Source organism: Meles meles, chromosome 3 (assembly GCF_922984935.1).
Source record: "Meles meles chromosome 3, mMelMel3.1 paternal haplotype, whole genome shotgun sequence".
Taxonomy (NCBI): Eukaryota; Metazoa; Chordata; class Mammalia; order Carnivora; family Mustelidae; genus Meles; species Meles meles.
Genome location: NC_060068.1, coordinates 158,475,426 through 158,578,771, shown reverse-complemented (window position 1 = coordinate 158,578,771; position 103,346 = coordinate 158,475,426). Strand labels below are relative to the sequence as shown.

The 103,346-nt window shown below is 44.7% G+C and overlaps 1 protein-coding gene across 1 annotated transcript; it reads right to left on the bottom strand.

The window, feature by feature from the left end:
* Nucleotides 1–26,243: 26,243 nt before the first annotated feature.
* MTMR12 (myotubularin related protein 12) lies at nt 26,244–101,538 on the bottom strand. The gene is made up of 16 exons (XM_045999924.1): nt 101,333–101,538; nt 69,354–69,414; nt 66,351–66,493; nt 64,736–64,808; nt 63,847–63,977; nt 61,588–61,681; nt 58,049–58,178; nt 50,399–50,474; nt 43,883–43,989; nt 42,568–42,692; nt 40,880–40,958; nt 39,137–39,207; nt 36,776–36,948; nt 34,064–34,231; nt 32,977–33,138; nt 26,244–29,151 (listed from the first exon to the last, which is right to left on the bottom strand). Exons 1-16 carry the CDS (start codon nt 101,411–101,413, stop codon nt 28,582–28,584), a joined length of 2,244 nt encoding a protein of 747 aa, XP_045855880.1. The 5' UTR covers nt 101,414–101,538; the 3' UTR covers nt 26,244–28,581.
* Between the last annotated feature and the right edge of the window lie 1,808 nt (nt 101,539–103,346).

The window sequence follows — 103,346 nt, the reverse complement described above, 5'->3', positions numbered from 1 at the left end:
CACATGGGGCTCTCTGTTCAGCAGGGAGCCTGCTTCCCTCTCTCTCTCTCTGCCTGCCTCTCTGCCTAGTTGTGATTTCTCTCTGTCAAATAAATAAATAAAATCTTTAAAAAAAAAAAAAAAGCTTGACCTCATTAATAATAAAAGCATATTAGAACTATGTCGATAATACAATTTCACCAACTGGATAGGAAGTTTGGCAACACAATATGTAGGCAAATGTATGGGGAAACTAGGATTATACATTGCTGGTAGGGGTCAATATGCTGACACCTATCAAAACAGTATCAATGTGCTGATACCTATCAAAATTATGAATGTATGTACTTTCTCATCCAGTGATCTCACTTCATCTCCCAGATTTGTCTGTTGATATATGAAATGACACATATATGAGGTTGCTCATTATAACAACCCAATAACCCAAAAGGGGGCACCTGGGTGGCTCAGTCAGTTGGGCATCTGGCTCTTGGTTTTGGCTCAGGCCATGATCTTGAGGTCCTGGGATCAAGCCCTGCTTGGGGCTCCGCACCCAGCATGGAGTCTGCTTGAGATTTTTTTTCCTCCTCTGTCTCCCTCCTCCTCTGCTCCTCCCCTGCAATAATGCGCTCTCTCTCTCTCTCTCTCTCATAAATAAATAAAATTAAAAAAAAAAAAAAGGAAATAACCCAAAGGTTCATCAGTGGAAGACGGGCTGAATAAACAGAATACCCATTCACACAATAGAAGACTGTGTACTGTGAACATGAATGAGATGTTCTCTGCTAACATGGAAAGAGCTCCGATATATTTTGTACAGCAGAGCAGTTTATACAATTGCTCTCTGATGTGCAGGAAAGGAAAGAACAAAAGAATATATGTTCACATTTGCTTATATATGCATTTTTAAACCCCTGGAAGGTTACAGTAGAGGATAGCAAAAGGTGTTGCATGATTTGGGAGAAAGAATAGGGACACAGTGGTGAACACGCAATTAGTGCATTTGGGTTTTTTTTTTTCCCCAAATCTACACATATATGTATTTTTATTTATATTCCATTTTAGGTTAACTTTTTCAAAATGTCAGCTCTATTGAAATATAATTCATATACATAAAGCTCAACCACCACCACAATCAATTCTAAAACATTTCATCCCCTCTTCCCCTGCAAAACACCAGCCACCAGCAGTCATTCCCCTCTAAGACATCACTAGTCTATGCTTTGTCTCTCTAGATTAGCCTATTCGCCTGTTCTGTGGGGGTGGTGATCTTCTTTCTCCTTCTCCATGCACAGATTTAGTCCATTTGTTCACTTACAGCCACCTCTGCTTACTTTGCCTCAGGGCCAGTCCAAATATTACCCTCACTACCTGCCACTATACTTCACTTAGTTTATTTCTATAAATGTTCACCATAATCTTAATAATGACTGTATCTACTTTAATTCAAAATCCCAGTAAACTTTTACCTTGCACTTAGTAAATAAAGTAGTGGGATATAACTCTCTACTTCCTTTATGAAAGATAAGTTTAGACAAGTCAAATATAAATAAGTAATATATAACCCTAAATTTGATATTGAAATTGGGTTGAATATTTTTTTTTGAAGAGTTGCATGATTGGTTAGGTTTTTTATTTTTTTATTTTTTAAAAAGATTTTATTTATTTATTTTACCAACAGAGATCACAAGTAGGCAGAGAGGCAGGCAGAGAGAGATGGGGAGGCAGGTTCCCTGCTGAGCAGAGAGCCCGATGTGGGGCTTGATCCCAGGACCCTGAGATCATGGCCTGAGCCAAAGTCAGAAGCTTTAACCCACTGAGCCACCCAGGTGCCCCTGGTTAGGTTTTTAAAAAACTGCTATTCTTTCTTCACTTGCATTTGAAGTTAAGTGTTGTTGTGGGCTTTGGAAAATTCATAATCAACCAAACTGCAGAAGATCTGATTGAGGGAGATCTGGGAAGATCAGTTTCTCAGTATTCACGTTTGCCTCACTGCTTTCGTATTCTACTTCAGATCCTGTATCAACTCTGCTATCTCTCAAAACCAAGGTGTGGCCAATAGACGGTCTACAACCGCCCCTAATCAAGAGATAGAGTCTATACCCCCTTCTCTTGAACAGGAGTAGGCTTGAGACTCTCAACCAATAGAGCATGGTAGAATTTACATGATGTAACTTCGAGGATAGGAGGTCAATAAAATATCATGCACATCTGCTTTGTTCTCTTGGGATGACTGCTCTTGGAATCTAGCTGCCATACTGTGAGGAAACCCAAGTATCCTGGGCAGAGACCCACCTAGAAAGGAACCGAGGCCTCTGGCCCACAACCCTGGCTGAGGTCCCAGTTAAGTAAGCACCGATATGTCAGCCATTTGAGTGAGCCATCTTGAAAGTGAATCCTTCGTCATTCCAACTGAGTTGTTCCAGCTGATGACATGGAGTCTATTCTATCTTTAGACTCAAAGGACTTCCCTCTTCTTGAGGTAAAACCACCAAGCCAGTAATCAAGGGGGATTGTTAACTGCCGGTAGAACTCTGAACACTGAACATTTCATCAGCTTCCTTCATCCAAGTAAGTAATTTAGCGAAAGCTGAACCTACACTCATTTTACAGGCTGGAGACTTTAAATAGGAGGAGGTAAGCCACAGTGAACACAAAAGTCAGGGGATCCTGACTGAGAAAAATCAAGTTAATGCAGCGGTCAAGAAGAAAGAAAGTATATGTACCCTGAGAGACAGGGAGAGAACCCTCTAATTATGACAGTAGGATTTAAAAAAAGTCAAGCCAGTTAAGTGATCTGAGCATGAATTTGAGGAATTGTCACAGAAATCATCTCTCTTGTTTTTAGCTCTTGAAGGAGGATGGTAGGATGAGGTTAGATGTCAAAGAGTTATTATACACACAAGGGGTTCAACATACATTATGCATTTAGTATGTCTTGTTTTCGGGAAAGACTGAATTCCTCAAATGGTATTTTGAAAATTACACAAGTGAAGGACACCTGGATGGCTCAGTTGGGTGAACATGACTCTCGATTTCAGCTCTGGTCATGCTCTCAGGGTTGTGAGATTGAATCTCTTGTCATAGTCCATGCTTAGTGGGGAGTCTCCTTAAGGATTCTCTCTCTCCTCCCTCTTCCCCTCAACCCCCACTCTCTTTCTCAAATAAATTAATAAATCTTTTCAAAATTATACAAGTAACATAACACATTGTTACTAAAAAGATTCAAACAGGAATCTATTCTAGTAAGCAAATATATAAAATATAAAATTTTTATATAAAACATAAAAATTGCATCCTCATCCTCATTTTTCCATCCCTCCTTTAAATTAGCCAGGACTGTGGTTTGGTGGTCACCCTTCTTTCCCCCATTCTTTGCATTTACATGTAACCCATGTACATCCATTATACAGATTTTTAACATAAAAGGGTCATGCTGTATACATTGTTAGGCAAGTTGCTTTTGCCTCTTAATAATATGTCTTGGGAATCTCCCCACATCAGTGCATTTACCTCTATGTCATGCCTTTTATTTATTTTATTTATTTTTTAAGATTTTATTTGTTTATTGGACAGAGAGAGAGATCACAAGTAGGCATAGAGGCAGGCAGAGAGAGAGGGGGAAGCAGGCTCCCCGCTGAGCAGAAAGCCTGATGTGGGGCTCGATCCCAGGACCCTGAGATCATGACCCGAGCCAAAGGCAGAGACTTAACCCACTGAGCCACCCAGGTGCCCCTATGTCATGCCTTTCAATAGTTGCCGAGTATTTCACAGTATGGGCAAACAATTCACTAGATGAGTTCTGTGATGATGGGTATTTAGTTTACTCCTAAATGCTCACTACACCAACAGTACAATAAAACCCCCTTGTACAAACATCTGTGTGCGACTGCAGTAAGACAGATTCCATGTCTTAAGCTCATGTCCCCATGTCCCCCCACACAACTCACATACTCTCTGATGTCCCCTTTTTTTCTGTGCCTTTCAGAACTGTTTCTTCAGTGACTTCTCCCAAGGCGCCCTAGAATGACCACTCACTGAGGAAACAGAAGACTCCAGGGGCAGGAAAATTAAGCTACAGAAGCTGAGGTTAACTAAGACCTAAATTTCGACATGAGTACCTAGAAAGCAGTTTTGTTCTCCTGAAAAGTTTCTTTTTTTTTTTTTTTTAAGATTTTATCTATTTATTTATTTGAGAGAGAGAGAGAGAGAGCACATGCTCATGACTTGTGGGGAGGGTCAGAGGGAAAGAGAAAAGCAGACTCCCCATTGAGCAGGGAGCCTGATTTGGGACTCGATCCCAGGACCTGGAGATCCTGACCTGAGCCAGAGGGAGATGCTAAACTGACTGACCCACCAAGGCATCCCTCCTAAAAGTTTCTTAATAAAGATGGCCTTGAAAAATGTTTACCTTTCTTGTTACCTCTACTATTTTTAGTTTGGGGGGACAAAGTTAATACTTGATTATAAATACATGCTTTTAAAATAAAAGAAAGGAAGCCTTGTAAAATCAACCTAGAACTAAATTAACTAATTCAACTAAAATTAACCATCTCCTCCCACTGTAGCTGCCCACTTGAGGGTGAATGACGTATAAACTTCGAAGCACTATTAACTTCTTTATTCCATTAGACTCTTCTTGGACAGATATATTTGCCTCACATACTAACTGTACTAACCAGAGCCTCATGACCTTGAAACCTCAATGTCTCTTCCAACCATCATTTAGCCAAGTCCACATCATAGCTATACTCAACCCTGTGGTCTGTTTTACTTTTACTTATTTGTCCCAAGGAGCACTGGGGTTGGGAAGGAGAGTGAATGGCTTCGGTTTGCCTTTTACAAAGGCCAGACCAGTGGGAGGTTTCAAAGGCAAAGCTAAATATAATACATCTGTTCATTGTGGTATTCCCTCTACTTTGGTGTGTATTTAAAAGTTCCCATAATATAAAAGTTTTAACATAATGGCAATAGATAATAAATACAGTACATCCTTTTTGGATGGACTTACGTGTTTGAGTTGTATTCCACCTGTTCTGTTGGTAAGGCCACAGCACTTCTTATATCCACGTCAAAGGTGACCTATCAGTGGGCCCGTGGACCCGTCTCTTGCTTCAGCAGTGTTTGGTTGGAACAGACCCAGGGATACCCCTTTCTTCCAGGCTCTGGCCCTCTCCAACCTCTTTTCCAGATGTAACTTTCAGAACTATCTTCTTGGCCATCTTGGGCCAACCCTGTAGGTTGAGTTTAGCTCCAAGGTATGGTCCACCATCAACCCCCTGGTCATCATGCATCTGGGAGCCTCCGACACTTACCTCCCTTTGGGCTTCCATTTCCACCATGAGGCTGTGGCCCTGGAGGGAGTACACCGCTTCCCTCACAGGTTGGCTGAGAAGCATGTGGGTGCTGAGTATGTCCCAAAGATGCGAAACCAGTGCAGCAGCTACATCATCTTCCATGACTTACAGAAGCCATCCCAAGATGAGTGGGAGAAAACCCAGGACACCACAAAAGCCACCATGGGTCCAGAGGAGAAACTGAAGCAGACCCTGCTTTTTTAAAAAAAGATTTTATTTCTTAAATCTGAGAGAGAGAGTAAACACAGGGGGTGTGGCAGAGGCAGAGGGAGAGGGAAAAGCAGGCTCCCCGCTGAGAGGGGAGCCCGATACGGAACTCGATCCCAGGACCCTGGGATCATGACCTGAGCCAAAGACAAGTTTAACCAACTGAGCCACCCAGGCGCGCCTCATCACTAGGTAGCTTTTTAACCCCTTGGAGCCCTCTCCCATGCTGTGGGCCGTGGAAATAATAAAGCTTTCTGCAGGGGAGAAAAACAAAAAGAGAAACAAAACAAAAGAACAAAGATCACCTACCATTCTAAAATGTGTTTCCATCCGTAACCATAACTCCTGCGAGCTATGAGAGTCCTATTCCTGTTACCACAGGCATCCCCGCCTTGTTCATTCGAGAAAGTTTCCTCTTCAGTGGTGGTCTGTTGGCTTGTTTATTGACAGGCAGTTTTCAAATTGTCTAGTTTAAAAAATATAGAAGTTTTTTTAGTTTGTTCACGATAGAAAAATAAGCCTACATGAGCTATTGAAATACGAACTAAAACTCAAATCTCCAAACAGGAGTTCGGTTTGGCATTAAGATTAAGAAGAGGTTGACTGATAATCGGTGTGCAGGCTGATGGGATTTAGTGGCTGAAGCAAAAGAGCCGAAGTATCCGTGTGGGGACTGGCCACAGTGTTTCACGTTTCAACAGGAGGAAAGGAAATGGGTCTAACAAGGTGATGTGATATGAACAAGGAGCTTACACCATCTTGCATTTCGTGGGTTTGTTGTTGCTATTTTACTGCAAAGAAACCTTATTATTTTTTTAAAATGTTGTTTATTTGAGAGAGAGAGACAGATGGAGTTAGTGAGAGAGAGCACAAGCAGGGAGGAGATGAAGCAGCAGCCCTCCCGCCCCGCCGTGGGGCAGGGAGCCTGGCGGGACTCAATCCCATGATCCTAGGATCACAACCCAAGACAAGGCAGATGCCTCACCAACTGAGCCACCCAGGTGTCCCACAAGAAATCTTATTTTGATAAGAGAGTTAGGAAGCCTCTAAGATACTTCTAGATTTTATCTTCAGTGATGATCCTTATCTTTCTTTCAGGTAATATTCAGCCCCTATAGCTACCGCAAATGCAGCAAATCTCCCACTGGATGCTTTAAATAATGCACCAGCAAACGACATGTTATCCGCAGAGCCGCACAGGTACCTCCAAGTCTCATTTCGACCCCGTGAATCCCGTATCCCTCATGCATGCAGCCAGCTTCTCCTGGGCAGTTTCTAATGGTGTCCCTTCTATCTTCCATTGTTTACGATCTGGAGGTTCCATTTTACTAGGACCACTTCATGTCTACATCCATGGGCCATGTCTGATGGCAAACTGACCTCCCAGGAATCTCAGTATTCAGCTCGCCAGCCTCAGCCACCATCTTCCATTTCTGAGACCCGTTACCATGGTCTGCTCCCCTGCCTGACTTCCATTAAGCATGAGGGACATGCCCATACCCTCCCAAATTAGCCCTCTTGTTACTCCCCTACCCCAGATTAATTACTTCCATGTATCTCAGTTAAGTGTGTGTGTGTGGGGGGGATAAAATAATTCAAACCAAGCCCACAATGACGACTATGTGCATTATTATTATTAAACTTAAAAAAAAAGTTCCAAATGTAAAGAAAAGTTGTAGGATTACCTGGGTGGCTCACTGGGTTAAGCATCTGCCTTTGCCTCAGGTCATGATCCCAGGATCCTGGGATTTAAGTCCTACATCCTGCTCCTTGCTCAGCAGGGAGCTTGCTTCCCCCTGGTTGTGCTCTCTCTCTCTCTCTCTCTCTCTCTCTCTGACAAATAAATAAATAAAATCTTTTTTTAAAAAGTTGCCAAAATTACAAAGAACTTCCATACTGCCTGTATCCAGAATAATCATTTGTTTCTGATTTCATCACATTTATTTCCCTTTTCTCCCTTGGTAATGATGTATTTTCTCAGAACCCCTGAGTTTATGTAGCTCATGCCTTTGTTATACTCTTAATACCTCACTGTATTGTTCCTAAGAACAAATATATTTTCCTACATAACCACAACACAGTTTCAAATCAAGAAATGTAACCTTGATGTATACTTTTTTCCACTCCACAATCCATATTCCAATTTTGTCAGTTATTATTATATTATATTATATATATTATATTATATATTATATTATATTATATTATTATAAATTCCTTATAGCATTGTCCCCCTCTGGTACCAGCTTTAACCAAAAGATCACATATGTGTTAAATCGTCTTGTTTCTTTAATGTTCTTTAATCTGGAACGGTCCTGTAGCATTTCTTTGTTTTTCATGACATTGGTGCATTTAAAGAACATAAGAACGTTGTGGAACGTTCTTCAGCTGGACTTGCCTGGTGGCTCCTCATGCCTTGATTCTGTCCCCTGCCAGAAGGGCACAAAGGTGATGATTTGTTCTCCTCTGAGTATCAGATCTGGAAGCACACCATCTCAGTCTGCATTCTGTTGGTTAGGTTTTTGTTTTTTTTTTAATTTTTTTTCCATTTTTTAATTCAAGTTAAATTAATCAACATATAATGTATTACTGGTTCCAGAGGCCTGTTGGTTAATGTGGTCCGGTTTCTCCACTGTATAGTAACTGTTTTTCCCTTGCAGCTACTGAGCAATTTATGGAGACATAGTTTAGAACTGAGTAAGTATCCTCTTCTTCATCAAACATTTCCCCCCTAGATTTAGCAATCATTGCTATTTCTTGCCCAAACCATTCTTAACTACGATGGTTGCAGAACAGTGATCTTTCAACAGTGCCCCTCCCTCTGCGTTTATCAATCTATATTGCACTGTAGGGAAGGACCCTCCCCGCTCAGCCCCAATTATTCGGTTATCTATCATCAGCGTGAATTGGCGGATTCCTATTTTATTCAGTGAGCTATAATCCTTTACTGTCCTAGTTTATCTTTAGCTCAAAAATTGTCCCAGACTTAGCCACTGGGCTGTCCTTGAAACTAGTTCTATGTTCTTTCGACATGTTCCCATCTCTCTTTTTTGTTTGTTTTTCATTTCCATCCTTTCTGTTATATCAAAATGTTCCCATGTTCCTGGTTCATCTTGTGCTTTCCTCAGCCATTTCTCCAAGGAGCCCTGATTCTTTTTAAAGATGAAACTGGGGGCACTTGACTGGCTCAGTCAATACAACATGCAACTCTTGATCTTGGGGTTGTGAGTTCAAGCCCCAGGTCGGGCATAGAGCTTACTTGAAAAAAAAAAAAAAAGATCACATTTAGAAAGATATGGGCACTCGGTATATCTTTTGCATTTTAAATGAAAAATGACCTCCAATGACATCGCTTATGATCGAGTTGTGGGTACTCTGTTAGGTTATTTGGGATTATATTTTTTATTTCTATCTGGTGTTACAAAATATATAGAAATACTTTTTGCTATATCTTCCAAAAATAAAAACAATATATGCTGTGAAAAATTCGGAAAATGTCTAAAAGTTAAGAATATATTAAAAATATCTCCCATCAGGACACAATTAGAAATGTATTTTTTTAAAAGATTTTATTTATTTACTTGACAGAGAGGGACACAGTGAGAGAGGGAACACAAGTAGGGGGCGTGGGAGAGGGAGAAGCAGGCTTCCTGCTGAGCAGGGAGCCTGATGCAGGGCTTGATCCCAGGACCCCGGAATCACAATCTGAACCAAAGGCAGATCCTTAACGACTGAGCCACCCAGGTGCCCCACAATTAGAAATGTATTAAAGTTTTGTTTAGAGGTTAAAAAAAAATCCCCCACCACTCTACTCCAAAGATTAACCACCATCAAGATATTAATAGTAATTATCAGTAGATAACCATATCTCATAGTTTAAATATACCAAAAATATTTCATCAGAATACAATTATTGGATAATTCAAAAGTGTGTGTGTGTATGCATGTGTATTTCTTCAGGATAAATCCCTAGATTTAGGATTGCTGAATTAAAAATGTATGCATATTTATAAGCACAGAAAATGTACCCAACATTTTAGTCATCAGGGAAATGCAGATTAAAACCACAGTGAGGGGGCCACCTGGGTGGCGCAGTTGGTTGAGCGTCCAACTCTTGGTTTTGGCTCAAGTCATGATCTCAGGGTCAGGGGATCCAGCCTCACATTGGACTCCATGCTTGGTACAGAGTCTGCCTAAGGATTTTCTCTCTTCCTCCCACTGTCCCTCCTCCCCTAAAATAAATAAATCTTTTTTTTTTAAGATTTTATTTATTTATTTATTTGACAGACAGAGATCACAGGTAGGCAGAGAGGCAGGCAGAGAGAGAGGAGGGGAAGCAGGCTCCCTGCTGAGCAGAGAGCCCGATGTGGGTCTCGATCCCAGGACTCTGGGATCATGACCTGAGCTGAAGACAGAGGCTTTAACCTACTAAGCCACCCAGGCGCCCCTAAAATAAATAAATCTTAAAAAAAAAAAAAAGACCATACGGGGTGCCTGGGTGGCTCAGTGGGTTGGGCCTCTGCCATCGGCTCAGGTTGTGATCTTGGGGTCCTGGGATCGAGTCCCACATTGGGCTCTCTGCTCAGTGGGGAGCCTGCTTCCTCCTCTCTCTCTGCCTGCCTCTCTGCCTGCTTGTGGTTTCTGTCTGTCAAATAAATAAAAAATCTTAAAAAAAAAAAAAAGAGACCATAGTGAGATACTTAAACTACCAAAATGCATAAAAACATTTAAACTGACAATACCAGTTGTTGGCGAGGATATGGAGCAACTGGAAGTCCATAAATGACTCATGGAAGTGTGAACTATAATAACCACTGTGGAAAACTAGCGTTGTCTACTACAGCTGAACAATCTTTAAGGGTGTACCTTTGTTGTCACGTATAAAAAATATTGACCTAAATTTTCTTTTTGCTTTTTATGGCTTTACTTCTTATACTCAATCCTTAATCTGTATTGACTATAGGTATAAGGTAAGAATCTCCATTTTATATTTAATTTTTTGAAAAGGTTAGAACTGTTGCTCCAACCATATTTACCAAACATTTTTTTTTCTTTAGAGAGACTGAGAGCCCAAGATGGAGGAGCAGCAGAGGGAGAGAGAGAGAATCTCAAGCAGACTCCCCACAGAGCATGAAGCCCAACGCAGGGCTCAGTCTCACAACCCTGAGATCATGACCCGAGCTGAAATCAAGAGTCAGGTGCTTAACCAACTGAGCCACCCAGGCACCCCTTGAACAATCATTTCTTTCTTTCTTTTTTTTTTTTTTTTTTCAGATTTTATTTATTTGTTTGCAAGAGAGAGTGCAAGAGAGAGCACGAGGGAGAGGAAGAAGCAGGCTCCCCACTGAGCAAGGAGCCTGATGTGGGGCTCAATCCCAGGGCCCTGGAATCATGACTTCAGCCCAAGGCAAATGCTCGACTGAGACACTCAGGCACCCCTTGAACAATCATTTCTAACTGAAAATCTGTTTATTGATTGAAAACAAAGTTCTAATATTTTAAATTCCTATATCTACTTGAATCCATTCTTAAACTTTTAAAATCTATTCTTAGAGAGGCAGAGAGAGATATAGGAAGGGCAGAGGGAGAGAGAGAATCGTATGCAGGCTCCACATCCAACAGGGAGCCCAACACTGGGCTGCATCTCCCAACCCTGAGATCATGACCTGAGCCGAAATTAAGAGTCAGGCACTTAACCAACTGAGCTACCTTTGTGCCCCTCATTAACTTTATTCTTTTTCATTTACCTGTCTCTTCTGTTTTGATTTATTTTTTTCTGATATTTTGTATTCTGATATGGTAACTATATCATATCCCTTTTTATCTGCAGGGAAAATCTTCCTCATTTTTCTTTCTCCAAAATGTTCTTCATGTATCATTGTGTTAGTCATTCCAGACCATAAGTAAGGTTAGCGCCTAACCATAGCAGGTGCATTCGGTATTGGTTAATTGGATGAATGAAGAGCTACTTTGAACTCTAGAATTTCTCCCTCTTAAAAATAATTCACATACTCTTAGAACTCCTCCACTTTAAGTGTTTTAAGATCTTAGGGGATGTAGAAAGTGAAAACAAAGATAAAAATTTTCCTTGATTCAAGTATGTAAAATAATTCTGCTACTATGAGTAACAATGAAATATCTAGTATCCTAAGTAAAATTTGAAGAATTAATTTTTTGAAGAATTTTTTAAATGATTTTATTTATTTATCTGACAGACAGAGATCACAAGTAGGCAGAGAGGCAGGCAGAGAGAGAGGAGTAAGCAGGCTCCTCACAGAACAGAGAGCCTGATGAGGGGCTCGATTCCAGGACCCTGGGATCACGACCCAAGCCAAACGCAGAGGCTTCAACCCACTGAGCCACCCAGGCGCCCCTGAAGAATTTTTTCTACTGTAAGTTCTATGCCCAATGTGGGATTGAACTCACAACCCAAAGATCAAGAATCACATGCACCACTGAGCCAGCCAGGCACCCCAAGAATTTTTATAAGCACACAAGTACCTGATTTTGCCCTCCAAGGAGCAGCTACACTTATGACTCATACTTATTGTTTTCTTTCATGAACACAATGCTAGTGCAAGAGAGATTGTTGCAGTAGAGGAGATCAGTTACTGGGTGGAAATGTGTGTTTAGAAATGCTGATGACATTTCAGGGAAATCTCCACTGACCCAGCCTTGAACCAAATCCATGTGTGATGCAAATAGGCATGGCTCAGTGAAGAGATCTAATCTGAATTATTTAACCTCTTCTGTAATGAAAATTGCATGGTGTACTTTTATATTTTTTTCAAAAACATATTTCAACTTGTGTGACTAAGCAAAGTCAGCCAGTTTATTATATAGGATACAAACTTAGGTATGCAAAAACATAAACTTGTCTATAATTGGACTTAATTTCTATCTAAAGCCCTCATTCTGTTTTCGTCTGAAAACTTAATCTTAATTTGGGCCGACCTGTCAATTTAGGAAGTTCTCAGTCAATCTGGGGGTTTCCCACTTCTTCTCAGGGTTGTAACCAGGCTCCAGGGGAAGATCATCTTAAAGTCTATCAAGATGTGGCCATGGGATAGGAGGGGGTGTCTCTATCCCGGCCTTTGCAGCCGTGTGCTCTCCTTCCTACTTGCAAGACCCCTCAGAGCCTTGACCCTCTTTCTCAGCTCTTCAGATCATTCTTGATGGTGTGTGTCTTAGTCTGTTCACACTACTATAACAGAGAAATTCATACACAACAGAAGTTCGTTTCTCACAGATCTGGAGGCCGGGAAGTCCAAGATTAAGTCACCAGCAGATTCGGTATCCGGTGAGACCCTGCTTCCGGGTTCCTGGTGCAGTCTTCCTGCAGTGTCCTCACATGGTGGGTGGGACGAGGGATTTCTCTGGGGTCTCTCTCATAAGGGCACTAATCTCACTCATGAGTACTCCAGCCTTGTGACCTGCTCACCTCCCAAAGATCCCTACCTCCTCCTACCATCACAGCGAGGATTAGGATTTCACACACGAATCTGGTCAACCACTCTGTCGAGAGCAGCCTGAAGAATATCTTGGTCTTCTTCCCTGCCACCCTGGGCTGCTTCAGGCCTCTCTTCCCACATGGCCCAGCGAACGGTCTACTCTGTCACCCCCTTGATGGTACTTGAAGAGTTCCCTGAAACATGCCTCTTCCCAGAGCTCCAAATGGGAGTGAGACGCAGGTCTCCTTTACTGATCCCCTAAATCAATATTGTGGATTGTGGGGTCCTAATATTCCTCTGCTCACATTCAAGGAACTCAAGGGGGAGGGAGAGGGAGAGGGAGCAGGGTGCTCCACATTGTTCCTCGCTCTCCACAGACTCGTCTTCCTAATCAAAGGATCTTCAGTCAACAGAGGTTGGGGAGGAGGGACGGGGGAAGGGGCAGCAGGTGCCATGTCTGGCCATGTAGATGGCAAGAAGCAGCCCCCAAAGTAGCCCAAGAAGCAGGCCAAGGAGACTGATGAGGCAGACGAGGCATTCAAGCAGACACAGAAAGAGGAGCAGAAGAAACTCGAGGAGCTAAAAGCAAAGGCCACAGGGAAAGACCCCCGGTTATAGTGGAATTAGGAAATCTGGTGAAAAGTAAGCTGTTCCTTGTGCCTGAGTCATGGTGCTCCTCAATTCCATTCCTGTTTAAACATCTGGATTCCCTTTCCTCGCATCTGTTGCCACCTATAGCGGGACTGTAGTGTCTTAGATCTTGTTGACATTTAAGAATAAACTTCTGTAGGGCCGCCTGGGCGGCTCAGTCAGTTGTGCATCCGACTCTCAGTCTCAGCTTCAGTCAGGATCTCAGGGTCACAAGATTGAGCCCCGAGCTCAGCAGGGAGTTGTTTGAGATTCTCTCTCTCTCTCCCTATGCCCCTTCCTCAGTGCTCGCTTACTCTCTCTTTCCCCCTCTAAAATAAATAAATCTTTAAAAAAAAATAAATAAACTTTTGTTTGTTTGTTTTTTAAAAGATTTTATTTAGTTATTTGACAGAGAGAGAGAGAGACAGCGAGAGAGGGAATACAGGGGGAAGTGGGAGAAACAGGGGTTCTGCCAAGCAGGGAGTCCAATGCGGGGCTTGATCCCAGGACTCTGGGATCAGGACGTGAGCTGAAGGCAGACGCCCAACAACTGAGACACCGATGGTGTAGGAATAAAAGCATTGCACAGGGAAAAGAACATATCCATTAACTGTTTGAAATACTAGCCACCACATTTTCTCCCATCGTTTGGATCAGACAAAGCATGGCGTATACCCTGTGTAAACAGCTGGTCCCAGTCCGCCAGCATTTGGAGGGGGAGCATTTGCCACACTAATTTTCACACCATGGTGCCGTGTTCCTGGGGCGTGGACTGCAAACTGGTTCACTGAACACCCTTTCTGACCCCCCCCCCAACATGCAAATACTTATACAGCACTAACTATAAGCTACACACTATTTTAATTGCTTTGTATTCATTAATTTGTACCATCCTCATAAAACCCTATGAAGTAGATACCATTATTATCCCCATTCTTCAGATGCAGAAACTGAAGTAAAGAGAGACTAAGTAACTTCCCAGAGTCAGACAGCTGGTAACTCAGTGGGGCTAGGGTTGGAACCCGTGCCGTCCAGATTCAGAATCTGCCCTACTGATCACTGCACGATGCCACCATGGGTCCCAAACAACAGTGTTGGCTGAAAATGGGGGAAAATCCATGTTCCTAAATATTAAGTGATTTACACTCATAAATATTTTACTGAATTTTAGTTGCCAAAAATATCAGAATTTGTAATGCACACTCATTTCCTTAAAAAAGAGCCTCGGGGTGCCTGGGTAGAGCAGTGGGTGGAGCATCCGACTCTTGGTTTTGTCTCAGGTCATGATCTCACGGGTCCTGGGATGGAGCCCTGCATCAGGCTCCGTGCTCTGTGGGGAGTCTGCTTGAAGATTCTCTCCCTCTGGCCCTCCCCACCACTCACTCGCTCTCACTCACACGCTCTCTAAAATAAATAAATAAATAAATAAATCTTAAAAAAAATAGAGCCCTGTTTTCAAAAGCATCATGCAAAAATAAAAATATATGACATGTTTTATTAGGAAATCCTTAGTGATCTGCTAATAGTACTAGGGCTAAATCCCTATCACCAGTTTTGTAGGAACAGCTCTACTAAAAAGATGCATCAGCTCTTGTAAGATCTTTCCCCTTTAAATTTCTCTTTCAGCTTGTGCATTTCGTATGTCTCCAGTTCACCAGTGAGTAGCCTTCATTTCATGAAATGTCTGATGCGTTCTCAACACGAGGTAGCTTCCCACTGAGTACATTAACCAACTATGGCTCTGTAACAAATTACTCCCAAATTGAATAGTTCAGAACAAAAAACCATTTTTGTCACCTCACAGTTCCTGTGGGCCTGGAATCTGGGCATGGCTGCTCGGGGGACTCTGGCTCTGCGTCTCTTACAACACTGCAGTCAGGGTTTCTGGTGAGACTGTAGTCACTTCCGTGTCCCACTGGGGGCAGATGTTTCCAACTCACTCGTTATTGGCTGACCTTAGGTCCTTATGGCTGTTGGCCAGAGATATCCATTTCTTGAGGTGTAGACCTTTCCACTGGATGGCTCACAAAATGGCAGTTTGCTTCCCTCAAACAAAGGGCTCCAAACTTGAGAAAGAGAAAGAGATGAAAGTCACAGTCTTTTGTAACCTAGTCACTATTGGCACACCCTATTTGTTAGAAGTCCCTAGGCCTAGCCCATACTCAAGGAGAGAAGATTAATAAAGACACGACTGCTGCGAGCCATTTTAGCAGTTGCCTGTCACCCTGGACCACTTTCTTCTTCCTGTCCATTCCTGTTCTTACCATCCTGCCCTTATAAGATGGATATGGATTAGGCTATGTGATATGGTCAGTCAGTCAACCCAGACCTGATAGTTCATACTTCAAGCACACCCTACATTCTTCCACTAATACAATGGTGCGCTGCCTTTCTCAGCAATCCTATTGTTCGGATGTGTTCTGGTACTTAGACTCCCAGATCAACAATCGGTAACATTTAGAGGCCTGAAGTGCCCCGCCTCAGAATGTGCCTATCGCTTTGGTGGTATATCCTTGAAAGCTCTTTGTCCTACCCATGTTCCGCTGAATGTCAGAGTTAAGATTAATTATGCAGGAAAAGACTCAAGGTTTCCCAGTCTGTGTTAGGGGCTAGGACACGCAGCTGGGTAGAGGAACACAACCACGGGACCGTCAGGCTTGCTGTCCTCCCGAGACTTTGTTCTGAACAGACTTAGGGGCACCTACGAGCACAAGCTCAGCTGTAGGGAGGGCTTAGGACAGGTGATTTGGGCAGAGAAGACATGGACCGGACAAGAAAGGTGCTGACGAGGGCATTCTGCTAACCCCCTGAGGGAGCTTATCAAGTCCTGTTGCCTCCCTGGGCTTGAGTTCATCCTCTGTAAGATGCCGGGATCCAAGCAGATACTCTCCACTTTTTCTGGGTTAATGATTAATGGAAAGACTTTATGAGATAACTAAGAATGAGGTTAGCTGTTTGAAAGAGAAAGGGATAAGTCAGTGCTGATTTACTAAGAAGTTACAGAAAACTATGAGACTTAAAAATCACGATTTTTTCTGAACTTAACAAAATATCATGTTGTTGTTAAGACTATTATTTTGTAAATACAGAGCTCCTTTTCCTTCTGGAAACAACCACTTATTATTCTTCTCTTCAACATTTACCCCCACTACACATACATACACATATAATTACCTCAGAAACCACCATGTTCGTGCATCGTGATTCTTTCTGTCTGCAGGTGACTGGGCCTGGGTGGTGTGTTTGTCTAAGAGGGGACAATCTCAGTCCCCACCTGGAGGTTTAGATTGGGAAACAGGTGATATCCAGTCTTTCTTAAGAATTTCAGGACAAGGGACACCTGCATGGCCCATTTGGTTGAGCTTCTAACTCTTGGTTTCAGCTCAGGTCATGATCTCAGGGTTAGTGGGATCAAGCCCTGTGTCGGGCTCCACATTGAGCATGGAGTCTGCTGACTCGCCTTCTCCCCCCACCTCTCTCTTTCTCTCTCTCTCTAAAATAAATAAATCTTTAAAAAAACATGAATTTCAGGACTAAGGAGGTGCCCAGCTGGCTCATTCAGTAGAGCATGTGACTTGATCTTGGTCATGAGTCGAGCCCCATGTTGGGTATAGAGATCACTTAAATGAAAACTTAAAAAAAAAAATACTCAAATCACCATCTATTTAATAGATATTTCAAATTCAAATTCAAATTTGCTTACTATGAGATTGTTACCAGCTAGGGTCCTTGGGCTCTCCAAGCAGAAGAAATTTACTGGAAGCCAGACTAGAGGTTTTAGGCTATTTTTTTGTTTGTTCGTTTTTGGTTTTGTTTTCGTTTTTTTCCCAACAAAGGCCTGGAAAAGTTTTCACAGAGACTGAGGTGTGGAAGGAGTGACATCTACGTAAGGGCAGGAGAGATACAGGAAATTGGGAATGTAGGTGCAGTGGACGGAACATGCTTCCTCATGCATCTTGTGTCTCATTAGCATGTGAAATCTCCTCCCCTGGCCATGATTTTTAGGGTCATAATGAAGTAAAAGGTCAGCGAAAGGTCAGCACTGGAGTCCACCTTAGCACAGACTGGTCTGGTTGGGTCTTTACCAGTCTTTGTAGTTGAGTCTCTCCTTTGCTCAGCATCCTGCTTCCGCAATCCTGCGAGATATGCTACTCAAGAGGCATAGGGTTTCAGCTCTCAAGGAATGCTGGGCTTTGTGGTCAGTGTTGCAGGGACCCGAGTCCAGTCCTGCTCTGTCTCAAGACTAGATTTCCATATCTGAAAACTAAGTGCTGAACAACGTGGTCCTACCTTCTGTCCTTGGGTCCTTTCTCAACTTGTATTAGTCATTGCTTTTATCATGTGGAGGCCAGCATGGGCCAGGTCATGCAGGGCTTTGTGTAGGGGGTTAAGGATTTGTATCTTCACCCTAAGGTCATGAGAAGGCCTTAGAGAATTGTATGTAAGTAAGTGACCCGATCCAGTTGACATTTTAGAAAGACTTTGACTGCAGAGTGGGTATCACGTTGGAGGGAAACATGTGGAAAAATGAGAGCAGAGACACTGAGAGAGGAGTCCAGGGTTCTGCCTGTGCAGGTTAATGCCAGGGTGGTGATGGTGGGCATGGAGAGAAGTGGAAGGACTCAGTCGACATGTAGTAGATAGACTCAGCAGGCACTAGGGGCTAATTAGGGTCAGGGAGTAAGGGGAAACAAGACATCTAGGACAACTCTCAGATTTCTAGTTTGGACAACGGAGTGAATGGTACGGTCATTTTACGAAAACAGAATTCTGAAGGAGAAGCCAGTTGGGAGGAAGTAAAATGAGTTTAATTTTGGACATGTTCAGTTTTCAGTGCTTTGTAAACATTCAAATCTTGACAAATGGATTAAAGCAGAAGATAAAGATTTGGAGATCTTTAGGGGTGTCTGACTGGCTCAGTTGATTGTGCATTTGACTCTTGATCTTGTGTATAGAGCCCCACGTTGTGTATAGAGATTACTTAAAAATATACTCTTAAAAAAAGATTTGGAGATCTTTGCATATAGGCAGAGGATAAGGATTTGAGGGTCACATGTGTCCACAAGGTAACTAAATCTGCAGGAATAATTATCACCCAGGAAGAGGGTTAAGAGTGAAGAAACCTGAGGAGGATAGAGGAAACAATATCTGTGAGGAGACTAAGAAGGAGCTGCCAAAGGGGAAGAAAACGAGGGAAGCATAGTAATGCAGAACCCCAGAGAAGGACTATTTCATGAAGGAAGAACTGGCCCATATCACCGACCACTGAGGAAGTCAAGTCAAGTTATTGACAGTTGCCTTCCCAATGTACATTCTTTCCTTATTCTTGGCTTGTTATGCTTAGTTCTCACTGGTAGACAAGATGAGAACCAGAAAGTGTTTGGTAGCATGGAGTTCATTGGGGCCTCGGTATAATGGACTCAGAAGTTTGGAGTAGACTGAGAAGTGAGTATAAGGTGGCACAGTGAAAACCCAAGTGACGATGACTGTCTCAAGGAGTCTGACTGGCTGGTGGAGGGCAGGGCATGGAGGTAGGGAGCACAGGTTGAAGGGGAAATTGGGATCAAGGCATTCAAGTCTAGCGATAAGCTAGAGCATTAAAATACTGATGGGCAGGGTCAGTAGAGACTAAAGGACCAGAAAGATAGAAGTTAATAGAGAGCAAAGGTTCCTGTGCAGATAACAAGTGATGGCAGCCAGGGCACAGGTGTGGGGACTCCATGTGAATAGAAGAAGGCCAAGTCTTCCACTGTCATGGGAGGGACAGAGGGAAAATAACAGGAAAAGGGCAGTGGGAAGCCAAGGGTGGCAGGAGTGTGAACCAGGAATTACAAGGTCCCTGAACAATGCTGAATTAGATCCAGAGAGCTAGGGAGAATTTTCCTTCCTGTCTTATTAATAAAACTGCCTATTTCATCTCCAGTGATGGCTTTATTCACAAATATCAAAGCCGATCTTTTATGATAATATAAAAGATCAGAGACCAAATAGTCTAAATGTATCTCCTCCTGCATCAGCTTCTTTAACACGTACTGACTGGGTCAAAATGAAACAGTGGGGTCACGATGCCTAGGCACATCACTTCTGTATCCTATAGGATCCCTCTAATCAAAATAGCCTCAACTACCAGCAGCCAGAATGAAAAGAGAGGGTTCATAAAGAAACTCGCATGGATATCCACATGGAATAGAATAAGTTGGACCTTTTTACCTCACACCATATACAAAAATTAACTCAAATGAATGAAAGTTCTAAATTTTAAGAACATTGTATAAGTATAGTAAGAAAACATAGGGGTAAATCATTGTAACCTTGGATTTGGCAATGGATTCTTATATGTGATACCCGGAGAACAAGCAACCAAAGGATAAAAAACAAATCAGGGTCACCAGAATGGCTCAGTCAATTGAGTATCTGACTCTTGATTTCGGCTCAGGTCTTGACCTCACAGTCGCGAATTCAAGCCTCATGTTGGGCTCCACACTGCGTGTGGAGCCTACTTAAAAAAATAAATAAATAAATTGGACTTCATCAAAATTAAACTTTTGTGCTGCAAGGACAATCAAAAAGATGAAAAAACAAGCCACAGAATGGGGAAAAAGCATTACAAATCATATATCTGATAAGGAACTTGTATCTAGAATATATAAAGAATCCTTGACTCAAAAACACAATACAATTAAAAAATGAACAAAGGATCCAAACAGACATTTCTCCAACCACAAGGAAGACAGACAAATTGCCAAAAAGCCCATGAAAAGATGTTCAACACCATCAGGGAAATGCAAATGACAAATAAAATGAATATCACCTCATCCCTACTAGGATGGCTAAAGTGAAAAGTCAGGTAATAACCAGTGCCAGCAAGATGTGGAGAAACTGGAACCCTCATACATTGCTGATGGGAATATAAAATGGTGCCATCACTTTGGAACAGTCAGATGGTTCCTCAAGAAGTTAAACAAAGAGCTCCTATTTGACCTAGACATTCCATTCTGAGATTCATACTCAAGAGAAAGTACACATGTCTACACAGAAACTTGCATACAAGTGTTTGTGATAGCATTATCCATACTAGCTAAAAGGTGGAAATGACCCAGTTGTCCAGACTGATGAATGGATAAGCCAAATGTGGTATATCCATATGAGGTTATTATTATTAAGTCATACAAAGGAATGAAATTTTGATACATGCTACAGTGTGGATAAGCCTTGAAAACATTATGCTAAGTGGAAGAAATCCATCACAGAAGACCGCTTATGCGATTCCATTTATATGAAATGTCCAGAATAAGCAAATATAAAGAGACAGATTTATTAGTGGTTGCCCAAGGCTTGGGGAACAGGGGGGTTGAGGAGTAAGAGCTAAAGGGTATGGATTTTTTTGAAGTGATGAAAATGTTCTATAATTGATTGTGGTGATGGCTGTGTGACTGTGAATATATTAAAAACTACTGAATTGTACACCTTAAAGGGGTGAATTGTAAAGTATGTGAATTAGAGATCAATAAAGTTGTTACCAAAAAAAGAAACTTGCAATTGTAAGGCAGATTCGTATCATGCAGCGTGTTGTCTCTGTAAGTTACAAATATCCTCAACCACCTGGTCTAAGTAGAGGGGTACCCCAAAATGTGGGCCCTTGGGATACAGTCACAGAACTATATCTGTGAACTGAGCCGCCATCATGTCAGGCCAGAATTCATGTGCTTAAGTTGCCTTTTGTCCTGACAACTTGGCTCCTCTCTGCCTGAGTCAGTCCAGGATAAGCTCTCCTTGTGCCTCCCAACACACAGAGCCCTTATTCCCTGTGCTATGTTATTGCGAGGAAAACCAAGTTTTGAATATGCTCACACAGAACTGTACTTCAAACTGGTTATGCAAAGGCAGGAAATGGTATGTGTTACATTATGTTTTTCTCACCACCTACTACAAACAGAAGCTGTTTAATTTCTTGGCTTTTAACTCGTTTTTGTTTTGTTTTTTTTTTAAATCACAAAACATTTATTTCTTGAATTCCTGCTGTTCTTTCCCCTTGTTCTGTAGCTTGGAGGATTTGGGGGCAGTGGTGCTCCCTTGAGAACGTTACTGCACTTGGAAGGGCTGGCAGGGATTCTTGGAATCGGATGATGAATAGAGAGGTACTCTGTGAATTGAAACACTGCGATTTTTAAAATGATTTGATTCGATTAAATAAAAATTTCGACTTTACAATAAGGATTGAATCACATAATCACCGAGTTAATTCTGCTGTTTCCTGTGAGGCCACGGAGACAGTGCAGGTCAGATCTTTAAGAATTGTGGGAACTTGGGTCCTGTAACCGGAAGCTCTGAGGCAGGATGAAACTTGACTCCCTGGCAGAAATAGGAAGGGTTTTTAGAAGCGTCCACTGGTTTGAGGATATAGAAATGGTGCTCCTTTATAAAGAAGGGAGGCACAGACAATCCCACATTTGGAATTTGGGGGAGAAATCAGGGACTTTTTATGGTGGGGATGCTTTCTGAGCGGCTATTATGTAAGAATGCACTGAACTCTACCACCTGATCTAGAGAAATTTCCACAAGACAATGTTGAGGGAGAAGTGTTACGTTATAACCAACATCCCCGCCCTCCATTCCTATGGTCTCTCAGAGGGTACTTGGCAGGGTTGAGTGCTGGTTGCCACAGGGACAACGTGTTCATTCAGGTACTCTGTGTTCTGTCGCTTTCCGGTCCTACTTCCCCACTCCCTCTGTGCTGCCCAGGATCACTCAATTTTTTGTCTCAGAGTTGGTCATGGGGGAATGCAGACTAAGGCCCAGGCTAGGAGCCCTCTGGGTGGCAGCCTTGATGGACCAAAGGCCAGAAGCAGGCTTCCCATACTCTAAGACTCCTGTACTACTGCAAAGAATAAGTTAAATCGAGGAGACTATTTAACTATGGTTAACTCGATTTAACTATGGTCGGTTATCTGGGAAGTCTAACTACAGAGTTGCATTTTCAGTCTGGTGGAACGTCATGAGTTGACCCGTCAGTCTGGCTATACAGAGCAACTGTGATGCTCTCCAGGCTCTGAGAGCCAAATAGCGTCTCTCACCTAAACCTTCAAACACGCACACTATTGCTCTTTCTGGCTTAAGTTGTTGCAACCCAGAGTTCTCAGGGATGCAGCCATGAAAACTTTCCAAGCCAAAAAAAATCACATGGTTGCTCCAGGAAGATTCACTGGCATCAAGAGAAGGGACTGCAAGTGGAGGAGGTAATTTGTAATAATGATCCAGGCAACAGAGAATGACCCAGAGGGACAATGGAAATGGAAAAGGGGGCCTCAAGGCAGGGGAACATGAAAATTCCAAATCCTTCTCCGAGTTCCATTATATCCTGGTGGCCAGGTAATTTGGTAAAGATAGGGTTTGTCTTCTCCCATAAAGGACCAATATACTTCCATATATATATATATGTATATATATGTGTGTATATATATATACACACACATACACATATGGAATATATATGGAATTCCATATATATATTCTATTTATAATTACTTCTTGAACGATTTAAAAAATTCCCCAACATTTATTATGTTTCAAATACAGCAAAATTTAAGGAATTCTGTGACTACCCATAGCCTCACACACCCAGCCTTAGATCATCTCACTGATATTTTGCTCTACTTTATCACACACCAACCATATCCATCCCTCTACTCATCCATTAACCCATCTTTTTTTTTTTTCTTTTTAAAGATTTTATTTATTTATTTGACAGACTGAGATCACAAGCAGGCAAAGAGGCAGGCATAGAGAGAGAGAAAGGGAGAAGCAGGCTCCCTGCTGAGCAGAGAGCCCGATATGGGGCTCGATCCCAGGACCCTGGGATCATGACCTGAGCTGAAGGCAGAGGCTTTAACCCACTGAGCCACCCAGGCGCCCCCCATTAACCCATCTTATTGCTTTTGCCATTCAAAGTCAGCAGCAGACAACAGTACACGTCTCTCTCAATAATTTGGTGGCAGTATCATTTTTTTTGGCGGCAGTATCATTAACTAGAGTTCAAGATTTGCTTAGTTTTTTCTTGCAATGAAAATTCAAACACGACTTAAACACATCGTAACTACATTTTTGCTGAGTTTTGGCATGCCCCCGCATATTGCCAACTCTTATCAGGTTCCCGAATGCTGCAACCACATGGAGAGAACTAGACGGTATGATGCTAAGTGAAGTAAGCCCAGAAAGACAAATACTACAGGATCTCACTTATACGTGGAATCAAAAACAAAGGAAGGAACAAGAAAACAGACTCTTATTAAATACAGAGAACTGAAGGCTGCCAGAGGGGAGGTGGGTGGGGGATAGGCAAAATTAAGGGATTAGTAGTACAAAGTTCCAGTTGTAAGAGAAGTCACTGAGATGAAGAGTACAACATAGGAAATAGTCAATAATATTAAAATGACGTTGTACAGTAACAGTGACAACACCAACCTTAGGGAGCATCCAGTAATTCACAGAACTGTAAAACCAGTATATTGTACACCTGAAACGAATACAGCATTGTAGGTCAGTCACCCTTCAAGGAAAAAAAAAAAAGGATCTAGAATGTGACCTTCATTTCCAACAGGCCCCCTTCCCAGCCTGTCCTGGCCCCACACCTGCCCGCCAGGGGATAGGCTGTGTTCAGCTCTCCTTGGAGAGATTGCAGTAGCGTTCCAAGCCCAGTCCTCGGGGGCAGTCTGAGGGAGAAAATGTACTCCGTCTGCATTCCTGCCCGACCCAAGACTGGCACACACTGCACCCTTTCAGGGCCGGGAATAGGCGCCACATTTACCGGCCCCAAGGCTCCGTGAAATGATCATTTGAAAAGTCCTCCATTCTGGATTTTGGGCTGGGGTGGGCGTGCATGGGAGGGAGTGGAAAGTAAGCCACATGACCTTTTATAAAAGTAATACTCAGATCTAAAAAAAAAAAAAAAAGCTAACTGCTTTACAAAAACTGGACTAGCTAGCCAAACTGGAAAGTTTTCTTAAGGGAAGGCCAAAAAAGCTTACTGTGTGTCTTTCCATCTGATCATACACTTCATATCCCTTAATTGCTAGAGGCAGACAATGTAATAGAAGGATTAAAAAGAAAGAACCTGGGCCTGAACCACAAAATCGTCTGAGATGTCTGTGTTTTTAAGACACAAAAGCACCATTCCAACCAATGATTTTCCTCTGCAATTGATAAATGGTATTTAAAATGGTATTTCCCCATGGCTAGCCTGCTTACCGACATACACAGCCCTCCTTACACTGGAATCCACACCACAAACAGGATCTCCCCCACCTACTTCCATCTCAATAGTCTTAAGGGCAGTATGTGGTGTTGGGACGCTGTTGGAAGGGCACGTGTGGAAGGACATGGTCACTACAGACCGTCCCTGCGATGGTATGGGGTGAAGGGTCCTGTCGGGCCCTGCTGTCCTGCCCCGAGGATGGCTTCAGAAACGCTCTAGAGCCCCAGGTGGGGCATATTGGCACAGCACACACGGCTGAGGAGACTTTCCTTCCGTGGAGCAACTCTGGCCACAATACAGGAGGGGCTCGGGAAAGAGGCTACGGTGCAGCTCCTTCTGCCCCCCAGTTCCCTTCCAGCACAGGAGAGGATGTGAAGGAGCCAGGAGCCTGTTCTCAGCAGGAGTCCCTGCCCAATCCTGTTTCACACCAGATGAAGTGTCCCATTTGTTACTTGCTCCCCCTCCCCCACAAGCGCTCCCACTGCCCTCAACTGGAAACCAAGGAACAAGCAAAATCAGGAGAGAGAGACTGCGAAGTCCACCTAAAGTCCAAGGGCTGTTAAAGAAATGTGGAAAACAGGACTGAAATCTGCTCATCTATAGGATCCTAACTACTACTTGGGAACTTAATAGTGAAGACCCATAAAAAGAATGTGGTAGCAATGGGGGCTTATTAAGTTCCGGTGATGTTTCAGAGCTGGCTTGGTGACAAGGAGCTAGGCCCGGCTAGACATAATAGGAGGTGAGCAGAGGAGGGATGCAGATAGGAGAGGTCAAGGAAATGGAACTCTCCCAACAAACACAAGTGACAGGTCTCAATCTAGTACGTGCTAAACTGAACAAATTAGAAAAAATTCTACCATCACACACCGTCTCTTTCTGCCAGCTCATTCCTCCTCTCTGGAAGGAAAAATAAAGCCTCTTCTCTCTCACAGTTTTAGCTGACCTTAAGATCTCTTCCAGCAATAAAACAGACTTCTCATATTATATGCCCTCAAAAGCAAAGAGGCAGCAATATTTTATTTCACATATTTAAAAAGCCCTTTTCCTTTATTTGCCCTATTTTATTGTTCTTCATAGTATTTCATCCTCACCTGAAATTTTATTTTTTTTATAGTAAACTCTTCACCCAACATGGAGCTCAAACTCCTGACCCCAAGATCAAGAATCACATGCTCTACTGATCGAACCAGCCAGGTGCCCCTAAAATTTAAAATATTTATTTTATTGTTGGTTTCCCACCACCAACCAACCAACCAACTCAACCCAACACACACACACACACACACACACACACACACACACACACACACACTGGATGAATGAAATTGTTCCATGCTGTATCAACCACATCTAATGCAGTACTGTTTGTAAATTGTGCTTTAATTTCTGCAATCAGATATGATGCAGTGAGATACAAGTATAAACTTTCATTGTACGCTGGGAAAATAGAAAGCACATTTAAACAGATAATAGCCCAACAGCTTATTCCCTTTAAAAAAAAAAAGTTTTGAATGTTTTTAAAGCTAATTTATCTTCAGTGTAAAAACTTGGAGGTATAAACAAACTCAAGATATTATATACAGTCAATTAATGTACATTTCCAAACTTGCACAGTGCAGCATTTTAAACAAAGTAAATGGTCTCATTTCAGCTTGTACTGTTAAGCATAATCCATATCTCAATCTTGAATAAAAATGTCACAATATATAAACCGACTGAGAATTCTGTACACAAATACAAGTTTATAGAAATCTGATTTCAAATATAAATACATAAATTGTCATGACCTCACATGTAACAACAGCTTATTCTTCTATTGTAATTATTTTTAAAAATCATAGAAAAATATTTCAATGCACATTCAACTGCTATGACAAGGGCCATGACCTTGTGCCTTTAAACCATACTTTGTGGAGTGTAAAGCATCACACCGGGCATTTTTGGAATGAAAATTACTAAGATCCTAATTGAAGAGGCTACTGTATAAATATTCACGTTATAATATGGTAACAAAAATAGTTAGCTCCATAGTGTATCTGGGAGGCAGTGGGGCAGAGAAGTGGAGGTTAGTGCTAGTTTAAGAAGGCCCACAGAATGTATGTTAAGGTAGCTAATGAACTAGTGTATTTTTAAAATCCCTATTGCAAGCCTAACACTGAACTCACTAGGGAGACTCTTAAGGCAACCAAGACCGGACATGCGTTTGGCCCCCAATGCATGAATCCTTGCCCTCTCAGCCTCTGTCATTCTAACAGACCAACCTGGCTCATGTGTCAACGTGGAATGGGGAGAACGGCAAAGCAATTTCTTATACACACAAAAAGACTATTCAGTGCAAACTGAGAAACTTCTTTGTCAACAGTTTCAAAATTTCTTATTGCCCTCAAGCAACTGAACTTTTTCTAAACACTTAACATTCAAATTGCGAGATCGATACCGTAGAGGAAATGTATATAAAAGGCAAACATTCAATTTGCAACATTCTAACATTAGTTTTCCCCCCTTCCTGTTGTGGGATTTAACAGGGTTCCACTGAGAAAGAAAACACTGGTCCTTAAGAATGTACTTTCCTGCCTTTAAAAATATATATACCATTTAGACAGCAGATCCAAGGTGACCAGGCATAATCAAGTTTCTTCTATGGCTTTGAAATCGTTGAGGTACTGTAGGAGAACCATCACCTCTGCTATTCAGGCTTCGCGGCCTCCCTACGGAAGCCACATGCAGAAGGGATCCTGCTCACATCTGCGCGGTTTTAAGAGACCTCGGGGAGACCGTGAGAAGGCTGCGGCAGAGGACTGCGGTCACAAATGGTCCCAAGCCTCGGCACACAGCTAGAAAAAGGCAAAACACTTTCAAACACTGAAGAGGCTCCAGAAGAATGGGAGCTCCTTCGGGCAAACCAAAGGGTTCCCCTCAGTTTAACCAACAGATTTAGCAGCAAGATCCTGGGACTCCATGCACCACGGCGGGGGTGTGCAGGGACGGCAGTGAGGGGGTCGGAGTGGGCAGAGAGAAACCTGGAGCTGTCAGCACACAGGAAGGGCGGGGGGGCTGGTCGGCTAGCCACAGCCCATGCAGGAGGGGGGATGGCTGGAAATGTCAGGATGGGTGACATGGGTGGAATTCCCCCAGCTTTTCTCAGGCGAGAGGATGTAGAAAGGAAAAATGCTATGGTGTAAACGAATGCCATACATCTTAATGCCTCTATGGGAGTCTTTCAATCTGCCATACACACATCGGATAAAGCTGAACTTGCTCCGAACTAAGATGGGTAGAGAGACACACACTGTTCCCAAGGACTAGATAAATTATCTTGGCACAGGAAGGATCTGAAGTGAGTATTGAGTCCAATACTGAGCCCTTTCTAGTAGTAGACCCGCCACTGCAGGTTCTGTATAATACTTACGCATCAGACAATGGCCACGGTTCTATTGTGGGTCAAGTAGTTATTGTTTTCAATTAATAACACTACAGATACGGTTTTAATTGCATAGTCTTTCAGGAGCATGAAAAAAACACGAGAACCAGCTCTTTTCCTGAAGGTCCAGGATTCCTGCTGCAGAGCCCTGAACTAGAGCTCCCACCCCCACCACCCCGGCAGCAGTAAGCTTCAGTGTGATCCGCTAATCCGGAGAGCAATTGTCTTTGCCTCCTGTCCCAGCCCTCACCGCTCCTCCTTCACAATCACTGAGCAGGCGGGTCACACATCCCCCAGATCCACAAACTCATCTTCTCGTTTGGCCAGATCGTCTTCATCACCCAAAGCTTTCCAGCCACTGGTGGGCAAGACTGGCTTCGAGGAGTGTCGCTGCAGCAGAGCGAAAGGAAACAAGGAGGATAACCGGGCGGAGCTCCTCAGCAATGGGGGTGCCTCCGCCGGGAGGGCCTCCTGGCTGTGGTGTCTCTCGTCGATTTTCTCTTGTAAGTGCTCTACTTCCTCCATCATTTCCAAGAGTTTGCTCATGGTGGCCACTCTGCCACCACCCAGGATCTGGGCTTCTGGAATCCAGCGCAAGTAGCGCTGGGCCCAGACTTTGATTTCTGGCCCCTCGATGTGAGGCAGCAACAGACCGTGGTAGTCCGTGGGCTTGCTGTGCCAGCTTTCGTAGAACTCTCGAAAGTTGTCTTGCAGCTCATCAGAAGAATTAATTAATTTGCTAATCCTCTTGCCCAGGAGGTTTTTAATTAAATGATCTGTTTCTTCCCTGAAAAATCCTCTTTTGGGAGATGATTTAGATTGGGTGAGTGGTAAAGAAAGTTGTCGTTGATGCTTTGAGAGAAAACACAAATAAAAATCTCTGGTTAGCCTGAGAGCAGTTATAATCATTCTTCTCAAAAAAGAAAGAAAAAAAAAAAAAAAAGCGGGGATGGTGGGAGGGCATAATCCTGCTTTAACAAGAGTCTTGAGAAATCAGAACTGCCACGTGAGTGAAAAACCATCAAAAAGCAGTAGCGTGGTGGGGGAGGGGGCTCTTGTTTACTCCACGATGCAAACATTAGATACACATCGCATTGATAAACGGGTGAAAGGGGCGCCTGGGTGGCTCAGGGGGTCGGTGGATTAAAGCCTCTCTGCCTTTGGCTCAGGTCATGATCCCAGAGTCCTGGGATCAAGCCCCGCATCAGGCTTTCTGCTCAGCAGGGAGCCTGCTTCCCTTCCACTCTCTCTGCCTGCCTCTCTGCCTGTCATCAAATAAATAAAAATTAAAACAAACAAACAAACAACATAAACGGGTGAAACCAGGCACGTATGGAGCTGTGCGGAGAGGCGACTTGTGACAGAAAGAGAAGGGTTCTACTCCCTCCTCTCCAGGCACAGGCACAATAAGTACTTTTGAAGAACAAGCTTAACTCAAGACAGGCTGCCCATTAGGGGAGTTTGGGTGTGAGGCTGATTCATTTTCTGAAGAGAGCAAAATGTTTCTTCTTTGAGAACATTTTGAGCCCCTGGGAGGACGCGGTGCTGACTACCATGAGATCCCCCGGCTTCAGTGAACCACATCTGCGGTTATCAGGCTCCCAGTGGGAGCTCAGGCCTATGTCATAAGGATGCTTGTGGACAAAGAGACAAGTGGGAGCAGGACTGTGAGGAAATGGCTACACCGGCCAGATGGTCTTGCCTGACAAGCTGCAAGAGTAGAAAATATAAGAGCATTTACGTTATTTTCTTCCCCAGTGATTCCACCTGCAGCCAAAACAAGGTATTCTAAAAAGAGGAGCACCAGGACCGGGCTGTGAAGATGGGTAAAGAGGCGGAAGGTTACAAGGACCCCTGGGGCCCAACAGAGAGGTCAGTGATGCGCGAAGACGCTGTTTCTGCCCAGCTCTTTTGCTCCTGAGGTGTCTGAAGTAAGAAGTCAACAGTTTTATGGGCAGGCTAGCCCCTATCACTCTCTAATATATTCCTGCCAGTGGTTGGTTCTCCCTCGTGTGTTGGGGGAAAGCATCCTTTATTATGGAATATAGAGTAACAACTCTTCGACCTCTTCTGAACCCCGGGGGGAGGGCCAAAATAGTCCCCAGGTCATGGAGGCTGAGCACAGCAGACCTCCGGGTTCTGGGTCCTTGGTGCCCACAGATCCCTCCTGGGGCCCAGAGCGGAGAGTAGAAGAGTCTGCGGGGCACTTCCTGGTCGCTGCCACAGGGCTCCCATGTTGGCCCAGGTCTCCAAGAAGATAAATGCAGAAGCTACAAGCTGCAAGGCCTCTTACGGCCTAGGTTCTGAAACTCAGTGTCGCTTCTGCCACTTCCTGTTGGCGGAACTAGTCGAAGGCCTACTTGGATTCAAGAGGAGAGAAAATAAACTTTACTTCTTAAAAGGAAGAGTGGTAAAGTCACCCTGCATAAAGGCATATGGGATGGGAGGTATTGGGACTAGTTCTAGAAAGTCTACCATAGTAGACATGAAGAAAAGTTAGAGTAGTGCATGCAGCACTCATCTCCTCACAACGAGGCAAAAAGCAAACAAACAAACAAACAATAAAAAAAGAAGAAAAGCAAAACCAGCCACAATGTCACAACTAAGAGCTGACCAGGATTTCTGACTTCCCAGCCAGGGACAGGCATGCGGAAGGCATGGAGTCAGCAGCCCAGCCTCTCTCCTCCCCAGGGGTCAAGGTGACTCTGGGCTGGGGAACCCCCGCACGCAGGTGGAAGCGAACAGCCGCTGAGCGTTTACCACGTGCTGGGTTCTGTGCTCGGTGCTTTCCAGGCATCGACTGGGCCAATTCTCCAAGTCACTGTTCCTGCCCCATTTTACAAACAAGGAAACCAAGGCACAGAGGTTAATACACAAAGACCCCAGCTATAAAGTGCTAAAGGGGGTTTTACACACAGTCTGACTCCAGAGAGATGCCTGGGCCAATTCTCCAAGTCACTGTTCCTGCCCCATTTTACAAACAAGGAAACCAAGGCACAGAGGTTAATACACAAAGAGCCCAGCTATAAAGTGCTAAAGGGGGTTTTACACACAGTCTGACTCCAGAGACTGGGCTCTTAACAGAACTCCACTTGCCTTGGAAGCCCCTACTCTCGAGCCCTACATGAAGGGTGGGTTCAAGAGCGCGGGGTGGGCGCGGCACGCGGGGCCAAGGCTGAGGTTGAGACGGCATGCCTGAGCTGCCCTGCCACCTCGGATGGTAATGTGAGAGCAGTGTTTCCTGCTGGCAAGCCACAGCCTCTCAGTCTCTACACAACTTTTCCAAGGCCATCTGCCCACTCAACAAGGGGCCCGAAGCCTGACATATGATGTTCTCACAGGCTTCAAAGTTCCTTGTTGCTCTAGCCCCAACTCTGCTTTAGCTAAAACAATCTGAGATTCTCCAACTCTTTGGTTCAAGCCTCCTGCTCCAGTCAGCTCCTGGAGCCTCGGCTACCTGCTCCTAATTTTAAGAAGAAGAGACACTGAGAACGCCTGGATTGGAACACAGAAATGAAATTGTCTTGCAAGGGGGACCTCAGTTTCCTCCCATGCGAAATAAGGGATTAGGCCTTGTCTCGGAGGTCCCTTGCCCCTCAGGCCCAGGGCAGTTCTGAGATCCCCAACAGATGAGAAGTGTGCATGCAGCCACCAGGGGGCACAGCACACTGAGGAAAAGCTGACCTCCGGCCACGCTGCGCAGGAGCTCAGGGCTGTTCTGGTCTGGCTGGCAGTTAAGAGACTAACTGGGGAGGGGACACATCTACCCTGGCCCTGAGGACCCTTGAGAGAGTAAAGCAATAGCTCTAAGTTGTTCAGAAGCTGGAATCTTCTGCAAATGAGGGTTTTGACTCACCAGGCCCCCAAGCCTCTTTAGAACGGAGCACCTCCCACATCAGGACTGGCCAGGCTCCCTGGATGGCAGGTGGGATCAGAAGTAGGGTCGTGGAGAAGGCAGAGACATGCACTGACCTGGGATTCACCACCACCGCTTTCCCCTTTGTGGGGTCGGGTGGGGGGGAAATTCCAGGCCAGGAGACAGAGCTGGGAGATGGCAAGGAAATCACTTATCATCTAGGGAACTTGGGAGTTTTAATAAGTAGTACAATCAGTAACAAATATCTGAAGGGATATCCAAATAATCTGACATTTTTGGTTTCCAGCATGGGTCAGCAAAGGACAGCCTGTGGCCAAATCAGGCCCGGGGCCGATTTGTTAACACTGGAGCACAGCCATGCCCATCTGCGTACGTGCCGACTGCGGCTGCTTCCGTGCTCCGTCAGTACAGCGGGGTGGTGGGGAGGGCAATGGGGGAGCTGTGCAGCCCTTAATAGAAGAAAGAAAGGTCTTGCTATTTGAAGACATGAACCAGTACAGACAGAGCAAAACCCCTAATTAATGCTCCTTTTACCCTGCCAACCACACTCAGAGAGGGGGTCCGCAGGATCCCATGCGGCACAGCTGTCTTGGCAGTCACATCCCCGAGGACATTTAGCAAATGTCTCACTGGGGCAAAGGCTGATGCGCTGAAAACAAATGATTCTCACGGGCCCTGACATGTGCCCACCACAAAGCTGGACTCTGCAGGCTGCCTACCGAATCTACACGTAACTTTCCTCCTTACATACACGGGGATCTCTGGGCAGATGAAGGGGGTCAGACACGTGGTCATCTTACTTTGAAACGCGTTCCTTTCCGCTGGCCTTTGTCCAGTTTTGACTTTTCCACATAAAGAGGGTTTTTGAGCAACATCTGGGCTTTGGGTTCAAACTGTACAGACCAGTCCCACACGGTGAGCAGATTCAAAGGCTTGCTTTGTGTCTCCTGGCTTTCCCTACCCTGCCAAAACAAGCACAGGTCACGACGGCTTCCAGGGAGGCGGAGGAGAGCGAGCACACAGAGCGGACAGGCTCGCACCAGGAAGGGCGCTCCTGCCCTGCTGAGATGGAACTCTCATGCGGTCCTCCTTTCTAAAGGCCACGGCTGTCAGTGGTTGTTTGCGTAAGGCTTTGGGTAGGAAGGGAGAAAGGGAAGAAGGTCACCTTGCTTTCTAGTGGGCCACATGCCAGCCACTGATGGGCACTTTCACGACAACCTTGTGAGGCCACTTTTCTCACATTTTATACTTGAGGAAACTGAGGCTCAGAAAACTAAGGTGAACTGCCTGAGCTCTTGAAGCTGGTGAGCAGTGGACTGTGATCCAGGGCTGTGTGACTGGAAGCCCAGGTTCTATACCCCCACTTCACTGAGGAATTTGCTAAAACCACTCCCGAAGGGCCAGCTCAGGCAAACCCAGAGGCCAGCAGAAAGCTACCCAGAGGCACTCAGCCTGGTGAGAAAGCAAAACTCCGAGGAGCGAGGCCTCAAGGGAGACTAAAGGAGTTTAAGATGGAAACTAAAAGCCAAGCTTCCCTGCTCTGCCTTGTCTCCGTTTCTTCAGAGTAACTCCAGGCATCAGGTAAATGGAAGAGAAGGCTGACTGTCTTTACAAAGGATAACTTTTAATTTTGCTTAATTCCTCAGCTCCAATATATACTGTGTGGCCTTGGGCCAGCTACCCAACCTCTCGGTGCCTCAGCATCTCAGGGTAAGAATGTGGACTCCACAAGGGTGCTGTGAGAATAATCAATACTCAGAAAGCACTCAAAACAGGGCCCCCTATATAGTTAGCGTGAAACAAGTATTTTTTTTACGTCAGAACTATTGCAACCTACTTGTGAGTCCGGGCTTCTTTAACGCACAGGTTCCAAAGAGGGACTCTTACCATATTGTTTTCTTTTTGATGAGGCGAATTGAAGAAGAAGGTGCTGAAAATAGGTATGTACAGACTATCTGACAGAACAGTCAGGTACGTCTCCGTGAAATCGAACGCTGGGGGATGCTGGTGCACCAGCTGCCAGACGCAATCTAAGAAAAGCTGGAACACAGGAACCTGTGGGAAAACAAGATACATATTACTGAGCATGCGCTAGAAGTCCAAGGCCATCTGTCCCAAGTTCAGAGGCGGCCGTCTCAACAGCTGTAGAATAACCACTTCGGAGCACCATATTCTCTGGGAACCAACAGTAGACGCCATCCCATTCCGAGCAATGAACATGCTCCACTGAAGCGGCATGCCTATAGGTTGGCATCAGTATTTGGCAGTACCGATCTGCGTAAAAGATGTCTCAAAGATGGAATACGTAAAATCTCATTACTGATCAAGCACTGACAGTTGATGATTTACAACTGATTCTGAGGCTAGGGAACACTCTGAACCCCAATTAAGTGAAACTGTTATCTCCCCACAAAAGAGTTCCATTCTTCTCACTTGTAGATTATATTACCCAAAACTGTACTCAAATATTTTGAATTTTGTCCATATTCCTTTTTTTACCCCCAAGATGATGGTGCAAAAGAGAAAGAGGACATGAAAGAAGGCAGAAGCAGCAAAGGTGAGTTTCTAAGCTTTTTCCACAAATGTACAGATTTTTTTAACCAACAGCCTCCTTCATTAGCTACCCAGAGGAAAGCCTGTTAATGGCAGAGAGTGTTTTCTAGGGTGCTTTGTCATTCACGAAGTGTTTATCCTTTTCAGTCCCAGTGACCCTGCCAGGTGGGAAGACAAGCCATGTCACCGCCTCTCTCTGATGGAGGCTGCCCACACCTCACATAGTTCAGAGGGAGACAGGAGGCAGGAATCCAGATCTTGAACCAAATGCAGGGCTGCATCCATTATATCATAACGCAGACCACCCCATTTTCCTTTAAAACTCTGATATGGTGTCAACTAAACTCAAGTACAAAAATACAAATTTAAGGGGCACCTGGGTGGCTCAGTGGGTTAAAGCCTCTGCCTTCGGCTCAGGTCATGATCCCAGGGTCCTGGGATCGAGCCCCACGTTGGGCTCTCTGCTCAGTGGGGAGCCTGTTTCCCTGTCTCTCTCTCTGCCTGCCTCTCTGCCTACTGGTGATCTCTGTCTGTCAAATAAATAAATAAAATCTTAAAAAAAATAAATTTTAAAACTTTAAGAAATGAAATAATAGTGGTCACATATTAGAAGAAAAAAGAAAAACCAACAACTCCAATATGCTGATGTTGTGATGCTTAAAAATGTTTATTTTGCAACTTTATTTTCTTAAAGATTTTATTTATTTGACAGAGAGCGCACAAGCAGGTGAAGCAGCAGGCAGAGGGAGAGGGAGAAGCAGGCTCCCTCCTGAGCAGGGAGCGGGCTCCATCCCAGGACCCCAGGATCATGACCTGAGCCGAAGGCAGACACTTAACCGACTGAGCCACTCAGGCGCCCCAATACGGCAACTTTATTTCACACCTCATCTTCTGCTCAATGCACCATTTAAATAGAATGGAAAATATCTGAACCTTATTGTAGAGTCAGGAAAATGGGTTCAGAAAGTTTGGTTGGCTTCTCCAAAGTCTGGGTGAAAGCGGACCAGACTGGATCTGCTCTTTGGACTTATTCCTCCCGGACACGGAGTGCTCACTTTCTCAAGACATCCAAAACATACTCTTCCCCACAAAGCGTCAGCTCTCTCTGTCCATTGTGTTATTTGCATCCCATTAACCTTGGCAAAGTCCATTCTAAGACTGAAAATGGTGATTTCCAGTCAGTTTGATGGGACACAGATGAGCAGAGACGAGGCCTGAAAGAAACCCCAAGGCCTAGCTAGAGAAACTGGGGTCTGTCAGGAATGTACCGGGGCCTGGAGGGCAGGAGCCACGGCTCTCTATCCAATAGCATGCTGCGCCGAGCTGCTCCCCACCTGACACATTTACTATCCAGAGTAAGAACAGCCATGAGTCACGCTCCTGGAGTACGGGGACTTTGCAGGGGGTTTAACTAAAGAAAGTTCACCTGTTTTCGTTTTACCTTCCACAGTCATTAATAATGCAGCCAAAGGAGCTTGCACAGCTGCAGCCGGGTCAAGTGCACCACACTCTGGGGCTAAACCACAATGCTAACTCTCCTACACTTGAATTCAGGGTCGCGGCATGGAGCAATTCACATGGCCAGAAACAGAAGGGGCTGTGTTCACAACGGACATACACCGCCGATAAGGTCCTGGTAACAGACAGCATTAACATAACCTCATCCTTCATTCTGAAAAGATTTATGTTATTATGCATTTTCTGTAAGAAACTTGTACACTGGCCATTTTTTTTCAAAGATTAACCTAACAGAAATTGTAGGAGTCTCTCTGAATTAATTTTTAAGTTTTATGAATCAGTATTATTCCCATCATGAAATAAATATCCACCCTTTGTGTACACAGTTTAGAAGAGAAGGCACTGCACACACCAATATCCCTTTCCTCAGGGAAGGGTATTGGTCCTGTTGAAAGCATGCAGGGTCATCACACGGGGAAGTGAACACAGCGTTCCTAACAAGCCCATCAGCATGCACTCTGCAACAGTCACCCTCCACCTGAAGACAGACACGAAGAGACCAGGCACTTCTGCGATGAGGACACTCACCTCCTCTCTGTCACTCTGACGGAGGTGGTTGCAGCGATCGAGGAAACAGTGCCCGCCCATGATCCACTCCTTCTGGACCAGGCTCTGGAAACCAGCCCGGGTTCGGCAGTGGGGGTCCATCATCACTTGTACCAGGGAGGAGAGGAGGCAGCAGAGGTCGGAGGCGTTCTCCTCTGGGAGGGGCCCCAGCGCCGGTACAAAGAGGCAGGAGAGTGTGAAGTTATGAACAGCCGCCCAGAGCGCGTGCACTCGCAGAGTTAATGACGGGGTTCCCCAAAGCAGAGTTGCCCTGCTAACTGACGGTCAGGCCCTACTTCTCTGAAGGCAAGGCCCGATGGGAAACAAGGTAGGGTTTTCAGACCGAGAGACAAACTGCTTCTGGCCAGTCTCATACAGGCTCCTGCCTACTCTGGCCCTAGCGCGGATCTGCTTACTGGAGGAGTAAGGCGCGGGGCGCCGAGCCCACTGTCAGCACGCGGGCATCCCGGCGTGCTGCACAGCGAGGGCACAACCACACACCTGACGGCGGCCTGCTGGGCTTCACAGACCAACTTCACACCTCTTCTGGCTACCGCGTCAAAGCTAAAGGCCTCGGTGGACCCACTGCTCCCAGGCTTGGCTGCTTCTGACTCACCTTGGAGCTCCTTTCCTGCACTCCCTCCGCTTTGGAGGAAGCCTGAGATCTCCGGACTCCTTTATTCCCAGCTCCACAGCTCTTTCCCTTTCTGTCTGAGAGCACAGAGGGGCCTGCTTCCCTCCGCCTAGCCTGGAGAAGACTCCCCTCGGTCGACTCCCAGGCGCCCACCCCCCAGCGCACCATACAACGCAAATTCGGTTCATACGCTTATTTAGCTTTCAGGACTCACAGCAAGTAAAAGCATACATTACTATGCATACACTGGCCTTAGAGTTTTCAGATACTAAAAGGTAGGGTCTACATCCCCTGTGGTTTCCAAAAACCACAAAAAGTGCAACTCAAGCAGCTACTTTAAAATGCCCCTGAGGATGGTGGCGCGCACAGCGGTGCAGAGAAACCCGAGAGTGAATTCTAAGTCCACAGGTGTTTCCACTCTGACCCTGGAACCGGGAGGCCTATACATGTGTTCCCACTTCTCTTCCGGGAGACAGGTCTCCACTACGGGAGCACACGGACCGCCAAGAAACAGCTCTGTCTACGGAGTGCTATCAGTTTCTGAAACAAGTTTCATTTTTCAGGGGATATTCCTTCTCGCATCTGAAGGGTATTCATAGCACATGAGTGGGTAACAACAGGAAGAGGGGCTAGAAAAGGAGAGTTCAGAGGAGACAGCTCAGTTGTCCATCTGGGAGCGAGTGACTTCTCATACCTCAGCCAAAGATGCAGATTTTGTTTTACGTGACTCTGGCTAGTGCCATCTGGCCCTGGGTACTCCCCCCACTCAGATCCTAATCCATCCCTCTTCCTTTGTACCAGTTAGTCAGTATACTGTTCTGTCATTGGTGTTTAGGTCTTTTTCAATAACGTGTTCAGGTCAACTCTCTCATTAGGCGGTCAACTTCTAGAAGGCAGAAGTCTACAGCTCTGCACATGGTAGGTGCTCAATAAATGTATTCAATTTGAAGTCACTGAGCCAATATCAGGTGGTACAGAAGCCCCAGGCAGACACATTTTCCAGCCTGCCACGGAGGCGAGATTCTGCAGGCACGAGTGCATCAGAGCAATGGCAAAGCTTCAGGGCATGAAAGCAGGACATGAGCTACTGAACTGCAAATGCAGATCTATAAGAAGTTCAAAATATTCTGAAGAGCAAACATAATATTTTAGCTCAGATTTAACCAATTTCAGCAACAATTTTTAAAAAAGTGGTTTACACCTGTTTTTACACATTCTGAATGTTTATGTCCTGTTGGCAAGTAGAGCAAGTTAAGCCCACTGAGGAAAAGGAAATCATGACCCACAAAGTTTCTACGGCAACTGTACAACACTGTCAGACACAAAGGCATAAAAATAACAATTAAACCATCTACGGGTTTCTTTATATAAAAGGAATTATCAAAAGGTTTTAACTTTAACCAAGCTGAGTTAATATAAAACAAAATCCAAAGCACTGGAAATGTGAGCTTTGGTCAAGATACCAAACAATTCTTTCTTGGGCTGCAAATAGGTCTGCCAAGTTCTAAACGAAGGATTTATTTTTAAAACTATAACACTGACCTCTAATGCAGAGGAGTCCAAGGTCAGGGTAGAACAGAATGGGAGGGATTCCTACAGTAGCTCACTCCTTTTATAAGACAATTCCAGTTCCATAAAGCTGTGTATACAGAAACTGAATCTCAAGTGAAAGAAAATGAAAACCACTCTTTGTACTTTAAATATATTACCTAAAAGAAGAACGTTCATGTTTTGTGCTTCTAGACATTCTGTAATCTCTATTGCTTTTTTCAGGCAACGTCTAAATTGGAAAGAGACAAGAAAAGGGGCGTTAGTCCCTGAGGCTCGTATCAAAACGATGAGAAGTTTAGACACAGAAAACTGAAGATGAAGGGAGACAATCTCATTTGTTTTTCCACTTGAAATCCTGCAGAAAAGACGCAAATTACCATTTATACTACTCAGATACTGCAAGACATTCATTTGCCAATTAGAAACTGAAAAATTTCAGAAGGGAATCCCAGAACTGATGTTGAAACGTACCTAGGTGATTTCTTTTTTTTTTTTTCCTTTTTTCAAAGATTTTATTTATTTGACAGACAGAGATCACAGGTAGGCAGAGAGTCAGGCAGAGAGAGAGGGGGAGAAGCAGTCTCCCTGCTGAGCAGAGAGCCCGATGCAGGGCTCGATCCCAGGAATCTGAGATCATGACCTGAGCCGAAGGCAGAGGCTTAACCCACTGAGCAGCCCAGGTGGTCCCCTAGGTGATTTCTAAACTACAAACTCTTCTTGAGAACTCATGCCCGAGAGTCCTAGGAAGACCTGCCAATGCACACATCAAAAACTGTGCCGCACGCCTGCATCATTGAATTCAAGGTCACTTGCCAAACGTGTCAATGTGGCTGACAAGACCCAATATGCCCAGAAATCCCTTTTTCTGTCTCTGCACACACTATTGCCTTTACAGTTTTGACTGTTGTCTACTTCTAACGAGGGTTCCCTGCCTGCAGGGGCGCCTCCCTTGGCCGACTCTTCATTGTTCTCTGCACTCCCCACGTAATGAAGGGTTCTTTTCTGTATGACATTCATCACTGTTTGCAATTATACATGCAAATTATGGGACATGTGGCAGGCTCTTCAAGATGTATTTGGTAGTAAGCGTTTGGAGGGCTGAGGCTCCATGCCACAAACCTCCCCGACAGAACTGAGAGATGCCGTGCCAGGTCAAGGGAAGAATTCTTCTCTTTCTTCAAAAGAATCCCAGGGCTGGAGCTCATACCCCCAGTCATCATCTCTGTTCTGTGCCTCCTTGTGTCCCCTCTTTACTTAATGGCAACAGAGAGAAACTATTCAAACTATGAAGTAGGGAAGAGAATATAATTCTGTCTCTGGGGCTCTCAACCTAATTCCAAAACCCAAAATGACTAATTGAGATTAATCATAAAGTTATGAAAAAAAGGGGCACCTGGGTGGCTTAGTTGGTTAAGTGTCTGCCTTTAGCTCAGGTTATGATCCCAGGGTCCTACGATCACACCCTGCAATCATTTTTAAATAGGTAATATACATATGAGACACAAATTCAAAATGTGTATAGGCAATATACACACGAGACACATTCTCAGTAAACAAGCAGCCTCCCTCCCCTTCGCAATCTTGGTTCCTGCTTGGTTCTGGCTAGGAGGACAGCCCTGCTGCCTCAGTTAGGATCTCGGGTTGCCAAGTCCCCTTTCTGGCAACCTTTCAATGCCTAGTCTAAAGCCTACAGAGATCTCTTTTGGAGCAGGTAGCATGTCTATAAATTCAGATCAGACCTGCACAGAGTATATAACATGTATTCTGAACCCTGAGTAGAACATGTGATCTAAGAACATTTAACTATGAAATAGAAAACAGTTAAATTATCTGTCAATTTGCTTCACTACTTTGAATTAGAGAACTATAATATTCATGAGCAAAACAATGGCTTGAAATACCTGGTTATGTCAAGCCAGCTGCTGCTTTCCAACAGAGAAAACCATTTTATATCGGTGTCCCAAAATTCGGTACTATTATCTGGGAAAAAAAAAAAAAAAGGGTAAGAAGTCAGGTTACTGTTCTCTTCCACATCAGCCACCAAAAATCCGTGCTACTCAAGCATGCCCTTCACACAGTCAGTCCTGGACTGGACTGCAGACTCCAAGCACGTATCCCTGTTTTTAGCAAGGGACATTTCCAGACTTTGGTTGAAATGGTGTTTGAACTATAAGCCCCTGGAAGGGGGTGGCAGTCAAAAATAGGTATTTTAGATTTTTATTGCTCAAATAAAAAGTGCCCCACAGTATGTATATAAAGTCACAGTCCTCCTTTTAACTCAACGAAGAGAGTAACATGTTTTAGGCAGAAATGGTCAGGACGCAGGCTATACTGTTCCTCGTAGTGGAAAATGCAACAGGATACATCCTGATGCTGTGCAGCCCAACTGGGAGACTTGGTTTCTGCTGGCATCCTGAATACAAAAACACATTTTCCTTGCTCACGCTACATCCTCCACACCCCCTTGATACAGAAAGCATGCATTTCATGGACATCTAGACTCGTCAAAGTTGCAAACCCAAATCAGTGACAAGGCAGACACCTCTGCAAGTCCTGGAAGATGAGAATGGAAGTGTAGAATCACAGTCCTGCAACGACTAGTGCAGTGAAGACCACACATTCAGGGATCTTTTCTATCATTTGTTACTAGAGAAGTTTCTAGGACACTGAATGTGCAGAGTACCCAAAATTTAAGATCTGCAAAAAAACCAAAAAATGAAAAACAATAAACTAGTACAATGTATCACTCTCAGCCAGGTCCCTGCATTTTATTAACCTATTTTGTAACACACAACACAGTGTGTTCTCCTTAGCCGTGGACACTGCTGTGTCGCTGGGTGTCCTTTTCATCGTTATCTCAAATGCCTCCTCGTCAGTGCCTTTAATGGAAATTCCATAAATGTTGGCTGAAGAAATGAATCCTAAATTAGCTGGAATTTGCTAAGCTACAAAGTCCAAGTTAGGAAAAATTACACGTGAGCGTGACCAATCTCAGACGGTAACACAGACTCACTGAGGAATGAGGGGCATGGATAACTGAGCTGGTTAAACTGGGTGCAGGTCCTAAAATGCTCCTACTGGGCAGCCTGCGCAGGAAGCGGGGGAGGCTGGGACATGCACACTTCATTTCCTACTTGGTCCATTTCCGCTTGATTAGAAGGGAAAGAAGGTATTTCCACTTGGGACGGGGAGGTCCATTCAATACACCACCAACGAACACAAACAGACCGTTCCTTTAACAAATCACTGCGAGAGAGACGGCGAATACCGGCACTGCACGGTCCCATGACTTTTAAAGGAAGGAGCCCCAGTGTTCACCTCTGGGCAACGAGGGTGCTGGGGACTGAGAGAAGAGGAGAGGTGGGCTTGTGTTCACAGCCACGAGAAGGGGCAGTGGGATAAAAGCCTGGAGAAAAATGGGGGGCGGACCTTGGCCACCAACCCGCCCCTCCACTCCACCACATCAACCCTCATGGCCACGAGCCTCTGGTGCAAACAGAGCCCAGGGAAAAGGCACCAACTTTCACCTGATCCGCATGGCATGGCTTTCCCCATGTGACAGGAAGTTTTTACTCAGCATTCTTCTCACCTATCAGAAAGAGCTGTTTAAATTTAGAGTATGCAGTCTGGATGTCCTGCAGGGACAGGAAGTTGCTCGACAGGTCTTCGGTTTTAACAGTTTCATAGGGTGGCCTGTGGATGGTCTTGTAAATTCTAGGTTTCAAAAAGTAACATGAGATTAGAAGGGCAGATGTGAATTAGAAATGGCTTATGTATCCTGAGCACGTCCTCTGTGCCCAGGTCCGTGTGTGTAGGTATCTTTCTGCTTAATCCCCGCCAACAAAATAACCGCCACAGGACTGCCGTCCCTGGCCGGCGGAGCAGGCGAAATGGAAGCACATGGAAGCACCTCCCGCTTTAAGATTATGAAGATTAGAAACTGACAGAGCCACGACTTGAAACCATGGCAATGTAATTTCAAAGTTGTCTTATTTTCTCTTTTTAATTCATCCACTTTGGGTTTTTTTTTTTGCACATTTTGGATAGTGACATAGGCCATGACTTGGATTTGACCGCTGTCAACACCATAGCCATCAATCCACTTCCCCCAAACACTTTGGCATGCATCTTTAAACACAATGTGGTTGACATTTTTAATGATTATATTATAATGACTCCTTTCAGTGTAAATTTTTTTTAAAGTTTATTTTTTCAATAATCTCTACTCCCAGTGTGGGCCTCGAACTCACAGCCCCAAGATCAAGAGGGGCATCCTCTACCAAATGAACCAACCACGTGCCCCTCCTTTCAAAGTGATTAAAAACAACCACTCTAGGGGTGCCTGGGTGACTCAGACCATTAGGCGTCTGCCTTTGGTGCAGGCCAGGATCCCAGAGTCCCGGGATCGAGCCCCGCATTGGGCTCCCTGCTCAGTGGGGAGTCTGCTTCTCCTTCTCCCTCTGCTCTTCCCCCACTCATGCTTGCTCGCTCTCTCACATAAATCAAATCTTTAAAAACAAACAAAACCCAATCACTCTATGTATGTGCTATTCCCAAGCGCTAAGTTGTCAGCAGGTAAACAGGAGGGAATACTATTAAGAACTGTTCCTCGGGGGCGCCTGGGTTGCTCAGTGGGTTTAAATCCTCTGCCCTAGGCTCAGGTCGTGATCTCAGGGTCTTGGGATCGAGCCCCGCATCGGGCTCTCTGTTCAGCGGGGAGCCTGCTTCCCCCCTCCCCCCCCCCCGCCGCCTGACTCTCTACCTACTTGAGATCTTTCTCTCTGTCAAATAAATAAATAAAATCTTAAAAAAAAAAAAAAAAAAAAAAAAAAAAGAACTGTTCCTCGGCTTCTGGGAAAGGAAGAACTGAGCTAACCAGTAACAAAATGCAGAACAGTACTCACCCATCCAAGAAGCTCTTCTGGTTTTGTAAAAGGCCATCATCCGGTTCTTTGGGCAGTGCAGACATTTTCAAAACGGCACATCCATTGTGGCAGGACCAGCACCATATCTGCAAGGGGCAATAAAGGTTTTTCAGACATAACACACAAGCCAGCAGGAGACAGATAAGCTTAGCCTTTGAATTCATACAAACGTTTCACGTCAGTAAGACGTGGCTGGATGTACTCAACTTTGTTAAGCCAAAGAGTAAGTTACACACAGGGAAAAACACAGAGTTAGTCTTGAAACAAAACAAACCAAACCAGTCCAAATAGTCACACTCAGCCTTGCTTATGGTCTAACGTACACCCTTGGACTTGGCTTTAGTGCTGGGAGCCTAGACAACAGTATCATCAGGCACAGACAGCGCTAGAGCGCAGCTTACTCGGTCATCCGTCCGCTAACCCGTCTGATTCTCACAGTTACGCCCTGAGGCAGGGAAGATCCTCAACCCCATCAACAGCAGGAAACTGAGGCCTGGAGAGACCCAAGAACCTCCTCAAGCTGCACTCCCAGTTGCAGCACTCTGACGAAAGGCCGGATGGCAAGCAGCAGGCAGCTCCCGTCACCACAGAAAGTTCACGCTGGAAAGAAGGGAAGCTGGTGATTCAGCACAGAAGGCCCGTAGGTGCAGGGCAGTGCACTGCACAAAGACGACGTGAAGAGGGCTAAGATATGGGTCTACCTTCAAGGAGTTTATAGTCTCAAAAGGGAAATATATTTACAAACATAATAAAAGGTAAAACGTGGTAAATGAGAGAAGAGAATTTCAAGGAAGAAAGGGAAGGCAAGAGGAAGAAATCATATGAATGGCCGTAAGTGACAGACAGGCTCAGGGGGTCAGGCACTTTTCTGGCTACAGTGGGGGCTTTTGTCTGTTTGCTCTGATTTGCAGGAATGAAGGGAAATGAGGACTGATCTTGGGACAAAGTAATCTGCTGGGAGAGCCCGGCTTGGAGCAGAGGGCAAGGCTGGTTGGGGCTGGTGAGTACCATTGTGGACTTTGAGCCCCATAAAGGCCTGGTTAAGGGTTGAGAATGGCTAGAGGCCAGGCACCACTCTGCTGACCGAGTTCTCAGCCTTAGCTCAAAGGTTAACCGAGAGGAAGAAGATGCCTTTTATAATTCTGCTATGGAGAGATGGTACCTTTTTGCTCATCTGCAATGAATGGTATAAACCATACACTGGCCAAGCTAGCAGCAGACGCCAGGGCCATGAGGTTCAAGATCAGCACACGGTCCAGGTGATACTCTGTGCTACACTTAGAAAGCTGGGAGGCAGAACTGGTTTGGGGTTTCAGGGGAAGAGGACAGAATCGGTGTTGGGTATACTAGGGGTTCAGTGCCGACAGGACACCCGTGTGCAGATATCCAGAAGACCCAGTAGATGAGGGTAACAAGTTTAGGAGGGGAAGGCGGACTGGGGCTGTGGACATGGCAGCTGGCTGCCATGCCAGCACCCACGCAGTGAGGACAGAGGAACACAGAACTGTTTTAGGAAATACCAAAAAGCAGTGACTCCCCTTCTCAGGGCCAAGCTGTACTTTGACTCTTTAAGACTGAAAATGAAGCTGGAAGTGTTAGGACAAGGAGACAAATCAAAGGGCCCTTTGCTGACCTCCCCCTCCCTTGCCCAATGTCATGCTAAGCAATGTACAGAAACCAGCACATAGTTCCTAGTCCTCTGCCGGGGGTGATTTTATTTATTTACTTGGAAGAGAGAGAATGAGAGAGAGAACATGTGATGGGGGAGGGCCAGAGGGAGAAGCAGGCTCCCTACTGAGCAGGGAGCCTGATGCAGACTCCATCCTGAAGACTCCAGGATCATGACCTGAGCTGAAGGCAGTGGCTTAACCAACTGAGCCACCCAGGCGCCCAAATAATTCATTTTCTTTTGAGGTCACAACCATACCTGTCTCATCTCATCTGAGGCAATTCCCTTACTATCCTCTATTTGAAAAAATAAATAGAAAACAAGCAAAATTCTTGGTCGAAGACAGACTTCTCATTAGAATTTAACAAAACACTTGTCTTCTCTTATTATAATATGCATAATTTCTGTCTGGTATCTTAGTATAAATGTCTTGACAACAGACAAGAATCGCTGTCTGTTAATCCTGTTTAACTTTTAAAAGGGAGAGGAGAAATTATTCACTACTTGATACATCTTTAGGTATCTCTCTGGATAGAGCCCAAAACAGAGTTTTAGGGGAAAATCTACAACTGGAGGCTAGAAAGCAGTGTGAGAAGGAAGGAACTATTAAAGAGGTCAGAGGACTGAGAAAGCACAGTGTGTCAAAGTCAAGACAAGAATTTAGACACAAAAAAGGTCGAGACCACAATCAGTTTCAAACGTGCAGTGTTCGTACAGGGAGTGCTGGTACAGGGGTGGGCAGTGCTGGTAGTGGGGGGCACTGCTGGTTCGGTGGGGGGGCTGTGCTGGTATGGGGGGGTGCGGTGTTTATTTGGGGGAGTGGGGATGCACAAGGCCAGCTGACTTCTGGAAGGTCCACCAGCAGAGCAGGGGGTAAAGTCACCTGCAGGAGAAGACATGAGGAGAGAGTGGAGGGAAAATGAGTACAGTCTTTGAAGATGTTTGTCAGTAGCGGAAGAACAAGACAGTAGCATAACTCATAACGAGGGGCTTCTTCAGGTCAGGGGAGCCTTGAGCGTGCCTTCGGGTAGAGTGGAACACCAGGAAAGATCCATGGAGAGGGGCGAAGGCTGATGGAAGCAGGTTCCTGACAAAGCAAGGGCACATGAGATCAGGAGCCAGGCAGCTGTTTAGATTCAGGAAAAGAAAACAGGAGCACAGAGAAAACCCACAGGAGGTGAAGGGGAAAGCCGAGGAAGGTCTTGTTGCAGGTTGTCCAAGATCGCACAGAAGTAGGGGAAACATCGTCTCTCAGTACAAAAGTTAAGAATGGAATTACAGACTTGAAGAGAAAGAATACACTGCTTACACCAGCCCTAGGGAGGAACGATACAGGATGCAAAGCAAGTTGAACAACAGACTGCTGAGCAGAAGAAAGGCCCAACCGAGGCACGGTAACACACGGCTTTCACGTATCCTATTCAGCAACACTCTGCTGTTTGGTTTGAAGGATCTTCAGCAATGTTCACTCACCCCACAGCCAAGAAAGATCAATACTCAGGGGCTGGAGAACAGCAGAGGGTAGAGGGGGCCAAAGTCGCTAGCGTGGGAGCAAGAATCTACATATGGTGCAGGTCTTCCCTGAACGTAAGTAAAGGTAAAAAAAAAACAAAACACACTAGCTGAAAAGTCAGGGTAAGAAAGCATGGAGATACGGAAATGTTCTGGAACTGGAAAGTGGTAATGGCTGCACAGCACTGTAAGTACACAAAAATGCCACCAATGGTAAATTTTATGTTCTGTGTACTGAGAGCTCTGTGTTCCCTGGGGAAATGTGTCAGTTCCATCTTGCATAATATTCTTCTGCTGTCTGGGGTGCCTGGGTGGCTCAGTGGGTTAAAGCCTCTGCCTTCGGCTCAGGTCATGATCTCAGGGTCCTGGGATCGAGCCCCACATCGGGCTTTCTGCTCAGCAGGGATCCTGCTTCTTCCGCCTCCCTGGCCTGCCTCTCTGCCTACTTGTGATCTCTGTCTGTCAAATAAATAAATAAAATCTTAAAAAAAAAAAATTTCTTCTGCTGTCCATTCATGCAAACTCCACGACCAACTTTCAGGACATATCAAAAAAAAAAGTGAGAACACCTTCCTACTATTTTATCAAAGTTATGTTGCTGGCTCCCCACTCTGCTCTCATCAGAACATCTCCTACTTCTCTGCCCCAAGGTCTGGCTAGAACACAGTACCCAAATTTCAACACTGGACGGAGAGGCAGCCTGTTTGCACACGTAGGGACAATTCACTTTTGTTTCTTCCCACAGAGCTCACCCATTTTTCCTTGATCTATCCCCGAAAGGCTAAAGAATGAAGACCGTCATTTTCATTGTTCAAAACAGTGATTCAAAATGTAGTCTACAGATTGGGGCGGGGGGTCCCAAGATCCTTTCAGGTGGTCTGAGAATAATACTAAGAGGTAACTTGTCCTTTTCACTGTGCTGACATTTGCACGGATGGTGCCAAAGCCCTGGTGGGTGAGACTGCGGGGGCCTTCGCACCAGTCAAGGCCCTGCTCCCAGAGGGCACTCGCCACCACTGTCTTCTTCACGGCCCCACGCTCACAGAAAAAAAAAAAAGTTTTACTTGAGAATGTCCTTAATGGATGACTAAAAATTACTAGTCTTTTAATTTTGACCATTACAGATTAATATTCAATATTAATAGGCTTTATAATTGCTCTGATGGAGTGGGAAGTAAGCACTGAAGTACAGCGTTTGTCTTGAGGAAAAGCACTTATGTGACTGCGGTAAGAGGTGAACTGGCTGCTCTCTTCATGGAACTGAAGGAATAAGTGAGAGTCAAACACTGGGTGTTCAGACTTTGCTATGCGGCAGGTGTCCATCCTCAAAACAAAAAACAAAAAAAAAAAAAAAAGAAAGAAGTGACCCTATCACTTCAACGAAAACAACTGACAAATTATTGCAAATGATAAAAACTGAAGTTTCATACAAAAATTAAAACTGTGGAAAACTAATCTCTGCCTCTAGCTAGACAGCTTCCCAAAACATTTTCTGATGAGACAAGGGGTGATGTTAATGAATGTGATTTTTATGTACGGAAACACACTAATATTTGGATGATCTGTATAACCCCCTGAACACTTTCCAAATGACCACTAAATAAGGTCATAAAATCATGTTTTAAGACCTATTCCAAGTACAAGACAGACCCCATAGATTTTAATTTAGTAAAGAATGGAAAATTCATTATGTTTTCAGATTCCTTTTTTTTCCCCCTGAAGATTTATTTACTTGTCAGAGAGACAGAGAGAGCGAGCACAAGCGGGGGAATGGCAGGCAGAGGCAGAGGGAGAAGCAGGCTCCCCACTGAGCAAGGAGCCCGATGTGGGGCTCTCGATCCCAGTATCCCGGGTTCATGATCCGAGCTGAAGGCAGACATTTAACCAACTGAGCCATCCAGGCATTCCATATGTTTTCAGATTCCTTACAGCCATTAACCTTTATGAAACCACCACTTTTCATTTTTTTGGCATACCATCAGAGAACAATATTCTGAATTATCTGTAAAGGTGAATAAATATTCCTCCCTTTCCCTAATAAGGATCTGTGTGAGGATGGATTTTCTTCATGTACTTCAACCAAAACCTAATATTCTACAACAGACTGAATGAAACATACAGAAAAAAGAATCCAGAGGTCTTCCATATTTAAGAATGTAAAACACTGCTGTTGTTTTTGTTTTGAACAATAGTTATTTTTCACAAAAACGTGTTACTTACACTAACATGTAATAAGTTTATTGCTAAAATAAACTAAAATTTTTTGTTTAACGTTTCATATGGTAAATATCAAACAATATAATCCACATCAACAAAAAGTCTTTGAAATCCTCAATACCTTTTTAGAGTACAGAGTGCTGAGATCAGAACGTATGAGAACCATTGCTCTTAATCAAAGGTTACAAACTAGTGGGACATGAGCCAACTCTAGCCCAAAGTCCTGTTTTTAAACACCCGAATCAGTTGCATACATTTAGAAATTGGGGAAATTCACAACTCATGTAAAAATCCCTATCTCTGGCTTCTCCTGAGAAATCAGGGTATCTGGCAAGACCAGGCCCATATTCCCACATGGCACGGACTGGCGGGCAGAGAAAAGCAGCCTTCCCTTTAATTCAAGGGGACGGTCTCTGGTTCATTGCAAGGGCCAAGCTCATTACCTGCCCTGCCTACAAGGGCTTCTGGGCATGTGACCCCTGATTAAACATCTCGCTCCCATACAGGAGTGATCTTTTTCATGAACGAGCCATGTGCACAGTACAGCATTTATTTGTAATTCTTATTCCTTCCTAAATTCCCTGAAGGCTTGGCAACTCCCAACCACCAATTAGACACTGAAGTAACTGCCAGAGTCTTGCTTTCTTTGATCAGTGACACATTAAATATGGCTCCCATCCCAGTCTATTCTGTGAGAACTAAGTAAATGCTCCATGTTGTCTCTGGGAGAAGATATGGCCACACCTACTCAAAAATTAATAGTGGGGCCAAAAAGAATCTTAAATCCTACTACCCTCAGAGTAGGGGACTCAGCTTCAAAATAATTTCAGGTATAAAATCAGGCTGACTTTCAACACTAGGCAGATCTGTAATCCTCTTCAAGCTCTAAGATGTTTCTGCCAAAGACTACTGCATCTGTGAAAACTTTAGAGCTGTCCCAGGGAACTTCATGTCTGAGAGACTCTTTTAGTGGGCCCCTGAGATATTTCTGGATCACTTTTGGACGGAGGACTGAAGCCAAGGCCCTTAAATAGAATAATCTGCCAGAATGGGTTGATGAGCAACCCATGGCTATTAGGGTTTCCAGATGTACTTACTGGTATGCCACGACCCTGAAAGCATCGCACGTCCTCCTCGGGAAGAGGGGTGGGGACAACAAAGTATGCTGGCAATCTAGAAGAAAGAAATGTCATCAGTTTTAGTACTGGAGTAATTCACTAAATATGAAAACTCAACTTTAATGAACAGAGGAAGCGAAACAGAGTGGTAGGACACCATCCTTATTTCCCTCCTAAGAGGAACCAGGGCAGATGAACTATCTCTGGTCTACCCGAATCCTAGCTCTGTCTCTGAAACTGTGTGACCCTAAGTAAGCTACCTCACTTCTCCGGGTCTGCTTCCTCATCCATGAAATGAGGGGATTGAATGTATGACACCTACAAGTCTATGAATTTCAAAATTGGGAGTGATCTTTCTCATCACATAGAGGCAATTAAGCACCCATGCTTTCAGTCAGACTAATATAAAAACCAATAATTAGGGGTGCCTGGGTGGCTCAGTGGGTTAAAACCTCTGCCTTTGGCTCAGGTCATGATCCCAGGGTCCTGGGATCGAGCCCCGCGTTGGGCTCTCTGCTCGGCAGGGAGCCTGCTTCCCCCTCTCTGCCTTCCTCTCTGCCTACATGTGATCTGTGTTTGTGAAATAAATAAATAAAATCTTTAAAAAAAACAACAAACCAATAATTACAATGACTGCTCCCTAGACATTTTGCCAAGCATTCTGACATTTAAGTGCTTCCTGTATGCCAGACTTGAATTCCTTAACACAAATTATTCACTTTATCCTCCCTACAACTCTATGAGGCATGTACGACTATTAATCCATTTTACAGACAGACACCGAGACAGCACCCCTGAGGCCCTTCATAGGTTATACAACAAAGTAAGCATTAGTAGAGCTACGACCTGAACCCAACCAGTATGACTTCAGTTTCTATATGTGAAAATTTAGGTGCTAAAAATAACCTAACTGGTAGGAAGTGGGAAAGTCAGGTTTTCAGAGTTGCGAAGATCAGAGATATACAGAGACATCACCTCTTCCTCTAGTTAGCAAACGCAGGTTTCTATTTATTAATAAGAAACCTGCTAAGTTCCATCACCGTGGAGCTAGAAAATCCTTTCACTCAAAGAGCTTGAAATAAAGCCTCAGGGGAAGTAAGAAGGTGTCTATGGTGTAAGAAGCACAATAGGAACAACCAGACGACGTCTGGACACATGCTGCGTGTTGGAAGTAAGTCCCGTAAGCATCAGGCGATGGGAGAGAGTTGAGGAGGTTGCCATGTGAATGTGATCGAGTCCCTAGATCTAATCAATCCATAGTGAATGGAGCACCATTTTATTTATTTATTTATTTAATTTTAAAAAAGATTTTATTTATTTATTTGACAGAGAGAGATCACAAGTAGACAGAGAGGCAGGCAGAGAGGGAGAGAGAGAAGCAGGCTCGCTGCCGAGCAGAGAGCCCCATGCGGGACTCGATCCCAGGACCCTGAGATCACGACCTGAGCCGAAGGCAGCGGCTTAACACACTGAGCAACCCAGGCGCCCTGGAGCACCATTTTAAATATGAGCAAAATCCAGATTTTAGGAAACGATCAGAAAATAGCCTGGTTTCTTCAAATAAATTGCAAGAAAACCAATAATGATGGGAAGACCTACAGAGTAAGAGATGTGAGAAATCTATCAACCAACTGCAAGATATCAATCTCACTAATGATAAAATGGATAAAAAGATGAAAATTGTTCTAAAAATTTATAAAAACAATGGGGAAATTTTTGAACACTAACTTATGTTACTGAACGATATTGAGAGTTTTAATGTTAAAATCTGAAAAGTGTGTGATAATGGTTTCATGGTTATATTTACAAAAAAGAGTCCTTAATTGTTAGAGAGGTATGCCAAAAAATTCATGAATGAAATGTGACCAGGTCTGGGATTTATTTCAAAATAATCCAAGGGAGGCACAGAGAAAACAGGATTAGGTGAGTTAATAATTGTTGGGGGAGGGGGGTGATGGGTAAAAGGGAATGCATCATATTCTCTTTTCTTTTATACTGCTTGAAATTTTCCATTAAAAAAATCTTACAGGTAATTAAAAAGGAAAAAAGCTCTCATTATATTATAGAACCAGGTTTAGAAAACACTGGTCAAGGACAAGATACTTCAAACCATCAAAATTTTTAAGAATCATTTGACTTCGAAGTTTGCTGTGTCCAGGAGATTTTCTTATAAGTCTGCTTTAATACATTGGTGGTAAGGTATCCCTTCTTCATGAGTTATCACTGAAGTAAACACTCCCCCTCAAACTCTCTTCACAAATCAATGAAATCACAAATCATCAAAATCACATGGGAAGATTAAAAACCTCCCTATATTCAGGCTCCCCACACAGGAGTATGAAGATCAGAAGCTTGAAGAAAAAAATCTGAAGCTCAAAAGCTCCCCCATGTTCAAGGAGGGGGACAGCTGAATATATGATACCTACAAGTCTATGTTCTAGAAGATCGTGCTACTCCAAGTATGCAGCAGCGTGCCCTGGACAGCACATTTCTCCAGCTCGACCTCAGACCCACTGAATCAGAATCTGCACGTTAATCCCCAGGTGACTGAGGAAGCAGGGCGGCTACAGCCCGCAACCCACCAACAGACCACAATTTCTCAGTCTCCACAGGAGAACTACCTGCGGGGGGCTTGGGATGGTTGTCCTGAGTCTCACCACTATCCCCAGAGGCTCATTCTACACAGTTGAGGCCACAAGGTCTTAAGAAATTTGAATATCTTCCCCTACTAGTACTAGTGAGGTTCCATTTTCAACCATGCTGGTGAGCTAGTTAATTTTCTCTTATTAAAGAGTCTTTCATCAAAGGGGAGAAAATGCCAGAACCAAGTATATTAGCATATGCAGCACGCAGTGGCTCCAGAAAGGATGCTGCACAGAGATGGACAGCTCTGCACCAGTAAGGGGAGTTCTTGTCCCAGCGACCTACTAGAAGGTTCCATGGGCTCTCTGCTGTGAGGCTCCCAATGTCCACAAACAGCTAACTCTCTCTCCTTGGAGAGCTGTCATTTTACTCATCAGGACGAGTTTTCAAACACAAAGTCAACAGCCCTTCCAAATACAGGACAACTTTTTTTTTTTTTTTAAAGATTTTATTTATTTGACAGAGAGAGATCACAAGCAGGCAGAGAGAGAGGGAAGCAGGCTCCCGCTGAGCAGAGAGCCTGATGCGGGACTCGATCCCAGGACCCTGAGATCATGACCTGAGCTGAAGGCAGCGGCTTAACCCACTTAGCCATCCAGGTGCCCCCAAATACAGGACAACTTTATTACTGAAGGAAAGTTGTCCGATCTGCTCCAACCCAGTCTTCGTTAGGGTGAGGAAACCCTCAGAGGGACAGCACTGTCTTCCTGGAGCAGCGTCAGTTCACAGGCTCCCCTGTGTGACACATGCCCACAGGGTAATGGACCTTCTGATACCTTGAGAGGGAGGCAGGATGAGAGAAAAAAGGCTTTTCAGGAGAAGGAAGACTGGTACTAGAATAGTTAGGTCTGACCTTGGGAGAAGATGAAGTAGACGCTCAGTTTCCTGTTATCCCAACTGACTGGAGTGTCCGCTAACTAACTGAAGGAAGGGCTTTCATTAATTTACTCATTCTGTTTCCTATTTATTGAATGTCTCCTAAAGCCAGGCACTGTACTTGGTACTGAGGATATAATGATGAAAAAAAAAAGTGTCCTTGATTCTCCAGAGCTGACAGTTGCAGAAACAAACATTTCCAAATGGTGACACAGATAATAATAAACTCACAATTGTAGGAAGTGCTGTGAAGAGAGGCATGAGCACAAAGAAAGCCCTCACTGAGACCTGACCTAGTCTCCGGCAGGCTCCCTATGAAAGTGACACCTGAGCTAGGATCTGATAAATAAGAGGGAAGCAACTACCCTTACGCTGCTAAAAGCAAAAGGAGCATCCCAGGCCGGAGACCACACAGAAAAGGCCCATGGTGGGGGCGGGGAGAGAGGGCAGTCAGGCAGGCGTCAAACCATGAAGGACCACGTAGGTATTAGAGAATGGGTGCTGGGGGACAAAGTGGGTGGCGGCGACCAAGTAGGCAGCACCACAGCGGTCCAGGTGAGAAACAAAGCACAGCTTGCCCTGTATCCTCCCCGAGACAAAAAAGGGTGGGGGGAGAGACTGTACGCATGGCTGGTGCAGTCCGAGGGGGTGTGTTTGCGCTGACTGCTCCCAACACTGAAATCTTGCTAAAGCTCCATTTTCCCTGCTAACCACTAATTAAAAGCTCCTTTCCCATGGGGCGCCTGGGTAAAACTCAGTTGGTTGGGTGTCTGATTCTCCATTTCAGCTCAGGACATGATCTCATGGGTCCAAGGATCAAGCCCCACTTCAGGCTCCACATTCAGTGGAGTTTCTGCTCAAAGATTCTCTCCCCCTACACACTCACACTGTGCTCTACCTGAAATAAAATAAACTTTTAAAAACTTCCTGTCCACCTGCCTTTTCTACCAGCTATATTTTTGATGTGCTGACAACCACACAAATACCAGTGAATTTACTTATTTACTTCTTTTAAAAATATTATTAATGTTAATTAATATAATAAATATACTGACTATATTATTAATGTATTAAGATTAATTTATTATTATATATTTTATACATTCACATTTTAATACCAATGAATTTAATCAGTATCGGCAGGATTTTTAAGAATAATTCTGGGAATGGGGATGCCTTCTACCAGTGTCAACATCGTTTTACAAACTATCACCTTCTCGGTGAAGTGGTTTCTAACCTCTTTCTGAGCAAGAGCTAGCTTTCCCTTTTCAAGCTCTGGGACTGGGAAAGAGGGGAGGAGGAGAAGGGTAGGAAGGGGGACATGACATTTGCTCTGCAGGCCCCTCCCCACTGTCATTCCAGGCTGTGCTGTGTCAGGAGAGTTAAGTTTATAAATGTCTGAGACTGGGGACGTCTTTGGCTCAGGTCATGATCCCAGGGTCCTGGGATCGAGTCCTGCATCGGGATCGAGTCCTGCATCAGGATCAAGCCCTGCATCGGGGAGCCTGCTTCTCCCTCTCCCTCTCCCTGCTGCTCCCCTTGCTTATGCTCTCTGTCAAATAGATAAAATCTCCTTTAAAAAGAACTACAGATTTTACAGACATTGCTAGCAGGATGTTGGCGAGTATGTCCCAAAATGAGAAGATTCAAGCTTCTAAAAAAGGATTACGCAGAGGTTCCTGGGTAGCAGCTGGTTAAGAGTCCAGCGCTTGGTTTTGGCTCAGGTCATGGTTAAGAGTCCAGCTCTTGGTTTTGGTTCAGGTCACGATCTCAGGGTTGTGAGATCAAGCCTTGGGCTCGGCGCTCTGTGGGGAGTAGGCTTGAGATTCTCTCTTCCTCTGCTTCTCCTGCTTATGCACATGTGCTTTCTCTTGCAAATAAATAAATCTTTTAAAAAAAATAATATCTAGAAGTCTTTTTTTTAGATTTGTTGTTTGACACACACACACAGAGAGAGAGAGAGAGAGAGAGAGAGATCACAAGCAGGCAGAGAGGCAGGCAGAGCGAGAGAAGAGGAAACAGGCTCCACGCTGAGCAGAGAGCCGGATGTGGGGCTCGATCCCAGCACCCTGAGATCATGACCTGAGTCAAAGGCAGAGGTTTAACCCACTGAGCATCCAGGCACCCCACAAATAAATAAATCTTAAAAAAAAAGAAGTACTGGGTCCCACATGGGGCTCCTTGCTCGGCAGGAAGCCTGCTTCTCTCTCTCCCACTCCCTCTGCTTGCGTTCCCTCTCTAGCTGTGTCTCTCTGTCAAATAAACAAATAAAATCTTTTAAAAAAAAAAAAGTATTATGCAGAGTCATCCTTTAAAAATGTAGGTCAGGGGCACCTGGGTGGCTCAGATGGTTAAGCTTCTGCCTTTGGCTCAGGTCATGATCCCAGGGACCATGGGATTGGGCCGCCGCACATCAGGCTCTCTGCTCGGCGGGGAGCCTGCTTCTCCCTCACCCTCTACTGTTCCCCCTGCCTGTGTTCTCTCACTCTGTCAGATTAATAAATAAATTAAAATAAAATAAAAATGTAGGTCAGATCACATCCTGCTTCTGCTCAAGCTTTTCCTCACTGCATGATAAATGCTGAAAGCCTCCTCCCCCTCGCCATCCAACCACATTGCTCTGCCCCGACCGCACCCCCTACGACTCAGTCCCTTGATGGCTCCTCTCCAGCCCTGGACTCCTTGCTGTTCCTCTCGGAAGCCAGACAACACTTCGCCTCAGGGTCTTTGCCTCTACTGTCCCTTGTGCCTGACCAACCCGCCCCACCAACACCTCCAGCACTCCCTAGCCCCTGTGATCTGTTTTTCCCAACAGTACTTATGACCTTTTCATACTCTTTAATCACTCGTTTATTCTATCATTGTTTTCCTCCCACTACAGTGAAAGTTCCAGGAGGACGGAATTTTTAGGCACTTTGTTTACTGCTGTTATCTCCAGGAGCCAGGACACTACCTGGTACACAGTGGCTATGTAAAGTTTCTTTGTTTTTTTTTTAAAGATTTACCCATTTATTTGGGAGAGAGAGAGAAAGAGTGTACACACACAGCGGGAAGGATGGAGGGGGAGAAAGAGAAGCAGGCTCCGCACTGAGCACAAAGACTGATGTGGGGCTCCGTCCCACGACCCCATGGTCATGACCTGATCCAAAACCAAGAGTCACACACCTAACCAACTGTGCCACCAAGTGCCCCATCAAAGATTTTTATTGAATAAATGAAGTGCTAAGAAAAAGGGAAGTAAATACATAAAACAAATCCAAAAATGTCTCTAATAGTTTTATACTTAGACTCTATATACAATGGTTAAAAAAAAGATATAAATTCACTTTTGAACGTTTTAAGGGACACCTTAAGGGTTTCTTAAACAGAGTATACAGTATCAACGCAGAAAACGCGGACCCCTCCTACACAGCTGATGGGAGTGTAAATGGTGAAGCCACTGTGGAAAACAGTCTGGCAGTTCCTCAGACAGTTAAACACTGAGTTACTATATGACCCAGCAATTGCACTCCTAGGAATACACACACACATGCACACACACGCGCGCATGCATGCGCACACATGCAAACTGTGTAAACAGTAAACAAATGCTCATTGCAGCACTATTCATAATAGCCTACCAACTGATGAATGGATAAATAAATGATAATTTATTTATAATTAATAAATAAATGGTAAATGAATGGATAAGTAACTATCCCTATCATGGAATATTATTCAGCAATAAAAGAGAATGGCATGCTAACACACGCTACAATGTGGATAAGCCTTGACAACATGATGCTAAGTGGAGAAGCCAAGCATAAAGACTACTTATTATCGATTCCATTTATATGAAATCTTGAGAATAAGCAAACTGTGGAGATGGAAAGTAGATTAGAGGTTGCCTAGGGCTGGGGGTGCTGAGGGTACAGGGGCAGCAACTACTAAGAGGGTATGAGGTTTCTTCTGGGGCTGATGAAAACGTGTGAAAATTGAGTGTGGTGGTGGCTACACAACCCTGTGAATAGATTCCAAAATACTGCGTACTTCAAATGTGTGAATTGCATGGCAGGTGAATTCAATCTCAATAAAGTTAAAAAAAAAAAAAGCAGAGCGCTGAATACTTACCTTTCACTGACGTCATAGCCTTCATTGACACTCACTGCTTTGTACTTGACGTTGCCTTTGGTCCTCTCCAACTCCCAACACCAGTCCTTAAGTGTGTCAAACATTACAGTATGGTTCTTGGGATCGGTGGCTAACAAAACAAATTTAAAAAGACAAAATCTGGTTGTGAGGTACAGATATTTTAATGATGTGAAAGTGGATCCTAAGCCCCAATTTTGTCTGCTAAGCCCATTTTTATCGAAGCATAGCAAGTTCACTGCTTAATCCCAACCTTGTTCCTTTTTTTGGTCATTAACCCAAAATTATGACGATGGGTCTGTCTTTTTATACTGGAGAAAAGGAGTTGTTCTCGTTCCACTTCTTGCAAAAGTAATTTATAGCTCCATTTTCAGTCATCTGACCATGAGCTAATTTATATAACATAAAAGATCCTGTGAAGCACTAGAAGACAGGCTTGGCACAAATGCTAAAATAATAAAATATTTTTAGCCCTACCAATATGTGCATAAGATGGCAAAGTCATTTGAATAGCATGTCAGATCCCGGAATGTAATTCCTCTTTCAGTTTGCAGATGCTCTGCCGGCAAGAGGACTGACCTGTGTGACACAGCTACTAACGGGCCATCATCAGATCAGACAGCTGCGGGGAGGGTCAGGGCTTGCTAGTCAAGGACTGCAGCACGGGCATGGAGACTTCTGCCCCTCAGCCTGCCCTGCTACTACCCGCTAGGCAGAAACGTCCAGCAGCACTATGCCTGCAGCCCAGATGTGTCCTCGGTCCTCTCCTAAGCCACAGGCTGCTGAGTGACACACACCAGAACAGTCTCAGCTACTCAACACAAATCAGTTAGTTCAGGCCCTTGTGCATCTCAAAAAACCCAAGCATTTTGGGGAAAAGAGTATTTGGTAAAACTCCCCATGCTATTTTATTAAAATAAAACCAGATCACAGTATAAACGATAGTAAGAATAGTAATAAAAACAGCAGTGAAGTTTATAAAGCACTTGGCATGTGCCAGGCCCTGTTCTGAGCGCACTACATTAACTCAATCCTCACAGTCCTACGTAATAATAATTCCTCCATGTTACAGATGTGGCACAGAAGGGTCAAGAAACTTGCCTAAGGTCACAGAGCTAAATAGTGGCAGAACTGGAACCCAAACCCAAGCAGCTATAAAGGATTTCCATAGAGTAATAAACACCGAAAAAATCTCCCCATGGACACAAATAACAGTAAGACTCCTATTCAAGAGTAGACAATTCTTTCAGCAACGCAGGAAAGTCCTTCCCTAAAACGCCACGTCACAGTATTCAGGACCTTTCAGCCAAAGCGCATTTCGTGAATTATCACGCCACAAAGTAACTGAAGATGTCCAGGCTGCAAACCACCCAACTCTGTAAACCCTTACTAAATGCAAGAGGTAACTGGTCAATTAGCATCCATCAGTTATAAACTGACTTCTCAAAAAATGGGAGTTGAAAGGAGGATTAAAAAAAAAAAGATGGGAAGTAGAATAAAAGGTGTCACATATCCTGGGCATCGTGGCACAAAACAAACAAACTAACTAACAAAACACCGGCAGGTGAAGAAACTGCCAGAGTCAGTCAAGGTAAGGGTTTTGGAACACAGATGAACACAGTCCTGGTGAGCCAAGAAGCTGTCCTATACTGCATCTGAACCAAGAGTCAGGATATAAGGAAGAGGCAGAATTCCTAAAAATAGAGTATGATTTTTCAAATGTAAACCCAACAGATGTTTATATAAGTTATAGTAATTCATAAATAAGTCATATCTTGTAGATCCCATATTGCAACAAGCTGTTTTAAGCCAGTTACTCCACGCTTGCATGTAGAGCTACAGTGAAAGATTTGTCATTCACAAAGATGAGCTTACTGAATTGAGGAACTATTTTATGTTCAGTATAACACTAGAGTTAAACATTATCTTCAGTTCATGTAATTCTCTGAAAACAATCCACCCTGAATAACATGCAGTTACACTTTTAATTAACCCTCACGTAACTGGGGCACCTGGGTGGTTCAGTGGGTTAAGCCTCTGCCTTCAGCTCAGGTCATATCTCTGGGCCCTGGGATCAAGCCCACGTCGGGCTCTCTGCTCAGCGGGAAGCCTACTTGCCCCCCTCTCCCTCTGCCTGCCTCTCTGCCTACTTGTGATCTCTGTCAAATAAATAAAATCTTAAAAAAAAAAAAAAGAACTCTCATGTAACTGACTGCACCCCATGCTATGCATTTAACAATTTATAATCTTCACAACACTTCAACGGAGGCTTTAACCGCTGTTTTTAAAATGAGAAAACAGATGCCCCAAGAATTTAGTGTCCTCCCCAGGACAGAGCTACTGAGCAGTTGGGCAAGGATTTGAACTCAAGTGGGACAGACCCCAAAACTCACAGCTTTTCTACTAAGTCACCATAGTTCCCAAAATGCAACCTGCTCTCTCAGATAGCTACATCCCTGCACACACTCATCCTGCTGCCGAAAATACACCTCTGTCCCCACCAGACACTCCCACATCCTCCCCTGTCAGCTCCGGCACAGCCTGTGCCCCGCGATAGCCTCCCCCTACCACCTGCAGTGTGACCAGCCCCTCCACCAAAGGACACATCTCTCAGCTGTCTCTGCTTGACCTGATGCTCGCAGAGGACAGGGATTTAGTCTTATTCACTTCCATCCCCAAGTCCTGTCCCACCGCAAGCATTCAAAAATGTTGGCCCAATGAGCAGTTCAACCCTACCCTCCAGAAAGCCCCATGTACGCTGTTAAACTAACACGCCGCTTCCGTGACAAAAAGCACATAGCACGGAGTCACTCAACATCAACCTGATGTTCAGACTGACTGGCAGAGCGAGTACACAGATCGAGGAGACAGATGGAGAGAAGAGAGACATCTGTGAACACACTGTACAATGCTAGGCATTATTAATAGCTAATTCAAATGACCGAAGTTGCTTAGTTAAAAGACTGCTCACTTTTTCAGTGAACTGAATGGAGAACATGTGGAATTTTACGTTATGTAACCATACTTGCTTTCTCATGTGCAACTGTTCCACTTCCCCCTAAATATTTGCTACAGAGCATGTTCTGGCTGCTTAAAGCCTTTCTAGAATGTAGGATATTTTCTAGAGTGTTATGAAATGAAATCAAATATATTAAGGTGGAAAAAAAAAAAACCCCAGCAACAAACAGGATTATTTTAAACTTGTCTGAATTTTGTTTCTCTACAGTCTCACATTCCTCATTTTAATATGTTGATTTTATCCTTCAAAAGAAACAATCACACCAATAATCCCTCACGAAAAAGCAAATCAACCTTAAAGATAAATTAAAGCAATAAAGATCACAGGGAAAACAATAGAAACTTTTTTTTTAAAAGTAACTTGAATGACTTACCCAAGCAAGAGGCAATCAATTGCTAGGAAAGAGGAAGAAGAAACTCATGGATGAGTTTTTGTCTGCTAGTTTCAGGTAGGAATTTAAAGGGTGTGCCCACCTGCAAATTAGAACCCAGAAGACACTCACCTGTATTATTTTGTGTAGCAGCTGCATAGGAAAACAGAAATAATCTTTTAAGCAGTTTAGGAGCCTGGGTATGATGAATTATGCCACTGACAATCTAGAAAAGAACCAAACAATGGGTATGGTCATGCTTTTGGCAGATAAACACTGAGTTGTCTAGGTTTTCAGTCATGCTAATAGGCTCCTATGGGCAGCACGTAAACTCTGAGGTCTTTAAGATATTATGATACTATCTTTTGGAATAACGCCAAGTAAACAGAATGTTAACAATTCTGTCTGGTTTTCTTTTTTCTTTTTTTTTTTTTAAAGATTTTATTTATTTATTTGACAGAGAGAAATCACAAGAGAGGCAGGCAGAGAGAGAGGAAGGGAAGCAGGCTCTCCGCTGAGCAGAGAGCCCGATGTGGGACTCAATCCCAGGACCCTGAGATCATGACCTGAGCTGAAGGCAGCAGCTTAACCCACTGAGCTACCCAGGCGCCCTCTGTCTGGTTTTCTAAGAGCTGTGAATTTCTAGGGAAAGTTTAAAAATTTTATTTACTTATTTATTTGAGAGACAGAAAGAGAACAGGGAAAGGCACGGAGAGGGAGGGGAGAGAATCCCAGACTCTGCGCCAAGCATAGAGCCTGAGGCAGCGCTTGATCCCACGGCCCTGAGACCATGACCTGAAACCAAGGGTTGGGATGCTCAATGACTGAGCCACCCCAGGACACCTGAATTTCTAGGGAAATTTTAAAAAAAAAGCTTTTTTAAAAAAATTTATCCATTCATTTGAGAGAGTGAGAGCACATGCTGGGGGGCATGGGAGGAGGGAGAGGGGGAGAGAGAGTATTAAGGAGACTCAGTATGGAGACTGACGGGGGGCTCGATCTTATGACCCTGAGATCATGATCTGAGCCAAAGTCAAGAGTCAGGTGCCCAACCAACTGAGCTACCCTGGCACCCCTGATTTCTATGAAAAAAAAAAAAAAAAAAAAAATTTTTTTTTTAAAGATTTTATTTATTAAAAAAAATTAAAAAAAAATAAAAGATTTTATTTATTTGACAGAGAGAGAGATCACAAGCAGGCAGAGAGGCAGGCAGAGAGAGAGGGAGAAGCAGGCTCCCTGCTGAGCAGAGAGCCCGATGTGGGGCTCGATCCCAGGACCCCGAGACCATGACCCCAAGCTGAAGGCAGAGGCTTGACCCGCTGAGCCACCCAGGCGCCCCTCCCAGGGAAATTTTTAAAACATAGTCTTATTTCTCAATAGCAAGGTGCTACAAAAGCTTAAGTGCCACATTCAGATACTCTAAAAAATCTGACACATGTGACACAGAGCTAATATCAGACAATAGCCAAGACACTTGGCTATTCTGATCCACTTGTGGCCTTTAAGACCTTCTTCTAGAAAATCAGAACGAGAAATCAATCCATTGTGCTTTTTGTTTCGAGTTTCCAAACAAAAGTATGTTTGGACAGATAACTAAAATCATCATTCAAATGGAAGTTTCTGGCTCCTCAGGGACTTTCCCTACATCCACCACTCTTTCCCTGCTCAGAATAGACACGGGAGTCATGTTGATTTTTCTAACTGAACCACCACACTCCTTGAAAGAAAACCAGGGAATTACCCGTAACTGTATAACTCAACTGAAGCCAGAACGACAGGGGAGCTGGCCCTCTGCACGGTTCCCCAGATGGGTTTACCAGGACAGTGGCAAGTTTCAGACCTTCGATACCTCCATAAGAGAAACCGTAGAAGTTACAGGGACCACTATAAGCAGTTCATCCAGTTATATATTCTGATTTGCTCCAGCAACCAGATTGAGTTTCCTTAGTGTCCAAAATCCCAGGCCTCATTTAGTAACTTGGCTTTGCGCACTTGCCCCATGCACCTCTTCCTCCTTCCACACGCTTCTCCTACTTTCCAGATACGAACTCCCTCCAGGAATTGGGGGACTCTGCTACTACTTTTTGGAAACGCTGTCAGATGTCGGAGAAGCAGCTTGCCTCCTGACCCCGGTTTACCACCCCCCCACTCTTCAGAGGACCCAGGAGAAAAACCATTCCGAACTCTAGGAGTAAAGGCAGCGTGTGCCACATAATACATAATTTCCACCAAATTCTCTCTCGGTTCTACTCAAAGCCTGTGATTATAAACCAATTTCAGCTTTACAGAGTGAAATGCTCCCCCTCCGCTTCGTGCAATATAAGCAAAAAGTAAGAGTTAGTGGTGACATGTGATGGCAAAGAAAACCTCCAAATACATGTAACTAGTTACCCTTTTGACTTCCTCTTCTTTTGTGTACCTCAGACCAAAGTGGAACACGCGCAGGTCTTTACAGTGGATGATGAGTTTCTCAGGGTATTTCTTCAGTTGTCCAAAGAGAGGCTTCTTTTTCTCATCAAACACTACACATTGATGATGAAATCAAGAAGGGAAATCACGTTGTAAGGCAAAAAGTTAATGCTGAGGAAACAAGGCAGACTATTCACACCTCTCAAGAGCGAGAGGAAAGGTGCTGCCTTCGATGTAACTGCCAGCAGGGGCCCCGGCTCTCTGACAATGGGCAGCGTTCTTCCTTCCTCTGGACAAGCTCAAAATGGACTGACTCCAGAAGCTAAGATTACAAAAGATGGAAGGGGGTCACGAGAGACACGCTGTTAGGACAGTCAAGTCCTGGGTTTACGGCCAGGGGCCCCTCCGGACATTTCTCTCCCTGCCCCAGAATTTGGACCGCACAGCACCTACTGGTGTTGGGATCATCATAAATGGCTACTGAATGACTTCTGAAAAGCCCTTACTGCAAAAATATAGAAGCAAAGCAGAGAGGCTTGACCCTTAGCAGAAATGACTCAGTACAGGGCAACAAACCTTTGTCAGATTAGTCTTTAGAGTAAAACCTACACACCTAACACAGCCACAGTATGATCTGGTCTACAATGGCACTGCAGAGCATTAGAACAGGTTCCAAATTCAAGTGCAAGCTCCTCTGGCTAGGTGGCCCCAAATAAGCCACTCTGCATCTCAATTTTCTCATCCATAAAACTGATTTAAACAAAACAAATATGTAAAGAAATTTTAGTCAACTGTAAAGGACCGCAGAAATATTATCATTTTCAGCTCTACTTTCAAAGGCTGGCAACACACGAGGGGAAAAGATACTTACCTCCATAAATCTGATCAACGCAGTGGAGTGTGATGTCATTTTCCCCTATAACCTTATTCTTAAATTGGGTTTCCTAAAAGATACAAAAGGAAACAACTGTGACTCCTTTCTATGCCCTATTAAACATTTATAGGCAGAGCAAATCACCATTTTCCAAACTACACATTAGGAAAAACACAGAGGGGGTAAAGAAATGGGTGAAGGTGGTCAAAAGGGACTAACTTCTGGTTATGATAAAGAAATCATGGGATGTAATGTAGAGCCTTGTGATTATAGTTAATAAAACTGCATTATATATTTCAAAGTTGCTAAGAAAGATCATCTCATCATAAGGAAAACAACTTCGTAATCATAAGAGATAAGAGATGTTAACTAAGCCTATTCTGGTAGTCATTATGCAATATATACAGGTATCAAATCATTATGTTATACTCCTTAAAATAATATGATGTTATATGTTAATTATATCTCAATACAACTGTGGGGGGAAATTGAGTATATCCTCTAAAAAACAAACAGGGCGGGGTGCCTGGGTGGCTCAGTGGGTTAAAGCCTCTGCCTTCAGCTCAGGTCATGATCCCAGGGTCCTAGAATCGAGCCCCACATTGGGCTCTCTGCTCAGCGGCGAGCCTGCTTCCCCGCTCTCACTCTGCCTGCCTCTCTGCCTACTTGTGATCTCTCTGTGTCAAATAAATAAATAAAATCTTAAAAAAAAAAAACAACAGGGAAATGGAGTCAGCCACATTCTCTAGGAAAGAGATGATGAAATATGCAAGGAGAGCTGGTAAGCACTTTTTTTTTTTCAAACCCAGGCATGACATGCCATTTCTGGGCTGCTCCCAGGCAAACTGGCCATGCCACAATCACTTGGAGAAGTTAAGACTTCTCTCCACAAATGCAAACTGGTGAGTGACAGCTACATGAAGCCAGTTTAGGAAGAAAACACTGAAAGATTCAAGTTTCTGTGAATGCTGTCTGTATTTGGGCAGGACAAGGAGCCAAGCCACTAGAGCAGATGGCAGCCCGGAAGACCACACTCCAAGGCAGCAAGGGGGGGCCAGGCCAGCTGGCTTTGCATCAGCAAACCGTGCTCCCAGGGTGGTGTAGGCCACCCTCTCCCTCACTCCACTTGCCCATTCTCTGTAAGTAGGGTGAGTCTTCCAAGGACACTGCAACTCGGGGCAAAGTAAACCCAATTTCAAGTGCTGCATTCAGCATCAGTTTCATAACCGAACTCAGTTCCTGAATTTGAGGGACAGCTCAGTATACAGAAAACATGGGGAACTAGTATATCTGGGGAGATGTGATTCCCATGAGGGATACATATTGTGCTGAAATACAGAAGAGAAGAAGAACGAGTTGATGGTGTCAACCTGTGAAGTCAGATGCAAGCCAGCATGACTCAAGGCACTGGAGGGAAATTTTAGAATGGTCCCGCCACCGAAAAGAGATCCCAGAGGATAGACAGCCAAGCAGTGGTGAGGACTTCTGTCCTTTGTGTTTAATGTGTCGTGTAGAGGGCGTGGGGTAGAGCCACTGAGCAGCTGGGGGGAAAAGACAATGGGGCACCACTGCCCTGCTCCCCTCCAACTCAGCCAATGCAGCTCACACGTACATCGTTATCCAACGCAGATTCGTCATCGCCCAAGAAAGCGATCTTAAAGTCTGTGCAGACGAGCTTCCCATAGATCCCACGCTGACAGGAATCTTCCTGGACATACTTCAGCACCGTGCTGGCTTCACAGAGCAGCTGTTCACCTGATCGACACCAAGACAAGTCCCCTGAGAGTCCTCAGGGCACATACAGTATGCAAACAGTAACAGCCTCCCCAGCTCCGTCACGGGAAAGACAGCCCTTCAGACTCTACCCTTCCCGGCACAGCAGGAGCTGCAAACCAGAGGCACGAAGGTGAAGCTGAGCGGGGACTCCTGAGAAGTGAAACCAAAATGGCTCAGAGACACCTTCACACAGGGCACTGTCCCACCCTCTTGCTGTGAGTAAGGAAAGCATCCAATACGCGGGAATGATCTCGGCTACCCTGGCAAGCACAGACCTCAGTGTTCCCGTTACTTGGACCCAAGCAGGCATTCCCCAGGAGCGATGCCCTCCACACGCAAAATTAACAGCGCTCTAGAACACAGAGCTCAGGCCCGTTTTGTGGGGAGCGTGGGCCATGGGCTCTGGAACTGCCAAGAGAAGGCGGGGCGCCTCCCTGGGCTCGGGCCCTGCAGCGGCTTCCTCAGACACCGAGGTGCAGCATGACTGCATGCATTCCGGCTCCACAGACAAGGATGGGAGGAAAAGGGAGGTCAGAGGGTTGTGGGAAAAAAAGTGGTTTCCTCTCTTTCTTCACTGAGGGTATTTCCTCTCAGTGTGTCACCTTTCCTGCTCCATCTGCAGGCGGCCCGCCTGCTCGAGCAACTGTATTTCCTGGCGATACAGAGGACTTTACAGTCAAGAAGACTGGGATTTCGGGAGATGTAAGCATTCACTGCTCCCTAGGAGCAGAGAAGTTTATGAGGGCTGGATGTCTGGACAAGAGCAGGAAAAGGAGAAGGATATGAAAGACATAAAAAACCAAGTGCAAATATTCTGTAACAAAAAAGAAAAGGAATGTTCTTCTCTTTCAACACAACCCTCTCCCCTTAGAATCGCCCTCTGGATATTATCTCCAATGTCTCTGAATGAACTTTTTGGCTCAAAATTCACTTGGTCTAATTTTCAACATAAAAATAAAGAAGAGGGTGCCTGGGTGGCTCAGCTGGTTAAGTGACTGCCTTCAGGGTCCTGGGATTGAGTCCCGCATCGGGCTCCCAGCTCCATGGGGAGCCTGCTTGTCCCTCTGACCTTCTCCCTCATGCTCTCTCTCACTCTATCTCAAATAAATAAAGTCTTTATTTTATTTTTTTTTTAAAGATTTTATTTATTTACTTGACAGACAGTTCACAAGCAGGCAGAGAGAGGAGGAAGCAGGCTCCCCGCTGAGCAGAAAGCCCGATGCAGGGCTCTATCCCAGGACCCTGGGATCATGACCTGAGCCGAAGGCAGAGGCTTTAACCCACTGAGCCACCTAGGCGCCCCATAAATAAAGTCTTCAAAAAAAATAAAAAATAAAGAAGAGTTTCAGCCACTGAGACATCAGGGAGGCCTATTATGGTATATCTTTCCATCTCCCAAGGGGTTAATACGGGAAGGTGGCTCAGTCACTAGGTCAGCCTCTAGAGGGACCACAGAGCTCAGAGAAAACAATGAATCAGGACCTGGTTAGAGTTTAAAATAGTTCAGAAAAAGTGCCTCAACTAGTTCAAGGTGGAAGATATGTGAACACGGCTTCCTGTGCTTTAAACTCTTAGCGCGAAACAGCTTCTAATAGTGTCTCCCTAAGACCAGGCAACCTGGGGTCAGGCCATGGCCGTGTGCTGGTGACTAGAGCCCGGCAAGCAGTGGCTAATACCACACCCACTGAGGCTCTGCAGGCCCGCAAGCTGCGCCATGGAGATCCGCTTGCGAGCGGAGACAGTCTCCAGTCAGAGGAGGTGGGAACTGGAAAAAATCCCAGTCTAGTCTGGGAATGGAGACGCACATCAAGTAATTCAGAGAAGGAGAGAATGTGCGTAAAAATGAGAGTTCCAGGATCTATGACCCAAGAAAAGGAAGGACAATGTGGTATGTGAACTACGGTTTAGGCCATTATTAGTAAAAGCAAAACAAAACAAAACAAAACAAAAAACACCTTTAAACTCAGAAAAAAAATTTTTTTTCCAAGTTTCAGGATCCCAATATATCTACCAAACAAGGTAGATCAGTCAGAAACTTGTGCATGTTCATATCCTCTCAATAAACCTTAGTAACCAGAATGAGGCCTTTATTGCTTTGGGGAAATATACCTAAAAAGTCTAATAGAAAAAAAAGCTATTGGGATTAGAATAAAGAAAATGGAAGAAGAACCAAATTCACAACCCCCAGGACAGCCCCACACGTGGAAGGGGATACAACCACCAAAGAGTTTCTGTCTCTGAATTCAGGAATAAGTAAAGCTTAACTTCAGGTATACAGTCCATCTTCCATCTCAAAACTATCTAGCCAATTGAGACTCTCTCTCAGTGATGACTGCGGAGCAAAGCCCTTAGTAAGCCCCAGGACCGCCTGACTCTGGCGCTCAGACGCGAGGCAGAGACCACGGGGAGGCCGCCCGCCCACGCTTGCCTGGGGAGGCCTTGGGGGCTATGCGAGTCCAGGGCAGCTAGAGGCTGCAGGAAGAGCGCGGGGGAATATAAGGCACCAGAATTTTCCCGAGTGTGGACCAGAATACTGGATGCATCTAAGTATAGCCACCTGAGAATGATCTAATTTGCTTGTGAAGGAAAAATCCCCCAGGCTTATTTTCATCAGCTTGGGTGTGGGGGGAAACAAGAAAAATTCTTGGCAGATGCTGTAATATTCAGACCTAGGTATGTAGTGACTAAACTAAAGACCTTGACATTTTTGTCCAGCTCATCCCTATTATACAATCTCTGGATGAAAACAAAGGAGCTTATATATAGCAATACTAGGGATGACATAATTTATCACTGGCTTTGAGCTGCACGTGAGGTCTGAAGCTAACAGGACCGTTACCTGGCAACAAGTGAAGAGTTACTTCCTTCTCTGTTACTTCCTTCTCGTTTGTGTGAATTTCCTAAAAGAGAAGAACAAATGAATATTTTTCTTTGTTTAAGGGCTCAAAATGAAGAATGTAAAGTCATACTTTCACAATACACACGAAAACATCATATACCCTCAGGAGTTTTTTTTGTTTGTTTTTAATTTTTTTTTTTTTATTTGACAGAGAGAGAGGGATCACAAGTAGGCAGAGGGGCAGACAGAAAGAGAGAGAGGGGAAAGCAGGCTTTCTGCTGAGCAGAGAGCCCGATGCGGGCCTCGATCCTAGGACCCTGAGATCTTGACCTGAGCCGAAGGCAGAAGTCTAACCCACTGAGCCACCCAGGCGCCCCTACCCTCAGGAGTTTTTTGACAAGCTTTTTAAAAAATGTATTTTTGGGGTGCCTGGGTGGCTCAGTGGGTTAAAGCCTCTGCCTTCAGCTCAGGTCATGATCCCAGGATCCTGGAATCGAGCCCACATCAGGGTCTCTGCTCAGCAGGGAGCCTGCTTCCCCCTCTCTCTCTGCCTGCTTCTCTGCCTACTTGTGATCTCTCTCTCTCAAAAAAATAAATAAAAAATCTTAAAAAAAAAAAAAAAAGAAAGAAAGAGAGAAAGAAAAGGCTGTTCTGCAGAGAATGAGAGTCATGAGAAGGTTAAGTGGAAACAAAAGCTCCCTCAACCATGGCCTGCACCCCAGGCTCCACTGAGGCCCAGCCACACCTTTGCCCCACAGCTCCATGAACCACACCTGCATCCTTACAATAAATCCTCTTGCTCACCTGCCTTAGTTACGGTGGCTTCTGAATGTCACCAAGGGAATTACTGACTTAGGTCAACCGCATTAACAATACAGAAAACATCAATGACTAGAATCATGTATTATAATATGTCAATGTACAATATACCCAGGGCTATAGGATTAGGACCCCTGTCATAGCTGCTACCTCACAAGAAAGAGTGGCAGCCAAGAATGAAATGCCACAACTAGCATCTAGAGCCTCAGTGTGTAGGTTTTAGATGGAGCGAGGATGTATGAAGCCTCCAAACCATAAAGCCTCGTAGTCACTTCTGAACTAAGTCATACATGTATTTGTATATACATACACATTTATACACACACACACACACACACACACACATTTTAAGCAGAGGATGCTAGGCTTCTAAAGGTAACTGACGTTGTTCATGGGAAGAAAGAAGAGATTTATAAGACACAAAGGTAATTTAAATGAATCCTACCAGTGCTAGGTAAACAGGAGTCTGCAGTCCAGGGGGAGAACAGACAACATCAACACTCCTGGACAACGCATGATGGATTCTATGAATAAAGGTACTGATGTGGGGCTCCAGGAGCACAAAGAGGGGGCCTAACTTCCCAAAAGAAGGAGGAGTTGGGAGAGGGGAGACTGTTCAAACAAGTGCTTCTAGTGCTTCTCCAAATGCCCTCAATGCTTCTAGGCAAGTGGCTCCTAAAGAATGTGCAAGAGTTCAAGGGACGGTCAAGTAGAGAGAAGAGATGCAAAGACACAGATGCAAGTAATTCTGTAAGAGGTGAGAAAGACGGCAGGGTGAGTGGTGAGTTTTAGGCCATTCTAAGGAGTTTGGGCTTTAGTCCAAAGGTAGTGAGGAGCCCATGTAGGATTTTAAATGGCGCAGTGAGTTAAGCACATAGCATTTACTATCTCTGATACAGGTCTTTCGGGAAAAATCACGGGCCTAAATGAGGAACCCTTTGTATGGTTCTAGCCTACAAAGATATCAAAGGGACCTTGGGCAAGTGTCTGGTCTCAGTGTCCCCATCTAAAAGAATGGAATTAAGAGCCCTATACTCCCTGCCTTGCAAGATAATGCACAAGAGACCTGTGCAAGGTCAAAATCATGACAGTGATGTGAGCCTGAGCATGCGTGTCTGGAAAGGAGGCCAGGTCCTTGCTGGCTTTCCCTCACAAGAAACAAAAAGGAAAGACTCCTCCAACAGACCCGCGCTCTCCATTCCAGAACACTGTCACAACAAGCAACCGAATTCTCAGAGGGATGAGTATCAACCCAGTAGAACATTTCCTGAAAGAAAAAGGGAAAAGGCTGGAGACCTTTCCCAATCATCATCATCTTTGTCAAATGCCCCAAAAGCTTAGTGCACATTTTTCATTTTAAAAGTACTCACTCCTCTTCTTCCTTAGAATAATGTTAAATACATTTGGATGGTGGCAACGAGTTGCTGACCAATAACAGGTGTGAGAGAGAAAAGGGAAAACACATGGAGCAGCTAGCTAAGTCACTGAGAAGCCACATACTCGATGAAGCGTGTGGGAATTTCAGCTCCGGAGAGGGATGACAGAAACATCACCAAGATTCCTCACGGGGCTCAACTTCCTACTAAAACTGCCATGATCCCTCAGACTGCCCTCAGAGCTCAGACTGTGTAAGGAGAGGTCAGGATAACACAGTGAGATCACGCTGCTGCTGAAGAGCCAGCACCCAAGGAAAAGCATCAAATGCCACTAATGCCACACCATCAAATGTGAGCTCCTGCCTCAAATGCCACTGAAGAATTACAACAAAACTTTGTTCATCCACAACACAGATCGGAGAGCACCCTCATCTACTTTGAGGCCTGTAGAAAATCATGAAGACAAAAGGATTTCGGAGCAGCAAACAACAGATGTGTCCAAGCCCGTGCACGGCCATCAAAGCCCTCCTCAGTCTGTCAGGCTCAGCCTCCACTTCAACTGCACGCTTTCACCTCACCGTAATGATAGTAACAGCCAACTAACACTTACTAAACTGTTACTATGTGCCAAGTAAGTGGTCTTCCTTAGCATCTCATTAATCTGCACTATTCTAGCACTGGTACTGTCTCCATTTTAAAGATGAAGAAAGTGAGGCTTAAAGAGGTTCGGGAACTTTCCTTAAAGGAAATAAATCACTAATCCAGGGTATAGTCCAATCCCTGATGAGCTCCAGAAGTCACATTCTTCCCTGCTAAGTATTAGTTCTAATAAACACGGTCTCTGGTGTTTATTACACCAGAGGGTAATGGTGTACTACAAAAGGGGAAATGGTTGTGATACCCACTACCTGTAGTAGGAAACCAGTCTCTTATTACAAAACTGATTAGGACAAATTAGGAGAATTCCCTCAGGAGAACTCTGCTTCACTGTACAAGGATCTGCCACATCCAGGACAAAAGCATGTGAAAGCTAACGTCAGTCAACACTCCTGAGAATCTGCTGAGAGGCTAAAAAGCAGCCTGGTTTTCATTCCACTGGTTCTTAAAAAGTAAATTCTCTAGTTTCTTACCAAGTTCACATTTAAGTTGCACATCTTCTCAAAAGTGTGACAGACCTAAGGCACCTCAGGAAAGGCAGAAAATGGGCTCTGCCAGGAAGCTGTTGACCTTGAAAAGAATGGGGGGCTCTGGAGGGTGATTCTATAATGAAGCTCTCATAAGCCACAATGTTTACAGATGCCAAAATGCTTCACATCAACCCTTCACTGTTTATTAGGGCTTTGAGTCAAAAACTGATTGTTGAGGAGGAGTCAAGATGGCGGAGAAGTAGCAGCCTGAGACTACATCAGGTAGCAGGAGATCAGCTCGATAGCTTATCTAAACATTGCAAACACCTACAAATCCAACGGGAGAGCGAAGAGAAGAAGAACAGCAACTCTAGAAACAGAAAATCAACCACTTTCTGAAAGAACCTGTTTTTATCCCCTTTCTCCCCCCCACAATTTGGGGTCTCTTCTGATTTGGTTACAGCGCATTTTCCGGGGTCTCTGCCACCCTTTAGTAGTTTATTTGATCCTTCATATCCTCTTATCTGGACAAAATGACAAGGCGGAAAAAATCACCACAAACAAAAGAACAAGAGACAGTACCGAAGGCTAGGGACTTAATCAACACAGACATGGGTAATATGTCAGATCAAGAGTTCAGAATGACGATTCTGAACATTCTAGCCGGGCTCGAAAAAGGCATGGAAGATATTAGAGAAACCCTCTCTGGAGATATTAAAGCCCTTTCTGGAGAAATTAAAGAACTAAAATCTAACCAAGTTGAAATCAAAAAAGCTATTAATGAGGTGCAATCAAAAATGGAGGCTCTCACTGCTAGGATAAATGAGGCAGAAGAAAGAATTAGTGATATAGAAGACCAAATGACAGAGAATAAGGAAGCCGAGCAAAAGAGGGACAAACAGCTACTGGACCATGAGGGGAGAATTCGAGAGATAAGTGACACCATAAGACGAAACAACATTAGAATAATTGGGATTCCAGAAGAAGAAACAGAGAGGGGAGCAGAAGGTCTATTGGAGAGAATCATTGGAGAGAATTTCCCTAATATGGCAAAGGGAACAAGCATTAAAATCCAGGAGATGCAGAGAACCCCCCTCAAAGTCAACAAGAATAGGTCCACACCCCGTCACCTAATAGTAAAATTTACAAGTCTTAGTGACAAAGAGAAAATCCTGAAAGCAGCCCGAGAAAAGAAGTCTGTAACATACAATGGTAAAAATATTAGATTGGCGGCAGACTTATCCACAGAGACCTGGCAGGCCAGAAAGAGCTGGCATGATATATTCAGAGCACTAAACGAGAAAAACATGCAGGCAAGAATACTCTATCCAGCTAGGCTATCATTGAAAATAGAAGGAGAGATAAAAAGCTTCCAGGACAAACAAAAACTGAAAGAATTTGCAAACACCAAACCAGCTCTACAGGAAATATTGAAAGGGGTCCTCTAAGCAAAGAGAGAGCCTAAAAGTAGTAGATCAGAAAGGTACAGAGACAATATACAGTAACAGTCACCTTACAGGCTAATAATGGCACTAAATTCATATCTCTCAATAGTTACCCTGAATGTTAATGGGCTAAATGCCCCAATCAAAAGACACAGGGTATCAGAATGGATAAAAAAACAAAACCCATCAGTATGTTGCCTACAAGAAACTCATTTTAGACGCGAAGACACCTCCAGATTTAAAGTGAGGGGGTGGAAAACAATTTACCATGCTAATGGGCATCAGAAGAAAGCTGGGGTGGCAATCCTTATATCAGATCAATTAGATTTTAAGCCAAAGACTATAATAAGAGATGAGGAAGGACACTATATCCTACTCAAAGGGTCTGTCCAACAAGAAGATCTAACAATTTTAAATATCTATGCCCCTAACGTGGGAGCAGCCAACTATATAAACCAATTAATAACAAAATTAAAGAAACACATCAATAATAATACAATAATAGTAGGGGACTTGAACACTCCCCTCACTGAAATGGACAGATCATCCAAGCAAAAGATCAACAAGGAAATAAAGGCCTTAAATGACACACTGGACCAGATGGACATCACAGATATATTCAGAACATTTCATCCCAAAGCAACAGAATACACATTCTCTAGTGCACATGGAACCTTCTCCAGAATAGATCACATCCTGGGTCACAAATCAGGTCTCAACCGGTATCAAAAGATTAGGATTATTCCCTGCATATTTTCAGACCACAATGCTCTGAAGCTAGAACTCAATCACAAGAAGAAAGCTGGAAAGAACCCAAATACATGGAGACTAAACAGCATCCTTCTAAAGAATGAATGGGTTAACCAGGAAATTAAAGAAGAATTGAAAAAATTCATGGAAACAAATGATAATGAAAACACAACAGTTCAAAATCTGTGGGACACAGCAAAGGCAGTCCTGAGAGGAAAATATATAGCGGTACAAGCCTTTCTCAAGAAACAAGAAAGGTCTCAAGTACACAACCTAACCCTACGCGTAAAGGAGCTGGAGAAAGAACAAGAAAGAAACCCTAAACCCAGCAGGAGAAGAGAAATCATAAAGATCAGAGCAGAAATCAACGAAATAGAAACCAAAAAAACAATAGAAAAAATCAATGAAACTAGGAGCTGGTTCTTTGAAAGAATCAATAAGATTGATAAACCCCTGGCCAGACTCATCAAAAAGAAAAGAGAAAGGACCCAAATCAATAAAATCATGAATGAAAGAGGAGAGATCACAACTAACACCAAAGAAATATAGACAATTATAAGAACATACTATGAGCAACTCTACGCCAACAAATTGGACAATCTGGAAGAAATGGATGCATTCCTAGAGACATATAAACTACCAAAACTGAACCAGGAAGAAATAGAAAATCTGAACAGGCCCATAACCAGTAAGGAGATTGAAACAGTCATCAAAAATCTCCAAACAAACAAAAGCCCAGGGCCAGACGGCTTCCCAGGGGAATTCTACCAAACATTTAAAGAAGAACTAATTCCTATTCTCCTGAAACTGTTCCAAAAAATAGAAATGGAAGGAAAACTTCCAAACTCATTTTATGAGGCCAGCATCACCTTGATCCCAAAACCAGACAAGGATCCCACCAAAAAAGAGAACTACAGACCAATATCCTTGATGAACACAGACGCAAAAATTCTCGCCAAAATACTAGCCAATAGGATTCAACAGTACATTAAAAGGATTATTCACCACGATCAAGTGGGATTTATTCCAGGGCTGCAGGGTTGGTTCAACATCCGCAAATCAATCAATGTGATAGAACACATTAATAAAAGAAAGAACAAGAACCATATGATACTCTCAATAGATGCTGAAAAAGCATTTGACAAAGTACAGCATCCCTTCCTGATCAAAACTCTTCAAAGTGTAGGGATAGAGGGCACATACCTCAATATTATCAAAGCCATCTATGAAAAACCCACCGCAAATATCATTCTCAATGGAGAAAAACTGAAAGCTTTTCCGTTAAGGTCAGGAACACGGCAGGGATGTCCATTATCACCACTGCTATTCAACATGGTACTAGAAGTCCTAGCCTCAGCAATCAGACAACAAAAAGAAATTAAAGGCATCCAAATTGGTAAAGAAGAAGTCAAACTATCACTCTTCGCAGATGATATGATACTATATGTGGAAAACCCAAAAGACTCCACTCCAAAACTGCTAGAACTTGTACAGGAATTCAGTAAAGTGTCAGGATATAAAATCAATGCACAGAAATCAGTTGCATTTCTGTACACCAACAAGACTGAAGAAAGAGAAATTAAGGAGTCAATCCCATTTACAATTGTACCCAAAACTATAAGATACCTAGGAATAAACCTAACCAAAGAGACTAAGAATCTATACACAGAAAATTATAAAGTACTCATGAAAGAAATTGAGGAAGACACAAAAAAATGGAAAAATGTTCCATGCTCCTGGATTGGAAGAATAAATATTGTGAAAATGTCTATGCTACCTAAAGCAATCTACACATTTAATGCAATCCCTATCAAAATACCATCCATTTTTTTCAAAGAAATGGAACAAATAATCCTAAAATTTATATGGAACCAGAAAAGACCTCAAATAGCCAAAGGAATATTGAAGAACAAAGCCAAAGTTGGTGGCATCACAATTCCGGACTTCAAGCTCTATTACAAAGCTGTCATCATCAAGACAGCATGGTACTGGCACAAAAACAGACACATAGATCAGTGGAACAGAATGGAGAGCCCAGAAATCGACCCTCAACTCTATGGTCAACTAATCTTCGACAAAGCAGGAAAGAATGTCCAATGGAAAAAAGACAGCCTCTTCAATAAATGGTGCTGGGAAAATTGGACAGCCACATGCAGAAAAATGAAATTGGACCACTTCCTTACACCACACACGAAAATAGACTCCAAATGGATGAAGGACCTCAATGTGAGAAAGGAATCCATCAAAATCCTTGAGGAGAATGCAGGCAGCAACCTCTTCGACCTCAGCCGTAGCAACATCTTCCTAGGAACAACGGCAAAGGCAAGGGAAGCAAGGGCAAAAATGAACTATTGGGATTTCATCAAGATCAAAAGCTTTTGCACAGCAAAGGAAACAGTTAACAAAACTAAAAGACAACTGACAGAATGGGAGAAGATATTTGCAAACGACATATCAGATAAAGGGCTAGTATCCAAAATCTATAAGGAACTTAGCAAACTCAACACCCAAAGAACAAACAATCCAATCAAGAAATGGGCAGAGGACATGAACAGACATTTCTGCAAAGAAGACATCCAGATGGCCAACAGACACATGAAAAAGTGCTCCACGTCACTCGGCATCAGGGAAATACAAATCAAAACCACAATGAGATATCACCTCACACCAGTCAGAATGGCTAAAATTAACAAGTCAGGAAATGACAGATGCTGGAGAGGATGTGGAGAAAGGGGAACCCTCCTCCACTGTTGGTGGGAATGCAAGCTGGTGCAACCACTCTGGAAAACAGCATGGAGGTTCCTCAAAATGTTGAAAATAGAACTACCCTATGACCCAGCAATTGCACTACTGGGTATTTACCCTAAAGATACAAACATAGTGATCCGAAGGGGCACGTGTACCCGAATGTTTATAGCAGCAATGTCTACAATAGCCAGACTATGGAAAGAACCTAGATGTCCATCAACAGATGAACGGATAAAGAAGATGTGGTATATATACACAATGGAATACTATGCAGCCATCAAAAGAAATGAAATCTTGCCATTTGCGACGACGTGGATGGAACTAGAGGGTATCATGCTTAGTGAAATAAGTCAATCGGAGAAAGACAACTATCATATGATCTCCCTGATATGAGGACATGGAGAAGCAACATGGGGGGGTAGGGGGATAGGAGAAGAATAAATGAAACAAGATGGGATTGGGAGGGAGACAAACCATAAATGACTCTTAATCTCACAAAACAAACTGGGGGTTGCTGGGGGGAGGTGGGATTGGGAGAGGGGGAGCGGGCTATGGACATTGGGGAGGGGAGGCGAACCATAAGAGACTATGGACTCTGAAAAACAACCTGAGGGTTTTGAAGGGTCAGGGGTGGGAGGTTGGGGCAACCTGAGGGTTTTGAAGGGTCAGGGGTGGGAGGTTGGGGGAACAGGTGGTGGGTAATGGGGAGGGCACGTTTTGCATGGAGCACTGGGTGTTGTGCAAAAAGAATGAATACTGTTACGCTGAAAAAATAAAATGGGAAAAAAAAAACAACAAAAACTGATTGTTATTCTCAGTTTAATTTCATCCAGCCAGAAAGGCAACTTCCAAGAGCCAACGTCCCTAAAGGTTCCAAAACACAATTTCTTTCAATCACATTTGGCACCAAAGTGCGAAAAAGACACACCACAGACATTTTATTTCCTGCAAGTTGCTCTACTGCTCTCAAATGGACATTTAATACACTTGTTTTCTCTGCTAAAACAGAAAATCTGAGGGGGGCAAATGTATTTGCATCCACATATTAGGTGGGAATCGATGTGCATCTTAGGGTAAAATCTACTTTTTTTATACCAGAAAAAAATGCTGTATTTTTAATACAGCATAATACTAATAAATTTTGTATCCTCCCTTGCTTCTCCAAACTTCTCTCAGTGTAGGCACTAACATCAGAAAGAATACAGAAATGGAGCCACAGTTCAGATCCAGCTCTGCTCTACAGACATGACCTTGGGAGTGTCATTTCGCCTGGCTGAGCTTTCATTTGCTCCTATGGAAACGGAAACAATACTACCTAATATGAGGCTTGAAGGAAAATGTATGCAAACGCCTGGCACACTTGTTCAGGAAATGACAGTTATCACTGTTGGTCATAACAGTATCTGTGCTTCTTGACTGCTTCCATTCTCTTGTCCTTTCTTCTGAGTAAATAAAGAATTCAAATATTCTAGAGTTACAATTATTCAAGATTCTGTCACAAGAAAAATTTCTACTCCCCCCCCGTCCTGTTTCCCACATTAAACTAAATTGAATCTACTCTCAACTCTTTTCTGTGGATCAGAAGCTCCTGCAGTTAGCGACACCCAAGGTGGCCCTAATTCCGTAAGACAGAGTATACAGGAATATCTGAAGCAAAGGAAAAAGAAATGGCATTTTTCATTTAATAGGATTTGTTACAGGGCACCTAGGTGGCTCAGTTGTTAGGCATCTGCCTTCAGCTCAGGTCATGATCTCAACGTCCTGGGCTCCCTGCTCAGTGGGAAGCCTGCTTCTCCCTCTCCCACTCCCCCCTGCTTGTGTTCCTCTCTCGCTATCTCTGTCAAATAAAAATAAAATCTTAAAAAAAAATAGAATTTATTTTCTAGAAGCCCACAATAAGTTAGAAATGATCATATAGTGTTTTATCTCCTGCAACACAAAGTACTTTGAACCCACTGCAAGACCCAGAGAGTAGACTAATGGCTTCCTTAAAAGAACACCCCATTTGAGGAAGGGACTGCTCCGGCATGCTGTACAAAATGTAAAGCTTTCTCTATAGCTGATTCTTTTTTTTTTTTTTTTAAGATTTTACTATATTTTATTTGATCCAGAGAGAGAGATCACAAGTAAGCAGAGAGGCAGGCAGAGAGAGAGGGGGAAACAGGCTCCCCGCCAAGCAGAGAGCCCGATGTGGGGCTCGATCCCAGGACCCTGAGATCATGATCTGAGCCGAAGGCAGAGGCGCAACCCACTGAGCCACTCAGGAGCCCCACCATAGCTGATTCTCTTGAAAGTAAATTGCTGAAAGTTGGTAACAAATTGAGAATAAAAACCTATGTAAGTGCTTATGCAGTAGAATTTAAGGAGCTACCTGTAGGCAAACATCGCTAGTATCTAAACTTTCTCTGGTTAATACTTCAAAATAATTATAAATTATACACTATCCAATTCTTACAAAAACTCAGGAAAAAATAAGTACCATGATCACTACCACCAAATAGCCATTCCCAAAACAAAATAGACAACAGTCCAAAGAAGAGAAATAGGCGAAGGGATTCCAATAAGTCATTGTATACAAAGAGAATCATTAAAAAAACTAAAAAACCAAAAAAAAAAAAAAAAAAAAAAACAAACTTCCCCAGGTGCCTGACTGGTTCAGTCAGAAGAACATGGGACTTTTGATCTCAGGGTCATGGATTCTAACCCCAAACTGGGTATAAAGATTACTAAAAAAATAAATAAACTTTAAAATCCTCCCCTTAAAAAATTTAATTTTTTCTTTTAATTTGGGAAGCTATCTGTTTGGGTGGTGGGGAAGAGTCAGGAAAGACAATGGAGTCTTACTCTCTATGTCCCATGTCCTCACTCCTCTTTTTTTTTTTTTGACAGGCAGATCACAAGTAGGCGAAGAGACAGGCAGAGAGAGAGGAGGAAGCAGCCTCCCTGCCGAGCAAAGAGCCCAATGCAGGACTCAATCCCAGGACCCCAGGTTCAAGACCTGAGTCAAAGGCAGAGGCTTTAACCCACTGAGCTACCCAGGTGCCCCCTCACTCCTGTATTTTACAATAGCTTTTTTTTTACGATTTTAGTTGTCTGAGAGAGAGAAAGAGAGAGCGCACAATAGGAGTGGGGAGAGTAGAGGGAAAGGGAGATGCAGACTCCCCAATGAGCAGGGAGCCCAACACGAGGTTCAATCCCAGGACCCTGGGATCATGACCTAAGCAAAAGGCAGATGTTTTTTTTTTCTTTTTTTTAAAACCATTTTATTTATTAATTAATTATTTATTTATTTGAGACAGAGAGAGAGCACACAAGCAGAGAGAGTTGGCAGAGGGAGAGGGAGGCTCTCCCTGCTCAGCAGGGCACCTGACGTGGGGCTCAATCCTAGGACCCTGGGATCATGACCTGAGCCGAAGGCAGACACTTAACCAACTGAGCCACCCAGGCGCCCCCACCACAGCTTTCTGAACTACACAGAAAACCAAAGGACTGACAGACATGGAGTTAATATCTCAATGAGTCTGAGAAAGAGAAAGAGTTATAACATCCGTTGCTTGTTGATTCTGGGAGAATGAGCACAGTCAAATGGAGGCAAGGGGAAGCAGTTACCAACAAGGGTACAGGAGCACCCACGTCTGGATGCACCGAGTCTGAACATGAATCTCGAAGTGGGTTAGAGGACAGGATCAAATTCCCACATGGACACCCCACTCCCGATCATGCTGCATTCTGAATGTGTATAAGCTGTTGTCTTTATGGGAAAATCTACTGGATGAGTGACTCAAGGCTATCCAACCTGATCTTTACAATTGAATAAGTAAATACAATCTCTTCCCTATCAACACACGAATTAGTAAATTATGACTCGGGGGTCACTTGTGGACTACAGAAATCACAAACGTCCACTCTGTAAATGCGAAAGAGGATAGTTATAAGGACCAGCCCTTATTGAGATTGAGAGGTGAATAATGATAAGTATATTTTCTTGGTGCGGGGAGGGACAGAGGGGGCAGGGCAGAGAGACTCTTAGGCAGGTTCCATGTGCAGGGCTCAATCTCACAACCCTGAGATCATGACCTGGGCGGAAATCAAGAAGCTTAGCCTACTGAGCCACCCAGGCACAAGTATTTCTTGAGTTCTGTGTGTCAGGCATTAACGGGTTTGATACTTATTAACTCCTTTAATCCTTATGGCAAGCCCTTGAAGTGGGGTTATTAGGCCCACTATTATCTCCATTTTGCAGATGAAGACACCCGACCAGCATGGCTAGTATATGTGGAGATGAAGTCCAACCTGGTAGCTGTCTCAGTCCGTGTCCTTAGAGGACGTCACATGGCCCCTTACATGGAAGGAAGGAAAAATGGGACAAAATGATCAGTGAATATATCTGCTAGACCCAAGTGAAACCATGTCAAACCAAGAATCATAGAAAGTCCCCAGGGAAAACCTCAAAGGGTGTTGCAACAGGAGGCGGAAGGGAAAAAATAAAAAAATGAAAACACCTCCGGCCCAGGAGCAAGGGCTGGCTGCACGGGGAAGCACTCTGGCTGGGGCTTCTTCAACTCCAGCCGAGCTACCTCTTGTGACTTATTCCCCTGGGTCCCCTGAGGCAGAAGTCGCTGAGCTGTCACCCCAACAAACCCTTGAGGGTTCAGTGGGAATCTTCCAATGCATGGCACTCCAGGAAAGGCTCCAACCACAATGAGTACTGCTATGTACTGCCTTGCCAATTCCGTGCTTCCCTTGGAGAACACGTAGTCTAGAGGCCAACCTAACAGTCTCCCTTTACACCTCCCTTCTCCGTCAGCCTCAAGATCCAACCTACCACCAAACTGGATCAGTATCACCAGTTCAATGTTTCTAGAATCTCCACCAGCATCACCTCGTTCAAGCTGCCATCTCCTACTTGGAGGTGGTCTTGCCAGCCAGTCTACTTGCATCCGCCCACTTTCTAATCCGTTCTCCACTGAAGCAGCGAGCATGTCAGCGCACAGTTTGTTTGCGTTATTGGTGGGATGAAGACGGTGCCCTGACACGGCCTGTGAGGCCCTGTGCAGCCTGGCCGTTACCCACCTGCCCACTCTGCTTGCCGACCATTCTCCTCTCAGTCTGCGTGTTGGCCACACTGGCCTTCTTTCAGCCTCCCATACCTGCTCCTTCCCACCCTGACGTGTTTCCACAGGATGCTGCTTCTACAGAATGCTTCTCTCCTTCTCCGCCCTGTGAATCTGAGTATTCATCAGGTCTCAGGACAAGGGCCATTTCTGTTACTGGGTTCTCACAGCCCCATGTCTCTCTCTTCCTCCGAGCCCTTGCCATAGTTAAATTTCACATTTGTTATGTAATTATTTAAGTCTACCTCCCCACCAATCTAAACTCCTTGAGGGCACATCTTTGTTTTGTTTTGTTTTTTGCTCAGCATATATCCCCAGAATCCCATACAAACCTTGCACATGGAATATGGAATATGTTCAAAAGATTTCCTTGACTAATTTAATTAGTAATGACCAAGAAATGATAGGTTTTAAAATCACTGGAGCAGGGACCAAGGAAACATATGGCTTCAGATACAGTATCTGTCTAGGCTTGGGCCGTTACTATGGATGGCATCACCAAATGCTCTCATCATATGGTGAAGTACTGGAGAAAGAGTGCATTCCATTCAAGCCTGTCATGTGTGTGGCATTAATCCAGAAAGACCAGAAATCGTGAAGACTGTCCAGTTAGAACTGCAGGAGCGCAAAAGCCGAAGATGGGGCTGGCATTACGCAAGGATCCTACAGCCAATTCAACTCACATGGAGTGACAGCTGCCTCTGTGCTTTTTTTTTTTTTTTTAAAGATTTTATTTATTTACTTGACAGAGAGAGAGAGATCACAAATAGGCAGAGGGGCAGGCAGAGAGAGAGGGGGGAAGCAGGTTCCCTGCCGAGCAGAGAGCCCGATGCGGGGCTCGATCCCAGGACCCTGAGGCCATGACTTGAGCCGAAGGCAGAGCCTTAACCCACTGAGCCACTCAGGCGCCCACCTCTATGCTTTCTTAAATTGCCCCCTGGCTTCAGAGAGGGGCCTGGACTTCCTCTTAACCCTGTACTCCTTCGGTCCCCCCATCCTTCAACTCTTGACACTCCCTGCCCAGCTGCCTAACCAGCAAATGGGACCAATCTTACTTCCAGAGCAATGAACATGGGATCAAAGTCCTTACTGACCCCAATTAACGATCATGGTTCAATGTGTCGGGGAAAAAAGGTAGGAAAGTATGGCTCTTTAATAATCACACAAAACTGGGGCGCCTGGGTGGCTCAGTGGGTTAAAGCCTCTGCTTTCGGCTCAGGTCATGATCCCAGGGATTGAGCAGCACATCGGGCTCGCTGCTCAGCGGGCAGCCTGCTTCCTTCTCTCTCTCTGCCTACTTGTGATCTCTGTCTCTCAAATCAATAAATAAAATCTTAAAAAAATAATAATAATCACACAAAACTGGTTCTCCTAGTTACACTGACAGACTTCTCCTGAACTCTGCAAGATCCCTGAGAACCAACTCATTTGAAAATGCTGCAAATTTTCAACAAATGTGGCAGTTAAAAATGGACCAAACGCTTTGTGCAGCACCTCTTGGAACTCCCTGAGTGTGGACATTTTGTGCCATGACGGCACAGAAGAATGCACGCACGGCTGCCAGCAGTCTCCGCGTGTCCACATTTTCAAAACTAGGATATCCCAGTGGCCTGAATTCAGTTAGAACAGTGTCTGAAGAGAAATGGAGAACAGTTCTGCCCAGTGCTAGGACGGGAGTTGGGGTTTTTTTGCTGTTATTAATTTCTTATTTCATCATTTACCCCAATGTTTTGGGTATTCTTTTTGTTTTAATTTTAAGGGACGTTAGGGCATGAATAACAAGCCTTCCAGTTTCCAGACATTCCACCCCACAGATCAAAAATTGCCCCATCTGTTCCTGTTCCCACTGCGAATATCAACCATCCCCAGGAGGGGCAGCTGCCCCCCCATCACCCACCCCCGCCCCCGCCCAGGAGCCAGAAGCGCTCCTATGCTGGCAGCATATGCCAGACAAGACTGAGAACTGCCACCCATTCTTCAGCAAGCGTATGGCCCCAAGGAGACACACCTACCCGAATCCACATCACACCGGGCCTGGCATTAACAAGTTGTCACTGTGATCCCTTCTCAGAACCAGATTTCTGAAGAGTGGCCCAAAGCACAGGGCTCCAGTGAGCCCGAGGAGCGAAACCCAGGGGTCAACACTTGGGCGGGGTCTGGGTTACTCAGAGCAGCAAGGTGACCCATCTCTAATATGCACCAATTCACTTCAACAAAAAGCTCCTGAACATCCTAAATGCCGAATGCATAGGATTTAAAGATAAATAAGAACTGACTTCTGCCCTCCCTAAATTCAGACAAATAAAAAGTAATCACTGGGGCGCCTGGGTGGCTCAGTGGGTTAAGCCGCTGCCTTCGGCTCAGGTCATGATCTCTGGGTCCCGGGATTGAGTCCCGCATGGGGCCCTCCTCTCAGCAGGGAGCCTGCTTCACTCTCTCTCTCTCTGCCTGCCTCTGTCTGCTTGTGATCACTGTCTGTCAAATCAATAAATAAAGTCTTTAAAAAAAAAAAAAGTAATCACTGGACCACTGGGCAAACGGTGCCATAAATACTAGAGGCGGACAGAGGACCGTACAAAGAATGCACCATCTCCTGCAGTCCTCACGACTCTGTCAGCGGTTATCAGCATTCTCACGTCACAGGTGAGGAAACGAGGCTGGCCAAGGTTACATGAGGTACGACCAGAGCCTCAGCCGGCCTGACCAGAATCGTGCTCCTCACTACAGTCCAACCGCCTCTGCCGGCTGGCCACAACCATCTCCAGGACTCTGCCTCCCGCCCTTCCGCTCTTCCACTGACCGAACTGTCACTTCTTTTGTGTATTCCAGCCCCACAAATCCAGGAGAGAACACACGGCTTCGGTCCTCCCAGAGCAGCAGGAGCGGAGCACAGCAGAAGCTGTAACAGAGCCGTGTGCGAGCTGCTGCGTTTGGAGACGGACAGGCCACAGGCTGATGGGAGCACAGCAGGGGCATCCAGCCACTTTCAGACAGGGTCAGAGAGATGGCTACCCTCGGGAAGGGTCATTTATCCTGAGCCCTGGAAATCAGCAGAAATGAGTTCTAGGCCAAATAACCACTCTCTGGCTGCTCTTCCGCAAGTCTCCTCTTCGGACAGGGTCCTCCTCCCTCCTCACAAGACCTGTGTTCCCTCCTAGAGCTCTCCCACCTACGGCACTTCCAGCAACAAAGAGGATGAGCCCCAGTGGCTTGTTACTCAGGGTCTCTCTTCAGCACTCCAGGCCTGGACACTCCAACAGCCTCCTGGCCACCTGCACTGGAATGTTCCTAACATCCTCCAAATTCACATTTCAAAATCAGCTCATCACTCCCCTGCTCTCCCCCAACCTGTCCATCCTCCTCTGGGCTCTGATTCAATGGTCAGTCCCATCAGCTGACACCCAGGAGTCCTTCCTTCCTTCCTTTCTTTTTCTTTTAAAGTTTTTATTTAAATTCCAGTGAGTTAACATGCAGTGTAATATTAGTTTCAGGCGTACAATACAGTGATTCCACACTTCCATACAACGCCCACTGTTCACAAGTGCCCTCCTTCATCCCCATCACCCATTTCACCCGCACACCTCCCTTCACCCAGGAGCCATTCTATATATATATATATATATTTCCCCCCCCCCCCACAAGTCATTCTTAACTACTCCCTTGGCCCTCATATCCTGTCTGCTCGGTTTTATCAATAGCTCCAGAATCCGTCCACATCTGTCCATCCCCGCTGCCGCTCTTACTTTCAGCCACCATCACCTCTCACCTTGCACACTGCTGTGACCACAGCCACACTGCCACCATCTAGCCCCCAGTGCGGTCATTGGGCTGGTCAATCCATTATCTACACGAAGTTCAAGCCCCCTGTGAAGCTCTCTCTGGTCCACCCTCCCTCCAGTATCGCAATAATCCTTTACCTTGTCTCCTCCCCAACTAGTGACACACACTGGAGGTTGAGGCCACACCTATGTGTATTTTTTAAATTTTTACTTTTGTATTTAAATTTAGTTCATTAACTATAGTGTATTATTACTTTCAGAGGTAGAATTCAGTGATTCATCAGCTGCATACAACACCCAGTGCTCATCACATCACCTGCCCTCCTTAATGCCCATCACCCAGCTACCCCACCCCCAACCTCCGGTCCAGCAACCCTCAGGTTCCTATGATTGGGTCTCTTATGTTTTGTCTCCCTCTCTGATCTCATCTTGTTTCATTTTTCCCCTCCCTTCCCTTTATGCTCCTCAGTTTTGTACTTTTTAGCCTAGGACAGTAAACCGTCAATAAAAGTCTACTGAAAGAATATGTACACAAAAACATACAAAGACACAAATAATCCTTCATCCTGGTTAATATTCTTTAATCCTAAGCATAGTTCTTTTTTTAATTTAATTTAATTTTATTTATTTGTCAGAGAGAGAGAGCGAGAGCATGCACAAGCAGACAGAGTGTCAGGCAGAGAGAGAGAGGAAGGCTTCCTGCTGAGCAAGGACCTGATGTGGGACTCGATCCCAGGACCCTGGGATCACGACCTGAGCCAAAGGCAGCGGCTTAACCAACTGAGCCACCCAGGTGTCTCCCTAAGCATAGTTCTTGACAGACTTTTTAATAAACAGATCCATTAAAAATCACTACCAAGGGGCACCTGGGTGGCTCAGTGGGTTAAAGCCTCTGCCTTCGGCTCAGTTCATGTCCCAGGGTCCTGGGATTGAACCCCACATCAGAATCCCTGCTCAATGTGAAGCCTGCTTCTCCCTCTCCCACTCCCTGTGTGTGTGTTCTCTCTCTCACTGTGTCTCACTCTGCCAAAAAAAAAAAAATTTTAAATCACTAAGTACATGACTAGTGCCAAGTATTACTGAACCCTTATCACACATCTCACGGGCTTTGTGAAATGCATTCTAGCCCCGTCAGTGGGGCTGGCACATGTTCAAAGCCAGACTTTACTTATTTTTTTTAAAGACTGTATTGATTTGACAGAGAGAGACACAGTGAGAGAGGGAACATAACAAGGGGAGTGGGAGGGGGAGAAGCAGGCTTCCTGCTGAGCAAGGAAGGCCGATGCGGGGCTCAATCCCAGGACCCTGGGATCATGACCTGAGCAGAAGGCAGATGCTTAACGAATGAGCCACATGGGCGCCCCTCAAAGCCAGACTTTAAATATGAAGCCTCATCACTGAAGACAGAGACTAGAAGCTAAATGAATCTACCCACAGTCCAGTTCTAGGGAGCTAGAAACCAAGACAGGATTTGTTTCCTGGAGCTGATTCCTAGGACTGCTGGCTCCCCGCTCCTGGCCAGAGAGCTCACTCCCTTCGGAGCCAGTCCGACTATCAGGCTCATTGCCCTCTGAAAGCACGACCAGGTAACAGCTTTCCTGCTAACCACAGCTCCACTCCACTAACTATACACTGTCTTTAGTGTACAAACAACAATTACCCTGGCCAGAGAACAGAAGCCAGAAGCAGACATGCAGTAAGAGGCGACCTGACAATCTGTCTGGACCCAAAGCAACAGACCACAGACTGAGCGTTCCGGTATCTGGTCTTTGAGGACTCTGCTATTTACTCATCATGCAAATCAGTTCTCAGCCTTAGTAAGTGTTCATACGGCATACGGCTAGCTGGGAACTCTCAAAGACATTTCAGACTAAGCATCTATTATCCATGCGGCGCCTGGGTGGCTCAGCCGGTGAAGCGTCTGCCTTTGACTTAGGTCGGGATCCCAGGGTTCTGGGATCAAGCCCAGCGTGGGACACCCTGCTCAACAGGAGTCTGCTTCTCCCCCTGCTTGTGTTCTCTTGCTTCCACACCCTCTCAAATAAATAATAAAATCTTTAAAAAAAAAAAGCACATTATCAAAATATAGATCTAACTTAAACACATAAATATATAATTTACTGGCGATTTTAGTACGTCCACTTTCATATGCCCTGTGTAATTTATCTTGGTAATGATCCTATAAAGTATTCTCATCCCCACTTTACAGATAAGGCCAATGAAGCTCCAAGAGGGTAAATCATATGCCTGGGCTCATATAGCTAAACAGGTAATGAAGCCAGGACTTTTTCCTCAGGAGTTCCAACACCTGAGAAAGTTTAAAACACAAGTTTAGTACTTCTGGTTTTTACTCCGTTTTTGTAAAAGTTGTACTAAGACATAATTCAGGGGCACCTGGAAGGCTTAGTCAGTAAAGCCCTGGACTCTTGATCTCAGGGCTGTTAGCTCGAAGCTCCACACTGGGCATAGAACTTACTTTAAAAAACAAACAAACAAAAAAATAAATTAAAAAAAATAAAATAAATTAAAAAACAAACAAACAAACAAACAAAAACATAAAGACAAATTCATACACCCTACAGGTCACCTATTTAAACTGCACAATTCAGGGTGCCTGGGTGGCTCAGTCAGTTAAGCATCTGTCTTTGGTTCGGGTTCCCAGTACCCTGGGATCAAGCCCCACGCTGGGATCCCTGCTTAGGAGGGAGCCTGCTTCTCTTTCTCCCTCTGCCATTCCCTCTGCTTGTGCTCTCTGGCTCTATCCCTCTGTCAAATAAATAAATAAAATCTTTAAAAAATAAAGTGCACAATTCAATGGTGTTTAGTATATTCAGAGTTGTACAACTATCACCACAATCAATTTTAGAATATTTTCATCACACCTAAAAGAAACATGGTACTCATCAGCAGAGTACCCGTTAGCATCATCCCGGACACCAACTCTCCAACCCCACTCCTAGCCCTAGGTAACTACTAATCTTAAACTTTTTCCTGGGGCGTGTGGGTGGCTCAGTCGTTGGGCATCTGCCTTTGGCTCAGGTCATGATCCCAGGGGAGCCCCACCAGCCCCACGTCAGGATGCCTGCTCAGCAGGGAGCCTGCTTCTTCCTCTCCCACTCCTCCTGTTTGTGTTCCCTCTCTCGCTGCCTCTCTGTCGAATAAATGAATAAAATCTAAAAACAAAACTTTTTTCCTATTACGAAATAATATCATCAAGTACCCTTTCAACTCTAACAAGTGTTCAGGACAGGGAAACAGGAAATAGCCTCTAATAGTGCATTACCCTAACAACTAAGAAATACTTATGTGCCCATTCTAGATCCTTTATTGCATATTTAGACTGCTTTTCCCCCCCTTACCTCAGATTTTTTTAAAAGGAAGAAAGTAACTGGTCACTAAGGCTCAAATTAAATCCCTCACTCTAGTTTGACAGCTCCTCATTTATTGAATGGCAGTGAAAGTATTACTCATTCATGCTTTTTTTTTTAATTAACAAATAATGTATTATTTGCCCCAGGGATACAGGTCTGTGAATCATCGGGCTTACACGTTTCACAGCACTCACCATACCACATACCCTCCCCAATGTCCATAACCCAACCACCTGTCCCGACCCCCCAGCAGTAGCTGGCGGGGGCATCACTCTGAGGCTCGCTCTTTATTTCTGCTGGAGAGTGATTTGGACGGCTGAGGTGAAGAGCTATGGTCGGCCTTTAGTGTGGTTGCTGACTCTGTTTTTGGTCTTTATGCCCCAGCAGTCATCTGTTAAAGTGATTCCTGTCAAGAAGCATGAATGACTCTTCATCTCAAGAATCATCTCGAATGAATCTCAAATGAATAAATATTAAAAAAAAAAAAAGATTTATTTGAGAGAGAGGGAGGGCATGTGCAAGAGTTGGGGTGGGGAGTGGGCAGAGGGAGAATCTCAAGCAGACTCCACGCTGAGTCAGAGCCTGCCGCAGCGCTCCACTCAGGGCTCAACCCCACGACCCTGAGATCATGACCAGAGCCGCAACCAACAGTCCAACACAACCGACTATGCCACCCAGGCGTCCCTTTGTGCAAACAGGTTTGAAAACACTTGCCCAAGCCAACTGTATGAATCAGAAAATGAGCCAAAGAGCTAAAGGGGGCTCCCTCAAAGTCACACAGAAATGAGCAGAGCACTGGCCGCCCAAATGCAAGCTAACACTTTCAATAAACCAGAAGAAAAAAGGAATCTGCAGTGAGTCTGGAAAAGGTGTTAACATTTGGGGAGGAGGCAGGTGGACAGGAGGACTCTTAAATAGGAAAATGACACATGAAGGCTGCACCCAGCAGGAACCTGGCTGTGGTGAGCAGGGTGACTCGGGTAGAGGGAGAGACTAGCTAAGCAGTTGTGATCTGTGGTTCCTAGCACACAAGATGCTAGCAGGAAGGGTAGAATGAATAGAAATACAGACAGACAAGCAAAGAGGCCACTCCAAGGGAACCCCGGAAACTGTGACTAGTTTGGAGTACAACTGGCTGGCCAGGGAAAGAAGGGGCCGCTGGCAGCAGCGGAGAGGCTAATTTTAAAAGAAAAAAGCGGCAGGACCCCTGGGTGGCTCAGTCGGTTAAGTGTCTGCCTTTAGGTCAGGTTTGGGATGGAGCCTGGCAGCAGGTTCCTTACTCAGCCAGATGCCTGCTTCTCCCTCTGCATATGGATTCTATCTCTCCTTCTCAAACACATAAATAAAATCTTAAAAATAGATAAATAAAAAGCAGAAAGCCAAACCCAGGTTGTACTGGACATCCCCAGGACAAGAGAAAACATTTACAAGAGGAGGACAGCGTAGGAATCCATGGAAGAACTCACTGAAAGAGAAAGCTGTGCAGGAGGGAAGGCCCTCTGGGTGGACAAGAAAGGCACCTGCTGCGGGTAGGGCACAGTCCTGCAAAAAGGCCAGCATCCCTGGCTCTGGACAGCCTCTGAGAATGCAAGGGAAGAACAATGCTGCAGGGGAATAGAGGAAGTCTTGCCACTATGGGGACCTGCACTGGTGGCCCAAACGACGTGCAAACACACAGCGGCAGCTTCTGGGGTAAAGAGTAGTAACCACCACAATCCACGCTTAATGAGTGTTTGCTACATGTCTTAATGACTTTCTGTGGATTGCCTCAATTAAGACTAACAACAAGAGCCCCTGGGAGGCTCAGTCGGTTAAGTGTCTGCCTTCAGCTCAGCTCATGTTCCTGGGGTCCCAAGATGGAGACCTGCATTGGGCTCCCTGCTTGTCGGGGAGTCCTGTTTCTCCCTCTCCCTGCTGTTCCCCTTGCTTGTGTTCTGTCAAATAAATAAATAAAATCTTTAAAAAAAAAAAAAGACAACAATCTTAGGAGCTAAATACTAGTATTTTTATTGCCATTTCATAGATGAGGAAACTGAGGCTCAGAGAAGGCAAATACCCAGACCAAATCCACGCAGCAAGCAGCAGAGCTCTAATTCCAAAGCCGCGCTCTTAACAAGCACATGGCGTTGCAAGTGAAGAGGGCAGCACTGGAATGTGTACGAGTGTTAGAGAAGGTAGCAGGTGGCAACTGCAGGGCTGTCCAAATCTCATCATTTCAGTTAACTGATGTGAATAACAGCAGCTGCAAAAACACATGGCATTGCCTTCTGTGCACCCCCCCCCCCCAACTGCTACATAAATACTAGGTCAGCTGAATAGCCAGCGAGGAGCTCAAAGCTTCGGAACAGGAGCTTCTCCGTGGCCATGGAGCAGGAGGAACCAGGGGCAAAGGAGAAGATGCACGTAGCCTCACAAAGGGCCAGACTGACTTAACGGTAAAGGAGCAATCACAGCAGAAATCAATCCTGCGTGTCCCAGCAGCAGCCCTTGGATTCCACCGTTCAGGACTCAGCTCCCTTGCACCCCCCAGCACGCCTTACGTAAGGTATGAGACAGATGCTCCGACCACCTGGTCCCGACATGCTGTGCGCCTCTCTGCCCACTGCATCAGCCCCTCCTCCCCACACTAGCACCCCCCTCTCACACTGCCCTTTCCAAGTCCTCCACAGCCTTCAGATGAGGCCAGATGCTGCCGCAGGTTCCGCAGCGGCCTTCTGTGCACTCCTCCTCCGTAACCAGGCAGCACCCACCTCTAGGCATTCCAGCCCTCTGCAGACCGGCTGTCTCTCCCACAGGGTGGGAGCCTCCTGAGAGCACAGACTGTTTTTCTGCATTCCTAAGTCCGACACAGAGCAAATGTAATTCTCCCAATTCAAGCTCCTACTACTACTGACTGCATCTAGCAGTTGCTGCGGATCCCGTGTGTCCGGGTCTGGGCTGAGCAGACATCGATATTTCTTCCCATGTTCAAAATAAGCCTGCAGGGAGGACCGTCATCCCATGGCACAGTGGAGGGAAAAACTATGAGACGTAAATATCACACTGGGGAGTAGATCTCGAGAGATTAAAGCAAAACAGTAATTTTCATCCAAAAACTGGGCTCACTCCCTTTAAGGTATCCTCAGGAATTTTAGAACTCTCTTAGCGAGGGGCGCCTGGGTGGCTCAGTGGGTTAGAGTCTCTGCCTTCGGCTCTGGTCGTGATCCCAGGGTCCTGGATCGAGCCCCGCATCCGCCTCTCTGCTAGGCAGGGAGCCTGCTTCCTCCTCTCTCTCTCTCTCTGCCTGCCCCTCTGCCTGCTTGTGATCTCTATCTGTCAAATAAATAAATAAAATCTTTAAAAAAAAGAAAAAAGAACTCTCTTAGCAAGGAAAGCAAAAAGACCAGCAACTCAGGACCATTGTCTGAAACAGGGGGTGGCAATCTGTCATAGGGAAAGGTAGACTGGGGTGTCTGGCTGGCTCAGTTGGTACAGCATGCAACTCTGAATCTGGGGGCTCTGAGTTGGAGCCCCGTATTGGGTGCAGCGATGACTTAAAATCTTAGGGGCGCCTGGGTGGCAATTTGATTTTACTTACGCATATCTTAAGTAAATCATTGAACAGATATGCTAAATGGACAAAATCTGGCCTACAATAGAGTCATTAGAAATGAGGGACGATGGAGGCACCTAACTGGTTCAGTCAAGAGAGCCGGCAACTCTCATCTTAGGGTTGTGCGTTCAAGCCCCATGTTGGGGGCAGAGGTTACTTAAAACGGAAAAAAAAAAAAAAAAAAGGAAATGAGGGAAGAGGGAAAACGGGTCCACAGAATGAAACTAGCAAAATGTCAAAGGCCAAATATTAACAATGAAAAAAGTCAATTAGTAAGTGTTCTCATTAGGTTGGAATTTGAAGTATAATCAAATCATTCTCAAATGTATAAAGGAACAAAGAAAAGAGAAAAAGAAACTTTCAGAGATAGTGAAAAATACTCTAAGAAAGAGTTACCACACAGTGAACTTTCCTGGCATGATACCATGGCAACAACCACAACAACTAAATACTCCACTTTCGTTGGTACCTTAGCTGGGAAAGATTTCTGTACTCTAAGATTAATGATTAAGCACTTTCTGAAACCATCCAAATGGCCCTGACCCGCAACTTCTGAATAACAGTAGCCCACATCGACTGAAACGCAACCACGTGCCAAGCACTCTAAGGATTCGCATAATCACATTTAATATGCACACCAGTTCATATCTACCTATTAGATGGTATTATTCTTCTCATTTTCCAGGTAGAAATACAACCAAGGCTTAAAGGACTGGCCTCAGTCCTTTTTGCTCTCCTGGAATTTGCTCTCCCTTGAGCTGTGCCCTGGAGGCAAGTAGAGGGGACTATGGAAAGGAGGAGGCCCTGTGGTCCTTCGAGCTCTTGGGCAGTTTCACTCCATTTCAGAGTTCCTCTCCATTTTTACCTCCCCCCATCATCCTCCCAAAGCCAAGATGAGAGACTGTAAGAATTATTCCAGGAGGGCCTGGGTGGCTCATTCGTTAAGTGTTTGCCTTTGATTCAGGTCATTATCCCAGCGTCCTGGGATGGAACCTGGCATCTAGCTCCCTGCTCAGCAGGAAGCCTGCTTCTCCTTCCCCCTGCTTGTGTTCCCTCTCTTGCTGTCTCTCTGTCAAATAAAATCTTTAAAAAAAAAAAATTATAGTTCAATCCTACCTCCCAACCTCTCTCAAGAGGTTCATTTTATTTTTTATTTTGTAAGATTTTACTTATTTATTTGACAGAAAGAGAGGGAGAGAGAGCACAAGTAGGCAGAGCGGCAGGCAGAGGGAGAAGAAAAACGGGCTGCACCGCCTGGAATCATGACCTGAGCGGAAGGCAGATGCCCAGCCAACTGAGCCACCCAAGCACCCCTCAAGAGGTTTATTTTAAATGATTCATTAAACTGCAAACCCAGTGTTGTTGTTGACTCCCCAAAACACATCAGAAGTCACAAGTGTAACACAGGAGACACTAAGGGTGGTTTCCTGCTGGAAAAACAACTCAAGGTGCACGCTCTACCGGGAGGGGTCAGCAGTACTACCTTCAAAGCTGACAACCACATTCATGTTACACATCTTTACAGATATTATGCTTGAAACCATGAGGTACAACCACAGACAAAGCAAGAACATACTGAACAGTGGGAACTAACTGCTTTGGTTAAGGTAGCATAACTGACGGTAATTTTATTTTTCTAACTTCTGATGTTTGAAACTTTGCTATATTGTCTTTTTTAAAATATTGTCTTTATCATAAAAATAAATATACATCTTTAAAGGTGATTAAAAAGAAGCTTTGGGGGCACCCGGGTGGCAGAGCCGGGTGGGCATCCAACTCTTAGTTTTGTTTTGTTTTTTTTCCAACTCTTAGTTTTAGCTTGGGCTGTGATCTTGGGGTAGTGGGATCCAGCCCCGCATCAGACTCCACACTCAGCGAGGAGTCGGCTTGGGTTTCTCTCTCCCTCTGCCCCTCCCTGCCTATGCAGGCACATGCACATGCACGCGCATGCCCTCTCTAAAATAAATTAAAAAAAAAAAAAAAAAAGCTTTGGTTGGGGCACCTGGGTGGCTCAGCTGGTTAAGCAACTGACTCAATTTTGGCTCAGGTCATGATCTCAGGGTCATGAGATCAAGCTGCACCGCACATGGAGCCTGCTTGGGATTCTCTCTCTCTCTGCCCCTCACCCCCACACCCAAACATAAGGAAAACTAAAAAAAAAAAAAAAAAAAAATTAAAAGCTTTAGCCTCTGAAAAATCAAATTCTCACTAAAGAACACTGTCAAAAAAGATAGTTTAATGTGGAAGTCTTCCAAGAATATCAAACATCCTGTTAAAGATGTTCCGAGAAAAATCTAGAACTTTAAACTGCTAAGTATGGATTGTCCTCAGCCTAAGCTTTTGATGGCAGCCCTGGTTTTAACATCAGAGGGAAGTAGGGTGCAGAAGAGCATCGGGTTCTAAGACAGAGGGTGCCTGTATGGCAGCTGCTTGATCAGGCTGCAGGAAGTGTCTCTTGACATAGCCTCATGACATCTTCTGATGCTCCATCTGCAGAAGTTGAGTGGTATTGGAGAGGATCCAGGGAGATGCCACAGGAAGCACATGCAGGAGAGAAAAAGAGGAAGCTTTGGGGAGATCATCAGGCTAAAGCCACAGCTAAGAAAGTGATCATTTTAGGAAGAACTTTTGATGTCCTTTTTTTTTTTAAATGTCCTTTAAATCACTGTGAGTGACCTCTGAGCTCCAGGAGAAAACTCTGCCATCAGAAAAATTAGTTTGGAGTGGAAAAAAGTTAGTCTTTAAAAAAGTGATGGATCTAGAGCTTGCTTTTAAAGGTATTTTTTATTTCTAGGTCTGAGCAAAGAAGTCTGTTTTAGGAGAAGCCAACACCTTCTAGTCATGGATCCATCTAAGTCAGCAAAGTCAATAATCCAACACAGTAGTGTTCCACCAAAAAACAATCTCAATCATTTCATCTGCTTTGTAGCCCCAGCGTCTAGAATAGTACCTGGTACCAGCAGGTGCTAAGTAAATATCGGCTGAATGAATTAGCTGTATCTCCAAGGGGCCCTGTATCCGCTCACAGTCACCTGGTAGAGAAGCTAACAGGAACCAAGAAGGAAACTGCCACTAGAGACCATGAATGAGAAAGCACTTTAATGTGTAAATGCCAGTCAGGCCTACAGGCATGTTTCACTAATATTACCTGCATTCATAAATTCAAGGAGAGAAGAACAGCCCTGGAGTGAGACTGTGCGAGTTTAAATTCTGGCACCACCTCTTGTCAGTTGTGACCCCAAGCAAGGTACTACACTAGGTCTCTCCACATCTAAACACACAAAAGGAAGTAATAGTATCCACTGCATATGAGAGTTGAAAGGATGAAATGAGATAGCACAGTTTCTGGGACACAGAGTGCCTAATAAATATTAGTAATTATTCACTGTGTTATTTTGATATAAACCCCCACCTATTATCTCTTGGAAAAACACAAGATCATAGATCAGTTCACTTCGCTCCATGGAAAGATAGGGCCATAAATGAAGATTAGACAATCAAATGCATTCTTTTCCCTGAGGGATAAATGAAAAGAAAAAAATGAGCTCTTAAACCTGGATTTTTTTTTTTACCCTTCCTCAATCTTTGTTTCATTCTTTTTTTTTTTTTTAAGATTTTATTTATTGGGGCGCCTGGGTGGCTCAGTGGGTTGAGCCGCTGCCTTCGGCTCAGGTCATGATCTCAGGGTCCTGGGATCGAGTCCCGCATCGGGCTCTCTGCTTGGCAGTGAGCCTGCTTCCCTCCCTTTCTCTCTGCCTGCCTCTCTGTCTACTTGTGATCTCTCTCTGTCAAATAAATAAATAAAAAAAAAAAAAAATTTAAAAAAAAAAAAAAGATTTTATTTATTGATTGATAGAGACACAGAAAGAGAGGGAACACAAGCAGGGAGAGTGGGAGAGGGAGAAGCAGGCTTCCCGCGGAGCAGGGAGTCTGATGTGGGGCTCGACCCCAGAATCCTGGGATCAGGTCCTGAGCCGAAGACAGACACTCAACGACTGAGCCACCCAGGCACCCCAACGATCTTCGTTTCTTTTCTTGCTTTTTCTTCTCACATATACAAAGAAACCTTTTCCCAAGCTCCCGTGGGCCTGGCTGAGCCACAGGCAGTGCAAGCTCCGGGAGAGGGTTCTTATCTCTGGACTGCAATACTTCTGTGGCGCTGGGTAGGACACTTAACCTTGCAGGGCCTCATTCCCATATCTGTATTACAGAGGAAGAGTACAGTGGTGGAGTAGATTATCTTTAAATTCTCTCCCAAATCTAAAAATCTACAAAGAGGGGGTGCCTGGCTGGCTCAGTTGGTAAAACATGCGACTCTTGATCTCGAGCTTGAGCCCCATAATAAATGATGACAAATAAACTTAAAAAAAAAATCACAGAGCATCTGGGTGGCTCAGCCAGTTAAGCGTCCCACTCTTGATTTCAGCTCAGATCACGATCTCAGGGTCATGGGATCAAGCCCCGGGCTCCACACTGGGTGTGCCATCTGCTTGAGACTCTCTCTCCCTCTGCCCATCCCCTCACCCTCTCATGTTCGTGCACACATTCTCTCTCTCAAAATAAATAAAATCCTTAAAAAAAAAAATCACACTGCTTTCTTTGGTTCTTTGTGCCACCTAATGTCTCCCCATCACAGTGTGTGTTTCTGTTGTGGAAAACGGGTATAAGTTAAAACGACATTATAGGCTAACAACAGATATGGAAAGACATTTACAATACAGATTTCTGCTGAAAAGGCAGATTACAAAATAATATGATCAGCAATATTAAACCCATTTTAGAAAAAACATATGCATACACCTACACGCATATCTGACAGGGTATACTCTGAGTTACTTACAATTTTTCTTTAAAAAATTCTTTGCAAATCTATATTTTCTTATTTTTCTACAATGAACACTTACAGCTTCTGAAGTAATAATTCAAACAGGTGTTTTATTTAGCAAGAAAAATGGATCTGTCTTCCAAACTCTAATCCAATGCCTCCCTGAAGGGGAACTCAGCACCTAGCATTCCCTTGCATAGACGCACAATGTCCTTTGTACTGCTTGTCTGGGACTAAGCTGGGATGGTGATGTTGAGATGTTTCTAGAGGTAGTAACAGATGGCTGGTACCACCAAGAATGACCCAGCTCTCTCCCTCCCATTCACCTCGATTTCCAGAGCCATTGGCTTCCGCCTTACAAGCTCTACTGATTTGTAATCCTCTGGGCAGAGTTCAGAAAACATGACCAAAGGCCCTAAACTATAGTTCAGGATTTTATTTTATTTTTTATTTATTTATTTATTTTTAAATATTTTATTTATTTGACAGAGAGAAATCACAAGTAGGCAGAGAGGCAGGCAGAGAGAGAGGAGGAAGCAGGCTCCCCACGGAGCAGAGAGCCCAATGTGAGGCTCGATCCCAGGACCCTGGGATCATGACCTGAGCCGAAGGCAGAGGCTTTAACCCACTGAGCCACCCAGGTGCCCCTAGTTCAGGATTTTAATGTGCACATTCACTGATGCAAGATCAATGACAGATGTCAATCCTCTCTAATCACAAAGAGAAAATAAGCCATTGTCTTTAAAAGCATCCTCTTCAACTACTTTACCCAGTAAAGTGCTACTGTTTCTAACTCAAAGTGCTGACTCTTGACAGACTCTGGCGTACTGAAGAAAACCACTGTTGAGCCTTCCTAGATCTGATCAGCCAACAACAAGCTGATCACCAGGCACAGGTATCGCTGTATCGTAAGGCGTGAAGACTGTTCCGGCAGCGCAGTGACGTACCAGCAGAAAGGTGCCCGAGAAACCTGCGATTTCCTGGCTAACAAAAGCAAAACGCATACAGAGAAGTGACAGGAAGACATACACCAAAGGCAGTAAAGATGAAAGCAACATGAAGGAAAGGAGTAGAAACAGAATGACAGTCCAGAGAAGTGTTCTGAGGAACTCCTCCTACTGAGTGAGTCAAGAGGTTGTCAGACTCAGTATTCTCAGAGGTACATAAGCTACACCTCAAAGCTGTTCACGTCAGTTTCCAATACTATGATACCGAGCAAAGGCTATATATTTAAAAACAAACTGCTTCCTCACCTTATCTTTTAAGAACTATAAGCAATTTAGGTCAGAGCCCTTCCCTCAGTTCAAAATATTTTTAGAGACAGATTACAACAAAGAAACATAGTGCCTACATAGCACTATTTCACTGCAAGAAAACAAAACTGCCAACTATAAGGATGCGAAAAATGTGACCCTTTTGGAACTGAATCACTCCCCTTCTCTAATTATCCCTCAAAGGAAATATATCAGGCACTGTGGGCAAAGAGGAAAAACATGCCTAATTACAACATGTGCACTTGGTGGATGAAAAATTTGAACATTCTTGAACTCTGGCCACATTTCGGAAGACTTTCCATTTGTAGTTTAATCCTGAACAGGAAAGGTTAAAGATCAGTTGTACTTCAGCAAGGGCTCAATCAAAAAGACACAAAGAGAAACTGACATTACTAACCCGCAAGACAAGGGAAGCCTGTTGAAAATTCAAGATGACCCTGCCTCCTTATCAAGGATCTAAGGAGGAAGTGGTTATTATTTTCAAATTAGGACTAAAAATAAAACCCATTACAAGAGTATTCTCAACTAGTGAAAACACACACATTATGAACTTGAAGATGCGTGTATGAAGGCTTCAAGCCTCAGGTGGTCTTACAGAAACAGTCCCTGATCAAGACTGGGAAGGCAGCTGAAGACAATGAGTTTGACAGTGCTCCTGCACATTACTGCTTAAACTACTCGGGAAAGTAGGAAAAACCTTCAGGAATCCAAAATAAGAATGCATCTCATTAGGCATCTGGATTGAGAACTATTGCTCAAGAAGTCCTCACGATGGCCTAGAAGCTATAACCTCTCCAACCTGGTTTCCTACGACTCTTGCCCTCACCTTCTAGGCTTCTTCCTTCATGTTCTTCCAACACTCCAGACTGCCCTCCACCAGCTCTACTCTGTCCTCAGACCCCAAACATCCTTCAAGTCCACTCAAACGCCACTGTGGCAAGGAGGAAAATGGTGCCTTTCCTTTTCCCCTGATATTTATCACCTTCTAATATAACCATGTCATTTACTTACGTTTACTTTACTTATTGTTTACTCCGTTCTCCCTCAAATACGCGCCAGGAGAGTAGGAATCTTTTGTTCACTGATGTACATCCCAAGAGTTCAGAACAGTGTAGGAGCTCAAAAAATATTTTATGAATGAATGAACTTGACCGTAAAACTCCAGGAGGAAGGCAAGAGGGGGTGAAATGAAAGGGGGAAGAAATGACAGAGGGGAATTCACAAGGAAGGGAGAGAGCCGCACTGCTTGCTGATGGGAGGCGGGAGGCAGTACACGGTATCCCGCCAGCGGCATCAAACGGCACCTTTACAAGCACGCAGCTGAGACAGGCGAGCTCTGAAGACTCAACTGAGAAATTCCAAGGGCAGGGCAGACCCACCCAGGCGGCGGGCCCTGGGCAGGTCCCCACCGGGGCCCAGAGCACGCAGCCCTTCCGCTCCCGCGGTGCCCACGACCCCAGCTCCACGCCAAGGCAGGCAGGGGGGGCCCGGGCCGCAGCACCTTCCCGGCTTCGGCCCCTTCATCTGGCCGCCGGCGACGGGGCCCGACTCTCGGGCACCTGCCTGCCCGCGCCGGAGGTCCCCATCTCAGCCAGCGCGAGATCCCAGCGCGCCTCCCGAAGGCTTCACCCCTCCCGGCTCTCCTCCCGCACACGCACAGGAAGCGCCCGCGGCCCTCCCCGCAGCGGGGAGGGGGCTCCCGGCACCCCTCGCCCCGGCAGCTCCAGCCCGACGCCCTGCCCGCGCGGCGCCCCCTCACCTCAGGGCGCACGTACGACACGAAGGAGGGCTTGGGCGCCTTGGTGCCGCCGCCACCGCCGACTACCCCTTTCCCCAGCATACCGCCGCCCTAGGAAGCAGCGACGCGAGGGAGCAGAGGCGGCCGCTCGGGAACGGCAGCGGCGGCGGCCACCAGCACTGGCGGCTGGGGCTCCGCCCATCCCCAGGGCCGCAGCGGCCGCGGCGACGCCCGCATCCGGCTCCGCCACTGACACCGCTCGCCCCGCCCACTCCGCGCGCGGGCCCAGGGAGTCGGGAGCCCGTGGCCTGAGGCCACGCCCCCTCCGCTCGAGGCCGGCGTCCGATGGGCAGAGATTCGCCTTCGGAGATAGGCTCCGCTCCGGCAAAGCCCGCCTCATGCGTCCTCTGATTGGGCAGAAGGCGCCGCCGGCCTAGCTCCACGCCAAGCTACTTCTTGAATGAACCTGGAGAGATGTTTCCTCTGGCCAATCCAGAGAGTGTTCTTTCCGGACTCTCCGGCGATTGGAGAGCAAGAATGTCGCTGTCGTCCAACGATCCTACGGTCACCAAGGTGTGTGGTTCATTGCTTGTGTGGTTCTCTTCCTTTGCTTGCCTTTTTGGTTTAAAACTTTGAAAGTGTGGTGTATCAGAACCCGCTGTAAGAGTTCCAGATCCACACTGATGACGTCCAGATTTATTACTTTAAATGTTGGCAAAGATGAGACAAATGATTGTTAACAGACGCTTAGGAATAAGTTTGAATGTTTGATCATAAAAGGCCTGTCGACCTCATTTTCCCGCTGTTTTTTCGTTTCTTTGTGTTATAACAGAATAGCAAAAGCCCTTAAGAGACTTACTTTATCCACTTTATTAAGTTACCGATAAAAATCCTCATTTTTAGCGAAAGTTGCAAAGAAAATTCATTTTAATTTCACATTTGGTGCCAAGCATTGTGTTAGACACAAGTGAGTAAGACAGGACCTGCTCTCAAGAAAGTGAGTTTTCACTTGAAAGTTTTAACAAGAAAGTAATGTTAAAGACGAATAAACATATGCAGTTAATTTTTTCGGTGTCAGGCACTGCGACTAATGCTTTTTACCCTCTTCATCTCCATGAGCGTCCTTCCCAAAGCCACTCCACATAAACATAAAATCTAAGTGAAAACGAATGTGCTTACTTTTGCAAACAGTTTCAGGACAAGTCCTGTAGCCGCGTTTCCAGTTCGGTTGCCCTCGTCAAGCCTACCAGTATGGCAGGCCCGGACCCCCTCTACTACTTCTAGTAGAGTAGAATTATCCTGGTTTTCAGGTGAGACGGTAGATGCAAGGAATTCGTCAGGGTCTCACAACTAGTCACTGAGGGAGCTAGGATTCCAACCCAGGTTTGTCGGATTCCAAAGCCCCCCCCCCCCCCCCCCCCCCGTTCTTAGCATCGTGATTATGCAAATTAGGAAGGAGCACAAAAAGCGGCCAGTTCTAATTGAGAAGGCCAAGTCAGGCTCCATAAAGAAAGGCACTCTTCGGGGCACCTGGGTGGCTCAGTGGGTTAAGCCTCTGCCTTCGGCTCAGGTCATGATCTCAGGGTCCTGGGATCAGGGAGCCTGCTTCCCCTCCTCTCTCTCTGCCTGCCTCTCTGCCTACTTGTGATCTCTGTCTGTCAAATAAATAAATAAAATCTTTAAAAAAAAAAAAAAGAAAGAAAAGAAAGGCACTCTTCAGGGAGGTGTTGAGGAACGAAGTTATTTGTTCAGACTAAAATATCACTCTTTCACGGTAGCTGTTACTTTCAAAGTGAAATGACAGGACAAATTTTTACTTTCTTACTTTTCAAAGGACTTTGAATTTCTATGGTTTTCCGCCATAGTATGTTAGTTTGGGTACCTATAGCCAGGGCTGGCTTTTTGGACATGCAACTAGGGCAGTCACACAGGACTCGCACTTAGAAGTATTTGGGGTTTAATGCTCTGCAGTTGCAACCTTGAATTTCTTAATCATTTCATCTTGAATTTATGTGGGTTTTGTTTTTGGTTTTTT

Bases quoted from the DNA above. Each gene is read 5' to 3' on its own strand.
- MTMR12 (XM_045999924.1), bottom strand. From the start codon at position 101,413: ATGCTGGGGAAAGGGGTAGTCGGCGGTGGCGGCGGCACCAAGGCGCCC. The intron at 64,809-66,350 runs GTACGTGTGAGC...TGTATCTTTTAG, and splicing joins AATCTGCGTTGGATAACGAT to GAAACCCAATTTAAGAATAA. The intron at 61,682-63,846 runs GTAACTAGTTAC...GTTCTTTTCTAG, and splicing joins AAGAAGAGGAAGTCAAAAGG to ATTGTCAGTGGCATAATTCA.